The sequence below is a fragment of the Tinamus guttatus genome, unplaced genomic scaffold (assembly GCF_059628265.1).
Source record: "Tinamus guttatus ecotype Peru unplaced genomic scaffold, ASM5962826v1 Tinamus_guttatus_pri_ptg000246l, whole genome shotgun sequence".
Classification (NCBI taxonomy): domain Eukaryota; kingdom Metazoa; phylum Chordata; class Aves; order Tinamiformes; family Tinamidae; genus Tinamus; species Tinamus guttatus.
Genome location: NW_028288780.1, coordinates 1,583,596 through 1,689,581, shown reverse-complemented (window position 1 = coordinate 1,689,581; position 105,986 = coordinate 1,583,596). Strand labels below are relative to the sequence as shown.

Sequence of the window (105,986 nt, the reverse complement as noted above, 5' to 3'; positions counted from 1 at the left end):
ATGCATTGCTTCCCAGCATTCTTACAGTACTGCCCCACCGCTAAGTCACCACTCCACACGGGAAGGGGGGCAAAGGGGCACTGAGAAACAGCAAGGGCAGGGAACATTGAACAGGCTTCGTACCACAGGGGAGGGCTCAGTCTCACAAACCACCGTTTGGAATCTCAAAAAGGGAAACAGGAGTCTAGAACAGCAAAATAATCAAGCATAGACCTGTAAGGCACAAATCAGTACAGCAAGGGGTTCTTCAGGACAGCTTTCCAATACTTCATGCAACTGCTGTTGCTAAAAACTGAAGTGTTACTCAGACAGCAATAACTGTTTGTCCAAGTTACACACAGGGAAAGATACTGCTACCCAGGTAGGCATTCCTGTCACTGGATTCAAAGACTGGCAACATTTAAGAGTTAATATTGACATATTGAGAGTCTTTTGTCCTCCCCCTGCCCTTGTATTTAACTGTTCCTCCCTAAAATTGCATTTACTATAGTTAACTGACCATTACTATTTATCTCCATTATTAAAAATTTCCTGAGAAGTGTAACTACCCTTCCACATAGGCCTGATAGTCTAAGGAACAATTTCTTGACTATCTCCTTACAAATTCATCACAGATGCAGTTACAGCTTTGAGCAAAATACACATGTATTTTGGCTAACGCTTTCCCACTCTGAGGACTTGCTTCCAGTTTAAGCTACATGTTAAAAATAGTCTCGTTATTCTGGCCCCAGGTGCTGGACTGGAATTCAACTCACTCCTTGCTTTCAAAGGAATAGAGCAGATATGTTTGTGCACATGTGTGTACACTGTTCCCATTCTCATTTTTGTTACAACTGCTACTTTTGGCATGTTAGAGATTACGAAACTGTTATTAAACATCCTGGCCAAACGCATCATTGAGCAAGGCTTAAAAAGCAGTTTTGAGAGCAACATACCCAAAGCACTGATGCCAAGTCCAAACCACTGACGCCTAAATGCCCAAGGCTTCCAGTGCTGTTTAAGCACCTGAAGGTCTTGGCGCTTTTAAGAGAAGGGATGAGGAGCCGGCCCCTACACAGGAGGCCTGTGGGCAGCAGGGCCAGGTCCCACCACAGGCTCCCCCACAGCCCCTTCCACATGGCTTATGCCAAGTAGGAATTTCAACACATTTAAGCCAAGCAGCTTGCTCATAAAGCCATTAACACAGAGCAAGTAGGAGAATCTCAACTGCTTGCCAGCTTGCTTACCCCCTACAAACATGCACCAGGCTTCTTGAGACTTTCTTGATTCATACTTTCAACTCCCATCAAACCCTGAGCAGAAAAACATGTCCTAGAGACAACCCAGGAGATATTTCATACATGAAAAAATATACAAAGATACATGGGAAGAGCAAACTTGTCAGAGCTGAGTCTTGGATATTTTAGGGAAGTAATGAAGCTACCAGCACCACAGTTCTCCAGGTTCTCACAGGATTTCTAAGAGGCTTGCAGCATGGGGGTAGAGTTACTCCTGTGGGATGCACAGGACTATTGCTAATTCACCGCAGCAGTGCCAAGGTTTCCGATCCTAATACTTTAGCCACTAAAACATTATAATTAATACACGTTAATTCCTTCATTTACTCTTTCCCATCCACATCATGCAGGAATCAGTTGTGTGCATGAGCTACACAAACCCATTAGAAAACCAAGGGCTTGGCAGCCTCTTTGGGAAATCAACGTCACTATTTAGAGACAGCTTAACACTTCACTTGACAAAACCCCTGACAAGAGGGATTTTCCCAAGTAAGGACCAGGGAAGAGCTGCTTCCTGACTGTATATGAGGATAAGATTTAGTCTGGAGGATTTTTTCCTTTTTCTTTCCTTTTTTTTTTGGAATATAGAAGCAAGCAAACAAAGGAAACAAATATTAAGCACTGACTATCTGTGCTCAGTGCCTTTGAGGACAACAGAGTTATTTATTTAGATCAACCCAATAATAAAAGATTTGTATTCAGGGAGTTGGTTTCATAAGTGGGCCAAACTCTCTGGTTTTGTAGTGTGGCACAATCCTTCGGGAGCCAGACTTTCAAAAGCCCATAGTGCCAGCTTCTTGGCTCTGACTGAGAAACCACAAACTGGCAAGACCTTCTGAAGTGCTTTACACATAGTATCCCCTGCTCAAGCTGAAGCTTTTACAAGCTGTCCTTAAGTCAATGAAACCACACCAGTCACAGCTGCAAACAATTCAAACCGTAATATTTTCCTCTCTAGTCATGCTTATGCAAAACAGGGTGAGAGGGGTGAAGGAAGAGACATGCTACTTTTGGAGCTTGTATCTTATCCATGTAATTGTGCAGTATTGATACTCAACTGCTTAGAATACCCAGAAAATAAAAGCAGCAAGGTTTCTTTTTGTCCCAGAAGAGAAAAGCTATTTAGCTACTTTGGAAATGAAAGTCACTTGTTACTACAAAAATACTAACACTCTATAGCTTAAAAAGCAATTGGTCCATAATGAAACCTCTCTAGATAATTATGGTGCGGTATTAGAACTCCCTTCCAAGGGTTTTTATTCACCATGCAGAATGTATCCATGGCTCTTGAAGAAAGGATTCAAAGATGGAACTGAAAGGTGGTTCTGCATATGCAAGGAATCTGTAAATCTATCATTACAAGCAGCACATTAGAGTAGAAATCAGTAACTCATATTGGGCAGAGTTAATTCTGACTAGTGTAACTGATAATTACATTATTTTAATAGCTGGAATCTCAGAAATTGGCAGCAAACCTAATATTTCAGCTATCTGGATAAAACTGCTCCTTGCCTCTAGGGCACTGTTGTTTATTTGCCTCCACTCTGTTAATTAAATCTCACTAAGTATTCAGAAAATGTGTGATAGTAGAACCGATCAGCCAAAACATACCAAAAATTCTTCTCCAGGGGCTTGAGAAGGAATTCATTTATTTAGATTGTTCTTTCACAACATCCTTTGGCTACACTGTCCCTCCCACTAGCTTCTTCCAAGGATAAAGCATTATATTTATTATTGTCACATTGGCCATCTCACCCCCCATCTCAACTTTAGCAAAATATTCGCATAGTTTTATTTTGTTTAGACCTGGAAGTTATATTTTCTCTGACAATACTAAAACAACTCTCCACCCTAAAGAGAAGGGTGTTCAAAGTGACGGCAAGACACAATGACAACAAACAGGTAAACCACGAGTACGTAAGCATGCTCATGTCCCACCGCTAAAGCTGATACAGAGGTACGTAAAATCAGAAATGAAAAGAGTGGCTCTTAGAGGAGAAAGGAAGCTGGAAAGATCCACCTATCACCTTCATGTGGCAACGAGCAAACCCGTTCCTCAAGAGCCACGCTGGGCAGGGAAGGCAGCCCGCACGCAGGCCGGAGAAGAGATCCGCTTCCCACAAGGGAGCCGCAGGCCTTGGCAGCCCCCTCCTCCTCCTCACAGCTGCAAGGGTCCCTCCTCCCGTTCCCCAGCACGGTCTGACCCTGGAGCTCTCCCCTCAGCAGCCCCACGAGCGCGCGGACACCACCACGAGGGGCCACACGAGCCCCCCGCGACGCCTCCCACAGCCGCTCTGCCGCCCGGAACAGGCCGCAACCCTTGGCTCTGTCACGGACCATCAAGCTGCAGAGTTTTGGCAAGAATACACACAAAATCTGGATATAGGCCAGAGATCTGCATCAGAATTTTCTATCCCCCATAGCTTACAGGCAAATTGCATATTGAGTTTTTCATTTAACCTTTAACAAAATTAGGCTTTATTTTCAAAATGCAGCTTGGGTTTAAGTTCTGGTTGTTTTGGTTCAGGTCAGTAACCTCATCTTTTTAAAAACAGTTAAAACAGTTAAATGAAGTAATGAAAGGTTTAATATATATTTTAATAACAGTGAAATACATTAACTGGGAAGAATTTGGGTTACGAGATGTCTTTTTATGACATGTCCCCTCAGGCCACACCACTGATCCTGATGGGCCTCTGGGCGATAATGTTACAATATATGTGGTGGATACTTAAAACTGAGGCTAAATAATAGGTAAGAGAATAATTTTACCATTAGGTGGCACCAGAGAATATCTTAACATTTTAATACAAAGCATCATTAGAACTGAAATCTGGAATAGTCTTAAAGCAGATGTGGTCACCAAGTTAAAAAGAAAAAAAAAATCATATAATGTTCTTGACTATTCATATGAGTACTCCAACTACTTGACTATAAGCAATAGCTCATCAGAATGCAAGTTACGGCTGAATCCATGATTTTTTCATTAGCAGGATTTTTCCTATTCTTAATCAAACATGAAAAGGATTTAATGTAAAACTGTCACAGTTGGATTTTAATGAGACAAATTGCTGTGCAGTGTTTTATCCTACTGAAAAGAGAAGCATATCTCTGTCCAGACAGTTCTAAATGTAGGCTACTAAAACCAAACAAAAACAAAAGGAGGAAAGAACAGAACACAAAACAAACAAAGCAAGAAAGAGAAAAACAGAGATCTTTTCAAGAGAAGAGTCCTTGTGTATATCTGGTACAATTCCAGCTACATCTATGAATAATTTACCAGCTAATAACCTCTTTTCTGTTGATGAAATAATACTCTTAAGAATAGCAAGGCAGGACATAAGCAGTAGCCATATGTTTATTCTCAAATTCCAACTAGACTAATGACCCAAAAACTGCCTTTGCAAGAACTTCTAACACATATGGCTAAGCCCAGAGAATTTGATAACTTCTTGTGTCAGATCCGAAAGTTTCCAATTATCCAAAGATGGCATACCAGCCCAGCTATGTCTGATATATCCCAGCCCGGACAGATTCCAAATAGACATAGCTGTGTGGGTGTATGTGGTTTGAAACAACAGGAATCAGTGAAAACCTAGTGTAAATAAAAAATAGACCATTTACATATCCCATCCAGACAAATGCGTCCCAGCGTGCTGAATGTGCTTTCAACAGGAAGCAGGATTTTTAGGCATTCTACCAATGCTGATTTCAAGCCATCATAAACTATTAGAGGTCCGTTTACTTTCCAGCATTACAGAAGACTCCTACAACAGTTTATTTATTTGATTTGTCAGAGTGGGGGGAAAAAAAGTGTCTTACATAAGACGATAAAAATGTACCACATCTTTTTCAATTACATTTTTCAAATGATTAATTGCAGATGGCTTTTGAAGGCAACATCCTTGTAGCCCTGGATAAACACGAGGCTACAATTAACAGTCAGAACACTGGTACATTATGCACATAACAGATACGTCTGACTAAGCAGCTGGGTCTGATCCCACGTTCTTACTCACGGGAATAGTTAGACACAGAATCTGTAAACAAAGCTGTGTGGTGTCTTACCATTACCCAAAGAGCTTCTAAGCATTCTACTTGACAGTAAGACACAGAAATAATGAAATGTTGGTATGGTCACAACAAGCACCCACATCTCATTGCACTGAAAAGAAAAAAAAAAAACAAAAAAAGAAAAGGAACAAGACATTTGTAAGCCCGTCTATTTCATAGTCATATGTTGAAGTCATTGTTAGGTCCTCCTAGAAGCTATATAAGCTCTAGGAAGGATCAGCTCCATTGCACTGATCCAGCCCAATGGGAGATCCTTCAATAAGGGTTTTCCTGGTTAATTTTTTGGTTTAGTCACTCATTTTGCAAGGAACACAGAGACCTACAGGCCTTTTCATATTGCATTTATATTTAAATCCAATGCGTTGAAGAAAAGCCACTGCTCAAGTCCTTTAAACTTTGCTTCCATCCATTGGAAGTGTTCTCATGTTTGGGCCATGGGGGTGGCAAAACGCAGCGAGCAGCAGGTACGGGAGGCAGACGAGCTCCCGAGGCGCCGGCCCTCCCGGCGGCCACGTCCCGCGTGGAGCTCCCCGTGCGTCACGCTGCGCAGCGCCTGCCAGAGCCCGCTCGCTCCCTCGCTTCTACACGAGTCGAGAAATACAAGCTTTTCTTGATGGCCCAGCTTTCGCTTCTATGACATGGAACCCATTTCAGTAATCTAGCGTTTACTGTATTGGCTTTCGGAATAAGGAATATCTATGGTACTAAGGCAAAGAAATTCAGCTTTTTAGTCACAGAATTATTATCTGCCTGATCCAATTAACTTGCCAAAGAAAAAGTCACTTTCTAGATCTTTTAATATAGTCAATTCAAACAGTAATGATCATTCTGACATATGCAACCTCTGATACCCAAATGTAGATAAATGATGCATTTCTCGCAAACAGAGATTACTGCTATTCCTTATCAGAGCAAATAAAATTTGGCAAAGTTCAGAGGAATTTCCAATATTAACCCACCTGTAAACTAAAGAAAACATTTTCTCATAGCTCAGGAATCAGAGCCATGGCAGCTCATTTGTAAGACAGAGGAATGTTGATTGTGAAACTTAATCTGGTATGAGCACATGGAGCTTTTTCAATGATTAGCTATTGCTTTATTGGTTTCATGATGCAAAGAAGAGTTTTCACCAGAACTAATGGCAACTCGTGATAATGCTTCCTCATCACTAGAATAAATACTAGTAAATGGAATTACCTTTGGGTTCTTGCATATATTTTCTACCCCAACCAAACCATGGTAGGAGTATTCAGACAACTCTCAGGAATCAAACTATCAATTTCTAAACAAGAGAGCAACCATGCACCCATCAAAATGCTAGGCCCCACTACACAATATGCTCCAGCTGTAAAACCTGCACTCTCCCAAACTTTCATCAAGATCAAAATACTTATCTGCTTGACCTTCCTTTTTTTGTGGATTGAGCTTTCTCCCTGGAGCGATTTGTTCCACGTGTTACAGACTAAACTACACAGCTCCATCCCAGAAACACACTTAAGTAGATGCATGAATTCAAGCACATTAGTAAGCTTATTGATTTTGGTGAACCTATTTGTATGCTTAATGCTACCTTTCTGTCCTAGAATCTTTCTAATTTTTTTTTGTGGTCTTGACTTAAATAAAGTATGATCATTTAGCTACTTTCATATCAAGAAACATGTACGCATGACCAGTTTTAGCTTCTCTTATGTTTTAGAAGAATTTTGCCCATTTTTTTTTGCTATGAAACATACATTGTACCCTGGCACTACCGTGTGCCCAAAATGGGGCTTTGGGTCCTGCTTACCAGCTCTCCTGAGCAACACAGCATTTACACGTGAAACTCTTGCCTGTTGATGACCCTCTCAGAGGGCATTCAAGCCATCTCCTTCTCTACACCCATGCTTACCATGGGTGTAGCAGAGGTACTGGCAAGTCCTTTGGCCCTTGTACTGTATTTCTGGACTTCATGGGAATGATCCCATGTCCCATTTGCTCCTACTTCGAGCCTCAAACTCTTATTACTGTTCACCACCTCTTACAGAAAAGCAGCTCAGGAAGGATATAGGTTAGGGAAGTAAGCTTAATGTAGCATCCAGCATCTGTGGGGAAGCCACCCTACTGCATGCCTCAACTCTCTGCTTTCCTAAATCACTCTCCCAAATCTTGTTGCTCTTCAATTGCCAGCTCTAAACATCCATTTCATCTGCATTACAGTAGGCTATGAGAGCCATGTGCTTTGTTGGTTGCCATCAGCGATGCACCCCTTAATCTCAATGTGGTTTGGTGGTTTCAGCCACAGTTTCATACTAGATATCTAAAAATGTGTGTATTTTAAACAACCTGGCAGAGGCAGATAAGACACACAGAATCCATTTCACTATGAAATGCATAACTAATTTTCCTAGAGCAAATGTACAAAACTCCCACAACTATTTAAGTTAATTATTAAGAGACCTTTCCCAAGGTTAACCAAGTCAAGTTAGTGATTCATCTTAGAGCATGCATAACTTGGATTAAAAAGACATAAAACACTGTTTGATTGTTTTGTGTTACCATACACTGCTTTTATACACTTATATAATTGCACACACAAGCAAGATTTGGATGCAAAAAATTAAAATATTGATAAATATTTTGTTAGTTAGTAACAACAGCAACCAAAGTGCCATGAGCCACATGCTTTGAACCTATGCAAGCCTCTCGATGCCCCTTGCATTGCTATGGAAAAACATAGCCGCACATCCGAAAATATTGTGGTGACTACAACATTTCTTCAGACACTATGCCATTCATTCAGATGGGAACAACAGACTTAAACGTGCAAAGATATATTTTCTAAGTTACTCCCAACCTTCTCTTGTATGGTCCACCATGAATTGAGACCGATAATCCTAATCAGTAGCTGCCGAAAATACTCAAAAGCAAATTTAATTTAGTTAAAGCCCAGTATAATTTGCAGCTTTCCAGAAACACTAACTCTAGAAGAGAATGAATTTAGGGGGGGAGGAGGAAAAAAAAAAAAGCAAGCACTTCTGGTGTCTCTAAGGGAAATTAGGTATTTGATTCCTATTGTAAATGAGTAGAAATCAGGTGCCAAATTCCATTTGTTTGAGAAATTTCCACCCCCTGCCTTTTTTTTTTTCCTCAAATATACTTACCTATACACACTAAATTGAGGCTGACAATAAGACAGTTGTTATTATCATCTTCAGTTTAGCATTTTGGAAAGTCTCCCGCCTTTGCTGCTGCTAGAGAACGGCTCAGCAGAAACACAGCGTGTCAGCATGGCCAGCCTTACAGAAGGTGGTGATTTGCTTGACAGCAGATGATGGAGCCTGCAGCTCCAGGGGACAGCCTAGTTGCTGCCTTCTCTAGGCAGAGAATCACACTTCTGTCCCAGATCCCGCTCTCCCCATGCCCCATCTATTGGCATCAGGAACATTACGCAGCCCAGGAGAGGGGGAACAGCTGCTGTGATCACAGTGGGGCAGTTTATTCCCAAAGATGGGACAACCAGCAACCCACTCCCTGCGGGTGAGCCATTAGGGACTATGCTAAACCCTGCAACAGCCACACAACCCACCCGCACACCCACCACACACCCCCACGGGACACACGAGGCTCCAGAGCAAGAGAAATGCACAAGCACAGCAGCATAGCTTACAAAGAAAAAGACACAAGAAACAGGAGAGATGCAAAGAAGTTACTGGAACAAGTTTAAGACAACCTTTTCTAAACATCTAGAGCACAAACACACACACAAAGCTGTCAAGAACCAAACATGCCCCGTCATCTCTCCAGAAGTAGAGAACGCAGTGTAACTTGGAGCAGCAGTAAGATGAGCCTTCCACAAAGTTGTGCACAACATCTTCCAAAATGAAATCAGAAGCTCTGGTCTGCAGTAAGTTTCTCCAGAAGACGACCACACAACAACTTAAAAAGCAACTTAGTAGTAATGTAGCAATGATTTTTTTTTCATAACTACACTACCTGCCCATTTGCCATTTTTGGTACCTCAGCTACTAACCTCAGTCCCTAGTAAAACACATTTTTCAAATAATTTATTTTTGTTAAGGAAGAAAATATTACCATGTCCATCAGAACAGGAAACAGAATCAGCTATTATAATATCTGAATATCAAGACTGCTACACAGTACTTTTTCCTCCTCCAATCTTTGAAGAAATTATCCAATCATTTTCATGTTTGCTAGTCTGATTTAGTTTCAACATCCCACCACACCCCAGCCACAAGACTATTCACAGCTCTTCCTTCTTATACAATACTTATTACAAAGCTCAAGGGCAACAAAGAAATGCTTCATTATATACTTAAATTTGAAGTTATAAAAGAAGCTTATCTTATTCCAACTCATAAGTAACAATTCAACAGAATCAAAGGAGCATTCAAACAGCTACCTAAACTCATCCATTTAGTCTGCCACAGAAGTGCTCTTCCCCCCCTTATTCTTTGCTTGTGGCTCATTTGTTTAGTAATATAGTACACATCCCTAAATTTTTCCTCTTCCTAATAACTACCTATAGATACAGTTGGTTTTTGTGTGCGGTACAATCATTATCACAGAGGCCCTCAAAGTACACACTTCAGGCAGATTTCTCTTTTAGAATTGACAGTTCTAAGAATTAGCATAATTGGATACTTATTAGGCAAACTGCAGATCATGCTCCACAGTACTGTCAAAGAATATTTGCTACTTTCTGAGCCACAAAGGCTTATTTGCTACACATGCAAATTCATTTACTTCGACAGGGCTACATAAATATTCCCAAGAGTAAAATATGTTCCTTCACATGCACTGAAGTTTTTGGCCATTTACAGTCACTAACCTGATAAAACACGATTACAGACTTGCATTAGGAACGCCATTCAGGCATTGCAATGCTTCCTGTCTCTGCCTCTCTGGACTAGTAAACTTCACTTCAACAGTATGGTTACATTAACCTAGCTTTTCTTGCCATTACTATTATGTTTTTCTTTCTTCTGAGTACTGAGAGTCATTTCCTTAAATGTTTGATGGTTTGGCTGCAGTCTTCAGGATAGCAAGAACTGCCAATGCTCCTCTTCTCTTGCACTGCTAGTTTTAATTCCACTGTGCCCTAGAACCACTTTTCTACCCACCATCTTTATCAAAGGTATTTTAGTTGAAGGTGAATCTTCACCTGTTGTAACCCACCAAGCCCAGCTGTCAGCAGAGCTTCCTCAAAGCCATGTCAGCTGAGGCTTCTTGAGGGACCGAGGCCTATGTTCAGCCAGCATTCTGATAAAGCCCTTGTAGATCATTAGCCATTTCCTCCCATGTGTGTCAAAATGCTACTGCTAAACTGCAGGACTAAATGGAAAGAATCTTCACAGATAGCTATGTAAAGACTTCTTATACATTTTAATGGCTCAATCAGTCTTCTACATATCCCTAAAGCTTGGGAAGAAAAAAAAAAAGTCTCCCAAGAAACACAAATAGCATTACACAAAGTCTTTGACTTCCCAAATGCAAACAATTCATTTTTATTAATCTCTTTCCCTACTGTATCATACACAGAACTCATTAAGCAAATTCTTAATATACATATCCAGATAGAAAAAGAAAAAACAAACATTCCATTTAAAAAAAGATAGGTCCTGCAGAAACCAGATAAAGGTCATTTGCATCTTCTTTGAACCACTTGGGTTCATGACCATTCCTACTGCTAAAGCAGCTCCTGTTGAGAATAGACATTAAAAATACTCTGGAATAGTGTAAAATACTAAGCAGCATTCCACAAAAAAAGTCTGTTTCATAGAAATGTTAGAGACAAAAGAGAAAAATGATCAGTGCAGACAGCAAGTAACATGGAGGGAGAATCCGTCCTGCCTCACTGCAGGGCTGATACACTGACCGGACCAGGCCCGTGGGTCAGCGTGGACCTTCCCTTAGTGCCACCTGGGCTGGTGCCCGTCCCAGCGCCACGCAGCCCAGCCACGGGCTGGCAAAGTCTGTTTGTTAGGATCACAGCTGCATTTGGCTTGCACAGAAAGTCATTGGGGAAGAGCTCCACAGTACAAGAGGGATGTGGAGCTGCTGGAGAGAGTCCAGCGCAGGGCTACAAGGATGATCAGGGGCCTGGAACATCTGCCCTATGAGGAGAGGCTGAGGGAGCTGGGCCTGTTCAGCCTGGAGAAGAGAAGGCTGAGAGGGGATCTAATCAGTGTATATAAATACCTCAAGGGAGGGAGTGCAGAGGACGGGGATGGTCTCTTTTCAGTGGTGGCCACTGATAGGACTAGAGGAAATGGCCGGAAACTGAAACATCAAAAATTCCATAGGAACTTAAGGAAAAATTTCTTAACAGTGAGGGTGACAGAGCACTGGAACAGGCTGCCCAGAGAGGTTGTGGAGTCTCCTTCTCTGGAGATCTTCAAAACCCGCTTGGATGCAGTCCTGTGCCACGTGCTTTAGGTGTCCCTGCGTATGCAGGGGGGTTGGACTAGATGATCTCTAGAGGTCCCTTCCAACCCTAAGCATTCTATGATTCTATGATTCCTGTCATGGCTCATGTCTCATATGGGTACATTGAGCTGATTTTACCAGCAACTTAATCACAAGATAATTCTTTGCTCTTAGCAAGCACAATGCCATCATCTCTCCCTCTCCTGAGTTTGACAGGGAAATTATCCCACCACACAGCACATACAATATGGAGTGTGAACCAGAAGACAACAGGACAGTTCTCAGGCATCCATACAAGGCACTAGGGCTTGAATAAAGCTTTCTATACAGCTATATTGAACATAGAGAGGTATTACGCCAAAATACTGGTAATAGCTAAGGAAGTGCAAAAATTAAGGGACTTCATCTCCTAGAAAATCCTGCCCATTCCAAACTGTTACAGCAAAACTACTTAATAATCTGCAATACAGCGCAAAGAAAACATGAAAGAGAAAGATTATTTTAATGTATTAGCTCCTTAGTGCTAGCAGTGATGAGGCAGTTTCTCTGCTTCTTAGTGATTACTTGCCTATCATCTTATAAGGATAAGAGATCTGCTGCTCTTGTAGCAAGTTGTGTTGTGAAATTCACACATCTTTCATTCTATTTCTTTTAGGAAAGTTCATAGGTTTATTATGACTTTGAAAACATAGTAAGAAATCATGCAAGACAGACGTCTTTAATTAAAAGCAGAAAAGTTACTTAACAGTAGAAGGAGGAAAACAAATTGAGTAAAAGCTAAAAATAGGCCCTTTCATATCCCTGGAGTTTGCATTCCAGCAAGATTCTTTCCCCTCCTTCCCCCTTAAGGGTATATTTTTTCCTTTTTCTTTCTTTTTTTCCTCCCCTCAGGCTGATACCCAGCAAGTCACATCCACAACACCCTGCATTACTGAAAAGCCTAATGTAATGGTTCATTCACCACCAACATCACCCATAGCATTTCAGTCCATGTTGGATAGCCTAACAAAATCTTTACTACTGACTTTTAGCAGTCCAAGCTCCTTTTCAGAGATTAACAACCAGCAGCTTTTTACAAGTATCAGCATTAAAACAAACACACAAAACCACCCCCACCACCAATAAAACGAGACAACAAAACCACTCAAATACCTTAAAGCAGTTGTGACAACCTGGACATAGTCCCACGCAACCTGGGCAGAACAGGGTGCTGATACCAAGTCCCATCTGTGGTCCTAGATAAGGGGAGATGATGAACCAGGCCTAAGGTGCATCCAGGGACTCTCAGAAGAGAAAACAAGAGGACAGAACCCCAGCTATTAATAAGAGGGAACCACAGTCCACCCAACAGAACAGGCTGAGGACAAAACCTCTGAAGACATTACCCAAAGCAGCAACCCAGCCTCCCAGCTGAGCTTAAATAGAGCCCATGCTCTATGGGAAGAGGGTGCAGGCAGGAGTCCCAAGTGAGGCTCATTCAGTTAATTAAAATGTATCAGCACTTATCAGCTCACTTAAGCTGGATTTGTATCAGAAAGAGAAAAAAATCAAATTGCATTTTTTTCTGATAGATTTCAGGTAGATAATCTAACTAGCTACTGGCTTTTATTCCTGGAGTGGAAATGTGTGAATTACACCTGTCCCTTGACACCATACGAAAGCCTTGACTAACCAGGAAATGCACCTCTGTAGTGTAAAGGAGACTTTTCCACAGCTGATGCAGTATTACAATAATGTAATAAATTTCATTTGCTGATGCAAATAAAAAAACAGATATTAATGATGCAGGGTGCTAAAAATGCACATGTTTGCAAAACAAAAATGCATGGAACATTAGTTAAAAAAAAAAAAAAGGTTGATCCATTTAGAACTTCCCTCCAGAAAACAATTTAACACACATGCAAGTTTACACACACGCTAACTGAATTTGAATAGACACAGAATTCGTCAAAGAAAATCCTAAAATTTACTATCCTGAACATACTTTGCACTGAGTTTGATTCCCTTGAACTTAATAAAGTGAAATTAAGGATGAATTAAACATGCACAGCAGGTTCTTCTTAGCACGCAGTTTGCAAAATTATGAGTCTTCTATTTTGCAATAAGAACATTGAAAGAAACAGCAATTCAGGTTGGAAAGGACCACTGCGGGCCATGTCTTCCAACCTTCACTCAAAGCAGGACCAACTTAGATCAAGTTGTGCAGGGCCTTGTTCGGGGATGTTTTGAATATCCCCATGCCTTTTTTCTACCTCTTGTCAAAACTCTAAGAGGAAAATGTGAGATATTAAAAACTAAATAAAGATATCACAATATACGAACCTCACGTACCTTGTGAAACACTTTTCATTTCACAACTACTTATTCTGTTAGTAAGATGACCAGTTCAGTCATGAGCATTCTCCCCCAACCAGTCTGAACGGACAGGAAGGTCACTGTACAGTCACATACCAGACACTCATGCTATGGCACAAAGGACAAAGCTCGGAAGGCAGGACTACGGATTCCGGCTTTGCTCTGGGAAACCCATGCTCGCAGGATCCCTGGCAGGAAGGCACAAAAACCAGCATACACAAATATACAGGTTCAGCAGATTTGATATTTCTGGAAATTCAGATCATCTGTGAAAAGCAAAAAGTCAGCTACTTATCAGTGTTCAACCTACAAAACGCATTCCAGAGAGCCATAATACAAAAGTGTCCATGTTTTCAGTCTGAAGACTGACTTTGGAAAAGGTCAAGACTACAAAATACACACCTGTATTAAAAAGACACTGTCCTGTCTGTCGCTTGAAACTGATTTGAGTAAAATAGAAAGAGTGTGAACCACCTAAAAAATCATCTATGAAAATTACAGTGGAATTAAGGACTTTCAGAACAGGAGTAATTTTTCCTAATTCAGGAAAACTTTTTTCAATTTTTGAGAGACAATCTCTTTTCTTCTTAAGTAAGTATGGAATATGGTGATGAAATCCAGGATTTAGTTTTAAATCCTAATTTGTTTAAAACAGTGCAAAACAATTTATCCTAATATCCTAATTTTCAGTTAAATATCTTAAATTAGTTAAACGTAGAAGTTTGACAGCAAAGCAGAACTATTATCTGACACGCCAATGAGATTCCCAATGGAATACTGATGATCTCAGCCTTTTTGGTTCTTTATAGTGACATCTCCAACTACAATGCTATTATTTATTAATTACTCTCCTTAGAGATAAGCCTGTATCGACATATTTTCTCTAGTTAGTAATATTTAATCTTTCTTTTTAGCTGGCTTCTAATTGGATTTAGAATGTGACTTTATCTACCCTGCCTTCCCAGAAGAGACAGGCACTCTGTCGAGACAGCCACTATAATTTTCAAGAGTGAAAATTCCTACATTTCTGAAACTCACACATTAGTTCCTTATTCTCCTAACATTTCAGCTAAGGTAAGGTTGACACAGATGTTTTGCTGTTTCTCTTTGTTGAAAAGTCTTATAGTCAGATTTAAGTATTTAACACAATAAATAACAGTAGATAGATTGCATCTATATATAGCAGAATGAACGCTACCGAATGTTGTCAAGAGATTCTGGAAATTAGTGTTCTAACTTGGCCTTTATTAGGTCCCCTGGTTTTCTGTCAGGTTCACCAAGGCTGTACTTTCTTGGCTGCTCACTCTCACAGGCATCACTGGCTTTCTTCAAAAATTCTCAGAAGGTGGGAGAAGTACCAAAAGACTGGAAAAAATCAGACATAGTGACTACTTTTATAAAAGGATGAAAAGAGACCATGAAATTATAGCTTAGGCAGTTTAACATCAGCACCCAGAAATATTCTGGGAAAAAAAAAGGCAAAAGATCATGAGATAAACTGGAACAGGCACCTAGGTACCTGAAAAGCAGTAAGAGAATTGAAAAACTGCTAGCATAGATCTGACACAAATAAAATCCGTAAGACTAATAACAGTATCCTTGATAAGAATAAGTCCTGTAAGACTAATAAAAGTATCCTCTGCTGACAGTGGAGAAGCAGCAGAGAGCAACAAAGTTTGATTGCTGTTTCCTGTAATATTCTGATTTGGTCTAAATACAACTGACAACGGGTGAAGTAACAATGGACAAATAAACACCTTGTCATTGGATTGTTACCACTGTTCTACTGTCAAAATTGAAAGATTTATTAAGGGGGGCTGTAATTTCTGTTCTGGACCCAGATCTGTTCGATGCTTCATTGATGATCTGGGTGAGGTGATACTATGGTGATACTACGCTTTTTAGAGGCATAAAGAGTAAAAGTAAAGGAGGAGGGAGTGCTAGAAGCATACTGAACCACAGCAGTGGTGAAGAAAGAGATTAAAATAATGGAAAAGAGCCTAGAAAAAAAAATACTGCTGAGCAAGATCTACACCACAACAAAATGATGAGGAACAGTTACCTATACAGCAGTTTTTCAGAAATGCAGAAAATGACTTGTAAGAAAAGGCTGAAATAATTAGGAAGTGGCTAGGTAAAAGATGATAACACTTAAGGAATGATCAGTACTTGATAAAAGAATTTCAAAAGCATAGAAGAGTGAAACAGAAGAAAAAATCCATTCACCATTTCTGTAGTAGAGAGGACGAGAAATAACAGCCTTAAACTGCAGCAAGAATAATGCAAGTTACTTATTAAGGGGAAGAAATACCTCTTAATGGTAAGTGAAGCACAGGAATTTCCTGGAGAGGTCATGGAGACCTCATCATTAGAAATTGTTAAAGACTGGATAAACAGATAACTGTCAGGAATGAACTCAGCATAGCTACGAGATGGACTAGATGACCTTGCAAGATTTCTCTCAATTTTTCTTTTATTGTCCCACAATTAAGTAAAACTAGAAAGATGTATCAGAATCTCTCTAATCTTATGGCTGAGGAATTTGGGGGTGGGAAAATGGTGCAAAAGTTTTTGTAACATCTGTGGAGGACCCTTCGTTTATTTGCTCATGTGCCTTAAGCGTGCAGTACTTCCGGACATAGTGGCCACATTATATTATGCTGTCACTGAAATTAATGATATCTACTTGGGCAATATGGCCCAATAAAATGAAATCTAAAATATTATGGGCAGTTTCTTCTGCTAAATAAATGAATGCAATCAGTAAAGCATTCGAAAATGCCACCAGCATTAATCTTCACCAGCAACACACCTCTCCTAACCAATCTTAACTTCTCCCTCCACAAGCACTTACAGATGCCACGGATCACTTCTAAGGACTCTTGTAGGCCTCCTGTTGCTTTCTCTCACTTCTGAGATGTCCCTTTTGCACTGCTTCAGAAAAATACAGGTAATTGCACTTTGTTCCATAATCGTGTTGTGAAGTAAATAGATTCAGACCCTGCTGTATTAATGACACATTACATTGTGCTGCTCTTCTATTTATGGACGATCTCTACATTTGGCTCTTGGGGAGTGCAGAGCTATGCAAGGAGCTGTAATTTTTAGAGAAGATTCAGCTAAATCGTGAATCTCCCTTAAACTCATAGGACCTATTCCAATAGATATTACATAGGATTTAATGTATAAATTATGGCAAAAAAAACAAACTTCTTTTTGTTATTCAGCTATGCAGACTCTGGGCCTGTGAGATAGGAAAAGGGTGGAAAAAAGAGGGAGAGAATACAGCAAAATAGAATGGTATACCAAAATGAGAAAGATCCTGTTATTCTTTTCTTTGATCGAGCTACCAGCCACACAAAAAGGGCCAACATAACCTATGTGTGCCAAAATCAGCTTCATTTGATGTTCTCTCTAGCCATTTGATCTTTTATCTGCCAACTTCCTCTCATTTTCCCCAACTGAACCCACAATTAATATTATTCTAGCCATTAAAAGTGTGGTTTTCTAGTTCATTTTCTGTGTAACAGACATTTTAGTCTTCCACATAAATATACCGGAGAAATAAAATACATTTATAAAACACATATAATATTCTACAGAATATACACTACCAATAAAAACCCCATATCTCTAAACCTTTTTTTTTTCCAAAATATTTATATGGATTTAAGCAAAGAGCTTCCATTTTTAGCCTAAAACCACATCATGAAAGGGTTACCTACAGTGAATAAAAGCTAAACTATGTACATTATTTTCAAGGAGATCTTTGATTTACTAGACTGTTTACATGGCTGCTGAAAAAAATACTGCTGAGCAATAAGCTTTCTGAGTTTGAGGGTGGCTAATTTATGAGAAAGTAGGTTCTCTGTGGCAATTCTGCAGGAACTGATAAAATACAAGGCAAGGGACCTCCTACACCGAGAATCTCTGACTGTAAATCTTACTAGTGGAAAATACCCAAATTATGGTTTACTTCAGAGGTGCAAAGCACTTGTAGCTGTTGTGGGCTTTAATTGGCTCTGTCAACACTCATAACTTCTGAATATGGTACTGCGTAACTCACCAATACAGGCATCTAGAAGATAGTCAGGTCCAGCTGGTGGTGATATGGAATGAAGAAATAGACTTATATGAATTTCAGGCTGCTTTGATATCAACAATGTCCACTTTCCATCTGTAATAAGAGGTTTTTTTTATATATAACTGTACACTTCTGGACTAAGAAGAAAGCACTGGCCTGCTTTCAGTCTTTGCTCAGACTGCTGTGCACACATAAAGTATCACTCTGCTACAAGAAAACTATTAAGAAGAATGGAGATTGTGCTGAAGACCTTGAAGACCTATATTTATATCCTGTTCTTCTTGTTTTGGCTTTAACTGTTCTATTTCTCACGGTCAGGAGAAGTACCAGAGGATCCTGCTCACAAGCCACTGTCTGCAATCCACAGTTTCAGAGGCAATGTCACTGGGCCACCATAAACATGTGGGTGACAGTGGTACCCTCCAGCACAGGAGAAGCTCAGAGACATCTGCAGCACTGCAGGTGACACGCGACGGTCCCTGGATCACGCGATGGTCACTGGAGGACTCCAGGCTTGCAGCCGTGGCCAGAGCTCAGCCTTTCTGCTAATGGAGCCCTCCGAGCTGACAGGCCCTGCGAATGCAGCGTGTGCATCAAGGCAGCCAGCGAGGGGCTGCTGGCCCTTGTTTCCTGACAGACACGGCCCCTCGGCCACCCCACCGTCCCTGTGGGGACGGGAGGAGGCGCGGGCCCGGCCCCACGGCCCCCACGGCCCCCACGGCCACGCGGCACGGGACGGCACGGGACGGCACGGGACGGCGCGGGACGGCGCGGGACGGCGCGGGACGGCGCGGGGCGAACGGGCTCGGCCGGGCACCGGGGCGCTGCGGCGGCCGCCGCCTCAGGCGCGGGCCGCGGGGGCGGCCTGTGGGCGGCGCCGCTCCCGCCCCCGGCGCAGCCGGCGCCCCCCGGGCGGGGGGATATCCCCGGCCCGCCCCCGGCGACGCGCGGCCCAATGGAGGCGCGGGTGCTGTGCGGGCTGCGCGCGGGCTGGGGGCGCCGCCGAGCCGCCCACGACGACGCTGCTGCCGCCGCCGGCCCGGGGCCGCGCGCACTCGGCGGCGAGCGGCGGGCAGGGGCGGCGGGCGGCGGCGCCGCGGCGCTGGCGGGCGGCTGGGATGCGGCGGGCGCGCGGCTCTGGGGGCAGATAGCGTCGCGCGGCGAGGCGGCCGAGTGGGGCGCGGGGCGGCGGGCGCAGCCGCCGGGCAGCGCCATGGCGGCGCCGCGGGACCCACTCGGCGCCTACCTGCAGCAGCAGCAGCAGCCGCCGCTCTCCGACCCCGGCTCCAACAGCGAGCGCAGCACCGACTCGCCGGCGCCCGGCTCCGAGGAGGAGGCGGCCGGCCCGCCGCGCGCCCCGCACAGCCCCGAGTGGGGCGAGGAGCGATTCCGGGTGGACAGGAAGAAACTGGAGGCCATGCTCCAAGGTGAGGGCGGCAGCGCCGCCGCGGCCTCCCCGCCGCCGGGCACGGGCGCGGGGCCGCGGCGTGGCGGGACCGGCCGGCGCGGGGGCGGGCGCCGCTCCCGCCGCTGGGCCGGCCCGGGGGCAGCGCGGGGCTCCGGAGCCTGGAAGCTGCCCGGGGAGGCGGCGGGGGCAGCGGGCGTGAGGGGGCGATGCGCGGCGGCGGCCGTCCTGCCCGCGCTGCGCCTTCCCTCCTTTCCCTTCATGTTTCTTTTTCCTTCCTCGAGGCTGCATGTGCTTTGAACCCTGCGGCTCTCGAGGCGGCGGGTGCCTGCGGGGCTCCCCGGCAGCGGCTCGGGAGCCGCCGGTGACAGCGCGGGGCTCGCGCTGGGCTGCGGAGCTGCTCGTCGCCCGCGCTCCCTCGCGCTGGGCACGGGCCGTCCCGTCCCGCCCGGCAGCGACTGACACGGGCGTTGGGTGAGATCCCTTCCCCTGGGGTGGGTTAATCGTTAATCGGTTAATGCTCCAGCTCTGGCCCAAAAATCGCATTATGTAATGCAGTCGGGAATGAGGAGTCCTCAGCTATTGTAAGGAATTCAGGGCTGGTTATGAGAAGAAACAACCAACTGAGAAGATGTGCTCGTCAAAATGTCCCAAAGCACAGATGGGTGTTGGAAAGATAAAGTGTGTGACTAACAGCAGTGACAAAGGTGAAAAGCTGTGGAGAGCTGTAAGACAGCGACTGACTTTTTTCCCTCTTCCCGTGAAAAAAGTTTCCATCGTGTCATCCTGCAGGCTGTCCTGCTGCTGGAGGTAGTCGTACGCGTGCAGGGTGGCGAGCAGAGCTTATAGGCCGTGTCCAAGGGTTGTGTGGCTGTACCCAAATACTCCCCAGCAGTAGTCTCCATTAAAAGTGCGTCTTCCTGTTTGCTTCTCCGCTTTCACGAGCATTTTTATTCTTTGTATCATCTATGTGAGCGTATGCTGAAAGCTTCCTGCTCGATACAGAGTGAAACGAGCAGTGGGAGACAAATGCTGCCTTTTCCGTGAGAGGTTGTTTTGTCTCTTCCAAACACCTGTGACCTGGGTGTTTTTTTTGTTGTTGTATTTTCTATGTGCTGAGTTTGCGAATAGGTGATTTTATATGAGAGCTTAAAGTTTTGGGTTGTTAGTAGTTTAAAAAAAAGGTTTATTAGCTAACATAAGAGAAAAATGTAGCAGTCCTTTCTGTCAGAAAGCTATGAACTGCTAATTAAGTACTAATAGTTTTGCTCAGTTTCTTCTCAGTTTTCATGATCTACCTTACGATTTACCTCACGATTTTACCTATTTACCAAAATACCTTTTGTCTTACATTTGGGATAGGTTTTGCTCTCATTTTTTTTTTTAACAGGAGAATAGAAAAGCACATAGTAAGTTGCCCGAGATGTCACATACAGCATCTTCAGGTCAGACCTGTAAATAGTACCCCAAATTTCAGTTATGTTGTTGACTGCAAGCCAAGATTCTTTTTAACCTCCTCCCTTTCTCCTCCCCGTTGATGGCCAATTTTTTGGCAATGTGTAAGTTCTAACTAGCCCCTGGTAGGAAAGGAGCAATGGGAAAGGAGGATCGTACCATCTTCATGCAGTCTGTCTTTTACAGTAGACAAGTTGTAGGCCACGTTTCCTGACTTTGGTGGCACCACAACCGGCCCTGGAAGATTTTGGAACAGGCGGAAGTATGATTGGGGTAGGAAAGTGCCTTTTCATGCCAAGGGATGATGATCAGGTGTCCTCAGGTCTCTTCAGGTAGTAAGTGGGCATTATTTTATCTGTGTAAATACAGCTTTGTAATTATATTAGACGTTTAAAGGTGATTCTTTTGCTTGGAAAATAGTTGTGCTTTCAAATTTCTTAAATGATGTGAAAACTCCCAGCTTCTTCATTCCAAGTGTTCACAGTAGCTTTCTTACTTATGGGAAAGTGACAATGCAATATCATTAGTTCTGTTGCCTTTAAATCCAAGTTTTAAACAGTGTCTGTTGAAGAGACCTTTTCAGGAAATGTTCTCATTTTTGCTTGGGGAAACCTTATTTTTCTGTTAGTCAACATCTGTGTTTTGCTCTACTGATGATGAAATGCAAGAACCAGTCAAAAGCTGAAGAAACTTAGTGTTGGGTTTTATGCTTCATGTTTCTTGTTGTGTCTTATGATTGCTTTGATGACTGCTGTATGCATTTCTGCAATAATTATTCTTGATCTTTTCTGTGGTTGATGTTTTATGGATAAGACAGGGCCCCTCCAGGCGCAATGCTGACTTCTGTGACCAAGACTCATGTGGTCGCATGGGCTTTGCATGGCCTTGTAGGTGGAGTTGGGACTTGGCCCCCTTAATTTAGGAAACAAAATGCATGAGCTTTGTATAAATGCTGTAGCAAGAAGCTAAAGTGCTCTCTTAAAAGCAAGTGATGTAGCTGTTTATTTCAAAATGCTGCTGAAGCAGAAGCCAAATTTGTCCTGAGGTATCGGAGCATATTGATAGGTTGAGGGTACTACTTGTTCATTCTTCTATCCTGTTGAGATAATAATTTTGGTATTTTTATTATCATCTTGATCCTGGAAGTTTGATTACAAATGGCTGTTGTAATGTTCACTAAAGAAATCTCAGTGTTTTCAGGGAGGGCTGCAGTTTCTTGTGCCGGATGTCTTTATCAGAGTTGATTGGCAAAGAAATAGCCTTAGAATAGAGATTTTTTTTTTCTCCAGGAAACAAATAGAAATAAAATGGTTTATCAGGACTCTCTAGCAGTGACACATCATTAAAGGCAATATTTCATAGTACCTATATTAATTATCATTGCTGTGCCCTAAGTTCTAGTGAACCTTCAGTTGATTTAATACTATGGAATGATTTGCTTAGTGGTTATTTGAATGTCTGTTACTATAGCAGCTGAGTAGGTTGAATTAAATGGAAAACACTACACTTAGAAAAGCTGTCCAGAAAGTATAATCTAAAAATTAATGGTGCCATCAGTAAACTTAGGGTGGCTTGCAATACAGCCTGAAAAAAAGAGGGGAGGAGGACAAAACAAAAAAACTTTATTTTGCATGATGTCTTAATCTCTTCAGTTTGTTACAAAGTGTTTTGCCAGTGTTTTTGTTGGCCTTTTTTTTTTTTTTTTTCCCTTCTTTTATAAACCACATTTGGGGACTGTTTTGGGTAACTTTCCAGGTTTGGCATCTGGTGACTTTTAACTATGTTTTATTCTTGGGTCTTTCTGCTTTTTGGGTGAGAGTTGACTTATATATATATATATATATATATATATATATGTTTATTAACAAATACAAGAAAAGCAGGTGATAGTTAACTTTAATAATAATAAAAAAAATGGAATCAGTGGCACAAGCACAGCCATGGAGGTCATACTCAGAATCAAGTTGTGTTGATACAGAATGGGAGTCTTGGAAAGCAGCAATGTCTGTGCTGGTTTAGTACTGACTGTGCTTTGTTCCATCCTGCATTAACTGGGATAGATCAAAATATGAAGAAATAATGTCACATGTTGATGCACATAATAGGACTGAATATATCCTCAATTTCTAAACATAATAAAGGATCACTTACTGTTGAGGTGGGAGGATTAAGCGTACTAAAACTCAAAATTAATACAAACTGTCAGTACAAGTAGCACATTTAAAAATGTTTGTATAGCTCTCTTGCATGCACTGCTAGACTTCAGTGAGCACTTGCTGTTTTACCCCCTTATTTTCAGAGCTCTTTGCCTTGTAGTGAGGAGTTAAAATAGTTCAAGAAAAAAGTGCACAATATGTTACTTTTTTTGCCAGATCAAGTCCCAGTTGTTTTGGAGAGAAATCAGATGAATATTTAAATATCTTTAGCACTGCATTTTAGTAAAAAAATACATATTTACTGTACAGCTATTTATTGTAAGTAAATGGTTGAAGATTCCTTTGCCCATACTTCCCCCTTGAGCCCCTTGCTCAATGCAAAGCCATAATGCTTAATGTAAGGCCTGGCTCTGATGCCTAATAGGTAATTGCAGATGTGTCAGGTGCAACTTTCTGTAACTAAGCAGAGAAAACACCTGTTTAAGACGTAGCTATGTGTGGAAGTTCCTTGTTCCTTTAATACTTGTTGCAGCCTTCTGTACTAGTTGGCCTCAATTATTGAGAGTAATAAATTAAAACGATAATGGGCTGTTGAAGTGTGGCAAGGGGGTGTCTATCAGTAAGGGGAAACACTTGAAGCTGAGCTCAGCAGAGGATGCTCTAGGAAAGCTCGGCGTGTGGGTTCTGTCTTCCTTATGGATGGTAGTTGTATTAGATGCTCGTCAGTGGATGCAGGAATTAAGACCTACTTGAGGTTAGCTGCCTAGCAGACAGTGTCAACTTAAATAGAAATGTCCTGACTCTGGCTTCTATATGAAGATTACAACATATGTTTTAATCCTCAAAATGCAAAACTTGGTTAAACTGCTTGGCAGGAATTTCTGTTTTTCTTCTAGATATGTTTGTTGTTGTGATAGCTACAGAGATCTGTACCATAAAACTAAGAGCCATACTATGATCATCTGAGTGAATAGTACCTTGCTTGTAACTGAATTTACAAATACTTAGTGCAGTTGATTTATCCTTCTGTTTAAAATTCTCTGTGTCCTGGTTAGAGCTGCAAGAGATGTGAAATATGTCTTTTCTTTGACTGGCTTCTTACTAAAATAACTCCTCAAACTTGCATTTTATATGCTCTAAACACAGTTTCTTTTCTGAAAGGAAGAAAATGTTTTTCTACTAAATTGTGATATTTCTGCTCTCTTTTACTGGCACTGTGTCAGCGTAACCTGGACAAGGACATAGTTGTGGGGTAACTGGAACCTTTCTAATAGCATTTACAGTTGGTGTTTAACTTGCATGTAGCAGAGAAAAAGTTCTAGCTCTTTGTCAAGCTTTCAAATCCCTAAAGTGCTGAATAGCCCATTTCTACAAAAATAAATATATGAAATGAATTTGTGTGACTTGTAGTTTAAAAATGTTCTTGCATTCCATTGTTAACAATTGTAATAATACCACTTTCTCAAGTTTCAGTGTTTTTTAAGTAGTACAACGGACTATCATGGTTTGGCATGACCCACTAAGTTAAGTATTGCTGGCTTGCACATTCCTCTTGGTTATATTGTAATCTTTACCTCCATTGGAAAATATGTCCTATTTTGAGTACTTATTTCAGGCTCTTGGCTTTATGCCTGTCTAACAATGAAACATGCTACTTTACTTCAAGTTCAGAGCTTTTTCTGAATTAATGTAAGGATTCTTTTTTTTGCTTGCAGTAATATCCTTTACTGGGAAGGCTCTGTAGTAACTTTCACATACTTTGAGCATAACACCTAGTACTGAAGCCCCTGGAGCTGGACATCTGATAGCTTATTAATTGTGTGCACTTACGTGGTTCAAGGACAGTGTACGTGCTTTAAGAATTCCTTGTTTGGGGCTTTACTAGGCAGTCAGTGGTAGGTTTTGGAATGGTTTGGAATTAAGTAACTGGAACATATTTTTTGAAGCTAACAAAACATTTCCAGAAGTCAGTATCTGTTTATTGTTTATGTCCAGACTTTCAATTTATCGAGTTAAGATCAGTATGAGTGAATTGCATGGAGTAATGTAACTCTTCATGTTTCAGTGACTTTTATAGCTGATTTATGTAAAGCATAAGATTTTTACAGTCATCTCTTGTTTACTGGAATGGAAATATATATGTGTTTGAAAAAATTGTTTCCTCTTAAAGGTTCTTTGATGTTGTGAGAGAATGCTTTCCGGAAAGGCCAGTATAACTGAAATAGCTTTTCCAATTTTGAAGGTAATACGTGCATCAGGAAGGACAGTCCAGGAAGGTGAGGAGGGGGGAGTTGCTCCTTAAGTGAAAGAGCAGCAGGAATGTGGCAACTGGCAAAGCCAGTTGAGAGCCCGTGGGTCCGGATTAGCCCGCAGACCAGTGTGGGTGATCCTGGGGCTGTCTGCTGCAGATTCACCTCGGGCAAGAAGTAGATGTGGCCTTAAGGCATTTGGAAGAAGCCTCATTTGCAGGTTTTGGTCTTCGTGGAGAACTTCAGCCACTGTTTATTTATGTTGCCTTTGCATTTTTAAGCTGTAGTTTTCTTAAACAGCTAGAAACTCACTGAACTTTTTGTGTTTTTATTCTTGTTTTGTTTAATGTGTACTGCTGTTCTCACAGACACTTGCTGTTTTGCAGCTTGTGACACTGGTTCCTAAATTTAGACTAATCATCAGTGATTCTTGCCAATCACTATTTGACATTTTATAGCTTTTCAAAAATTTCTTTGTGTGACTCTTTTTTTTACAGGCCAGTTGCCCCAGTGACTGAGGCATCAGAGTTTGCCAACTCAAATGGGATAAGCTAATTAGAGGTTCACTGGCCAAGCCTTGGGAATGATTGTGTGTCAGTCTCACTGCTTAAAGTGCTATAGTTCATAGTTTTGGTGCTATGGTTCATACTGTGTCCTCCTGCTGAGCCTTAAGTTCTTGTGGATGTCCCATTAGCAACTTAGGGAAAAAGGGCCTCTTTAATGCAGCTAACATCAGAGCAAGGTTGTGTTATCTGTATCACTTGGAATCCGTTGTGTAAACCAGAGGGAAAACTCATTGCACAATGTACCCTTTTTGAATGTCTCTTCCTCAATGCATCATGTGTGAGCAAGAACAAACAAGAGAACTTTTTATTTCCTTAGGGCTTGTTTATTCATGTGTGGAATAGTGTGGTGTTTGGGGTTTTGTTTTGCTTTTTTCATAAATACATCACTGATGAGGAAGGTAATGTTACACTCTGTACTTAAAGACAAGGGATTTCCAGCCATCCTGATGGTCTCCAAAAAGGCCACCTGCCAGCTCCTTGGAGTTTGACGTTTTGACAGCAACAATTTTAGAACTGCTGAAGAATATGGCTACTTCTTTAATTGTTAACTTTTATTACATTATCCAGGTTTTTATTCCCCAGCTTCCTTTACAGATCTGCACTTTTTTTAAACCATTTTATTAGGAGCTAAGGAATTTTGGAGCAGATTGCAGTCACTTGAGGAGATCACTTGCCAGGACACATAGAATCTAATCAGTTTGAGATTATTTTGAGGGCTTAATTACCACGTGATAAATGAAACCTGCACATGTAGTTAGGTGTTTGGGCTGTTACCTCTCCTCTGGAGAGGTGTAAATTGAGCCTAACAGAAATATTGCTGAACGGGGAGCTGTCTGCTCCCCTGCTCTGCCCCGAGCCCTCAGTGAAACTGCTTTCCCTTCCGCAGCCTGCTCTGAGCGCGGAGCTGCTCTCGCAGGTGGAAAGCTGGGCAGTGCCAACTATAAAGTGGCCTTGAATGCCGTGTCCCAGTCTAGGTGGAATAAATACCTCTTGTGCATGTGTTATCAACCTTGTGAAAATATTTACGTAGAAAACTTAATTGAGAGAAGACTTTTCCATAAGCTTTTTTTTTTTTTTTTTTTTTTTTGGGAAAACAGTGACTCCTCATTCCTCTTATTTGGCTTTTTGCCTGTCAGGAACATGTGTAGATGCAAGTGAAGCTTGAGCCTTCCATTTTCCATTTGCTAAACTCCTTTACAGACCAGATCTGGGAGGCTTCGTGGAGTCTCACTTCAATTTTCCACTAAGAGGATGTGATATAAATAAAGTCTGTAAGGATTGTTTCAAGGGAAAACATGAAATAATTGTGCTTAACTTTATTTTGAGGCCTGTAGAGTATACAGATAGTGAACTTGCCTGAGTATACGGATGTTAAAGAATTTCTTCAAAGTATTATTGCTTTTATGTGTACTTTTTTTTTCCCTTCTGCAAATAGGTCTTTTTCTTCAGCCCTTCTCCCCACCTTTATGTTTTATTTAAGAAGTTATGGGATAGAAGGTCTTCCAGTCATACTCTAAAACTTTTTATTTTCAAGGATAAGTTGTTAATTCTATTTTTAATAGTTAAAATTCCGCTAGTTGTTTCTATTCTAGGCGCTGGATTATAACACAACTTTGAGATGAACATATTAAAATAAATGTGATTAAAAATTCCCAGGGAGGAAAGACTAAATCTCTCACTTCAAATCATTCAAGTGAAGTAAGTATATAATTCAGATAGGAATTAAAAACAGAAACAGAGAAGATCAGTATTCCCACTTCTGACCGCTTTAGTCGGAAGGATCTGTGAAAATCAGACCAGTTGCCTTATTGGTGATGAGAAGTCTAGCAAACACTGCCCATGTACTACTACTGTTGCTTGAGGAACAGGTCAGGTGCACAGGCCTTATGTGGTTCAAATTCCTCCCTGGAAAGGTATTATGCTCTATTTTCTTGTGAGGGAGACTTAAAACACCTTTACACTGCCATTCAGCTAAACAGTTCATAATATAGCAGCTTTGCAAATCAGCAGTGCCTGTGTCCTGAAAGAAATTATGTTAATAAATGGATTTAGAGGGACAAATATACTAGGGCATATATTATAGTTTTTTAAAAAATCTCGTGTTTAAACATGATTTATTTTGAAGGAGCTAAAACATTTTTTGATGTAATATGTATGTATATGCCCCCCAAATTGGTCTGTCAGCTGTTTGTAATCTTAGTATCTTCCTGAATATAATTTTAATACTTAAATGTATCTGTATTCTAAAGCTTCATGGTGAAGTTATCGGATATTCTGAAGTTTTAAATATATTTTTTTACTTTTCCTTTTTGGTTATAAAAAGCTTTTTATTTTGCTTGATTTTAACAGGTGATGATACTTTTTTGCATTGCAAGCAGAGTCTGTTTTTTTGGAATTCCATATGGCCATGGATTAGTAGTTTCAACTAACCTTTAGACTTGCCTTTTCCCCATTGCCAATAACTTTGTGTGAATGGAGGGCTTTGATTATATCTATTTTTATTGGCTCTATTTCTGTTTAGAGTGTGCCTGCAATAAATTTATGGCAGTTAAATATATGAGTGGTAACTTGAAGACTAAGCATCTTGAGAAATGTTAAAAATGAAATCCTTAATTCCAAACTAAATATTAGGTCAATTAAGTGGTGCATTGAAGCATTTTTGTTATGCAAAGATTTAGCAGATTGAGATGTGTTTTGAAGATATTCCCCTTGCCTGTTATGGCAAGATAATGTGATTGCATGAGGGCATATAAACTCAGGCTCTGTGAACTGTTCGCAATATAATTCAACCACAAACTTTGTTATAAGGTAATTCTTGTACAGCATATTACACTGTACTGCAAAAACTGTGATGAGGGAAATGTTAATCACTCAATGAAAATCTTTGCTTTAAACCAAATCTGTTTATTTGTACATGTAAGTTCCTTCATCCTCCTTTCTACTACCCTGAGTTACTGATGACTTGTTTTTTTAATATGAGCTACTTCCCCTCCAGTTAATCAGGTTATAGTAAATCTGTGAGGCTGGAAATACCTTCGATAGCTTCTTCCCAGTAAATTTAGTGAGCGGAAGAGAATCCATCTTTGTAGGAAACAGGAAATATTAAAATATTGAGAATAGCTATTAAAAGAAAAAGTGCATTTTTGTAGTGTATGTTTAAAGAGCAAATATATATGTATTTGTGTATAACTCAAATGCATAATACATATGCATGACATCTTTATCATAGCATGAAAACAAATGGAAGTATTTCAACTTGATCTAGTTAAGAGAGCAGGAGACTTTTTCCTCCCTATCTGTATAGTGCAACCATGGATGAGAAGTGATGAAGAATGGTGAAATATGAAATTATATTGAGTGACTTTTGTTTATATGCAATTAGAGCTGTTAAAATAGTATTTGGTTTAAAGAGTCTGCCTATGAAATACACTTTTTAAAATATTGTCTTATATAGTACAAAAGAATCTCTTTTTCTAATTAAAACAAATACAGATGCCATTTTTCTTTAGGAAACTTACTTCTGGACTGTGCATGAAATAGGAGATAAAAGAATTATTTTTTAATAAGTTCCATGTGCAGATAGAGTGAATAAATTTGATCAGATCCTTAGCACTGTATAATCAATTCCTTTTGTAAAATATGAACATATCCTGCAGAATTGTTTTCTCACTCTTTTTGGAGGACAATATTGTCGTTAGAGGCCAGACTCCGTGGTAAGTGTGGAACTTTTTAATGCCCTGAACAACTGCTTGTATAAGGATGTTTTCTGGGTTGCTTAGCAGCAGTCAGGTTTTTATTTTAAAGGGCCTTTGGTGACATCTTTAGATTATTCAGAGATTTGACAGAAAAGTCGTTCTAGTTTTTGAAACATCGGGAATCGTTTAAGCCATGAAAAAATATGCTCTGTTTATTGTAAAATTCAGTTTATATTTAAACATTTACAAAACTTCATATTCTGTTCTTGTAAGCATTTGGGATTTCTGAGGGAGGAGTATCCTATCAGATGCTAAATATATTTTTAATAAATAGTTTTAAGTGATTTACCACCCAAAAGACAGACTTCGATACCAAATCAATTATCTTCTCCAGGGTAAGTAATGTTAAGCAGTGCTTCTCTAGCTGCCAGCCAATTTTCTGTTTTTTCTATGTGGGGCTGAGTATTCTTATTGAGTTTAGAATTGAGCATGTTTCAAACTGGCCTTCTCCAACAGACTAAAACCTTTAATGCAAATGGGAGAATGATATTTTGCAATATGTAATATGTATGTATAGACTTTTTTGTAATTGGGTAAGCCTGTTGCTGCAGTTAGGCACTGCCCTCTGGCCTCGGCGGCCCGCAGTGAGTTTCTGGGCAGGTTTGTCGCACGCCGTGAAGGGTTACGCGCTCCCGGCTCCGGCGCGCTCGGTCCCCGCTGTTCCCGGCGTGCTGTCCTTGCGGAGGCACCGTGCCCGCTGGGTGCTGTCCTTGAGGAGGCGCCGTGCCCGGCGCGCGCTGTGGAGCGGGGCGCGAGGTGGCTCTGTGGCGGCGCAGGCCGCGGCGTGGGAGGAGCAGGCGCCGGAGCTGCCGGAGAGGTTGCCGAGCTGCCCGAGAGCCCTCGCCAGAGCGGAGCCGCGCAAGAGGAGCGGGAAGGCCAAGTTTGTGCAGATGGAGGAGAAAGCTTGTAAAGTGAGAGAGCTTGGGGCCAGAGAGGAGAACGGATGCATGACTAAGATCCTTATAGGAGGCCAGGAGCTTTGGAAGCATAAAGGGAAGATCTCCCAGTGGTGAGGCGGCCAGATACGATATTCCTGAGAGGAGCTATTATCAGTACTTCCGTTCAAATTCTTTTCCTTCTTCTTTCTGCTTGTGCTCTTTTATGAGAGGAAAGGAGAAGCCACTCGCCAGTTCCCGTAGGGGCTGGAAGTGGCTGGGATGATGGGCTGGAGCGCGCGCGGCTGGCACAGCTCCGTGCCCTGCTGTTGTGTGGAGCTGCGGCCGGCCAAGGAGCTGCGCGGGATGGCCGCTCCATCCCGCTTCCCTTCCCAAGCCGCTCCCCAGGGGGAAGCGGAGCTGTGGTAAGCACTTGTGAACACATGCACGTGTGTGTACGTGTGGAAACCTAGGCTTTGGTCAATACCTACCTACCTGGGCTTGCTTGCTTTGTGTGTTGTGTATTGAGCAGAGAGATGTAGCTCATGCACTCAGAGTTACTCCAGCTGAGCAGACCTGCTTCACTGCGAGCAGCAGCAGGAAAGCCATTTTGGACTCCTTAGTGTGCAATGACTTCCTTAATAAAATTCAAGAATCCACTTGGTGGGCCATGCTCTAGAGCTGCTGGCTGTGGGTCGATTTTAGCTGGTTTGTAGCCTTTCAACTAAAGGTGAAAGCCACAAGCATAAATCCAAGCTGTGATTGTCTCAATAGTTTTACAGAATAAGATAATGGTTGATTTCTTATGGTTAACTTCTGAGTAGAATTGAGTATTCACTTGGTATATTGGAGTTGTACAGGTTAATCATCTCTTTATACTGCAGATGATTTAAAGTAATTAGAATATGCATGTTTTAAAGGAGCTGAGTTTTATCTAGTAGTATGGTGGTAGTAACAAGCTTCTGGACAGAGTATTTGATATATTGAGATACCTTAATCTTTATTTAACATTATCTTGTAATGCATTGCAAGGTATTATGCTTGTACAACAAAGGACAATTATGCTTTTTATTTTCTTTTAGTAACCTAAGGAATAGGAATTAATTCTTTGACATAGGATAGAAGTCGATTTAGATGAGAGTTGTACATCAGCTGAAGTTAGAAACATCGTGATCGCCCTTTATTATAAAATAGAAAAGGCTTGCATTGTCTACTTTTGCAACACTTAACTGATGGAGTCAGGGCAGAAGATGATACAAAGAAGTCTGTTGAGGAGAAAGATCATTTGGGGCCCAACCTCTCTCAGATGGACCACGGGTCCATTCTACCATGTCATCATGGTCTTCTCAGTTTTCTGGGAGTGCAGGGCAGTTGTGAACGGAAGGTTGACAGCAGGCGAGCATAAGCAGTGTGGGCGATTAGGGGTCGATGCTCGGGGTTAGCTCCCTGATGCTATTTCTTTGACAATGCAGATAAAACTTTTTCTTGGACAACCACTCCATTCTGTGAGGGAGTAGATACAGGCATGGTTAGAACTGATAGGAAACTTTGCAATGTTGCCACATAGTCAATATTGCCAAATTTCGTGTTGCTGTGGGTATATGGATTTCTATTGCTTTTTCAGCTGAAAAAATCAACTTGAATATGAAATTGCTTTCAGTTCCTGATGGGAAAACTTCCTGCAAATCAGACAGAACTGCAGGAAGGACCCCAGTTAGGTAAAACTGATGGTAGGAGGCCTTGATGCTTGATACCTACTGCACCTAGGCCTGCGCTTTTGCTTTTGCCCTGGAGTAGGGGTAAGATGCTGCTGCTGGCTGAAATGAGATCAGTTGTCATGTTTCCCTTGCCCCCAGAGCATCCACTGTGAGGCAGCTCTCTGTTCTAAGTGCGTGCTTGCATTTTGAGGAGAATTTTTATGTGCCGGAAAGACCTGTTTTCTAATATCCATTGCATCTGTACCATGAAAGTGGGAATACCGTCAATCCTGCGAGCTGAGCACCTGCTCTTCTGTCAGAGGCTGCTCTGCGTTGGCTTGTCCTTATTCTTTCTCAAAATCTTTGTGACTTAAGGCTGCTTAAAGTATGAGGCCTCTAGTTTTCAAGAGGTAGGTTTTTATGCAAAAAATATTTCATGCTTGGAAGTGGATGTTTTAGTATAATACACTTAGAAGAAAGTTATACAAGTTTAACTTAGTCATTTATCTTCTTTGCCTTCTCATGCAGTAATCTTTTGCAGCCTTAAGATACTGTTTATTCTGCTTAAAAACGTTTGTAACTCAGACTGTTTGAGATGATGTTTGGAGAAACAACTCCTGACTCTTTGCTCAATTTCCCCTTTCTGCTTAGCTTAAATCTAATCCATCTTAACTACATGAAGAATGCTTTTTCTCTTCTTTTTTTTTTTTTTTTTTTTGCTAGATGTTTGCATTGCAAGAAGCTATAGTTCACATTGTGGAACATCTTGAAGTCTATATTATTGTAACAACAAGAATGTTAGGAATCTTCTGTGGATAGTTTATATTTTGCTGCAGCTCTTTGTGTATCCTTACTTTGCATGTCTACGAGCAGAGATTGTAATCACTTGTTTAAACTGTAGTTCCTTAGTGTTTTCTGATCAAAAAGCCTCGTTGTTCTGTCCTTCCCTTCCTGTCTTGGCTGGAGGGGGAAAGAAATCTGTAGTGTTGGCAATTTTAGCCAAGACAGGTATTCTTAAATTTTATTTTTTCAGCTGAGAACACATCCATGCTTTTTGTTTTTTTGCTCCTGGTTGGTGTAGCAGCGTTATTCACTGTTATTGTAGGCTTTATCTAATTCGTACGAATCTGTGGGATACTGACGTAGTGTTCTCTGGCTGGCACTGTGTCCTGAGCCCCTGTGTGTAGATAAGAAGGGTGAGATGGAGGGGCAAGGCTTCATTTATAAAAGGATAACACAATTATAATTTGAGAGAGGGAGGTAGGTGAAGCTCTTAATTCTTTAGAGGGTAAAGTCCATGTGCACATTTTTACAAAAGCATAAATCTAACCTGGCTTGCGACAGACTTTGAGGACTTGATAAAAGACAGAGGAAGCAATGGAGAAGTTCAATTCAGATTTTTCTGTGGTCGTGAGCTTGTGGGTATGGATTGCAATTTGGTGTTAAAAGTTGACATAGCTTAAAACAGTGATCAGCAAGAAAGGCAGCGTGACTGACTGTGCCTTGAAGCTAAGTGGTGTACTTTTTAATGGGGGTTTTATATTCCTGCTTTATTTATCACTTTTTTGTATTCTCTCTTAATACAGCCTTTGGCAGATGAGAGCATAGAACAAATGCGCTCAGTGTTTGCTACTTTGATGTGATTAAGTGCTGGGGAAAGGCTTTGTTGCTGCGTTTTTTCCGCTGACTACTAACCAGTACTTGGGAGAGACAGTAACCAAATCCAAGCAAATAAGCAATGTGACTAATTTCTACTCCATTTTTGTTTTGTTTTCAGCTGAAATATAAAACTGAGTTCCTTTTGACTCACAAGTGACAAAGACTCCATTATATTTTGACTCTCCAGCAGAAGTGATTGCTCTAGATATGGCTTGTTCTTGCTTACGCTGGTCATTAAAAATCTGTTTTGTCTGAAGGTACTTTTGATGACTACTGCAAGCACATAGTTATCTGTCACTGATGGGTGACTTGTTTGGCCTGGTGCATGCTTATGTCTGGCAGTGCTGATTTTGAGCTTCACACTGCTCTTAAGTAATTGCAAACTTACTTGCAAAAAGTAATAGTTTAAAAGACCCTTGCCAGCTTAAAACCAAGAAATGTTCCTGAATTAAAAATGTAGCATTCATATAATGATCTTGTTTTCCACATTTAAACTATAGTTATGATCATTCAAATTAACAGCTTTTATGATTTCACATTGTATAAATCAGATAAAACTAGGAACCTTATAAATAAAGGAGCACTTTTTTATGTGTCTTTGTTACTATTTAGAATTACTTTGAAGAACAATTGCTATGCTTGTTTGCTATGCTGCTGTTATATGGACTTTAGGATAATATGGTTCCTTTTGCTAGGCTTAATTGCCATGTGAGTTCATGCTATGTAGGCTAGCTATTTCTTGGTCTATTTTGCAGTAATTTATCTATACATATGTACCTGTTGAATCAAAGCATGGTTTCCTGTGGATTAGTCTACTCATTTCAAATATTTTCTGTTACCATAGCAATTTTTTTTTTTTTTTTTTACAAATTCTTCAAAATGTTTGCTGATGTTTGTTTCTCCTGAAACTAGCTGTGGGTTCATTCAATGTCTGTAAAGGGCCATTATCCTCATTTTTTATTTAAAAAAAAAAAAAAACACCTTTAATCATGTGGCAGTGAATCTTAGATTTGCTGCTCAGATTTGACATTTAAATGTCTGCTTATATTGTTATTTTGATTCATTATGACTTCTACAGTGAATACAAATTGGCAGGTAAGGCATAGGCCAATGGAGGAGCTTTTGAAAGTAATATTTTTATTTTGTTGTTGTCTTCCCCCCCACTCTCCTCCTGCTTTGGTTCACTGGCATTCCTTCCAAATTAGTGTAATTTCCATGTCACTTGGAGAAAGCCAAGCCTTTTGGCAAAAGGCTTATGCAGACAGGAAACACATGAACAATATTTATAAAACTGGAATTTTGCAAAAAGTACAGCATGTTGAGATGTGTTTAAAAGTATGCCCCAAATTTTGGTACACAGAGCATAGCAGTTGTGTTTATAGGTGGTAACCCTGTTTTGTGCTTTGTGATAAAGAATAACAGCTTTTCTTTGTCACACTGTTACTTAATCTCCATTTTTTAAGAGCTGTAAACCTTGTGAGGGCTTTTTAACTTAAACTAGGTATCTAGGCTGCCTCAGAGTGTGTTGTTTTTTTTGGGTAAGATGGTATGCAACATGAAGAAGGGGGACTTGGCACTTGAGGCTCTCTGTTTTTTGCTTTAGTACTGAACATGCATATTCATGCAAAGGAAAATGGACGTGTAAACTCTGGGGCTGTGTTTATGGTGGTAAATATCAGGTTAGGATGCAAGTCTCCGATGTAGATGAGAACTGTGATATTTATCACACTTCAGTGCTAGCTGCAGTTTGACTGTGTGCTTTGCAATGCTCTGAACCATCACTTATAAATGTGCCTTGTGATGTATTAAAACTTTCTTATACCTTAGGTCTTGATTGATTCTCTTATTTCTCACAAATGCAAGTTACTTTATTGTTGTGTAAAAGCAAATGAAAAAAAGGAGTTGGTATTGGATGTGAAACAGAAGAGAAAACATAACCAAATCAGATACTTTTGAGAAACTTTTCAGATGAGTAATGTGCAACAAAAATTATGCAAATTAATCCTAATGGTGTTATGGTAAATCAGCTAAACTAAGAGCTTGCTACTTAATATTGGTTTTGTTTGTGAAAATACAGTATTTCTTGAGTTAAAGCTCTCACATAGGAACTGGAGGCAGAAGTAGGCTGAATATTAGTTCCTTACTCTGTATCGTTTGTTTTTCTAGATTTTGGCAGAAATCACACATTCTTTGTTTGAGTTTTTCATTTCCCCACACTTGACATTTTATATCCTTTAAGTTTGCAAGTCTTACTCCAGTTTATTTTGCATGAACTTAAAGATTTTTTGGTATTGTATCAGCTTTTCGAAGCAGGACTTTTTTTCCTGAATCCTAAAAATGGAAATGAGGAGCTTTGATTTCAGGAATATTCAAGTTTACTAGATAAACAAGTCACATAAGTGCCAATTAGAGATGTCTAACCTCAAAACAGCTCTTTCTTGTTTACTCCCGGTGGTTAGCGAGTTTAGCTTAAATGTATTTTACACTATTTCCTGCGTTGTATCACAAGCCTGTGTAAAAGGAATTCTCTAGTATTGCCCTGGTTTATACACTTCATATCAACAACAGTCTTAAAAATAGCTTTATGTCCATTAAAAAACCCCAATCAGCTAGAGGAGGGGCTAGGTCTGGGTTGTCTAGATCCTGCACTGTGACCTAATGTTTAACAAAAATAAAGGGGGGAGTGAGGCGGAGGGGCTGAGGCAAGCAGAGGCCTTATGGTTTCAATAATGTTTTAGGCCTGTTTGTAGGCAATAACGCTCCAGAACAGTTCACCAATTCCTGGCTATCCTGACTGCTTTCTAAGCAACTTGCTTTGTTAACCAGGCCTCGAATAAAAGATTCCGTGATTCATAAATGCTGGTTTTCAGATCTTGTTCATAAGGGATGTTGATTTAAAATTGATCTAATAGCTGTAGTTGTCTTGCTGTATCCACTTTGAACTCTAAAACCTGTGTATGTAGAACTAAGGATTTGTTTCCTTAAAACTAAACAGCTCAAACTAATTTTTAAAAATATTTATTATTACTTCTATTCTGCATCATGAAGATAGAGCAGGATTTTCTAGATCATGGTAGTGACATTGGAGGCTCTGCTGCTTGCTTGTGTGACTTGAAATTCTGCCTGTTACTTCTGCCCTTAAAATCAATTTATCAGGAACACTTATGTTTTCAGAAATCCTAGTAATAAGGTTAATGCAGTAGGCAGTTGGTTAGGCTTAACCTCGTGTCCTGTGCAGAGTAATACACTTCAGTTTTTCTAGGAGGCACTGATTAGAAGTGGACTAAAAACAGTTGGTGGGAGAATTTACTTATCCTTCATCTGAAGTTCACAAGGATTTGCTAATTTTCTAGAAAATTATCTTCTGGAGGAAGCACATGCTCAGAAAACCATTTCAGTGATGCTGAGGTATCTCCCAGCGCTAGTGCAGGACCTGTGAAGCTGCTGCTTCCTGCCCTACGCTGTTACCCTCCTCTCTTTGGAGAGCAGTGTTTTTTCTACTGTGTCTTAGTCCACTACTTCTATATGCCTTTCATATCACTTCCATGAACAAGCACAGGAGACTTCCCAGACAGAATATTGTAACTTATGAGCTGAAGTTAATATTCTTTAAGTGGTCTTTTCTGTCAGTCTGAAGTTTGGAATGCTTTGCTAGTCTTAACCTGAGTGTCCCTTTCTGCTGCGCAGTCCACAAGGCCAACTGACTCTGTCATCCTGTCTAGGAGCTAATGCTGGCCAAGTCTTCAGATGGGAACGATCCCAGCACGTACGGATGTTAGGCTCCCTGCTAAATTTGACCCGTGTGTGACAAAACAGACTTGTTGTAATGAAAATTTCTAGATACAGTTTGCACAGTTTAGCACTCTTCCTTCACTCTGTCTGCATGAACACGTGCCCGCATACACACACGTGTGTGCACACATTTAATCATTTAATTATTTGGCAGCTGTATATAGCTGTTTTTGTTTTTAATTTGGGAACTGGTCATAAGAAAATTCATGTAGATCTTGAAAATGTGGACATAAAAACAGCTGTGAAAATAAAACTTCTTCACCTTTACCAGAAAGGTCTAGGTTTTTTTCTGTACTTTGATCTTCTTACCTAAACAATTACTTCATTTTCGTAGTTTCTTAAAAACAAAAATTTTAGTGCTGTGAGTAAACTGTAGTTTGGAGAAATAACTTAATTCTGTCATATTCATGTGCTAATGCATAGTTTGGGTTCTTTGTCTCTCTGTATGGGGAAAATGGGTGACAAATTAATGTATGCTATGTGGTGATACATAGCTCTGATTTTGATATATAGATAAGTTTCTCATTTCCTCTACCCTCTCCCTGCACTATATTATTTCAGGTGATCTGTCCCCCTCTGCGTTTTGGACAACTATTCAACAATCTCCAGGGTACATAATATTGTTAGTTCTGCACATTGCAAAATATAGCACAATCTTTCCTTCAAGTTCAAAACTAAAATTGGATTCAAGCGAAACAAATGAATTGATTTTATTCAAATATTGCCAGTTACCTGGATTGTGGTGGTATCTAACAATAAAGTATAGCAAAACAAAATACTATTTTTTTTGGTGAGCTGTGAGCAGTGTGAATTGAGATGCATAATCTATATCCTTAAATTCCCTGGGATTGGTGCGCGTGTGTGGTTTTCTGTTTGTTTTTGTGCCCTTTGTAAGGGAGGCTGAAATAGAAAGTGGTATTTTGGGTGGTGTAGGCAGAAAAAGGGAACTGTTTCTGTCTTATTCTCTGAATATCCTAGTTACCTCCAGGAACTGGTGAGTATGTGGTTGGTTGGGTTTTAGAAAGGGAAGAGACCTCTCAATTCCAAATGTTTTTGTTCTTGTCTGTCTGTATTTGCAAAATCTCCTTCTGTGTAATAGTTCCAGATATGCAGAGTGTCTCATTACTGTTTGGAAAGGATTTTTTCCCTTGTAGCTCAGTATGTAACCTGCATCGAAACAGACTTAAACTGGTTTCCTGTATAAAGCTTTGTCTTTGACTTAATCTTGGCTTCTCTCCTGTAACTCCACATCTGTGAGTGACTCATAATAAGCAGGCCCATCAGAAAAATATTGTGTACATTTTTATCCCAATCTGTGGGGTTTTTGTTTCTAACTTTTTTACAGCCTTTCTGCATTCTTCTCTCCGATGTCATGAATCATACAGTATCTGTGCACATACCTGACAAGAGAAGCGGTGGTGCACCGAGAGCAAGTTGAATGCTAACAAATGGGAGGAATATCCCTAGTCATCAATCTGCTGAGAGCAGAGCTTTTGCGTTTGGCAGTTATCCTCAGTCAGCCCCTGGGGCACTCTTCACATTATTCCTTTCCCCTGTAAACAGCAATTCTGTTAAATGGACGCGGCAGCCTGGGGCAGCAGGGGCTCCGTGGGTCCCTGGCAGCAGGCGAGGTTGTGTCTCCTGAGGTGCTCCTCAAGGCTCGCTGCTGCCTCCGCTGCATCCAGGGGCTCGAAGGCTGTCCTGCTGCAGAGTATGTCGGAAAAGGCCAAGCTTTGCTCCTCTTGCTTCTGCTGTTGTCTGGGCTCCATGGTTTGTCTCCCTCCCAGCTGTGTGACCATGCGGGAGGCTGCTCCAGCAGCTGGTGCTTCCCTTTCTGGAGGGCTCATGGAGGGCAGGCTCTGGGAAGAGCGAGAGCCCTACAGCCTAAAAGATAGGACCTCATTTTCCACCTTTTGCTTTCCCCTCACTGACTCTTTGGTAGAAAACTGCCGGCAGGCTCCAGCCCAAGGAAGCCCTCGTTGGCTCTCACCCAAGAAGCAGCAAGAAGATGGTCAAGGCAGAGCTGGGGGTGTTAACTGCGGTAGGCGAAAGGAAAGCATGGCCGGGCTGGGTTAACCAACAGCTTTGTGTTCATCCCCTCCCTTGTCTTGGGGAGTAAGCATATGGTAATGGAAAAACAGGCTGCCTGGGTAAATTTTCTCATTTCTGTGACAAGAAGTATTGTATAACAGCTCTACCTCCTGAGGGACATCAATGAGGTTTTCCTACAGCTCCAAGAGCAGCTCTATTCCAGCTGTCTCCTCAAAAATTACCTCTGTTAGGATCGCAGGTCAAGGGAGTTGGTGTTATCTAGGCTATTTTTCATCTGCTAAAGCATTCTTGCCTTCTTGCTGATTTCATGTCTGGCCTTTGACTGGTTCACTAAGTTTTGTGCCTACGCAGTACTTGGAACAAGCTAATATAATGTGAAAATTATTTCTGGCTCTAGCTTTGGCTGCAGGGTCCCAAATTTCCTGAAAGACTGATTTGAAGGGAGGCTTGCTGAAAGGAGATGACGATTAACCAACCCTTCACATGAAAGGGCAGAAGCCAGACCACCTAACCTTTTCCCTTCTCATCTTGGTAAAGGGGATATCGCTTGGGGCATAAGTACTTACAGTAACAGCCCACTGATTTTCCTGTTTCTGAAAAACACCCAGCATCTTTTATGACTACCACTGCTCTAGCTATGAGATACTATTTTGAAGTCTTCCTCTCCTTTGAGTTTTTACCTCCTTGCATGCAGCCTGGTAATTTGCTGTCCTTTCTGCATAGGAGATCTAAAATAATTCTAACCTTTGTTTTCAAAGGAAAAAAAGATCTTACAAGCATAACAGGGAGTTTTTGCATTAGTTTGGGACCAGTTACGCTGGAGAAAAACCTTAAGTGATTTGATTTTTAAAGACATTGCTTCGGTCTTTATCTAAAATTTCTTACAAGCTCTATACCCTTCCTGGGACGATACCCACTGGTTTAATCTCACTCAGTATTGAAATGAGACTAAATGAAGGATTCTTACATAGCTGTGAGCTTCATAGTATGATTCAGCTGTAATGCAGCTCTTATTCTCTCTGATCTGCTCTGTTAATTTATGCTAACCACCGCTCAGATGTAGGAATCAACCCTCATACGACAAATGTTGGAGTTCAAACATTAATACTTAAGAGGAATTTTTTGAAGAATCTTTCAAATAGGCTCTTGACTCTTTGATTTCCAGTTAATGTTTGGACAGCTGAGCATCCCAAGGGGGAAGAGCCTTTGGTTTCAACCCAGATTCTTATCGTGAGAGAAGAAAAGCTTGGACAGGCTGTAGGCTCTGGAAATGTTAGCATTACACTGAAAGAGTTGGTAAAAGTCTGGATGAAGGTAGGGGAGAAGTTGGAAAATTTTATCTAGGAACATCCTGTGGTCTGTCTGCTGTAGCAGCATAATAACCATGAGATAACAGTGTTTTGTTGGTGTGCTTTTGCCTTCTGAAGTGTGTATTTGAAGCAGCAGTGTGAATCAGGTAATGCAGGCCTGGCAGCTTGTCAGTTTTCATTTGGGCTTCGTTCTGGAGAGCAGCTGGCAGGAAGTGGGAAAATTCCCTTGATCATCTTCATGGAAATCCCAGATCTTTAGACCGAGTTGTCTCTTACCTGCCACGTCCCGTGAGGAGGAGGTGTTTTGTGGCCACCTGAAGAAGCCAGTCCCATGTGTGTATTGTAAAGGAGAGGCTTCTCACGAGGGACTTGAGTGTCCCAAAGCACCCCCAGCTTCGCAACCTGTTTTCAATCTCTGACTTGGCTGTGGAAACAAACAACAAACTTTCTGGATGTGTGGACTTGGCAGAGAGTGTTTTCTCTAGAGATAAATTTATTTTAAAAATCAGAAAAATCTGTTGGGATATATCTAAAATTTACAGTTACGTATTAAATTATTGCTCTGGGTGGACTTTTATAGTTGGGCAATTAAAAAAAAAGATGTAGGGAGAAAAATGACAAAGTGGTAACCTGTTGTATAACTTGATTATTATTATTATTTTTTTTTTAGTCCTCAAATCTATGGAACTTTTAAAGAAAGCAGGAGCAAAGTGCTAGCTATTTGTTCCAAATCTGTCTCCTGTTGGACTGGAGCGCGTGTCCGGTGCGGGTTGCTGTGGCCGCCTGTCCTTGTGCTGCGTTAGCTTTCGGGCTCTCCTCGAGCTGGCTGCTGCCCTCCTTGCAGAGGGAGCCGCGGAAGCGGGAGCCCTTCTCCCTGCGGGTGCCCTGTGTGACACTCGTGTCTGCCCTCGGGGCTGCCCGCGCTCCATTCTCATGCAGCTTCCCACTCGGGAGCAGTGCGCGCTGCTCCGCTGCTGCCTCGCGCTGTCGAGGCACTGCTGTTTGCCGGTCAGGCTTCTCATTTTGCTGCTCTTTTTCCTTTTGCCTTCATAAAGGGCTCTTTTACCAGCTCTTTATTGAGCAGCTTTAAGTAAAACATTTCTTTTTAGCCGAGGCAGTTCTGTCACTAGCTCTTGCTGCTTTTGACCACACCATACTGAAAAGCTGTCTGTTTCCTTTCTGCTGCTTGGTTTGTGGAAGTGTCTCAATTTCCCTTTTTTTTTTTTTTTTTTTTTTTTTTCCCTTCCTCTCTGGGCATCGCTGTCAATTCATCACAAATGACGGATGGCTGACATAAGTATCTTACAGCAAAAATCCAGAAAATGTTTTTTTCCAAAAGTCTTATTTATATTACAGGATATAGGGGAAAAGATTACTCAAAGAAACTGGTAACTGCGTAAGCGTACACAGTTTTTTTGTGGTACTGTAACACAGAATAAGTGTAGGCTGAAGAGGACAAGTGTCTTGCATGTCTGTTTACATGAGTGCTCAGATGATTTAGGCTTTGATTGAAAAACTTCATCCCTCCAGCAAGTAGTTTGAAAAGAAGCCACAGATGGAGCATTTCCAGGGTGCTCATAGCGCTGCTTTTTCAACATTAGAGTGAGGATATCCTTACATTCAGTGTCTGTATTTTTCCAGAGTTAGTTGTGTCTATCAGAAGTTAAAACACATTTGGTCTTTATATGAATAGCTTAATAGCTGTGTATTAAGTTCCTCCTAGGAGAAGGAGATACAGTGGAATCCACCCAGAAATGTCTGCTTATTTAACAGTCTGTTTATTGTCATTTACTCAGCTGAAGTTGTTCCAATTCCTCTTCTTTGGCTGTACTACTGGAGCAAGAAGGGTCATACATGAGCTTTGTAAGTTCTACTGTGCATTTCTTCACGGTTTGTACCTTCAATGCTAGATGTCTCAGAATGTGGAGGCCATTATGCCATTTATGTGCCTGATACCCTAAAATACTGAGATCAATGGCCTATATCTCAGACTACTTAATCAAATCTACTCTAATAATATTAATGATATTTTTGTCATTTAGAGCAGTCTACTATGTGGACTTGGTTTCTCACAAGAACTAAGTTCTGTCTCCCCATGATAGAAACAGTAATTGTGATAGTGGAAGAGTATCTATAAATTGAGCCCAATGGAGAACTAGTTGCAAAAAATCTAAGGCACTTTCCAAGATACATATGCAATGACTATTCTAGTGAAAAGCCAATTTAAAAGTAGAATTTAGGTTATTTATTATGCCTTTTTAAAAGGCTTTTTACTTTCCTCTTTAGCCAGACACTTTAATTTCACCATAATTTCAAGGAAAAAAAAAAAAGTAAGTTTTTATTTTGCTTGAATTTCAGCAAATGCAGCTTAAGGTCTGTCTTTTTTTCTTCTCTTTCCTTTTACAATGTATCTTTTTTCCCAGAGGTTTATTTTAAGTAATTTAGTTTAACTCTGTGGCATATGGGAGTGGAATTCTTTAGCTTGGCTTGATATGAACAGGCTTTATATGTATGGGTTATAGTCTGACATAAAATCATCATCTATGTCAGTTTTTCTGACTTAATGGAAAAAAAGTATGATAAACAGATTGGCAAATCCTGAAAAATAGAGATTTTTACTTTTCCTTGAATAACTGTAGATTTGGGTGGGAGAGGTGGAAGTTTGTTGTTAGGACCTTTTTTGTGGTGGTTACAGAAAAGATCAAATCTAAGATGAGGACTGTCTCAACATAAATGTCATGAGACCATTCCCATGCAGTGGATAGAAAGAGTGAAAAATCATGCGGTATTTGTGTTGAAGTGTATGATTCTACACTTAATTATGAAGTTGGCTTCTCTTAGGGTTAGGTATTTGAACTTCAGTATCTTTCCTGTGGAGGAGTTTGTTTGATTCAAGGAATAATTTTATTTCCATAAAGCTGCAAGTTTGAGCAGATCATGTTACATTGTCTATAAAATTAGTCTTCTAATACAGGTGAAGGAAGAATTTTTGATACTAACCAACTTCAAGGTAAGTAGATGACACTTTAAGAACAATTTCAAGAGTTCAGGAAATGAGATGCAAAGCTGATATGTGATCAGCAAAGAATTACAGTAATGCGTTTAAGGAAGACTTGCTGTGTGTACCTTGGGTTCAGTTCTTGTAAAACATGGCCTGTATTGTAACAGTTGCTTTCATAATTAAAATAACATATGTAGTAAAAGTTTAAGTTCACTTTCTGTGTGAACTTGCAACAAATTACGATTGGACTTTTTTATGCTTTGATTAAGTAGACAAGACCTGTGTGCTTCATGAGTACCGTAATGGCTAACACTTGTTTCAACTATTTGGTATTTGTATTGGATAGAACCTTGGCAATCCAATATATCTTGAAAAGCAAAATCTTTAGTATTAAATATTTCATGGTATGGAAGAAGTTATAATAAACATTGAATATAGCTTAAAATACAAAATGCTTACCATGCACATTTGCATAGTCTTTTTTCCATATTTTTGAAACCAATGTTAGGATTTTGTGTACAAAAAAAATAATCTTGCTTTTTGTGAAGGTCAGCTGAGTGCCTCTCTAGTACCATAAAATAAATGGTGTTTCTAGGACGATGGTATTTCCTGAGTAGCAGAGGCTGGCAGAGGCAGGCAGGGTTGTTGGTGCCTTGCACTGATCCCTGTGTGGTTTGATCTGGCTTCTGTCAGCCCCACTGCGGGGACGAGGGCCTGTAGCCAAAGGGTGCAGTGGTTGCCCATGGCTAGTAAGGGGCCTGAGTGTCTAGAGCTTTCCTGGAAACCTTGTCAAAGCTTTGCTGTTTCTGTGTTGCTTGTCAGAAACGCTGCTTGCGTGTCAGGTGTCATCACACGTAATGAAAAGATTTAAAGGAGTATTTCCCTGGCGTGGCGGCAGTTTTGCTCCATGTTGGAAAGCCAAGTGCTCTTCCTCCTCGGGCCGTGCTCGCGGCTCCGGGTCCGTGGGGCAGGAAGCCCTGCGCCTGGTGTGTGCAGCCCCTCCGGAGGCTGCCGCTCCCCTGCCTGCGCCGGCGGCTCCAGCCCCTGCCGCGGCTGTGCCAAAGCGGCGCCGCCGGAGCAAGGCCCGGGTGCGCGGGGCAGGAAGGCTCCTCTTCCCGGCCGCGGGTGTCCTGGGCTAAGGCTGCCTTCCACTGGCAACCCCTTGGGCTCCCTGCTTTAAAGCATTCTTGTAGCTGGGGATGATGGTGGTTTTGGAAACCTGTTTTGGTGGGAAGCAAATCCCATCAGTGTGTGCCTGTGTTTCCTAGGTTAGGACTGTTGTTAACTTAAAAATAAGTTGCAAGGCTTTCACTTAGTTTTTGTTTTGTTTATGAAGGACTTTGTATAAATTTCCAAGCTTTCTGAAATTTTTTAAAATCTTTTACCTGCAAAGAAATGGATTTTTTGTGGTGGTGTTGGAAGCGGGGAGGGAGGGAACCCAAAATGCAAAAGACTAATCTTGCAATTAATAAATAATATTTATTTAGGCAACATTTTCCTTGTGTTTGGGAGCACTTCCTGTTTTCAAGAGTGGGGGGGAAAAAGACTGAAATTATTTCAGGTTAACAACGGATGTTTCACATACATTTTATAAACCTGGGGCGAGAGGACTTTTTTTTCTTGTGAATCCAACTTAAAACTTTCCTTTCCCTTCCTTCTGACTTTCTGCATGGTTGTTGATCTATTACTGTACCTGAACAGCATTTTGTGGGCTGTTAAAAATAAAACTGTAATAAGAAACTATTACAAAAATCCTAGAATCTGTCATTTCAGTGTTCTGTTTAAATAGCCGTGCCTGCTACTGTCTAATCCATCTGTCATTTGTATTTGGACTAGGAAATGTGTATTTGTAGTGGCAGTGAGGTCAGAGTGTTCCTAAAACTCTAGCTTAGCCTTCCATCTATTGCATTCTTTTCTGCAGTTTATTTTCTATACTTTCTGATTAAAAGCATGTTGGTCATATGTTTTAATTTAAATAGTGTGTTACTTCTCATTTCTCTAATAGCATTTCTTAGCTATTCCTAAGCTAACAAAAAACTTGTAAGGACTTGCATTGGTGAAGCGACTGCCATCAAAAATAGCACTCATGTTCAGTTATCTTTTTTCTGCTCATATCTGTGGCTCGTAAATCTGAACAATTTCCTGAATCTTTTCCGTTCTTTCTCTCTGCTTCCGGACAGCCTCGCTCTTGCTTCACTGCTCTGGCGCAGGCACTTGCAGGTTTTGTGGGTGAGGATGATGTTTTCCTCTCACACTTGTGGACCCTGGAAGAGCTCCTGCAGCAGGACAGGAGCTTGGCAGGCTTCGTTCAGCACCTTCCACTTTGCCACCCAGGGGTCTGAGAGGCTTGTGCAGCGAGTGTCTTCGTGTGCATTACTCGCATTGGTTGTGCTAGCTGAGTTCATGCTAATGCATGACTCTAATCCTTTGTGTAAGGGAGGACTAAGCAGCTGGGGGAGAGCTTTGAAGCTGCCCCTTTACTTGAGAAATACAAACAGAAAAATCAGAATGACAGCGAGCCGCTCACTTCAGCAGCCTGACAGAGTTCAGGAAACTTTCTGCACTTGGAGCTGCATATGGAGGCAGCTTTTTCTGGGAAAAGGAAATTATCCTTTTCGTGATTTAGCTTTGCTTCTGGAATTGGTTACTAGGTCTCAAGTTGCAACAAGCATAAGCTACAACATGTGCAAACAGTTGTATGTTTAAGTGTGATCATTTAGATTAGCTAAATATACAATTAGGGATTTAAATACATGGAGGAGAGAATCCAGGCCCTAGCAGAGGTCCTCCTCTTGACATTAGTGATTTATAGGGTCTCCTCAGGAACCTCCAAGCCCTGCTCTGAAATGGGTTAGTGCTTGTTCCCCTTGTTGGTTTTCCTGTACTGACTGAAAAGTGCTGTGTAGGCTGTATGCTTTGCTTCTAGCCTAGGTATATTTGGGTTAGTTAATGCTCACTCCTCTTAAGTCAGCCCTGCTGTATAGGTTGGCCCTATCTTTCCCACCACATGGTCAGGAGAGCCCCAGTGTGCAGGGTTATTCCCAGGTCCTGGCTCATGCACGTCTGGTGATGCCCCTTTTCCCTGATGCAGTCTCTTTGGGTGCTGTGTTTTGATTCAGACCTCTCCACCTTTCAGTCTTTGGTTCACTAGGTTAAGTGGGTCAGTATATGTTAGAGGCCTTCTCTGTGCTCTCAATTCTCACTTGTCCACAGCTGCTCCCTCCCCAGTTTTTAATTTTGATATAGCAAATTCTGTGCTCTTCTGGAGTTTTTATTTCTAAGCATCCTGTTGGTACCATTACTTGGCAAGGTGCACCACATAAATCACTAGACTTGCTCTCATTTACTGTGTAACACAAATACAGGTTAATATGCAGTAGCTCTACTGGGCAAATATAGACATCTACTTGGGCTGAAACTTTAGAAAAAGACTGCAAAGTGCTGTTCTAAGTATTAGCCAGCTCTTAAGAGTTCAAAATGTTTACTACTTGAGAAAAAATAGAACCTGGATTTATAATTCAAACTTTATTTATACATATAAACTTGTAATTTTTTTATGCACTCTGTAACTGGATATTGCATTTTCTTTTTTCTTTACAGCTGCTGCTGAGGGCAAAGGGAAAAGTGGGGAAGACTTTTTTCAAAAGGTAAGGAAGGTAGTTTATAATAACAATCTATGAGAGGAAACAATCCCTGTTTGTTGTTCATTCATGAGATCAACTGGTTAAACTTAATATGTAACAGTTTGTAGTATATTGATCGAATAATTTTATTTGTTCATATCAAATGACATATCTACTAACCATCAGCTGTGCACAGGGTGCTATACCAAATTCACTTCGTGTATTCTACTCATTCATACAGCAGTGGAATTATTTTTCACTTTAAAACCTCAAAATATGCATTATAAAACATCATCCTGATTAATAGAAGGTTTGCTTAAGAAGTTGTGAGGTGATATTAAACTTTTTATATGTCCGTGGATAACACTGCATCCTGCTATAGGTTTAATATAGTGGGTCTCTGGTTTGTTTTTGTTTTTTGTCAAAATATTGATGTGAAGTGAAAGCATAAACATAAACATTTGAATAAGAACTTGCAAATTCTTTTTAAAAAGGAAATACATGATCCACACTGATTCAATAAAGTTTGTGGTTAGACAGCTACAGAGTCACAGAAGAGCTGGAAAAAATAGCCCTGCAGCAACTAGAACTACAAAGCAAAGCATGGTCAAGAGCAGTGACTGTGAAATTACTTTTGCAAAGCAGCATACTTTTCAGGAACAGTGTATAAAACATTTGAGTTATGTTGATGAAAAACTATATACATTAAGCAAATAAAGATGAGCTGGTTTGTCTGTACAACAGAGAAAGCAGTGTCAATTTTCACACTGTATGGACCTTGAAACTCTTGTTGATCGGATGTCTGTTAAACAAGCAGTTTTGACATATTTTGCATATTTTGATTATGTTTTATAATAGAAGTGGCTTCTCCTATTCCTAAAATGTTTTTTATATAAGTAGAAGAATATGCAGTAGGAACACATTTGTCATACTTTGATTGAGGCTGGTGAAGAGGAATGTTTGTACTGCCAAAATGTCCCTTTTAGAAAGGATTTTGTTATAGGGCAAAATATCTTAGCAAGGAGACTTCAGATTATGACTATTCTTGATTGGTAATAAGTTACTTTTTGGAAAGTGCTGCTTGTACTGAACTCTTCAGCCTTGCTCTGTATAGAGCAGAATGGGTCAATTTTTCTTCCTTAGGATTTTATCAAAATACGTGTGTGTTTTACTTTTTTCAACAAAGTTAAGAATTACTACATCAATCTATACATCCATACCATACTAAAGCCATACATTATTCTGCATGTCATTGTTTGTAACAGTTTTCTCTCACACCTGAATAAATCAGTTTAAGTCTTGAAGCTGAAAGCAAAATGCTTCCTGTCTGTGGTCAAGTGGGCTATATGATACCTCTAACTAGATAATTGATGATTGTATTTACTGTAAATATAATGTATCTTACAGCAATTATGTAGTGATTGAAGTTATGGCAAAAATTGCTGTTTAATAGGAAATAGAATTTTAATGGGAAAATGAAGTGTGCTACAACGGATAAGTATGTAGACTGTGTAAGTATGTATAACATAAGGTATAACAATGATTTGGATGATGCGGTAGGTTGAGGCTGCTCCCCTCTGGCTAGCATTGTTTCTATTGCTGAAGCAACTCGGTAGCTTGTTTTTAGATGACTGCAGTTTCTGTGTACATACGCGCCATACTACAGCTAATAAAAACAGATGGAAACCATCTTCTTTGCAAGTTTTCTCTTTTGTTCAAAAAAAAAAAAAAAAAAATCCTTGGCCAGTTGCTCATAGCTTACTCACCGTCTCTGTCTGCACAGTTTCCTTTAATGAGAGCTAAGCTTTTTTCTTTCTCGTGTGAAGTGAACCAGGCAGGGTTTCTGGAGACATGGTGAGGAGTCTTCACGTGTTCAGGTTGTAAGGTGAGGAGGACAATGTGTGGCATTAAACACCTTGCAAACCAAGGTGGCAGGGTACTTTCAGAAACTTGATGTGACTTTGAGACTACACTAAATGCATTTTAAAAACAGCCTTGAGAAGAAGGCGCTCTCAGGGCTGTGTTGTCACTTGTGTGGATCAGCGTCGTTTAGGAGTGCTGTGAGAGCTGAGGGTGTAGCTTGCAGCGCAGTGTGTGTGGTGCTTACTGACAAACTCCGTCCTTGGCGACGTGCTGAAGTGTGCTGGAAGCGGGGTGTGCACTAAAAGCTTTCCTGTCCAAACGCTGGTGTGGTGGAGCTAGCACAGAGGGTCGCGAGGGCAGCCCTGTGTGTCAGGAGATGCCCTGAAGAGGAGCGAGGAGGCCGGCGGAGGCAGCGGCCTGTCCACAGCCTCGCAGGTGAGAAGGCCTCGGTGCTCCTCAGGCCGGGCCGCGATGCTGCGTGGGGTGTGCTCCAGTGCATCGGGGTGGCTCCAAGGCTGAATTCTCCAGAGCTGCTGCAAGGTTCCTGCTGTGAAGGGCTCTTTTACTGGCCTACCAGCATGTGAGGAAGCAGCTCTGTCTTCTGTCATCATCGTGCAGGCTGCCACTGGAGGTGAACTGCTCTTATCAACTGTGATCTTCTAAGTTAATAATAGTTTTACTGCTAAAATACTCTGTGAATAATGCATTTAATAAATGTATGTTCTGCTATTGCTAGTGGAAATACAGAATAGCCACCATTTGATAGCCAATCAGTTCTTGGCTGTGGTGGGCAAACGAAGCTGCCTTTTCCACGCTGTAATGGGGCAAAGAACCAAGTGATGAAGTGTTGCTTCCACTCCTCCTGAATTAGATGTAAGAAAGTAAGAAACAGATATTGCCTGTTTTTCTGGAGTGTTGCTTCAAAAACAAAAAAAGTCTTAAGAACTTGAGCACAGTGTTTTCCAGCACTTAGTGCTGCTTGCACCCTGCCTACCCTCCTGAAAACCCCGGTGTAGAGCAGCATGGGTCTTGCACAGCTGCTGTGAGGTGGTGGTGTGTAACGTGGAAGGGTTATGTAACGTGGTGCCTTCTCCTTGTGGCTCACGGATCTGCAGTTAAATGGCAGGTCATCTTAAATAAGCTTGGATTGCTTTGCTGTTGTGTTACATATCTTATGTAAAAGATTCTTATGGTCCTTGCTGTATATATTATTGTCCTAATTTATTGCATCAGAATAATACATAATAAAATATATTGCTTGTTCTTCATCCGAAGTACCTTTTCAGTTAATGGCGGAATTTTTCCGTAGAGTTCTACAACATCTGGTTCATGCCTCATAGGCAGGCAAGGCCTTTCCCAGGCAAAGCCAAGACCTTGTTCCAAAGACCATATAACTTGTGCTGTAGATATGCCGGGCACTTTTGCATAAATGTAGGAAGGCAGTGGGTCTCTGCCCTGAAAAGTTTATAATCCAAAACAGATGATTGTTTTGTGGATAGAGGGGAATTCAATACATCATTTCCGTTTACTTTCAGCTCTTGCCTCATCTCTCTGTTTTTCTTTTTTCTCTTTTTTTTCCTCTCTCTCTCTCTCTCTTTAAATATTTGCAAGTTTTAGTGATGGCCTTCCCTTTTGATATTTCTTATCTTAACCGTGGGATTGTAGTGCTGGGGCTGATACGTGGAACTGCAAGTGCTAAAGATGGTGGTGTTTGGCTTGGCTTGGAACATATGCAAGCTGTTCAGCCTGTACGTGTGTTAGTCATGCATCTGTTGGAGTATTCCTGAATGAGCTCTTCCTCAGCTCTCTTTCCTGGCTTTCAAGAGTTCGTTTGGAGAATCTGGCTTTGTGGAATGCCACAACATATTACCAGATAACTGTAACTTTGTGCTTATGAGATTTATTATTTCTCAATGTTCAAGGTGTGTGTGATTTTTTTTTTTTTTTTTTAATTAAGGAGAATACTGTTTCTACCAATACCATTACTCTTGCACAGTTGCAGATATCCAGGATTTTTAAGCTGTCACTGTGCTGTGGGTTCTGTTATACAGTAAAGAAAATCATGTATTCCTGGAAACCTTGGGAATCTGAAGATGCAAATGGAAATGTTAAATGTGTGTATCCAAATCTCATTTGTTAATTTTAGTAGTGTCGTGCAAGTAAGTCAGGACTAGGGTTTCCTTTTCTTACTATTGCATTTAACATAAATATCACAGTAGTTTCTTTCCTAATATATATTTCATTATATGAACAGTGTTTTAAAAGCTACCAATTCGACTTTTGGAATCAATCTTTGGTCAAAGTATCTGTTGAAGTTGGCCACTTTTTAATACAGAGGTTGGAAAAAAATGTCTATGAGATGGGGACTTTTTCAATTACTCGAATAAGCAAACAGTAAGTATTGCTAGATGTCTTGCTTTTCTGTAAAGTTTCTTCTCCAAATGGAGTAATTTTTAATCAATGTCCACTATCTGCTCTCTGTTGAAGAGTCAACAGCAAAGAAGGGAAGGAAGCTCCGTTTGCAGCATCGTTCACATGCATTTTCGTTCACATGTAACACTTTTCAAAATATTTGTTGACTGCCATGGGGCAAGCCTTGTAACTTTTGAAAAAAAGTGTGAATTACGATGCAATAGCATTTGTATATTCATAAAACCCTTTGCATGTGCGCACTGTGTACCTTGTGATGGGTCCTGACTTAACCAAATGAGGTATGCTGTTCTGTGCCCTCTGTAGTCAGGCTAAAAGTTGGTCTTTCTTCCTTTCTAACCTCTGAACATAAAATGTGTAGGAAAAGCTCCAATTCTGAATGGGTCAGTGCACTCTTATGCCTAAAATATTAATAATTGACCTAAGACTAAGATGTCCCAAGCTGATTATAACCTGTGTTCAGCAGTAACTTTCGAAGGGCTTTGCATGTGTCTTCATCCATGACTTCTCTCCAATGCATGGCGGTAACTGTGTTTTCCCTAAGGGTATGTTCTCCTTTCTGGTGGCAGCAGCTCAGCTATTGGCTTCTTCCAGTGCTGTTTGTTTTGCTGGATGAACGTGATGAATTCCTGCTTATTTATACCATGCTGGTTTTGTGTCAAATTCAGTGGTGTGAGCAGTCTGTGAACTGCAGAAATTGGTTCCACGCCTTCCATTTTCCTGCATGGAGATCAGTAAATGCCTTGCATTAAAATAAACTCTTAATGCTTAATGTCTTATGTTCAGAATCATGACAAGGCTATATTAAGCCCGTGCATTTGCAGAATTTGCTTGAAATACCTGACTGTGCTACTCAGTGATAGGAACATGAGCAGGAGCTTCTGATTTACATGTAGCTTCCCCTTCCTGGGAAGAGAAGACAAGTGATTAGAGATCCTGATACAAGTTAGAGTTGAACGAACTTCAGGAGTAGTTACCACTGAGAAACTGAGATGGAGAATCCTTCCCTGCTTCCAGCAAACCCACATCCAGTAGAAAAAAAGAGACGAGATTGGGTTCGTGTCTCTAAAAGTAAACTGAGAATGCTTGCGTAGTTGTGTTCAGATTGGTTTTGCTTAGTTAAGAGGTGGGAAGACTCCATTCCTGGGGAAAACTGCACTTGCCCTGTCTCTAGTGTAGCAGCCATTATGGATCATTAAGGATCCCTTAAATCATGTTTACAATATTTGATATTTTCTAATATAGTGGAGATGATCTTGAAAGTTTCTGCGGTGTGAAAGCTGTCGAAGCTCTCGCATAGACCTGCTCCTTGGAGGGTCTACCATGTGTGGAAGTCCTAAAGTGGTGGCTCTCCACTTCCCACTGTTGTTGGGAATAAGTCCCTTGGCCAGAAACAGAAACCATGAGGGATTTACCTCCCTTTGCGGAGTGACTGACTCTCTTCTTCACTGCCTTAGAGCTTGTACTAAATTCTGAACAAATCATGAAGTTTTGCTTGTAGAGGGTTCACTTGTTGGAGCTTTTAGATGCAGTAACAATATTGCCATATTTATGTGTTTAAAGAGGACCTCTGTTTATATTCTCTCCCAGTATAGGAATATTCTCTCCCAATGCCTATCAGATAAAGTGAAAGCTGATTCAAAAAAAAAAGGTGTTCATGTATGTACTCTTGTACCCTCTACTGTTCATTCTGCACTAAAAATATCCTAGTAGAAAGGGAATTCTAATAGGAAGTAAATTCCAAAGCCATATTCATGTGGGTAATGTTCCCCAATGTTGTTCTTCCTAATTTGGAGCGTTTATGTATAATCTCAAAGCTTAGTTGTAAAACTGGCTTTGGTTACCTTGCTGCCTTTATCGTTCTTAATTCTAATATTGGTCTAGGAAATCTAAACGAAGGAACTCAGACATAATTCATAATTTTTGTAGATTAAATTCTCACTGTGTCCCCAGTCTATGCTGGGCGATGCTTTTTTTACACAAGAGCACCCTCTAGTACTAGGAGCATTAAGAAATATCCTTTCACTTTAACCTGAGGAGAGGTAGCGTCAACACTGTGGAGTCAAATAGCTCTACTGCTCTTTCAGAGATGTGGTTCTACTGTAAACAGTGAGCTGGAAGTTGTGAAGTTCATATATAGGCCAACTAGCAAATGTTTCTATAGCCAAGAATTATCTGTACTAAAAAGTAAAACAAAAACAACAGAAATACCAAAAGCAACCAAGCAGAGACTCTCCGGATGCTTTTGTTTTGCTTACTTGCAAAGTATCAGCTTTCCCTTTGGGGACTCTACAGATGTGGCGTATTAAAGCTGAAATGCTGTTTTCTTGCTTGTCGTTGTTTCAGTTTTTATTTAGAATGAGTTTGTACAGTTTGTATTTTGCTAGTATGTAGAAAATTATTACACTAACATTATTGGCAATGCCTTGTAATGAATTCAGTTGATTGCAAAAATCTTCCTTGCACAATTCCCTTCAAAAGTGTTTTTAAAAGAATCTTCTCATTAAATGTTAAATAATTAGGGCCCTAATATAAATAATTGTGAGTGGTGAGGTTGTTGGGATAGGAATTCCTTACTAGACCCAAAATGTGAGCCAGAGTTGCAGAAAGACTACTGATTTGTACTGAGCTCTGGGCTAAGTTTTGTCATCTCCTTCTGTTAACTTGTTACATTCCCCTCTTTCCTTGCCACACGCGGTAGCCTTGGTCCCCCAGCATGGATGTGTCCAGGGTCTGGCGTCTCAAATCTGGCATAACCCATGTTAGAGGCTGAGTTTATGCTGCAACTTTGCACAATTCCTTTTGTGTCTTGTTCTCTATTCCCATCCCTGTTTTCCCCCCAGTCATTAAGTAAAATACTCCTTCTGGTAACAGTTACACCCATGTGCTCTGTTCTTGCTGCCAAAACGCTTGTGCAGGAATTAGTCATCTTGCTTAGCAGATACTGCTGCTTTCCCATCTCAGCATTAGAAGAATAAGCACCAGCCCTTCCAGACTTTTACTTGTTTACTGGGACTCTTTAGCTCAGGTGCTGTCCTGCTTTTTCTGAAAGGATTTTTTTGCTTTTATGCCAACTGTTCTGCAGGTTTAGAATAAATTACAGCAATGAATCTGTGGTATTAATAGCTGGTATTAATACATCTATACTCATGGGCATGGTCTGCTCCAAACCGATAGAACTTCTCAGAAAGATTTAAGATGAACATTTTTTGTCTGTGATACAAAATATTTTGAGACTTGTCTGTTCTGTGGTTTTTTTTTTTTAACTAGGCATCCTGAGGTCAGATTTTAAATAGTCACATGTTACCAATTGGGCAATTAGATGGATAGTGTGATCCTACACTTACAGAAGTAAAGGTCTCATTTGAATGTCATAAAGTTATAATGTGTAAAACCTACAGTACTGAATTTTAGTGTGTGTTCTCCGAGACTTAGTCAATTCAGTTCCTAATTCCTTTATTCTGGTACTTTTGCTTTGTTAACTAAAAGCACTTTGTGTAACACTTTCTATATATGTATTTCTGATTAATTTAACTTTGATACCTTTCAAAGAATGATTTTATTAAAACTGTAACAAATTCACCAATCCACTGAAACCCTATATATTTAAATCTGCTGTGCATAGGCCTGAATTTCACTATGGTTCTTAAGCTTGTATTCAACACTTAAGCTGGACTTTCATATTTGTATTCGACCTGCTTTAGGAGAACCTGGCGAGCTCTCAGTTCACTTTGTGCTGTTTCAATGAGCTGAAGCATTTGGAGCACTTGACAGACCCAAACTTCCTTCTAAAGTGTCTAGTTCATTATCACAGGTAGCTTTTGTGTATTTGCAAGTGATGGGGGCTAAGGATCTGTATCCAATTTTGCATGAACACGTCTGCTCCCCAAGCCTGTCTGCAGTTGTTTGTTGAGATGAAGATAGTATTAAATCCCAGTTTTATCTCAGTTACTTCACCATTTATGTAAGGTTGTTTTAGGTATAAAGGAGAATTAATAGGCATAAAACATGAGGATGATACTTAACTTATGGCAAGATAAGTACAACTAGAATACTCTGGATTGACTTTTCTCCTAGTAGTTTTATATCCTGAAGAATATTTCATGTAATATTTAGAAGAAATGGTGTTTAAGATGGCTTATCACAATAGATAGTACAGCACTATCATGTTTTGTTCATGTTTTTGAAGGCACCTGGCTTTGCAGTGTTTTTAGGTGTTTTTAAAATCAGATTCCTGCAGTCATGTTATTAAGACTTTCCTAGTTCATCATTCAAAGCCATGCCTGCAAAGCTGTCTCGGTTATTTCATTTTAATGTTTTCAGCTGCCATGGTATTTAACCTTACTACTGAAACATCTTTAATTATATACTGTATGCACTGCATTCCCTGTGAATAACTAAGCAACTCAAATGTCCTTGTAGAAAAGCAAAAAATGCTCTCTGGGATTTGGTGGCCGGTTGTGCTGAGAGTGTGGATGTTGGTGGCAGGAATCTCTGTTTCTGCCTGCGTAGCTTAGTAGAACATAAACATGATGCTTGGCTGGGTTTCTCCACCTACAAGTGTGACTGAACTACTTTTTGACAGTGTTTTGGACCTGCATATAGAGTTCTAACATTTGTAACAGCATATCTATAATGCCATCGAAACGTCTTGTTTGTAGAAAATTGCATTTGTCAAGTTTTGAAAGGCTGTTACTGTATCACTGCTTTTTCTTTACTACTGCTACTTCTAGCCTTTGTTTTTGGCTCTGCTCTCTTGTGCAGCTGCTTTTCTCTCAGTGTCTTCCTTGCACATAAAATTGCTTCGACATTTTTACATGTTGCTGAGATTCAGGGGAATAACGGAAACGGAGACAGCAAAGTAACAAAACAGCCCCCTTTTTTTCAGCAGTCAGTTGTGAAATGTTCATCCTGGGTATACACAGTCCTCCACAAACAGCATAAGAATGCTAATCCATAAAGAATGCTAATGGCAGTGGTTTGTGACCTGGTGATGATTCAAGTTCAAAACAGGATTGCTAAACCAATCTCTGCTGTCATGACCTTTATTTGTATATAATTCATAGACCTCTATCTTTCCTAGTCCTTTACCTACATTTGCCCTTGGATTTTTTGCCTTTTTCAGAGATTTTAACCATATACATAGCCCCTGGGAGGCACTGCTCAGTAGTACATGTTGGGGTTTGTCTCTGAGCTTTGCAGGTGCATTTTCTTTTCCCCTCCCAGTAGAAAGCGATGTTTGTTGATGCTATGTTAGATGTTAGAACAGACCCAGACCTCCTGGAAGTGGGGACGTGCTTGCGTGGGACGTTCCAGCTGGTGCTGTGGATGGTGTCCCGACCTCGGCGCGCTGAGGTGCGCGTGGGTGATGGAATGAGCCAAGCAGCCGGGCTTTGCGGGTCCTCTCCCATATCTGTAAGGGCTGGAACTTGATCCTTGCAAACATTCTTTTCTGGCTACTGTGCAAGCTCAGCTATCTATATTTTGTCTTCCTTTTTTTTTTTTTTTTTTTTCTTCTTTTTTTTAATTTCAAGTGTGGATTTTTTTGTCTTTTTTCTTCCTGGACATGTTAGATTAGCCTTACCTCAAACTATTTTCAGTTTTAAACGTGCAAATATCTTATCTGGGCATACCTTTTATCTTGCTGGAAGATGTTTTGATATTAGGAAACTTTCTTTTTGTAAGATGTGCTAGCACAGAACTGAGAATCAGTGTCGACTCTAAAGCTGTTGTGGAGGTAGCTTGAGGCCTGTCTCGTTCGTTCACTTTGCACTGCGCTTTTGTTATTTTATTTTTGTCTGTGTGAAGAGGCAGTTCCTGATAGCCCAAGCCAAGGCCTTCAGCCTGGAGAACTTTGGAGGTAGCTGCCCTTGTCAGGGAAGGAATTTGTTGAAACTTATGCTTGGTGCCAAATTAAAGCAGAAGCTGGCTACCTGCGTCATCCCCATTTACTGTAACTGAAATTTTAGGTCTTGGCTTGTAGCATATCCAGAATTTTATTGCAGTATTGTGCTCACCACCTCCACCCCTGGAAATATTTTGCACAAGATTTCACTTGGGGCTTTTTATCACTAGGTCTTCTGACAGGGTTTGAAGCCTCCTTTTAAGAACTAGAGCATGGTCCCAGCAACGATCCATTCAGCAAAGCAGCAATGTTTTGCTTAATGCCTCAAAATAAGATACTGCTGCAGCAGTTTGTGTGGAAGCCTAAGGAAGGAACAAATCTTTTAGGGGTCCTGTGATGCATGTGTGTGTCTCATTGAGGCTGCAATACCTAAAAAGGAAATGGATACTTCTTTTTAAGCCCCTGAATTCTTCCAAGTCTGTCTTTGTGCAAAACATTTTTGCTGTGTTTTGATCCTGTAGAACCTGGGTAGCTTTCTTGCTGGCTTGCAAGGCTAAGTATGTAACATTTAGGGGCTAAATTTGTTGCCATTCGTAGCCCTTTGGGCTAAAGTGGTGGTAGTTTAAGCACTGTCTGAGCTCTTCTGTTGATACTGTTGATCTAAATGTAGGTATTTATGCTTGGTTCCAACATGCAGAGAGGAAAATCCAGGAAAAGGCTTTGAGGGCAAAAGCTCAGCTGTTCAAAACAGCACCTTAATAACAAAAGCTAACAATGGAGTTAGATTCATTGCTTCTTACTCTTTTATATACAGAACCTAGTATTGCAAGAATAGATGTTGGTATTCTCACATCTAGAGTAAGATCTATATGCGATACTCTTCTAAAAGCAGGATTTAAAGGACTCCCCCCTCCCCCCTGCCCGGGAAGGAGGGTGGGAGAGGCTGGTGCTACCGGCTCCAGCAGCAGCTCCCCCAGCAGCTGCTTGCTCTAAACGAGAAGGTCTGGCTGGTTGGCTGCTCAACTTAGATGTTCACAATACTTCCTCCGCGTTTTAAAATGCTTGTGGGTTTCTGAGGAGTTGTTTTGGTTTTCTTTCTGTGCTCAGTGAATTCGTTTCCATCCAAAACATCTAAACAAAAATTACAACTTGGAGGAAAAATGATTTCTTATTGTCTCAATGTAAAAACTCTCAAGAGTATTTAAGCTATAACTTTTCCCACTATGTCCAGAGTAGCTGGAATACAAGGAGGCCAAAAGCTTTTGATCCAGCTGCCTTAGAACTAGGATTTTTTTTGTGAAGGCCTGATAATGTGCAGCTGGAATCAGTTTTTTCAGAGTCAGGATAGTCTTATTTATGAAATACAGTTGCAATTCCTTTAAGGGTGCCTTTGAGAACCTCAGTTTCTCAGAAATTATTTCCATTACAAAATTTCCTGGGTAGTTTTCAGATTGCTATATGTGCAAAAGAAATTATTTTCTCTGATGGGGAAAGAAAAGCATTCGGTGCTGTAGCAAAGAACCTTTTCTTGTATAATATGTGGTTTCTGAAATTGTGAAAAATACTGATTGCAATCAGTTTGTGCAATATTTTTATTAAAAATGCCTTGCCTGATGCAACTCAAGACTGTATTTGCTTGTTTTAATACCTGCATATTCCTGGTGCCTTACAACATTCTCCTGAAGAGCTATTTTGAGTTAATGGTATCCCAGTATATAGAACAAGTTCTTTAGTTCTTTAGTCCGGGAAGTAGATGTGCCTGGTGTTTTGTACAATTCAATTTTGATCCAGTAAAGTGAAAGAAGGCACCAGAATACAGAGGCAAACAAATACATAGCTGGAGGAAACTCTGTGTGTGTGTATGTGCATGTGTATATACATATCTATATAGATATGAAGAGCTTTTTACTACTTGTTGGCTAACTTGAGATTTACAAATAAATTGTATGTTGTGTTGCATCAGATAAGTGCAAATCTAACAGTGTTTGGTCTGCTAAATCAGCAAGTACAGTTTTGGAGGCCTGGATAGTATCTGAGGATTAAAAGTTGTTTTCAGGTGAACTGGATGCAAGAAAACTACTCTTAAAACCAAAATGACAACAATCACCCTTTGAAGGCAACCTCATGTATCTTAATTTATGATAGTTCAAAATGACATGACTTCAATTTGATAGGATTTATTCAATTACATGAAAATGCCTTCTAAATTAATTGAATTCCAATTCCTCTGAGATGGGCCTAAAACATGCAGGAGCCAGTGGCAGTTATTTGAACTTCATGGAAGCTGGAGCAGCATTCTTCATTTGCCTTTTGGATTTCTCTTGAAATCTGCTTGTCATCAAAACAACTCTTTCATATTCTCACCTGCAAGACTTGGAATTGCAGGTTCTACTATTTAAAGTAATAAAAATCAACATATTTAAAAACAGTAAAAATAATTTTGCTTAATTTTTCTTTGAACAGATTATGGAAGAAACAAATACACAGATCGCTTGGCCATCAAAGTTGAAGATTGGAGCAAAATCGAAAAAAGGTATATATATATTTTTTATTTTACATATGTGTATATATGTATTTAAAAGGTTTTGGTTCTTAAGGTAGTTAAACTGAATAAGCAATTCTGTCTTTAGCTTCACCTGATCAGTGCTGTCAAAATAAAGATCTTGCCAAATTACCATCATCTGGAAAAGACCATCAAGGTCCCCTCTTCTGTTAAGAGCTGAGAAGAGCCCTGGTATCGGTTGCAGAACTGGGACAACGTGTGGGGGGAGGAGGAGGGGGTTCCAAGTAATACAACTAGCTGTACTGGGCTTGTCTGTGATGGGAATCTTGGAAAGTCTTAACACTGAAAGAAACTTCAGATAGTGAATGGCTGCAGAGCAGGCACGCTTAACATTTTCCATTGCATTATATATTGCAAATGGCTGTGAAGAAAGACCTTGACTCTGGTCAGTTTTGCTCTAGAAAGTTGTATATGCACCTAAGATACGAATACCTTAATCTAGAGGTTCCTATTTCTGGGGAAATACCTGTAGTTTATACAATACCCTCTTGTTCTGTTTACATTTGGCATCAATTGTCTGCAATTCTGCTACCTTTCATTTGCAGCTCCAACAGCTGTTTATTTGTGGAACGTATTCAAATGCCTAATATAACCTGGCTCTGCTTAATGCCATTTGGTAATCGAGATGGGGGTCTGCAGCAAATCACTAGCCAGGTTTCTGTCAGCTTGAACTCTGAGGAGATCTCCTGCTTCCCTGACTGCTGGGTGGGGAGGGAGCATCTCTGTAGAGGTCCCTTGCTGAGGGAGCTTGTGCCACAGCCACGTCTCTCTCTCCTACCATATCCAGGTATACCAATTCTTTCCTCTTATCTTCCAGTGTATTCTAACATAGTTGCAGTCTCTTTCTCATCTTACCTAGTCTCCGTCACCTAGTCTTTGACTCCTTCATTTTCTTAACCTGGTTTGCTAATGGAAAACTTAAAATGAATGAGAACTGCTTTTTATACTAAAATTCCAGTAGTAGATGTAAGGTTGGCTTGCCCAAGAAGCACTTCAGCATATTCTTTGCCAGTTTTTAATGTCACACATATAGACACTTGATAATTGGCACGTGTTCATGGAAGATTACATCATTTTTTTAAGACTTAAATGCATGTCTACTATGCAATATAGCTTTCACAACTGGAACTGGGCTGTCTCCCAAATTCAGACAAAGTAGTGGTTACCCTTCCCAAATAGAAATTTCAGTGAAACACATGACATGAAATTATGGATAACACTTCAAAATTGTTTATTCCAGTATGTCATGGACACAAGTTAGGGCATTGGTATGGTCATGTTTAAAACAAGTATGTTATGATGAAATGTCAGTGATAATGGAAGAGCTATTAATGTGAGCTTAAACATCACCAGAACCTCTTCTAGTATGTGCAGAGGACTCCAAATTTTCTAAAAACATAAGCAAAGCACCAAACCTTGTCCCTCTGGGCAAGGAGTGCTTTGTGGGTGGAAAAAGGAGCTCAGGATTGAGCTGAGCCTGTGTTTTGCTGGCGTTGCCTGCTGCTGGCATGAGGATCTGCGTGATGGCACCAGGAGTGTGGTATCAAAATGCTGGTCACTCTTTTAACGTGATTTAAAACATCAAATAAGAGGGGACCCGCTGCGGGTGCTCTTCAGGGCCCCTGACAACAGTGTTTGGAAGCACCCTTGCAGGCCCCGTGTCCCTTGCAGGCCCCGTGTCCCTTGCAGGCCCCGTGTCCCTTGCAGGCCCCATGTCCCTTGCAGGCCCCGTGTCCCTGGCAGCCGCCTCGCTCGGGTGCGGGCGCGCGGGAGAGCCGTGGGCAGGAGCGGCCCTTGGCAGCTCCCCTCCCAAGGGACACGTGTGCTGCGGGGTGCGGCCACGCTGTCCTGAGGACCCATGGCCGATAAAAATGCCCTGGTCTTATCCTCAGATGTGGGTGTTGGCAACAGGGACTAGCGAAGCAGCAGTTCAGGAATTAACGGTATTGCGGCAACTGTCTGTACGGTGTCAAGAAGTGGTCTTGGAACCCAGCTTCAAACAAATGTCTGTCTCATTGTGCTGCTGTTAGAGTGAATGCAAAGCTTAAAAATACATATTTGTTTTCAGTAGATACTGGACTCACTGGAATACTACAAGTATTTCAGTATATTCTACTTAAATTTGAATTACTTAATGTTTTTCTAAGTGACAGGTGACTTGGTCTACTTCAGAGGCTGGCATATTTGCAAAGGGCAGTTATATAATCTGAAATTTTCCCTTAGAATTTGGCAAAGCCTGAAGCTAGCCAAGCAACCATAAAAGTAACTAAAAATAACTTGATAGTTTAGGCTGTTTTCTTCTTTATGTCGAAAACTGCAGTGTCTGTTTCCAGTGGCTTAGCATCTGCAAGACTGAAGTCCTTGTAATTTAAATATATAGTGATCTGGGCTATGTTTCTATTAAACCTTGTGCTTTGGTCGGGTTGCCTGGGAGGCCTGAGTGTCCCCTGTGAGTCTATAGGCTGAGCCAGACCCAGTGCCGTCATGGCTGGGCATGAAAAGCCTTGCAGAGCTGGTGGTGGTTTGTGGCCACGCTTGAGAGGTGACTTGATAAAAACGTCACTTCCTTTGTCAGAAGGTCATCTTATTGACTTGCCCTTGGGATGTGCCTTCTCCTGCCTATTGCTTTCCTGTGGCCTTGTGCTTATCCTCAGGGCAATCAAACCTTTTATGTACAATTTATGTATGACTAAGCTCCACAAATTTAAACATCTGCTTTCTGGCTTCGTGGTTCTTTCTGTAGTGACACGAACAGGATCTATTCACTTGCACCATGACTACCTGAAATATTGATAGTGGACTATTTATTGACCAGAGTTCCAGCAATGACTCCAAATGCTTTACTTTTGAAGTCTTCAATATTTTGCTTTTTCTCTGATGTTTAGGCATGTATGTTATCCCCTACTTAACTATACAAAAGGTAGGTATAGGAAATAGATTCCTTTTTACCATGGTCTGTTTGAACTTAGTACTTCAAATAATTCTTAAATAAGAATTCGTTGCAAAAATTGACACCCTCATCCCTACAAAAGTGACACTCCAGATATGCTGAGCTGAGAGCTTGAGCGAACTGAATGTTAGATCTAGAATTGATGGATCTTTCCAGCCTCAGACCAGCTGGAAAGTTGTTCTTTGCATTACGATGAAGTAGAAAACATTTTCATCCAACTCTTTTGCATAAGCAGTATGTTCTGGGCGATCTGATAATAAATCACTGTTGCTGATGTGAGCGACACGTTAGAGGTTCGCGGCGCCACAGTGCAGCTTCCCCCGCGGTGCCGGGAGGACGGGGCCGGGTCCCCGTGCTCCGTGTGGGGCTGCGGGGCTGCCGTGGGCGCCCGCGCTCAGAGCGGGAACGGGCTGCTCTTAACCACGGGCCCTGGACGTGGCTCCAGCCCTCCTCCCATCGCAAAGGGAAGCAGGATCCCCGTGCTTCGGGTTGAGGCAGCGTCTTGTAATAGGAGGTGCAATGATTTTTGATTTCTGTGCCCCTAGGAGGGCCTTACTCCATGTGTTACCGATACTGATAATGCTGTACTGGATTGCACGCTTTATTCCTTGAGGAAAAAGCAGTAACTGCTTTTATTAGGAATGGCATGGGCCGGGCAGGGGGGCTGTATTCCCGGCGCTCTTATCGCTCGGCTTTCCCGCATGCTCAGCGCGTGGCTCCGTGTCACCATAGCTACCTGCTAGGCAGCTGCATCCTCGGGGCTGGCATGTCCCGCTGCCGCGTCCCGCACGCGGATAGGGAGCGCAGCACCAGCGCTTCACTGGGCCTGGCCTCTTCTGCCAGCAGATTTGTTATCCTTAGGTTGTTTAGTTTTGGCTTCCAAGGTATGAAGTGTAGGTCTGGCTTTATAGCTGTTAAACAAGGTTTTAATAAATAAATAAATCTTGGCATTTAAATGCCTTTTCCTCGTAGTCCCCATGACAACAGAGCTGTTGGTTTAGGTATTCTGTGCCAGCCTTGCGGTGGGTTATGCATGAAGCAAAATTCCTTTGCAGCTTCCCCCCACCCTTCCCCTTAACCCCACTAAAAACAAGGACTCATTCTGATCTGCAATTCTCTTACATTTGTTAACTTTTAGTATAAGCATTTTTTCCTCATATATTGCAAGCACGTGAATTTCATAGATTTTTGTTGATGTTGTGGATGGTCATGTTGAAGAGAGAGAATACTCTGTAATGTTTCTTGCACCTGCAACTGCTTCACAAAACTGAAACTTGACACATATGGTACATAACTTGAGAATTCCTAAGTTCTTATTCTTGTCCTTTCTACAACAAAACTAATATGCTATTTTTATTTCCACATAGGTGTAAATGAATGAATCTAATCATCAGAGCATCTTGCTTGGCTTTATTTGAAAGGATATGGATGTTGGGTGAAGCAAAACTGAACAGTTATATAACCAGAAATGTGTAATAGTGTCATTTGGCAGATTATAGGCTAGAGAAGTACTTGCTTGGGGCATTCTGTAATTATGCTGGATAGAAACTCATATTCTATGAAGTGCTTAAAATTAGTTTCTTTGTCTTGATGTTCTCTGAGCTGAATCTGCTAGGCACTTCTGAAACAAAAATAGAATTACAAACAAGCTTTAATAACCCTGTCTTCAGTGAAATTATCAAAATGCAGAAAATTAGGGTCAGATAATTCCTATGAATTTGTTTCTACTGTGAGTTCTAAATATAGATGTGATCTGTGTGAAGCACCAAGCAAACATACAAGACCGTCATTGATAGTCTCTTTAATGACTTCCTGGGGAAAATCTAATTTGAATCATATGATTTTTCTTGAGTAAGTAATAGTAGGGAATATATGAAAAATAATATAGAATGGCTTTCAGAATTTTAAGGTTTTCATCTGTATCAACTTAACCTTGCATAAACTGTGCTAGTCATATTCCTTGATTATTTGGCAAGAATAACCTTTCCTGTAAGGCAAGTAAAATTTAAAGAGAACAAAATCCAGGGACTAAATAGTGTTCTTGAGGTAGGTGTGTGTGTATATATTTTTTCTTTCTTCAGATTTTTGGTGACAAAGATACCATGTGTTTTTTATGGTAAATTGGTAGTCATCAACTCTGGTAGCTTCTAGTTTTGCTTGTGTGGCTGCAGTGGAAGCTGCTCAGCTGGTGGGGCTTTTCTAGTGAGATGGACACTGCGTGGCTATGTGAATCAGCCAAAGCTCTAGCCATGCAGGACTGCTGGCAAAATAAGCTCCCTGTATCACGTCATATGGAAGGAAAAGGCTAAGGATCCCCTGAAGGGAGGAAAATTTTGGGGAAGGGAATAGTTGGGAGAGTAAAAGATGAAATGGAGGGAGACAGACACTGAAAGGAGTTGGGGAGCCTACAGCTATGAGCAAAGAACAGCAAAAACCATATAATAGAGCAAATGCATTGCAGAAACTCAGTTAAGAGGGAACACTAAAGCTTCTGGAGTAGTAGAAGAATAAGAGCTGGATGGTGGAAGTAGTATATAAAGAACAGGAAAACAAGTGGGGAAGTAGAAGAAGGTATATGTAGGGGAAGCAACTGGTGAAAATGGAGATGCTAAGAAATGAAGCAGAGATGGACAGGACCATGTCTATAGGTGTCTGGTGTTGAATGCTCTGGCATGTTTTGGGTTTGGAAATGAAATCACACACAACTTGGAAGCAGTGAAGTTGAAATTATCCTGTAGAAAAGCTGGGAAACACCACTATAGACATAGAGTTGCAGCCTGCATTAGGCTGGTGATTAAAGCTCTGACTTGTCACTGTTCTCTCATCTAATCTATGCATTCTGTAAAGCTGCAGTTCAGATGGGTACAGCTTCAATTTGTTAAAGGTTTAACAGAGGTGTTGTCTTGTATCAAAGCATATGTAGGATTTAAAACACTGCAAACAAAGCATTAATTTCTAGGCTGTGGGAACTGAGGATATTGGCACTTTCTGGTAAAAATCACAAAACAATTGTGTGCAAGTGAAACAAGACAGCAATAAAAGGTTTAAATTCGAGTGCAACTGTCAGCTAGTTTTAGATTGGTGTCCAGTGCAATGTCAAATAATATAAACTGTTCTTGTTTTGCAACAGTTGTGGAGAATAATAGCTGATAAGTAAGCTGAGAAAATACTGGTCTTGAAGAAAATGCAAGCTGTTTTGTGGAATGTACTTGAAATACTGCAATGCTATCTGGTTTTCTTCAAGATTTTTAGCAATATTTTTGTAGAATTGCATTGAACTCTACCTGTGGACATGCACAAATTACGTTTTTTAAATACATATACTTTTCTATTATAATGCTCTGCAATGAAAACGTAAGAATGCTGTTGATATTAGCTTTTCAGCCTGTGGGTACTGTCACTTGGAGAATTATAAACATGAACTGACTTGCTCGTAAATATACTTTTGGTCACTTTAAAGAGATCCAAACTTTATGAAATGAACTTTATCTTTGAGAAAGCACTGTTTGGGTTAAGTATCTGTTTTTTTTCCTCTGCTTCTAGGATGTTTGCTGAAAATCAAGGAGGTTGGATAGCTTTACCTCCTTAGAATGATGAAATGTTGCATCTTTTCTTCTGTCACATACTCCAACACCCTGCCCCATATTTGTCAGTGTTTTATTGATCATTAATTGGTCAAACAATATATTCGTAAAATTTGCAGATGTTATAAGTTGACAATAAACAACATTGAAATTCAAAAGATTGAAAGGAAAATCAGCAGTGACTTATGGTAACTCAGCTTGTGCTGTTAGGGAAGTAAGATCAGGTTTCAATATAGAAGAAAATGATTTAAAGGTAATTATCTACCACAGACTAAATAGGTACCATAGTGTTATGCTGCGTCCCTAAATAAAGCTGACTGGATTCAAGCTCAGCATTTGTGAACAGAAATAGTTATTTTGGGTTACTTAGCACTGCCGAGGTTTTACTTGTGATATCAGGCTTCACCGTCAATACTGTTCTTCAGAGCATGGAGAATTGGAAATAATCAAGAGGAGAGAAATAGAAATGAGATGATTTGAAAACACCAAGTGGGGAAGGGTGTAAAGATTAATTTTAAAATATAAAGATTAGTATTAAAACTATATAGTTTATGCAGCAATTGGTGGTGCTGATGAAGGTCATTAATTGTTCTTAGTGCCTCCTCAGGACAGGAAGCCAACATTTCTGTAGCAGCAGCAATTTCTCTTGGGTTTTGAAGGAAACAAGTAGCTAATTATTATAATAAGTTGCATAGGCTTTGGCATCCATATGACTGTCCATATATCAGGATGCTTGAAATTGCTGTCAGTAGCAGAGCTTGCCCCAAAGGTGGCTTAAATGACCCTGTAATAGTCCAGTCCTTTGCTTCTGAGACCTTTTCTAAAGTTGATCGTGGTTTAGATACTCATTGAGGGAAGCTGCAAAAGGCAGTGTAGGTAAAATAAATGTAACAGGGTAAGCACAGGTGTACACTAGGAAAGAAACCAAATTTTGGCTCCTGAAAGGAGAGAGAGAGAGGGTTCATTCCAAAATGAAGAATTTAAAAGAAAACATAAGAAGCTGTAGAGAAGGCTACTTAGAGCATGAAGTATTGGCTAAAATGAGGAAGAATAGCTAACAAAGTCACTGAAATTGACAGTTTATGCCAAAAAGAACTTTTTCCCTGTGCTGCTCACCTGGTTTCTTATTAAGATCGTGCTTTTGATCAGCTAAGTCATGTTTAAAAAAAAAAAAAAAAATCTATTTAGCAATGTAAATAGGACATCAGCCCGAAGGAGGAAGTCATCAAGAAGGAAGAAGCCTTTTGGGAATTAAGCTTTTTTTTTTTTTTTTTTTTTCTCCTGAATAAACAAGAGTGCTAGAGAGTTTCAGCATAGTTTTTGCTCCTTCCTGTATTGCCATTTTAGTAAGACTTGAAGCAGTCATTGCTACTTTCAGCTGTGGCTGAAAATCAAGGTCTGCTAATATGATAACTTAGTTAAGTGCCTCATGTTTGATTGTCTGCAGTCTATATCTTCATGTGTTTTGGTGTTTTGTTCCCATCTGTTGGCAGGGAAAAAAGAATATAGAGAGTGACCACAGAGCAGGGGTGGGAATAGGTGGCAGATTGCTCCCTACGGGTTGAGACTCTTCAGAGTGCTTTGGCAGGTCTTTTTTTCCTGTTCCTCTTGCTTTCAGCTCCACACCTGGACTTTGTTGCATTCTTTGGGTGTCGCAACCAGTGTTCCGTGGCTGACTCGGGCCCTTAGCAGCAAGCGGTGGATGCTCCGCTGTCCGGAGGGCAGAGCCCGCCGGCCGTGGCGCCTTCCCAAGGCCCAGCACCGCGTGCAGCGGCCGCGGCCCTCGGCTGCGTGGCCAGGAGGAGGCAGGTCCTGCCTGCCCGGGCTTCCGTGCTCAGGAGGAACAGTAAACAAAACAAGGGTTTACATGAGCTCTGTTTAGTACTGCTTGGGTTTTCCAAGAGTAAGATCAGCCTGCAGATATGGCATAAACTTATTGTTGGTTGAATAACCGCTGTTTACTGTTTTATTTTTCAAGTACACTAGTGAGATAGAATTTGGACTTATTGTGGGTTTTCTACACTTAATGGAAAATTTGTCTTTTCCCACAAATATTTGGACGGCTATACCAAGGGGACAGCTTTCAGCTGTTTTACATTGTTTCTCCACAGCTGCTGCCTTGTGCATATCCCTTATTTAAATTGGAGGGACATGACAAACATGTAGGAGATACTGGAAAGAAAATTGAATTCTTTTCCTGCTATAGAAAAGCATTTTATGGCAAAGCAATATGGGAAGATTTTTACTTTAAACTGTGAATATGGAACTTGAAACATAAGCTGATTTATTTTTCAGTTTCTTAGTATCTCAGACGGGAGCCACCCCACCACTGCCACCTTTTTTTAAAGTGGTTATATTCTCTACCTCAAGTCCCAAGGCTTGTAGTCATAATTTGTCGAGATTATTTGTATCTGCTTGTTTCATCTAAGATTCAAAGGGCCCATCACTCTGTCTTGTAAGTGGCTGCTCTTCTGAGGCTGACATATAAAGGTGGAGAAATTCTCCTTTTCTGGCTTTGATGTTTGCCTTGCAAATATAGAGGTGAATGAATCTTGGTAGTTCTAAGTATTTGCCTTAAGGACTCGGTGTGAACCTCTCTTGCTGTAGAGGTTTCCAGCTGACCTATGAACTAACTGTTGCCCAATATCTTAACTATTGCCTATCTTAGCACAACTCTGTAAATGCTAAATATTTTTCTTAATGAGTTGCTAAGGCTATCAATACATAATTGACTTTAAGATTTAGAGCAAGTCTCGTGGTGACACTGTGTTTATTATTTGGAATGCCAGATTAATTACAGCATGTACTGCAGTCTGGAGCATGAGCTACATCTGTTTCTTATTAACTTTCTCTGTAAATGAGAAACTGTCAGTGCACACAGTTTCTCATATTTTGAAGAAAAATCCCCGAACCCTATAATTGTGTGTTTTAAAAATTAAAGAACAGCTTCGTTTAGGTCACAAGTTCATTTATTTCTTTTGTTTCTAGAGGAGCTGACCCAAGCGTAGATGACTCCTCCCTGTTTTGCAATAAAAAAAATGAGCAGAAGAGACTGTCCCAGGCCTTTAAAAACTTGGCCTCAGGAGTTCGTGCTGCTTCTCTTCTATCTGAGCTCTTTGACACGCACAAATCCACAGGATCCCTTGTGCCAGCAGCTGGCAGCAAACAGCTCATTTACTGGAGTTATTTATATGAGCCTCTAGATTGCTACCACTTCAGAAACCAGCCAGATCAATTAATCCTCTTTCCCTTTGTGTGCAGTGGAGGTGGCAAGTGAGAGCTTCTGAAGAAAGTCCAAATTTGCCCGATCCGTTTAGTCTATTTCATTAGACCACTGGTTCTTCCTTGTGTATGTTGTACCTAATCCTGGTTCTTCACAAAGACATATTATTAATTTATATGGACATTGGGAAAGATGCAAGGCACTTAAGGTCACATATATGGATGATTTAGGGAGACAAATGCTAAAAAAAAAAGTAGCAGACAAGCCAGCAGGTGGATAAGACAGAGCAAGAAGCCCAAGAACTTTATGTAAATTTACAGAACGTGTGGTTGAACTGTGATTATTTCTCTAAGAGTGAGAACAAAGATGTAAGCTTTCCTTGTTTTGACCAGAGCTTGCTTTATCTTTTGAAAAGAGCATTTTTTTTATACTTGGGCAGATACAGGAAAGCCAAAATATACACACTGAATTATGAAGGAAATTATGCATTAGGTATTATGAAGGAAAATAGCAAGAGGCTCAGCACCCACTGAGAGTGCTTGGCAGTATTTGTGTAAAACTAAAACTGTAGGCCCAAAAATGTAGACAGAACTGTATTGTCATAACTAAATTGCTCGGGAATCAAGATCTGTCAGTCTTCCCAGACTAAAACTGGGATTAGGTGATACAGTGTTTTTCTTGGAATTTAGGCACTGCCACATGGCACTGCCATATCTTGCAATCTGCTCTATACTGTGTCTGCATGAACTAGAGACTGAGTCTCCTATTATGTGATTCCTGTGATCAGTTCAATTTTCAGGCACCCAAAAAACAATTTATTGGAATGATTTAGCTGGAGTTTGCAATGCTGATGCTCAGCATACAATTAATTTCCAGATGTGAGCTCCACTGCTGCTGTAATGGTACAGACAGATGGAAGAGATGCAGAGGAAGCTGGTCTAATAGCTCAGGGCTTGTTAGCTTAAAAATAATCACTTAATATGCACTTTATGTGCAGTACAAAGAACTTTTCATTACGTGGAACCAGTACATTGATTACTTGCTATGAACTACTTCCAAGATAGAAAAGCAGGAGTTGTCAAGTAGCTCAGTGCTCTTCAGGATGTCCAACATTTCCCACTCTAGAATAGACTCCTGAAGCTTTCAGTAGTCAAATACCTGCCACTAAATGACTGAGGCTTTGTAGATTAGATGTCATACATGGGCTTGGAAGAGAGGTGGAAGAAAATACTGTCTTTTTTACCAGCCAGAAGAAATAATCTTTGTAATGTCATGGTAAAGTAATTCAGGGGTTCTCTAGGACTCTTCCTCTTTAAGAGGGAAAAACACAAAAGTATTTTTATACTAAACGGTGTTCTGGAAGACCAGTTACGACTTAGTAGAATATATTCAGTTCTTCGTTCAGAAATATATCTGTATTCTGTGTGTGTGTGTGTGTATATATATATATTTATGTTTATTAGTCCACTTTTTTAAACATGGCTAATAGAAATATCAAGCTTTGAAAAACACAGGTTTTCAACAGAATTGCTGTGCCTGGCAGTAATATGAAATAGGAATCGCTCTTATGGACTTTTTGTAACTGTTCTTCTTTGGTTATCTCCAAAGAAGATTTTCCAGATGTTTCTTTATTGGACTTTGTACTGCTGTCTTAAAACACTCTGTGTTCACACGGAATGCAGTTGTAATTAAAAAAATTGATTATGTAGTAAAGTGAAACTTCTGGGGTGTTTTTTTGTTCTATAGAAGTGTGATACCAGAACACAGATGGTTACTGAGTATTTCTAATTGTAACCCAAAATAGAATGTTTAGCAGTCTTTGGTTTTAATCATGAAGTGTCTGATGTTCCATCCAGAACCAGCTGTTGCCATCTTTCTGAAGCATTTTAGTTCATACAGTTTCTTGAAGCAGCAGTTTTGGTTGATCTGTTCCCTCAGGTGTATTCAGTGCAGTGCTCTTTGCTGAAAGATGAGCTTTGTCTTCCTGTCCAGTCACAGGATAAGTACTAACCATTTATTTCAATGACTATTAAAAAAAAAAAAAAAAGACACGGGAATGACATCAGTGGGAGTAATAAGATATTAGGAGGTTCAGTGGTAATGGGGAAACATAATGATGCAAAGCAGTTGTAGTTGGACTTGGTTGTGGGAGAATTTGGCAAGGAAGTTGGCTCTGAGGCATGTGTTTGGGCTTGTGAATCAGATGTGAAGTTTTCCCTTTTTATTTAGCAAAGCACAGTTGCAGTGACTTTTTTTGGTAGGTATGTGTGTAAAAAGCTAAAATGATCTCCCGGCTTGTATGCTGAAACTTGAACTTGGTTCTGTATACATGGAGACATAGTGCTGCTATTTGTCATAGCAATCTCGCTTCAAAGACAAGTTATCTATCATTAATCAATGTTAGCAGTATATATTTTTTTCTCCCTTTATTTCACGTTTTCTTTCTGAAGTGCTGGGGCTGTGCACTTGTGCTTTGAGAGACACAACAGGAACAGACCCCAGGCTAATGAACCATGAGTCCATTGGTTCTCTGCTGAGAAAGTGAAGCCCTAACAGGTGGGGTGTCCTGCTGCGAGATGGCCTTGCTTTGGTTGCTGCCTCCTTAGGCTGAAGAACAGCTACCCAAGAAGTCTTGCAGTGCAGTATGTGGCTTTTATTGTCTGTAATGGTATTACTTAGAAATCAAAAATAAGGAACTTAGAAATATAATGAGAAGAAAATTGTTTGAGACTCTAAAATTGTGTAATTGAAATAAAACTCTCTGTGTGATTACAATTAATTCATTCTTATTTCTCCTTTTCAGGTTTTCTTCTCCACCTTGGCCTTCCTCTTCTCCCTCCAAATCTGACCACCTTTCTGTTTAAATTGCCAACTGTTCTGTACCTATTTCTTGTCCTTCTTCTATGCTTGTACTTTAAGAGGAGTCTTTCCAACTTCATTTCCTCTGTTACTGGATCTGAAATCCAGTCATCAATAACTTATTTCTCCAATAATAATAAATTGTACAGGTAATCCATTTTCTTTAAGCTTATCTTATATGTCTGGAAATGTTTCAGATAATTGTAGGTATTCTGAAATGTATGTGACTTACAGTGTTTTAATATGATATTTCAAGGCTTTTGGGAGATATAAATGTGGGTTTTCCTAAAGTATTTTGGTTCAAATGGTGCACTCTATTTCATTTATGAGAATGTTAAACAGTTCATTAAATAGTTCATTAAAAATTCAAATTTTAAGAGCAAAAGGGATGCATGCTGCTGCCTCTGAAACTGGCAGAAACGGTGCAAAATTATTTACCCTTCAGCTGCTTTCTCATATTCTGAGTAGAACAGCATTTCTTTAAAGGGTGTTTCTGAGAGAAATGCCAGCAAGAAGGCAGACTAAACAGCAAAAAGTTGAGAGAATCAAATAAGCTTTGGAGGTGCACATGCAGTGCAGAGGGTCACCTCATAATGAGCTGATCATGCACAAGAAATAGATTCCCTTGGGTGCCAACAGCCTTGGGATGGGTCTGCTCCAAAGATGCTGCTGCTCGCAGCCCTGTTGAGTTTTGTGCTGCTGTGGATAGGTTTTTGATGCCCAGGTTAGCTAGTGTAAACTAGTTCAAATACGACAGTATTGCACTTTATTTAATTTCAACAATTGTATGCAAGGACTTGCATAGTGTCCATCATGATAGATTAGATACCTCAGGCACCTGAGGAATTTTTATATTCTAATTTGGTGGGAAGAGAAAAAATCCCAAGAAACTTTAAATAAATCTAACAGCACTGACTACCTTGTGTGCGGGTATGTAGATCTGCCTTCTATTGCATTCTGCCTTTATATATGCCTAGAGTTTTTAATTCTGTGGGTTAGATACTGCCAGGTAAAGCTTTTGATTGCATTGGAAAAGGGCAAGAAGACTCTTATAGATATAGAATGAATCAATACCAAAATGTGCCCAAATAACATTTTTTTTCTCACTCTCCTGTGTTGGTTTATGCAAGCCCTGAAGCGTAAGGGTTTGTTGCACACATTTAGCCTTAATGTTGCTTCCTGCATAGGAAGACTGGGCTTATTTCAAATCAATCTTAGCTACTGATATTAATCCATGTGATCTGGTCAAGGAGTATCCACTTGAACAGCTGTGTATGAAGGTATTGCCTACTTGATTTAAAAACTGGTAGACTTTTACTAAATACCCCTTGATTAACTTTTTTATAGACCTGTTTTTCATCATCCTTTTATGGTATAAATGTATGCTTTTGGTTGAGAAGACACCAATATATTCTGTGTTCTTCTGACTTTGTTTTTCTCTTTTCATTCCAACTTTCCATATAGCTTTGATCTTTTTTTTACTAAAATTTTTTGGGCAGATATTTTCAAAACTTATCCTTAAAAATGCTAAGTGTCTCTTGTCTGTTTTGGCTTTGTTTTTCATTTGAATGGCTCATGTTCAGTAATGCACACGGACCATTCTCATCCTAATCAGGTCATCGTCAAGAAGGATTGTCATCTGCCCTTGCATTGCCCAGTTGCCTAGCTATTTTTAGGATAACATTTTCTGTAACTTAGGGTCTGTCTCTCCTGTAAACAAGCTAGAAGTGCAGCTGTGGTCTGAAAAACTTGCTCACCAAATGTAATAGATAATTTGCAATAGAAGCTTACACAGTGAAATATTCAATTATTGAAATGCTTGTTCCCTGGCGAAAGCCACAGCGTAAATGCATCTGCACTGGCACAAATATGTTTTTGCTTGAAGGAATTTTGTTTTGTTTACTGAAATGCTGCACACAATAGTAGCTGAGAAGCTGGAGGCTTGCTGGTGTAACTGGGCAAAGGCAGAGAAGGTGGAAACTCTGCCAAAGTGTGGAGTGAGGAATTTGAGGACAGGAGCAATAAAAGGCCACTTCAAGGCGGGAATCTGGCACAATGAAGAATAGTGGGGAAAATTTCCTGTCATTTCTTTTGTTCAACTTCAGCTTTCTGTTTTATGTAAATAGTCCCCTGTTCTTCAAAAAGGGAAGAAAAATCTTAAATTATTAATTTAATCTTTTCTAGTCTCAAGAAAGAAGATGCTACCCATATAAACTGATTATAGAACAGATTACTGAACAATGAAATTTGTCCCATTTGGAGGAACACTAATATTGCTTCTTATAAGGCCACATCTTTTCCAGTTTCTGCTTCTGAATTTGTTTTCAAGTATATGAACCACATATGCTTATAGCATGCAGTTCTTTTTCTCGAACTCAGTTGTTGGTGAGACTGGATTCCCAAGCCAATGTTTCTCGAGGTCGAGTGGTGGCCTCACACCTCAGCAATGTGATCTGGCATCATCTGGACAAATACAGCCAGACTGTGGTCCCAGCCTCCTGACAAAGGAAAATTTTTGCCCCAGCAAAAGCAAAAATAGCAATTTGTTATGTTTTCAAGCATTGAACTGAAAACCATGAAGTAAATAGTTCCTGCTAGACCATAGGTGGCAGAGTTTTATATTCTGCTCAGTCTAATGCAAATACAACAGCAAACAGACGTCACTTGCCACATGCATTTGTGGAATGACTCTCTGCTTGTGGTGCCAAGAAGTAACATATTGTTTGGAACCGAGATTTCTAGGTATTTGGCTCCTTACTGGTGGCAATAGCTTCAAAAATATTTAGAAAGCTTAAGTCAACGGAATGTTTTAATTACTGCCTTATACAGATGCATAAAAATCTTATGTGTTTGTTTCATTCCCACTTGGTGATGGCCCTGTCTGGAGAGGCACTGTCCAGTTTCAGACCTTTCTCTAGGATAGTCCTGGTGATCTTCAGCTTCATTTTCCTGTTGAAATTCTGATGTTAGTGAGAGGTTTTTCCCTACTTTGTAGAGAATTGTCTAAGGTCAAATGTAGCTGATGTGAATGGGGTTGGAGAGGACTGCACGGAAGCTGCATTGGGCAGAATAAGTTAAAACAATAATAATTCAGAAATTCGGCACAAATTTGCAAGACAACCTAGTGAACTGTTAGAACAGGCTACTAGGGGTTTGCTGCTTTTCAGTGGAAATGAAATGCAAACAGAGTTAATTGGTTCTGTAGTAAAGGATATGCAAGAAGGTCAATGATCTGTAACACATGGAAAATGAGACTACATGACTTAATTACCCTTTTGAATTTTTAGGCAGTTCCTCAAAGTCGTTCATTCTGTGTACATCAATTCAGTGTTACTACAGTATCTTTGATTGCTTTGAAATTATATGCATCTCCAGTGCTCTTCTAACTCCTGCAGAAGCAATTCAAAGAATTCAAAAATCGATCAGTTGCAAGGATTTTTTCTTCTCCTCACAAAATTGAGATTTGGATGTCTGAATTGTATTTTTTTGAAAAAGTGAACGAGTCTCAAAGGAAGAATTCTGTTAACTTGAAAACTAGCTGCTGCTTCATATTCATTACCCACCATGGTGTTATTGAGTCAAGTAGGAGAGGAACCTTGTGACAGCTCTGGAAGATTCCGTAGCGTTCTTCAGAATTGCAGAGTTACCACTGGTGCCAGGGTGCCTTTTTTCCCTTTTTTTTTTTTTTTTTTTTTTTTCTTTTTTTTAATGAGTAAGCTTTCATACTTTGAACTAACTATATATAAAAAAAAAAAAAAGTGAAAACTGATAAACCCGAGTGGCAGTGGAGAGGCAACGACGACACCAAAAGTGGCTTTAATTGTCTTTGCTATTCTTCCCTAGCCGCCTCTAAAGGGCATTTGAGGCACACATAGTGTGCTAGACTGATTCTGGGAACTTCTGCCTGCGACATCCACTTCAAATATCATTCCCAGCTTAAACACATTAGAACCACATGGCTTAGTGTCAGCTTGAAACAGAAAAGAAAAAATTGCCCTTAAGACTTTTTTTAAAAAAAAAAAATCACTGTGAAAAGACTGAAGCAGCAAATTTGCAGGGCTTCTGTAGATTCTGTGCACATACCACATTTTTGTGACTAATTTTTTTTTCCATTTTAGAAAAATGAAATATGTCTGTTTCTCAGAACTCAAAATGCATAGTTCTTGATTTTCACAAAACTTGGCAGTGAATCCTGTGTTCCTCCAGCATGTGTTAAAGACTGGTTTTTCATAGTGGTTACGACAACTGTGTTTTTTCTTGTATTGTTGGAAAGAAAGAATATCCAGACATGACTTGTGATTTTCAATTGACTACTACAAGCTTACAAATTACAGTTGTGTTGGTTGACAATTCTTTAATAGTGATTACAATCATTGAGATGGTGGCAAAGGCAGATATGCTTTTACAGCTATTTTTTCCTGCTATTGAAAATGTATGTTTTTACGTACCCTAAACTGTGAAACTATTTGTCTATTTAGCATAATGATTTAGATTATCTTAGCATGTAAGAGCTAGGAGAGCATTTAAAAATTTTGTTTTTGAAAGCAGAGTTTATCCTGTTTGCCCTGTTGTGGGAAGCATCAGCTGCAGATTTGCCCAATTGTCCCTAATGCCTAGAAATTTGGGTGGCCAGGGAAGGTTGTTGGAAATTATTTCTAAGATTTGGAAAGTTTTGCATCATGGTACTCAGTTTCTGGACGCCAGGTGGTGCTGCAAAGCTGTCTAATCTGTGGTTTTTTCTTTTTACTTAGCTTGAGCAATTGATAATTGATTCAGTCCTAAAGTCAGTTTACATTTTGTGGACACTGTTTCTAACCAAGTGTTTCTAACCAACCAAATAACATACAACATTTTAAGGGCTATGGTGCTTAAAATTCTGATGCCAGCTGGGAGGTGTTGTGGACTGAATGTGTTACATGTGCTGGGGCCAAAGGGCCAGCCGCATGGTTGGTGTTCCCGGAGGCTCCAGTGCTCCCTAGGAAATCCTGGAGCCGTTCCCCGAGGTGCCAGGCATGTGCATTGTGGCACAACGGGGCTGTTGAAATGAGATTTGGTGAATTCAACTAGATAACTTCCATGGGAAGTTCTATTATTTTTGCTGGTTAAGACTGCAAAGGATGGTTACGAAAACCAATTAAATAATGAAGTTCTGATGAGGATTTTGCAGACTGAGTTGGAAAGTTGTTAACAGGTTCTTGCTCTATGTTAACATTTTATCTAAGAAGGCATGATGGCTTAGCTGCATATTGGTATTAAAATTAATAAAAATTCAAATATCAAATGTACATCACAGCACTGCAGACGTTTAAGTTGTTTATTGTATTTAATAATTTCACCTGGTAATTGCGACTGAACAAGCGATATGACAAGTTTTGTTATGTAGCTTAAATTCCACTGGTTGGTGCTGCAGTTATCCAATAAACTATAGATAATGAATACAAACAGTTCTGAAATGGCTTTGGGAATTTCTGGTAGATATTTTACTACATATATGCTTTTATTACTGTTATTTCATAAGTCTTTATTTCTTTCATAGATCCCCATATTAAAGTCTCTGGAAAAAAGGAGAATGTTAAAGAAGCTAAAGAAAAAATCATGTCTGTCTTGGACACAAAAGTAAGAAAAACTCATTTAAAATTTGGTACTGTAGTGCTGCGTTGTGTGCACATATGTGTGTGTGTTTAAACGGGTTCTTTTAAATAGAAGGCTTTTAGATGTTCTGGAACCAAGTGTCCAAAACATTCATTGTGAATATTGATATATGGCATATGTACAAGAAAATACCTGATTAACATGTTTTTCTTTATCTTTCTATTATTATATAAATAATGTTCCCAGACCCTAAGACTAAAAGCATAAATAGCTTGTTGTTCATTTGTTATTTACTGAAAAATCTCAAATACGAATTTGCTGCGAGTGGTAGATATGTATGTTGAAATCCTCTAAATTTTTTTTTTGCCAACATCATATGATTCTCAGATTAGAAAGAGGTTTAAGTTTGCATTTAAAACAACCTGGGCCTGTAACAACTGAATGGATCGTAAAGGGCACTGAAATCATGGCGGACAGTAGAATCTAGATCTAGTTTTAAAAGTTTTCGGTGGTTGTGGAGATGTAACTTTAGGCCTTTAAGGTATTTATTTCAATAAATATCTCACTTCCTCATTTGGAGAAGAGAAAACAATTTTTTTATATATATTTCCAGAGCAATCGAGTAACCTTGAAGATGGATGTTTCACATACAGAACATTCTCATGTGATAGGTAAAGGTGGCAATAATATTAAAAAGGTGATGGAGGAAACAGGATGCCATATCCATTTTCCAGACTCAAATAGGAATAATCAAGCAGAAAAAAGCAATCAAGTAAGTAGTATTTAATATTTTAATGTTTTAACAAATTTATGCTCTTAATGCCTGAGAATATAAAATGCTACTATTGCCGTTGATTTTTACAGTTTCGGAAATAAAGTGAATTCAAGTTCATTGAAATAGAATTTGGGAGAGAGAGTGTCTGAATATTGTGATAGTGGGCTTTTTCTAATATCTCTTCAGCATTTGGCTTGTGCTTAGTGATTAATACGTTTTTGGTGCTTATGATATAGCTCTTGGAAAATGAAAGGTAATGGGGAACTAACATATATGAACATCCTGTTCCATCAGTTTGCTTTTATTAGACTAAGTCATGGAACCCAAACTGCAAACCTTCTGCAATGCCAGTTAGTGAAATGCTTAATTTTATCACTGTACTTATATCCCTCTTGTTTCTTGTGGCTGTGCAACAAACAGCACTAACTTCGGAGCACTCAAGAAAACGTGTGTGTTGATTACTAGCATCGAGTGCACCCGTATAGTAGTAACTTGATTATTTGATCCAAACAGTTGTATTGATAGCTTGAGGTACTAGAATATTTTAAGATACATTATTTAATGGATTAATTTTTGGCTACTGTTTAGAAAATGCTAAGATAACACCAGTATTATAGTAAATGCAGATTTTTGTGGACTTTGTATTTTTCTAAGGAGCAGAGGTATTTGAGTCAATTTAAAAATGCTTTATTTGAAAATTTGTTGTGATGTTTCATGTGTTATTACTCTTTCAGGTGTCTATTGCAGGACAGCCAGCTGGAGTGGAGTCTGCAAGAGTTAGAATACGGGTAACAGACTGTTTTTGCAATATAGTTTTAAGAACTTTAGGGTTGTAAGGCTCCGTTTTGAGATCAGAAATACTAATGTGAACAAATGAAAAAAATGTGAGTTTCCATATGAGTAGAATGCAAAGGAATTCATAAAAACAGTAATTTACTTTTTGGCCAGATCTCTAGCTAGTCCTAGATGGATCTCAAACATGGAATCTACAAGATATAAAGTATCCCATTCATTTGTAGTCTTCAATCTGCACGTTTTAGTTTTGATTTGTGTATGTGTTTTGGCATAATAAGTAATACCTTCTGAAAATATTTTCACAATGGCCATAGTCAAGTATGTCATTTGTACAAAATGGGTCTGGCAAAAAAAAAAGAAAAAAAAGGAAAGAAAAAGCTGGTATTATATAGGTCTGCAGCAGATGTCAGATCTTCAGTTTATCCACAGGGGAAGGAATTCTCTGGGAATGTTTACAAATGTTAATGTCTAGTATTAGATATGCATGGATAAATATGAAAAAATAACCTTGTTGTTGCTACGTAATTGCAAATGATCATGGTATCTTGGTACAAACAAACCTTTCTGGTGTCCCAGGGACAACTCAGTGCCTTTTTCCAACTCAAGTTATTATACTATTTCTCAATAAATAAATATCTCAATTTGATCATCACTGACCAATTAATCAGTAATAAAATTGTGCTAACTTTTCGCAAGTATTATTTGGGTTTTCAATGTTTACTTTTTGATCTTGTTCTAGGAGCTGCTTCCATTGGTACTTATGTTTGAATTGCCTATTGCTGGAATTCTGCAACCAATCCCTGATCCTAATTCTCCCACAATTCAGCATATATCTCAGACTTACAATATATCTGTTTCGTTTAAACAACGCTCTCGAATGTATGGTGCTACAGTCATTGTCAGAGGGTCACAAAATAACACTAGTGCTGTGAAGGTAAGGAATCTTCTTAAGTAGGCTTCTACGTATCATAAAATATCATCATAGATTAGATACTTAAACACTATATTACTGTTATCTGGCTTCAACAGTACAAGTTGTTATTGCATAAGTGCTTTTAACACCTGAAAGTACTATTAAAAAAAAAAAAAAAAACTTCAGGTGAAGAAACTTACCCTGATGTTCGACACATTTCAGTCATCTCAAAACATTTGGTCAAATAGTTAAATGTGAAACTTGTAGTAACAATTAATAAAAACTACTTTTGCAAAAGATTGTAAGATCTAATTTGACTTTGAATAAAGGAACTGCCATAAACCTATTCATTAGTCTTCATTGTTAACAGCTGGTAATTCAACAGAAGAAAAGAATGTCTAAGAATGTCTTAGGTCATACCTGAAGCACAAATTTTGCAATGTATATCTACCCCAGTTAATCTCTGACTTTCTTAATTATATGCAAGCTCAGAAATCCCATCAGGACCAAACAATTTGATGTCATCTTACTGCCTTTCATGATGGCAATTACATGCTCCATTTATTCATTAAGTGAGGGCAGTAGGTGAAGTTCAGTCAACCTCCTGCCCTATTGCAAATTAGGTGTTTTTAAACAAAACAATTTTCTTTACCTCGAGTGTGAAATGCATGATGACCAAACGCATGGATGTGAATGCATGATGAGCTCTGTTTCACTGTGTCGTTTCTAACGCTCTTTTCTGCCTTTGCAGGAGGGGACAGCCATGCTTTTAGAGCACCTAGCTGGGAGTTTGGCCTCTGCGATCCCTGTGAGCACACAGCTAGACATTGCAGCACAGCATCATCTCTTTATGATGGGTCGAAATGGCAGTAACATCAAACATATCATGCAGAGGACTGGTGCTCAGATCCACTTCCCTGACCCTAGTAATCCACAGAAGAAATCCACTGTCTACCTCCAGGGCACAATTGAGTCTGTCTGTCTTGCCAGACAATATCTCATGGTAAATATTTCAGGAAAGTCTGCTTGAAAAAGAGAGGTATTTTGGGAAAGGACAGGTATTTGGGAAAAGCACTCTTATTTTCTTTTTCCTTTGATCAACTGCCATTCTCCTTATTTGTTAGATAAGCTGTTTGAGAGAAGTGTCAGGAATTTGTTAGTTCTTAAGTAGGTGAGGTTTCAAGGAAACGGGAACCCCTGAAGACATTCACGTATTCCCTGGTGATTTGTGTTCCTCCTTTTACTATAGCATCAGTATTATTGCCCTCTTATTTAAAAAATACCTCTGTCAAAGGATGTTTCTATCGCTCATGCAGGTTTGTTACATGGATTTTTAAACATAACAGGAACCTTTAGGCATTGTGACAGTGCTAATGCTTGTGTTTTTTTGTTTGTTTTCTTATGTACTCATTTATGAACAATACATGGGAGGATTAGACTCAATTTTTACTCAAAGCTGTTATCAGCGTAAAACATGATATCGTGAAGTTCTCAAAGTCCAGATCTCTGCTATGCTACACTGCCTTGCTGCATAGTGATAAGCAGAAATGTGATGCCTTTCTATTTATACAGCTACTTTCATGGTGATTATATTTCAGGATATTGTCCATAAATTAAGAAATATCTTGTATCTGCTTTTCCTTGGTGAGCTTTGGTTGGTGTTCTTATGCAGGCTGATGGAAGCAAGAATTATGCAAGCATGAAAAAAACACTTTAGTAAACTCATAATTATGCAGTACTAGTATTGAGATAATAAAGTTTGATTTAGTAATTATGAATATCTGAGTACAAATGTGTTCCAAATACAATCCAGTATATAGCTAAGAAATTTATTGACCTAAGTCCCTAAATAAGTTGAAATATAGTCTTTTTCAACTCAGAGGGTTGCATGGCCTTGAATTGTTGTTGATGTTTTGTGGATAGTTTTGTGGATAAAAAGTTTTGAAAGCAAATTTTGCAGAAGCAGTGCATTTACATTTTAAAACATTAAAAAAGTTGAAAAACCTGGGTAAGAACCAACTATCCAGGTAAAAATTACCTCCATTTTTTTTTTAACTTAGTAAAAACAGTACTTTCCAGCTTCAGATAAAAACATTTAAATATGCCAGCTATGCTGATAACTACATTGGGATAGATAGCTGCAATCTTCTCCAAGGACCTTTGAAGCAAATTTCAGTTGATTGTTTTCCTTGGCGTAGGTCAGTAGATTTTTTTTTTTTGTATTTTTGCAAAGTTAACCACAAAATGTGACTTTGTAGGAGTGTTCTAGCCATGGTCACATTTATTATTGGCTCCGTCCAGCTGTTTTGATTCAGTCAAAATAACAGCTCTGGTTGTTTCACAGCTAGACAGTAGAATTGCTGGGTCGAATAAGAGATTTGGCTAGAGGGGAGGAAAAAAGGCTATCTAGGGCAGTTTTGACTATCAACAGAAAATGCAATGCAGTGCATAGATTTCATGCACTCTAATACCATACATACAGTGTATTGGTATTATCTGTAAGAATTACTAACATCTATCTCAATATACGTATTAACCAGTAAATAAGTTCTTCAAGAAGGTCATGAGTTTTGATGTATAAATTGAAAATATCCCTCATCTCTGACAAGTATTGCATGTCTAACTGATTCTAATCTTAAATGTGCTGCTTGAAGGAATATACTCAATGTAGAGGTAAAGCCCTAGTGATCAGGGCAAACTGTAAAGGGAATAAATAACATACAGTGATTTTTAAAATACTTTTCTGAGTGAGGATATCTGGGGGCTTTTAAAAAATGTCAAAAATAACAACAGAAATCTTTTGTCTTCCTATCACCCCAACCCTTTGGATTACCCTATGTTGGTAATCACTAAAAATACATAGGCACTTAATTTTTGTCAGCTTTGTGTGTAACAATTTAGGCTGTGCTAGATTTAATTACAGAAGACATTTAAAACTTAGTTTTGTTCATTTACTCATTATCAAAGGATGTTACTTGGGTCTGTACCTCCCAATTTACACTGGCTTCATATTGTGAATGTATTTGTTTCTGGTACATTTGTTCTTCCTGCCACATAGTCCCTTAACAGCCTTATTCAGGGTGCTCCAAGCATACTTTTTGTATTACAATGTACAGGTATATAGTCTATATACTTAAATTTATTGACAACATTTATGTGAGGTAAAGACGTGTTGTGTGAATTTTTGCGCTTGTCTTCTCAGGGTTGCCTTCCTCTTGTGCTGATGTTTGATATGAAGGAAGAAATTGAAGTAGAACCGCAGTTTATAACACAACTAATGGAGCAGTTAGACGTCTTCATAAGCATTAAGCCAAAGCCAAAGCAACCAAGCAAGGTTGGTAAAAAGCTAACATGTTCTTAAGTTGTAGTATAGATTTGCTTTTCAAGTGATGAGTTGACAAGTGATGAGGTCCTCCCTCCTGTGATGAGTCAGAATCTTGTAAAGAATATATGTGTATTCTTTACATATGTGTGTATGTGCATATACCTATTAGGCATATGCACATAGTTTTTTTTTTTGCTTGAAATATGTATACTTATATTGTAAAATGGTTCTCTCTAATGGCTGTTTTACTTTCTCATTAGAGATTTGACAAAAAGCGATCTTTTGTATGGAAAATACTGCTAATCGTGTTCAAAAAGAAAACCAAGCAAACAAACAAACAAAAAAAACTTGCATATGCAGATGTTGATTTAGAACCGTAAATTTGAACATGCTCAATAAGACTTAGTTATCTGCATTATAATAACATATCAGAAAATGCAGAATACCAATTGACTGTTCCATTGTGTCAGCAATGTGATTTCTCTCTGTAGAGATATGTAAAATCAATACAAGGAACAAAAAACATAATTCCTAGGCACTTACGACTGTTCTCAAAGTTGAGTGTAACAGAATTCCCTATGAATATTTTTCTCACTTTTTTTATAGACCTCTGATAGAAATAGATGAGTCTTCAATAGATAACCAACTTCTCGATCTTGTGTCTCTTGTGATTCGGTAGTAACTAGCAAAGTGCTACTTTTTTCCATTATCCTAGTAATATGTTTTTAGTGGAAGGAAGGGAGTTCAATTATTACTTGTTACAGGGTTAGCGATTTTTTTCACTTTATCAAGGATACTGAATTTGAATAGTTGCACTACTACCTCATGCATAACTGTGTGTTGCAGGTTCATGTCATGTAGCTGTGCTTGTCAATGGTTTTCCATTGTGTCTTTTTGTCCCCTTCTCTCTCCACAGTCTGTGATTGTAAAAAGTGTTGAACGAAATGCCTTAAACATGTATGAGGCACGGAAATGTCTCCTGGGACTTGAAAGTAGTGGAGTCACCATAGCATCAAATCCCTCTACTGTCTCTTGCCCTGTTGGTCTTTCTTGTCCTGGTTTGGATATCTTGTCCTCAGCAGGACTAGGACTCACTGGACTTGGTATATATGTATATTTACTTTTTCTGATATATTAAATTTAATTCACAACTCTAGAGAAAAGCAACAAGCTATATTTTTGGATAAGGATTTGTGTTAAAGAATTAGAAAACTCAAATTCTTGTAATTCATCCAAGACTTTAGTGCTCAGTGGCAGGGATGGTCTCTATGTAGAATATTGTCTGTCTTAATGCATCTTTGGTAAATAACAATATTTGTTTTTTGCTTTGTTTCTTCTGATAGGCCTTCTAGGTCCAACAGCCCTGTCGGTTAACACCTCAACTACTCCAAACTCACTTTTGAATGCCCTGAATAGCTCTGTGAGTCCTTTACAGAGTCCAAGTTCTGGCACACCTAGCCCTACGTTATGGGCAACATCTCTTGCTAATACAAATGCCACAGGTTTGTAGAAGTTAAATTATTTGTACAGCAAAGTCATTATGAAGCTGAAAAGTCCAGAATTATTCATACTTGAGACATTTTTTCTGTTTATCCTCATGCAGATGAAAAATGTCAGTGTTTTGTTTCTTCACTACACTATGAGATAATGTCGCAGGCAGTGTTTTGATCTGTTTTATATGGGAAACTATGTTAACAGAGACTTGCTTAAAGTACTAAGTTTAACAAATTGGAAAAAAAAAAAAGTAAAACAAAACTTTTGTCATAGGTTTTTCTACCATTCCACACCTAATGATACCATCTACTGCACAAGCTACTTTAACTAGTATTCTGTTATCTGGAGTGCCCAGTTACAGCCAGAACACTCCCTCACCACCACCAGGCTTGACTCCTGTTGAAGTTCATGTCAACGGCTTGCAGCCAGAGAATAAAAAAGGATCCCCTTCTTTAAACGGTCACGTCAAGGTAAGTGACAGTTTCTGGTTAACCATGTCTATTGCTAATGAACCTTATAAAAATCTTGAAAGAAAAACCTAGTTGCATTAGTAGTGATTCTTAAAGCTACTAAAGTTAGAAATAGGATAGGAGGTTTTCCAAAATGAAACATTAAAAAAAAAAAAAAAAAACTGTTCTAGATCAGAGATGATTGCTGTCCTACAGATACCCAAGAGTAGAATTATTCAATACTTTGTTAAGTATACCAAACACTACAGTGACTTTTTTAACAATTATTTCAGACATCAAATATCAAGTATGCTGCACTGTCTGCCACATCGCTGGGAGAAAATGTGTTGAGCACAAGCCACAGCGATCCATCAAGGCAGACAAGTACTCATGGTGCCTCTGAACAAGTAACAGCCAAGTCAAATAGTGCAGAAGGTAAGAAAGATGCTGACATGTTATTTTTTTGCTTGGAAGCGTTTGTGAAATCTGCATGCAGTTTCTGAAACCACATATTTGTGCTTTGGTTGTGCAGCTATGTTGAAGGAGAGTATCACTCTGTCTTAGAGATCTGCTGTCAAATAAAGTAAACAAACTTGCATTTAGCTGTACTGGCACACACTGATTTTAGCAAGAAAAGGCCCGTTCCGCTCAGTTAAAGGGATAGATATTTGGGAAAAAAATCAGAGAAAATGGAACATTTGAATGGAAGCTTTTATTTCACCTCAAGACTATCTGAATGCTCTCTAAGACTTAATAAACAGGATACCAAAGCAAATCATGTGAAATGGTCACTCTTGATTGTGATTCTTTATATTTGATAGTACCTGGCTTTTACTTTAAAAATAAGAATATCCTTGTAAAATGCAGTGCAAGTGTTGCATGAATTATTGATGATCTGTATGTGTGTGAAATGATCTTCTTGTCTTTTTAGTTTTGGACAAGCTAGCCCCTGCCGAAGGCTAGGCTAATTTTAAAGGGAGGGGCAGCAGGTTTTCTTTTAGAATAATAATTCATATAGAAAGTGTACTGGAATATAAACTTTCCTTCCTTTTCCTGTCCCCTTCCTGCTCTTGACCTTGTAGGTTGCAATGATGCTTTTGTAGAAGTGGGCATGCCGAGAAGTCCGTCCCATTCAGCAAACACCAGTGACCTGAAGCAGATGATGAGCGCTTCCAAACAAGCCTGTGCTAAGAGGCAAACAGTGGAGCTGTTGCAAGGCACCAAAAACTCTCACTTACAGTACGTTAAATGGACAAATATAAATTAATGGAACTTTCAACATAAAATACTACTTAACATGGTTCATAGGTAGAATGAGTGGTTCAGTCATTAGATAGTCATAGAACTGAATTATATAGGGAGTGATATTTTAAATCACACTTAGTTATATCTTCTCTTTTGTCATTTCATAACTTTGTATATTCTAAGAAACTTGTCTCTCTTGTACACTTACTGAAAGGGGAAGTGCTTTTCCTTTCCTACTAGAAGCTGAATTTTCTTCTTTCGCAAAGGTACTTGGTTACCTATTTCTGTTGAATGTATTTTTTCACTTTAAGAACAGTTCCTCAGAGACAGGTGTTTTGCTTTTATACAAACACATATATTCATACATATTTGAGAGGGGAGTTGTGTATGATATACATTTGAGGCTATGATATCTGGGACATAATCAAGATTCCCCCAACCCCAGGGAAAGGCTTTTTTGATTCATTATATATCTTGGCAGTACAGGCTTTGTTTTTTTTAGGGGTCAAGTTTGATTATCAAAATCCCCTTGAACATTTTGCCTCTTTGCAAAACGAAGCCCTGGTTAACGCTGGCCTTGCTCCCGCAGCACCGCCGAGCGGCTGCTCTCGGAGGCAGAGCTGGGCGCTCCGGAGAGCCCCGTGGCCGACAAGAAGGCTCCCGGGAGCGAGCGCGCGGCGGAGCGCGCGGCGGCAGCCCAGCAGAACTCGGAGCGCGCGCGCCTCGCGCCGCAGCCCTCCTACGTCAACATGCAGGTAGGTCTGCTCAAGGCACCCAAATCGCACACACAAGTTGGCTGTTGCAAATGAAGTTGCTAGGTAAGGCAGAGGTGACCGTTACCTATGAGACTTACGCTGACATTGCAGTTGAAGTAAAAGCATTTCTCAGCCAAGTGGTTCTTTTGCTTGAAGGTAACTTCATGTGTTCCTCCCAACACAAGCAAATTAAGCTGAAATGCTTTGAGGTATTTTAATGATGTGATGCAGCAAGACCTTCGCAGTTGCATCTTTTCATAAAAAATTTTTTATTTAGAAGCAGAATGTATCGCTTCACCTGTGCTCCAAAACACATGAAGAAAAACAGTTTTATATTCACCAACTTCTCAGTGTAGATCTGATCTTCTATCAGTGCTAGCATAACGTTTGCAGACCTCTCCTTATCAATGCTCTGCTTAGCCTGAAGTGTTAAATTCACTACTTTAAGTACTGCAGTTTTTGTAATTTTGTTTGTTTAGACTTTGCTAATTTATGTTCCAAATTTTACCAGTAATTGAGTGTTACTTAACAGGTAAGATTAAGCTTCACATCTTCCATTGTGTCATAGGTAGTGTTAATGGGTGCTTTATTGAATTCTGTCAAAACTTGTCTGTTCTTCAGAAAATAATTCTACAGGGAATTGAACCTTAAATATTCAAAATAACTCTAATGCCTCGAATGCTGTCCAAGATGCATATTGTTATTTTAATTTATACAGCTTTTGGATGCTCTAAGAGATGCTGTGGGAAGATAAAGCATGCTTGAAAAAGTATTACAAAAATCTGCCTATGCAGAATCTAAATGCTGCTATAACTTCATTCAAATGGAAGCTAGATAGCTATTTAAAATCTTTTTTATCTAGATTTGAGTGTTTTAAGTAACTGAGAATTTCATAGACCACTGTCACATTATTGTGCAGTACTTCACATTTTCTCCTAGATGGATTCATTGGCCACATATAAAATCTTTGTTTTTAGAAGAACTAATTACTGAGATGACCTTTAGTTTGAATAGCAATTAAGCCACCTTCTGCCTGTTTAATTTTTAGGCATTTGACTATGAACAGAAGAAGCTACTAGCAACCAAAGGTATGTGGGTAAACAGACTGATGAAGAGTTTGTTAGTATGTGTCACTACTCAATTTTCTTATGTTAGTTTTACAACTTTTTTAATCAAACCTAGTATTGAAGCATTTGTGTACTGGCTTTCCCATATTCCAAACTATTTCTAATACTGATGTAATAGAGATGCTTGTTATATTTGAAATGACTTAGATAAAGTTGAAATATTAAGGTGTTTGTCTTATTGGCAAAGTTGTTCTTGATTTCAGGGATACGTTTAGCTTTGATATTGATACGGGACTTTAATAGGTTTGGGCCTGTTAAACACTACCATCCCACAAGAAAAACAAACCACCTACCTTTAAATAGTGACACTTGCTGTTTTGCCCTGTATGTTTGCAGCTATGTTAAAGAAGCCAGTTGTAACAGAAGTGAGAACTCCAACAAATACATGGAGTGGATTGGGGTTCTCTAAATCTATGCCTGCAGAAACTATCAAGGAACTAAGAAGAGCTAATCATGTATCATACAAACCATCTATGACAACTACATATGAGGTATATCAAAGCCGTACTGTAATTGAAATATATTTGTAGTAAATAATACAGTTGTTTACTCTTGTTTTTGAGGTACTCAACATGTTTATTCTGAAAAATGTTTCTTCTATAATTATGATGGCATATGGAATGCATTCAACCCAGCATGCAGAATTATATTAACTTTGTAAATCATGCTTCAAGTTTATAGAAGTCTATTCCTGAATATACGTTTATTTAAACAAACTGCTGACAACTTAAGGGATAAAATGATTCAGTAAGTGTAGATAAACAGTGGAAATCTGACCTAATTAAAACATACATGTGTGTGCAAAAAAAATAAGCTATATAATGTGGACTAGTGCATAGTGATACGGTGATGGAAAAAGGAGTGCGTGACGAGGACTTTGTGGGAACTTACATTTCCTTCTTAAAGGCATTCTGAAGCTGCTTTTTAATGCATTTCCATGCTTTAACCTTCCCTGGCTCCATACAGACACCTTTTTCCGATTTTTGTGCTACCTAGCAGATGTCAATGGTATAGTACTTAAGCACTAAAACTTCAGACAGTTTCTTCTCCAGGATGTACTTATCAATGCAAAAGATATGATAAATCATGATGAAATGTGCCTTGATGTTCCTCACTTGATGCATGTTAACTTTTGGAATCATTTAGTTATGTGTAATAGGCTCAGGCACATGCAGAAAGTTTGCAGTAATAACTTGGTGGGGAGGGAAGACCTAATCCAGCAGATTTTGTTTGTGTTTGTTTTTACAACAAACTCTTCTCTCTAGAAATTAAGCTGGGCAGGGTTTTCTCCAAATTGTCATGCACTGACCTCTTCTGAAGGTCTATAAGCAGCCCTGTTAGCCTATGTGGGAACACTTGGTGTTAGTGCCCTGGCGTCAGTGCGTGTACAGACCAGTCTTAGCTCTTTCCACTAAAATGATATTGCTTCAGTGCTCCTGCTTCCACCTTTTGGTATGAGCTATAAAAGATCCTGGGTTCCTGTTATCCTGTTGCTTCTATTTAGCAGTCTTCAACTCTGTGCTTTGGTTCTTGGGCAGTCCTGACACACTTCCTCCCTACATGGTGGCTTTTGATGAACTTCTAGGTGCTGTGCCGAAGGAGAGTTTTTTGAACGGATGTAATTCTGCCACTGTAATCTCATCTTTAGGAAGCTAACCTGTGAAATAAGGCCCTGAGAATCTCACCTTCACTTTAATATTTTGGTGTGCATTCAGTTTTCCAGGAATATTGAATGACTCATTTTTGTTTCGGAACTTTTAGTTATCGCCTTGATCAAACAATGAAGAGACCTTGCCACCTGCTGCTCTTTAACAGATTTGGAGTGAATCCATTCTTTTCTCCACTCCATACTGACTCTGGTTCACCCCTTCTTGAATCTTACAGTGACAAGGAGCCTTAGGCTTTTTTCTCCCATGTTGTTAATTTTTCAAAACCATAGAAGAGACTGCTACTTCCAAACTTGTCTTTTTTTAATCGGAATTTGATGCACGCAAGTAGAGTTAAATTATTAACTTGTTTCAGTCATGTTTAGTTCATGTGTGGTTTTGGTATCAATAATGTTAATCTTTTTGATGTATATCTTCACAAAATTCCATAGTCCTCTGCAGCTTTTTAGGGAAAATTGTTGCCTTAATTTGGAATATTGATTCATAATGAGAGTGAGATTTATTATAATGAAGCCTTTAGAGGAGTAAGAAAAGAAACTTTAGCAAATGAAGAAATGATTCATGATTCTTTTTTATACTCTTGATTCAATTTTCCTCAGATTATTTCTGTAGTATTTTTTTTGTCTTGAAGAGATGTAGAAAACAAACTACTTCCATACAGAACTTGTATATACAACTTGTGTGGGAATTAGATACCGTAGAGCATTTTTGAAAAAAGATACGTTGAGCAACTTATTTGAAGGGTCTTCAACTTCTGCATAAAACTTACAAACTGCTGATGATTTAAGCACACTTGCTGTTTTTGTGTATAGTTGGCAATTATTTGACTACTGATCAACTGCCAAAAGAATGTTTGCAAGCATTTAAAGCTTGGAAAGCTGCGTGATTTAACTGAGCTGCTTCAAGTGAAATATTTGTATCACAATGATATTTCAGTTTCATGCACACATTTTGTGTCTTATAGGGTTCATCAATGTCCCTCTCACGGTCCAACAGTCGGGAGCACCTGGGAAGTGCCAGTGAATCTGATAACTGGAGAGACCACAACGGGCTTGGACCCACGGCTCACAATGACTTTGTGTCCTCAATAGGCAGTCCCAAACGGAAACAAAATAAATCAGGTTGATTTTTGAGAACTGTTTTTTAATGAGATCAACAAATTTAATTTCAATATTTCCTGACATCATTAGGGATTTAAATGACCTGTGCATATAAAATAAGGGTGTGTTTTTTAACTGAACAGTGAAAATATATGTAAGACTGTAAAACAACATAAGAATACTGGTTCAGAAGAAAAACTTTTATGAAGAACTTAAAAATTGAAGAGATGCTGTAGCTTAAAGCTCTTTCTATTTTTGGAAGGAGTTCGTCAAGTTGTACTGAAACCAGAAGTACCAAAACCTTGATTCTAGACAATCATCATTCTGCTCTTTTTATCAGTGCAAAAACAGCCAGGTTTTTATTGGGCTCTCTAGCATCTGGTGATGAAGTTGTAATTTGCTGATGTTGAGTTTTAAAGCATTATTTTCTTTATGGTAATTAAGATAAATCTTTCCATGCGTTTGTCAGTGGATAGAACGTGATTTAAATCACTTATTTACAACCTGCATCCACAGAAATATTATAATTATCTTTTTAACAAAGCTTAAGACTCACAAATTTATTTTTTTACATCAGTTAAACTAGTTGAAAATTATTTTAAGTTACTGAAAACTAAAATTCTCCTCCCTGGAAAGGGGGGAAAAAGGTGGAGAAGACTAAACATTTGTCTATAATAAATGTAGACTTGTATTGTAAGGGAAGACATACTGTGGCTTTTTTATTTTTTATTGCATTTTTCTTACCAAGGCAAATAAAACCTAAATACCAGTTTAATTCCAAAATAAACATATAGTAAAAGTTGGACATCTTAAGAAAGGATATAGCTTCACTTAGAGGAAATATTCATGGTTGGTATATTTGTAAGTTTTCTTACTTTAAAAAATCACACTAGCTCAGCTATGAATGGCTGAATATTGTATCCTGAAGTGTTAATAGTACGGAGAGACAAGATAGGTAACATCCCAAATGCTTCTAATACTTCATGCACAGAAAATAAACATAGCTTAGTCACTTGTGAAAAACTGTGCTCTTAACGTCCTCTCAGCAGCCTATAATGAAGGCTGTAGCATAAACCTCCAGGGCCATCTCCATTCTGTCCAACTGAGCAACTGTTGTGTCTTCTGCCAGCCCCTCCTGCCACGCTTGTAACTAGTGAGGGAGAGCCCCGGCCGCACAAAGCCCTGATGTGTTGGCCAGGGAACATCAGTCCCTAGTGACGTGCTTGGGTGCTGTCAGTGTCTGTGTAGAGAGGAAAACCTACCTGCCTAAATCGACTGTCATTTTCTTGTGTGCAGGCTTTTTAATGTGTGCCTTTTGGGGAATGTATTGAAAAGTTTAACAGAAAGAGTACTTCCGGATTTAATCATTTACCCTAAAACTATTGTATTTGTGCTTTGTGTCATGCTGAAGTACTTGCTAAATCATGTGGCTGCTTTGCAGCCCTTCAATCAGGAGTTGCCATGGCTTGCTTCTCCCCAGCCAGAGCGAAGGGGGCTGCCTGCCTCCTGTGTGCAGGGGTTGTTCCTTAAGCACTGGCTGGAGAAGAGGGGAGGGCAAGAGAGGAGGACCAGCAATGCAGGGCTTTCTGCTGAGTTCAAGGTCCCGAGTTCCAGTTGCATGAGAGGTTGTGTAATGTGACTTAATTGCTTAAAAAGTCTCCAAACATCTTTCTATAAAGACTGCAACTTAATAAGCAAAGGATTAACTTTGTTCTTCATGATGTCAAACCAATGAAAGGAGTTTTCTGCTAAGTAATAGGTATTTTGAAGTTTTAAGTACTGTGGTAATATAATGATTTAATTGAATATAACATTGATGTGATTACATGGATTGAAAATTCAAGTGTGCTTTTCCCCTTTCAGCTGAACACTATCTCAGTAGCAGTAATTACATGGACTGCATTTCCTCGCTGACAGGAAGCAATGGCTGTAATCTGAACAGTTTGTTTAAGGGATCTGATCTGCCTGAGCTGTTCAGCAAACTCGGTTTGGGCAAATACACAGATGTTTTCCAACAGCAAGAGGTCAGTATTATTTTAAAATATATCTTTGTGTTCGTAGTGTGTCTTACTCATGGTGATGGTTCTGCTTTTTGAACAAAACAAAACAAGACTGTTAGCAGCAGGATTTTCATGAGCTATTCTGTCAGATCTGTGTAAATATGTCTTGTGAATTCCTAGATTGCTAGCCTAGAAACGTGTACTTTTTATTCCTGAAGCTTTGTTTAATTTTCTAAGTACATATCAAAATTATTTGATTCAAGGAAATTTAAACCTCAGGGCTGCTATTTGTGGGATATCTAGGAATTGCTTTTTGGTCAAGTTCATTAGAAGGTGTGGAAGAATAGTCTGCATCCTGCAATAATGTTTCCCCCAGGTTCGGCGCTCAGGTGTGCACGTGTTCATCCCACCTCTCCTCCCTTTCATGCCTTTTTGTTTGCCAACGGGCTGGACTTCTGATCCATTCCCAATGAGGAGATAGTCATCTGTGGGAGCTCCCCCATTCCACCACCTCACCATCTAAGTTTGTATCTCCGTTTAGTCTAAGCAGAAGTACTTCATACCCCTAAAATACTCTACAATAGAAGTCGCTTCAGTTAGGTCATTGGCAGGTCTTCCAAAGCATCCAGCTGCCATCTCAGCCCTGGGGCTCCTGGATCTGGTGTGTTTCCAACCAGGTTTTCTTGGCTTTCTGATCAATGTCTTTAGTGTTGTACAACCATTTGTCATTTCTGTTTGAGATGGCATAAAAATGCTCAGAAAGTGGCCACACCTGAGCTAGTGACTGCTGTGGAAAGCTAAGTGCTGACAGCTGTGGAGCAGCTTAGCCTGGAGCTGGCCATGCTGTGGCAGGTTAATACTCGTTTGGGTGAAAAGCTCCAGCTGTGGCTCCACCAGTGCTGTGCACAGTCCCTTAGGTCTCTGCCTTGTGTATTCTGTAATGCTCATGTTATCTAGCTGCTAGGCCTTTCCTGTTATCTCAGCCACCCACTGCGTCAAAAAAGAGGTAGCTGTGCTGGTTTTAAACATTAAGCACAGCTGTTGTTTGAAAGCCTGTTAGGGTTCTTTGTATGCATGTCCACTCTATTGAAATAGCTGTTATAGCACGTGTATGTTCAGTCAAAGCTAAGGTTTTGGCACGCTTACTGTCATCCTTCAGCTGAAGCACACAAGTAGGTTTGTTTCAAGGTGGTGCCAGTCTTACCTGTGTGACGGCAATGCAGCCTGTGCTGCTCGAGGCTGTGCCCCCGTTCTCTAGGGACTTCTCTGATTGCCACTGGGGCAGGATATGCAAACAGCAACCCTGCAAGGGTTAAGCTAACATCCTGTTGTGCTGTTCAGCGCGAGGGATTCAAGTTTTGAGATGCACTCCATATCTCATTTATGCTGGTGTCTCTTCAATCTGCTGCCAGCCTCGTGTGTTTTTAATGAATTTCTCTTTTTGTATACCTTCTTTGGTATTTTCTTGTGCCCTGATTTTTATTTTTTATGCTTTATGAGAATTAAGTGTGAGGCACCAAGCTGTTTGGCCAAAGTTTAAAAAAAAAAAAAAAAAATTTCCACTATGTTTCCTTGAACTGCATTAGGAACAAAAACACACAAAAAGATAAAAGATCTCATTAGTTGATCTTCTGTACTTTTTAAATCTTTGGTTTTCCCTGTTTTTCTTTATCTGGAATACAGAGTGCACTTAGTAGTCATTGGAAGGCTTATGTACAGAGAATAGGTTGGCAGAGTAACTGTAGAAAGCAGTAGAAACACTGTGACTGCCCTGCCTCATATTTATGGCTTAATCATTCTGGAGAGTGATTTGTGTATAAACATCCTATTTCTTTTCACTCTAGATTGATCTGCAGACATTCCTTACTCTTACTGATCAAGATTTGAAAGAGCTAGGAATTACCACATTTGGTGCCAGAAGAAAAATGCTGCTTGCAATCTCAGGTAAATATAAGTAAATTCAAACAGGTTATCATTTGTTAATTTTTAACAATGTTTATTTTCTCCTCACTGGAGTTGTAAGTTTACAGTTGACAAAGGAATTTGGAGTAAGAATTTGTTCCACAAATCATTGGTTTGCCCTTCATTGCAAAGCACTTCTAAAGCTTTGACCTTTAGAGAGGTTTTACACTGCATAACACTGTATGCTGTTGTAAAGCTGAAACTTGCTGGAAAATGTTTTACAGAAGATTAGAGAGTTGGCCTTTTTTTGCCCCAAAACTGCTGATCATAGAAGTTCTGAGGTTTCAGACTCAGTGCAAGTCTGAATGGCACAACATGCTGCAAAGAGCTGTCATTTTCAAGCTTTTGGTTCCTTTTCACTTTATTGTGTAGCAAAACAGTTGTGCTGGCTATAAAAACTGCCAGGGTTCTTTTTCCAAGACCCTCTGTTTTCCTTTCTTTCTAGGTTTGTCTAGGTTTGAATGAAAAAGGTAACTCTTGGCTGACTTTTTTTCTTCCAGCCTTCTATAAGTAAAATTTTGTTTTGTACCCTTCTTGTAGAAGGCCAGATAAGGTTTCTCACATTGTACTGTAGTTTATGCAGCTACACAGAGCTTTTTCCCTGTTGTGATAAATAGCAACAGATAGTATACTTAGGAGTATGCTGTTATCTTGGAATGAATCTGTCGGAGGAACAGTTTTCTTTAGATCCTTCATGGAACATGAGGATTTTTTTTTTCTCCAACGTGCATCCCTTTTACTGATGTCATTTGTGAATGTTTTTATGAATTTTAAATGATGGCATACAGAAGAAAAGCATACAATATACTTATTTAATAGCATTCATGAAAACCTGTAATCTTGCAGTGATTCATATCCATCATCAAGTTTGTTTGGAAAAGTGGCAAAAGGAAAAATGTTTTGGATGAGTATTTGTACAGACTTAGGATGTGGATTTGAATAAGAAGTGAGCATCTTTTTTTAAAAATCTGTGTTAAAATACTGCTTCAGTGTTGTGTTCAAAGCAATATGTCTTTGGAAAATAGTTTAAGTATAGATGCATACAAGTTTGCAGCCATTTTTTGTGTAAATGCTACTTCAGAAGGAAATTGCATCTTTCTTAGTGCTCCAGCAATCTGATTTAACTCAGCATTGCAAAATCTGCATAGCATGTCAGTGCAGGGGAAGAATTGTTGCAAATAGAAGCTTGCTTCCCAGATTGGCTCTATAAAGTTTAACCTTGCACTATCCTGATGTGTTATATATTGAATGAGTACCTTGATTATGTTTTCAGCTGATCTACCCTATGTTTTCAGCTGTGTCTAAGCCACTTTAATAAAGACAATTTCTGGTAAGAGTGTCTTTTTCTTTTCTTCTTTTCCTCCTGTGGCCTTTATAGAACTGAATAAAAACCGCAGAAAGCTCTTTGACCCATCCAACATCCGTGCCTCCTTCCTGGAAGGTGGAGCTAGTGGGAGACTGCCACGTCAGTATCACGCGGACATTGCTAGCGTCAGCGGTCGCTGGTAGCAGTAAGTTGTGACTCCAAGTCAACTGTAAAGATGGACATGGCAATCCTGTGGACAGCTTTCACTGCACACCACCCTCTGCACTTTGGGAGTTTGGTATCAAGGACCAAAGCGTTTTTGTCTGCACAATACTGTGCCAAAAAGAGAAAACACATTTTGCTGTTGTCTTTCAAAACACCAAATGTGGGTTATGTTTTACTCATGTAGATTGGACAGAATTTGCAATAATAATAATATAGGGATCTTTGTTTAGTATTTTATTACCCATAACTATAATGTATGCACTGAATTTTTACTTTGTTGAATGAAGGAAGAATGAAAAGCTGGGATGCCAGACAGCAGAGATTTTGGTTTTATTGAGATGGATTTTTCTGGTACTGCTTAAGATAATTATTGAGGTCTTTCTGCACTTTACATGTTCTGATTTCTTGTCCTGTGGAAATTTACTTCTCTTTCATTTCCATATCAATTGCTATATTGGCACTAATTAAAAACTTTCAGATGTTCTTGCTTTAGGTTGCATCTCACTATAATGGTACTAGTAATTGATTCTTATGCATTCTTGTGCAGATTTCTTCTCTTTCTCTCCTCTCTCTTTGTCTCCCTGGTAGTTATCTGGAAAGATTATTCCAAAATCAAACCACTTAAAAGTGGACCAGTCCTATTATGCTCTTAAGCAGTCTGGAGCTGCTTGCAATGAAAATAATTCACTGTAGCAGATGCAATGAAAGACCAAAATGGACCTTGCAATATTAACCCTTTGCAGTCATCATTTAACTGCTGCCTGTAATGCTAAAACTGTTTTTAATGGTTGTCTCAAAGCAAAGGGCTATTTTTAGTATCCTGCCACTGAAGGACACTTATTTATATCAGACTTTTATTTTTAGATTCTACACCTACAATACCTAACAGATTAAACTGATCTACTGCAGATTTATGGTAGAGAAAGAAAGGCATTCATCAAACTAGAGCTGTGGGCTGTCAGTTTGATTAAACAGAAAACTAATCTAATTTGACAAGACAGCACTGTTGCCATTTAATAAATGACGTATATTACTTACATGACTATGCATGCAGCAATTAAGCAACCTGCAGAACTAGGTGTAATAACATCTGTTTTGTTCAATTTAGATTTGTAATTGTCAGCTGCAAAACTCTTGAGATGAACTATTTCTGAAACAAGTTATGTTCAACAGAAAGAGTCCATATTATAAATGGATAGAGAAACTATTGCATTCCTATACTGTGAAAGTCCAAAAAATTTGGCAATACTATTCCTTTGTCCTTACGGATTTTTTTTGTTATGGGTTTATGAAGGGTTCTCATATAATGAAGGAATTCATGAAGTGCCTCTTTCTGCAATGCAATATGAAGTTTCCAAACATTATTTTTTTTGAAAAGCATTCCCATAGGAAATATTGTGAATTACCTCTACTGTAATGTATTTATGTTCAGTGTATTAGCCTTTTGAGATGGACATAAACCACTGTCAAGTGCTCTTAAAAGAAGGCAAGGCATTAGAATAACATTTACAGTAGTTGGTTTTTATGCAAAAATGGGTGAGAAATAGTTGTGACACTTTCCATGGATGATTATTTCTTTTAAGGTGAGAAAACAAAATGATGTAGAGAAACATTTGAACACAAAAAGGGAATTTCAAGAAGCTATTACTTGAGGGCATAGATGATCGAGCAATGATAAAATGCCTGTGTTTAGCAAGAAGAGACTGCTCAGTACTCGTGTCAGCCATATTTACTTAATGGTGTATAGCTGGGTGACTTCCACGGTAGGTAAAGTAGCAGTTAACTTGCTCTGGTTTTAAAATTGTGCTACAAATTAGAATGGATAAGTCTTCCACACAGTGATTCACAGCAAAATTAACTCTGCTTAAATGCCAAAAGTCTATATCCACATATCTATGAGAATTGTGGTGTGCGTCACGGGCAAGAGCAGCTTCATGCAAACCCTTGTGGAAGCTACACCTTCTAATTCTGAAAGTATTTACACTTGTGCTTGCTTCTAAGCACATAAATAGCTTCATTTTCATGGAGTACTTATGTGCTTAGGGATGACCTGTCATCTCAGTGTTTGCATTCTCAAGACCAGTGTTGGAAAATGGAATTGTATTCAAGTGCATTAATTTTATAAAATATTTTTAATGGAATAAATATTTAGCAACACTTTGTACAGGATTTTTTGCAACCCCTTGCTGCTTTTGCCTGAACTTAAAAGCGTTGAAAGAAATTTTACACTCTTAGATTTTTAGCTTTTCATAACTACATGGTATGTATCTAGACAGTACTATTCTTGGAACAGAAGTTATTACAGTATTAAGTCGATGTGGTCTTTTGCTGAGCAGTGCTTAAATCATCTACACAAGAGTGAAGAATTTCCCATTAACAGCGTTATTTTCAATAGGGCTTCACAAAAAACACACTGGAAAAAAATTTCTCACTTATTTTGATTCCACAAAGGGAATATGACAGTACAGCGTACCGTATTTAGTGTTATATTATGCACAAATATTTGACTTGCTACATAAAAATGTTAGTTTTAAATCTGTGCCTTAATAGTGACCAGTTATCTGTAAATATAGAGCAGATACAGATTGTATTTTTGTGGGTTGTGTCCTTTTAGTGATTTTTTAAAAAATAAAAGATGGAATTAAAACAGTAAAAATGGGAATTTTCAAAACTAATCAATGTTACATAAAATAAATTTATATTCCTTGTATTCCGATTGGCTCTGAAGTGTTTTATTCAGACTCCATTCCAGGGATGCTCGCTTATTAATAAAATATCAAAACTAGTATTCCACATAATTGCAACATGTTTCTTTCACTTGCTAGTTTTTTTTGTGTTTTTACTGTTGTTTTTATATCACATGCAAGACTTTTGTCTGGCCATTAAGTGACAATATCTTTTTCTAGCGATGCATCTCAGAAAAGCAGTATGGAAGGAATTAACTTAAGTCGGAGTTGATTCATATCAGGTTTAATGGCTTGGCATGCAAGAGTTTGATTCTTGCTTTGCTCTTCCCATTTTTAGGACTATATAAGCTTTGTTAGTAGAACTGTTGCAAGTACAGTTTCCTCATGGTGACTGTACTGGTGCTTTCGGTGCAAAAGAGATAGAACTCGATTCCTGAAAATCAGTAGGGATTCTTTATTGGGATGCTGGCCAGCATCCCAATAAAGTAAAATCCAGTGAGAGCAATAACCTTTCAAACTGGTACAGCAAGACTAATGTTATCAGTCTAGTCTGTTTGCTTGGCATGTAGTGATGTAAGTTTAATAGTGTTTGCATTAGGTACATCTAGGCTCTCTGTTCCAGGCTCATATATTTTCCTTGTTAATTATTGTGTCTATACAGCTCTATACTATTTGAATTATAGCTCACTTTCCTTTAAAACTCTAATTTTGTGAATGCCTCCTAGGAATTACAAAAATTGTGGGAATGGGGTCTGGGGAGGATGAATATCACCATCCTTTTCTGTTGAGGACGACTAGAGGGTGCAGTGCTGAGCACTAACTCATGAGTCACTGGCATGAACTGAAGGGAAGTTGTGTAGGCAAGAGGATTTACAAACTGCACAGCATTTTGGTACCAGAGCAGTGCAGAGAGCTGAAACAGCAGCTCTCTGCAGACCACTTGCAGAAATACTGCCTTCGTTGGACCACCGCTGTGACATCAGTCAAGCAAGTGGTAAAAAAAAAGTGCAGTGGTCCCAGAAAGGGAAGGCAGGAGCAGTCACAGAGCAGCAGAGAACCTCTAAATACCTGGAATGGAGAGCTAGCATAAACCGCTTGTACAGTGTGCATGCTGGTAGAAGATGTGTTTTAGGTGAGAAATGAGAGAATGAGCATCCTTAGCATGGGAACTTACAAATTTCAGGTACTCCCTCCTACCCTGTCTGCCAGCCTGCTAGACTTAAACCACACACCAGTTGCACCACTGTTGTGCCCTCTTTTTCTTTCACTGGGGGACAGTATTTATGTCCTGCTGGATTCCCAGTTGAGGCTGCAGACCCTGGGCTGGCTCCTGGTGCTATTCCTGCCAAACAATGCATTTTCTATTGCCCTAAATATTTCTTAGAAATTGTGGAGGGAACTTGGCAGATGGGAAGGATAAGAGCAGTTGCTGATAAAGTTTTAGACTACTTGTCTCTTGTTTTCCCCCAGGCACAGCTGAGTGTTGCTGTAATTAACCCCAAGTTACATCAACAAAGAGGAATGACCATGAGACCTCGGATTCAGAAAGAAACTTTCTATTAAAAAGTCATGGTCAATGGTTGTAAAGATGAGGCATAGCAATAACAGCCTTGGAGAAACCCTGCTTAAGAATAACTATATCTCTGTATGGTCCTTATCTTCAAGGCATTAATGGATTTTAGAACTTTTGGAAGAACAAGAAATATTATTCCCTCACTAAATCTGTATGGACAGTTCACATGCTTATCAGCCTTGATGGGAAGATTTGCATGGGCATTCCAGGAACTGAGCCCTGTTTTCTTGTTCCCTAGTCAGTGGATCTTTTCCCTATAACTGTTTTGTATGTTATGTCACAAGAACCCGCTAATAGTCTCTAATCATAAACTTGTGCTTTTGACATGAAATTACTGTATTTTTCTTTTGGCTTCAGATACCACTTGGTACACTAAATTCTGGATTTAGTTTTCAGATACAGGAGAGGCTTTTTACAGACACCTCAGGTCAGAATATGCTTTGCCATTTCACTCAGGAAATCTTTGTTTTTTCTCCTGCATTAAGGATAGAAATTTCTCTTTTATATCGCATGTTTTCATAGAGCCAACAAAACATATTTTATATGACCAAGTGAAGTAGAACAGTCATATTTAGCAACTTTGAATATTGACACAGCTCTTAAGGGATGGTTCTAAATAAGATTATTTTTTTTCTTCACTTGAAATTATTGAAGTGCAGACTCAAATGCTTTCACAATAATCTGCTATTAACAAAGTTGAATAACAAAGTAACCATAAACAATTAAGTCATAAGCAAAACCAACTAACACACTGCTTTTCAGCGAAAAGCAAGTCTTTGGCCTTGAGGAAAAAACTGATGTTTCTGCAAACTCTTAAAGTATTTTAAAATACTCCCCAAAATAGCCTCTGTAATTCTCGGCATTATGCCTAGGTATATTTATTGTGTATTATTTTGTTATTCCTAGTACTTCTTAAAATATCTTGGATGATAATTATATAAATTAGTCTCTGAATTTCTTTTGACATTGAAGTTAAACAGTGTAGATCTCAGTTATGTTGCGAAACGAAGACTTTGTTGTTGTTGTGATGATGCAGAACATTGTACCCTTGTCAAAGCATCATCCAGTGTCAAGTTTCTTCATTCTTCTAAGGTCGAAAATTTGGGCAGTATTTGCTCTGCTGAGAGATGCATAACAACTCCAGATGTTTCACCAAAATATGAGGAAAGATGAATACATCGTGACGGGAACTGCTTATGCCAAAACTGTGTTGCAACTTCATGGAGACTAACAGATGGAAAAAGTAAAACATAACAACAAAAACCAATTATGTAATGAATTTTGTCTTTTCTAACAATGTGTCATAAATGTCCTAAGAAATAATATTACCATGAATATAATAACTCTAGAAACATGAAGCATTTTTTCCATAATTACAAGCATAGAATTTGTCATCTATGAAGGACAGGAGTTTTGTAGAGGTCTGAAAATGTGTGTGGTGTTAAATTATGACTTCAAAATGAAAACTAGTCTAGGAACATATACTCATGTTCTGTATGGACAATATAGGAAAGCAGTGCAAGATATGTAAGGTTTTGGGGGCAGTCTAAGACTGATTTCATTTTCTGATACCAGTCTATATCTCATTTTATGTAACACATGCATGTGTGAGGGAAAATAAGATGGAAACCATACATGATTACACTTTTAAAGGAAAATTCAAATACAGCAAAATAGTCACAAACATCTAGCAAAAGGCTTTTTCCATCCTATAGAACAGGAGTTCTTGGTTTCTCAAGACGAAGTACCTATTGTCATGCCTAAGCTCTCATCTACGTGCAATTGCCTGCTACATGGTAAGTAGCAAAGTTATTCTTACTCTGAAACAACAGGTATGTGGCATTACCGTGCCACCGAAATTTCAATTTCTGTACTAAAAATGGTGAAGCTTTGGCTATTAAAAAAATAACTTTTATTTATGAAGAAAGGCTCTTGCTGAGCATGCCTCTAGCATGGATCTTCTATCTCTACTGCAAGTAATTGCAGAAGCTCTAATGTTGATTCAGTACTTGCTTTCCATCATACTTTCTGCTGGACTTGAAGTGCTAGAAAGGGCCTTAAACAAACAAAAAAAAGTACAGTTTCATGAGCTTTTTTTAACCTTGCACAACAGCGTCATTGATTTTTTTGCCTAGAAGTGATTAACATGGACAGTATCCAGAACCTCAAGTGTGGAAGAGATCTTTTTATTTTTTTCTCTCTCTTTCTTTTTTTTTTTTCTTTTTTTTTTTCTTTTTTTTAAGGGATGTAAAAGTCGTGACTGAAGACTAGAAATAACATTTTTGGTACTGTTACTTTCTTGGCTGCTGATGTTGTCTGCTCACCTCTCCTAGAGCTTGGCTGTCCTATGCTTGGCTCTTGTTTCCTCTCTCTTTTGGTGAGCAGGCAAGGTTTTAGACAAATATGACTGGGAAGATTTGAAGCTTTTTAAATTTTCAAGCAGGCTTCTGTCTTGATTGCTCTGTATATAGATGGCAGTGAAGATACATGTGCTGATGGGGATCATTAGCTGGTGTGAGAGATGAAAGTTATAAGCACAAAATGAACTGCATATTGTGATTGTCAATTTAAGTAAGGGCATAATTCTTCAGCTAGGTGGGTTCGAATGAAGAATAAGACAAAGAAACATTAAATTATGTGTTTGGCTCAAAGTTTTGTTTTTTTTTTTTTTAATATGTTGATGAAAAGGAGCATCTGACCTATTGTGCTGCGTTTTTGCTACAATTTAAAAATTTGATTATGTAAAGAGATTTCTCAGGGCATCTCCTGCAACTGATAGTAAATATATAATGATTCAGAGAGAGGAGGATTTCAAGTCTACCCCCTTTCTCTTTAATATTAATTATTAGAGTACAATGGCATAATTCTTCCTTGTTTTCTGTCTGGAATATTTCTTCTGAGGCCAATGCATCCCTCATCTGCACTGGTGTACTAACATATGGGTTTTTCTTCTCTCTTCTGGAGCTGCTGTAGACAAGATAACCAAATCCTGAAAACAAGTTCACCGATGCTCTAATTCATTGCTTTATAAATGAATTGTTTGTAGGAGATGAGAGAACCTCTGGATTGAACAGATATGATGGTCTACTGAAAAAATGAAAAAACAAAAACTTTGAAATGCTCACTCTGCCCAATCCTTGTCTAATGAATTTGGAAGCCTCAAGATATTTCGTGTTTGGTTGTTTGTCTAGTCACTTCTTTCACCTTTGAGTATACTATTTAGTTTAAATAGTGGCATTAAATATACTATGTGGGGATGCATTTGGATGAGAAGCTGAAATCCACACTGGAAGAGTGTGTGGACTAGAAGCTGAGTAGTGGAAGGGCTTTGTAACTTCAGTGTACTATGGTTTTAAGTGAAATAAGTGATTTTTTTCTGCAGGTCTGTGTGTATACAAAAACATGCATGTTGTGACAGACAATCACTGATACTCTGTCCCTTCCATCTCACTTCCCAAAATTAAATGTCAGTGAATTCAGTGTTTTATCTCTAAGCTTTTTTTTTCTTAAAGAATTCTCAGTTAGGTTAGATAATTCCTAGCCTGAAATTTGGCAGGGGACAAATGAATTTTTAATGGTTCTGCAGGGAAATGATTTTCCAGTAAACTCTCTGATGTGTTTTCATGTGCTATTCAGCATGGGTGATGCATGGAAGTCTCCAAAGATGTTGAAAGCTTTCTCGCTTGACCTTTACCAGGTCAGTTTTTCTTTTTTGCTTAAGCATGGGGGTTGAGCACAGAAGTCCAAGATGCAGCAGTGCTCCATTCCTCTGTGCCTGCTGTCATCTTGCATACAACATTTCTGGAATATGTTTTGCTAAATATCGAATAAAGAAACTTGGGGGATCAGAAACTTATGCTCCATGATG

The 105,986-nt window shown here is 39.5% G+C and overlaps 1 protein-coding gene across 1 annotated transcript; it reads left to right on the top strand.

The window, feature by feature from the left end:
• Positions 1–19,399: 19,399 nt before the first annotated feature.
• On the top strand, positions 19,400–98,422 carry BICC1 (BicC family RNA binding protein 1). The gene is made up of 21 exons (XM_088526353.1): positions 19,400–19,643; positions 47,789–47,835; positions 60,413–60,482; positions 78,665–78,744; positions 79,334–79,492; positions 80,230–80,283; positions 81,030–81,224; positions 81,955–82,206; positions 84,406–84,537; positions 85,445–85,631; positions 85,872–86,030; positions 86,296–86,492; positions 86,765–86,906; positions 87,554–87,710; positions 88,306–88,471; positions 89,520–89,559; positions 89,935–90,089; positions 92,230–92,386; positions 94,229–94,389; positions 96,210–96,309; positions 97,706–98,422. Exons 1-21 carry the CDS (start codon positions 19,430–19,432, stop codon positions 97,834–97,836), a joined length of 2,955 nt encoding a protein of 984 aa, XP_088382479.1. The 5' UTR covers positions 19,400–19,429; the 3' UTR covers positions 97,837–98,422.
• The last annotated feature ends 7,564 nt before the right edge of the window (positions 98,423–105,986 follow it).

What these genes read in the sequence shown, in the direction of transcription:
- BICC1 (XM_088526353.1), top strand. Translation starts at nt 19,430, where the DNA reads ATGGCGGCGCCGCGGGACCCACTCGGCGCCTACCTGCAGCAGCAGCAG. An exon ending in GGGAAGACTTTTTTCAAAAG is followed by an intron (nt 47,836 to 60,412) that starts GTAAGGAAGGTA and finishes TTCTTTGAACAG; the next exon opens with ATTATGGAAGAAACAAATAC. An exon ending in AAGCAGAAAAAAGCAATCAA is followed by an intron (nt 79,493 to 80,229) that starts GTAAGTAGTATT and finishes TTACTCTTTCAG; the next exon opens with GTGTCTATTGCAGGACAGCC.